Source organism: Nesoenas mayeri (assembly GCF_963082525.1).
Source record: "Nesoenas mayeri genome assembly, chromosome: 3".
Lineage (NCBI taxonomy): Eukaryota > Metazoa > Chordata > Aves > Columbiformes > Columbidae > Nesoenas > Nesoenas mayeri.
The window spans coordinates 65,669,301-65,813,479 of record NC_137544.1 but is presented as its reverse complement, the minus strand read 5'-3'; the positions used below and the strand labels follow the sequence as shown (position 1 = coordinate 65,813,479).

Genomic DNA, 144,179 nt, shown 5'->3' with positions numbered 1-144,179 from the left:
ACCTCAGCCCTTCTGAGCATTAGAATTTCTGAACTTTCCTCTCAAATGCCGGAAAATATCAACAGCAAACAGCCAGCATGATTAGTTTAGCTCTCATGCACTGACTGAATAAAGTAGCTGGGTGAGAGCAGTTATATGTTACTAAAATGTAATTGCAGTTTTTCACTTCAGCATTTCAGTGAGTCTGGGTAAAAATAGTTGCTGAATATTCAAGATCAAACATATGCTGTTAAAACATTGTCTCATATTAATTAGATTATTGTGGCCAGAATTTGAAATGTGGTACTATCTTCAGCTAAATTCCACTTTGGGGACAAAATGCCCTGCAAAATAGTGCTTAGAGGCATTCTGTCCCTTGCAGTTTGTACATAATTAAATTTGTGGAGAGCTTTCACATTGAAGTTCTTCAGTAATTTTTCTCTGAACATCCTCTTAGAATCAGTCATTCATCTCTTACAAGTAACTGCATTTACTTGAGATATGGAACTCTTATCTCCCTGATCTTTTTCTTTAGATCACCTAGACCACCCAGTAGTGCCTTTGTGAGATTTTGACATATGTGTATGTTCAAGAGTATTGCACTTCGAACTCCTGCCTGTACTTCTTTTCAAATCTTTCAGCTTCTAAGATTTCCTCCAACTTCCTTTGAAGTGTATTTGAAAAGCACTATACAGCACTTATTTACATAATGGTATTGTGTAACGATATTTCCATTGTATTGCACTCAGTGTCTTCTGCTGCAGTTACCTCTGTACTTTCATTGAGGTTGCATAATGTTGGCCATTAGACTTCAAACAGATGAGTCTTGCAAGTATCATGATGGGACATGCTTGATGATCTTACTAATAAAGTATTTTTATGAGATGCAAGAAAACCTGAAAAACTGAAGACCCTTCAGATGCAGTTTCCAGGAAGATTATGAGTTCTTGAGCACTTTGTCACCTTAAGAGGTAATTGTGCATCCTACTTTATAATGGATATTTTCAAAGTCAATGATGAGAATATTCACAGATGTTTTCTACACACTGCATAATAGACACATTGCCAGTGATTAAGTGGCTTCCTTTCATTTTGTAAGTTGTTGACATCAACGAACAAAGCTCTTTGCTGAATAGTAAGAAAAACATTGGCAAAGTTTTATTCCTTGTCATCTTTCTGAGACAAGACCAGTTGCTATTCTACTTTGTAAGATGTGCAAGACACTCAACTGCTTTCTCCAAACAGGTTGGTTTTGTATAAAGCCATCATTTGTAAATGGATGTTATCTAGGGATGTATAATCTGCCTAGTAATCAGTATTTCAGGTTCTTTTGTTTTTTCCTCTCCTAGAGCAAAAAGATCCCCTATTTCTCTGGTTCAGAAACCAGTGAGTGCACAAAACACTATAAAATACCCTTATCAGTTGCTACGACTTCTAGGATTGTTACAGTTCTGGCCAAAACTCTCAGAAATTGGGAAACAAGGGATTGAAACTGGGCTTAGTATGATTTCTAACACTATGTTCTTAGGACTGTGCACTCTGTGGGGCATTTTACAGCCTTCTTGATGGACAGTTAATTACACTTAGGAAATTACCTGGGGAGGAATAACCCCAGGCACCAGTACAGGTTAGGGGCGGACCTTCTGGAAAGCAGCACTGCAGAGAAGGACTTGGGAGTTCTGGTTGACAGTAGGTTGAACATGACTCAACAATGTGCCCTTGTGGCCAAGAAGATCAATGGTATCCTGGGGTGTATTAAGAAGAGTGTGACCAGCAGGTCGAGAGAGGTTCTCCTCCCTATCTACTCTGCACTGGTGAGGCCACATCTGGAATACTACATCCAGTTCTGGGCTCCCCAGTTTAAGAAAGATAAAGAATTACTGGAGAGGGTCCAGCGGTGGGCTACAAAGATGATTAGGGACCTAGAGCACCTTTCTTATGAGGAAGACTGAGAGAGCTGGGTCTGTTCAGCCTGGAGAAGAGAAGGCTGAGAGAGGATCTCATCAAATACATCAAGGGTAGATGTCAAGAGGATGAGACCAGACTACTTTCAGTGATGCCCAATGATAGGATGAGGGCCAACAGGCACAGACTGAAGCAAAGGAGGTTCCTTCTGAATATGAGGAAAAACTCTTTTACCTTGAGGGTGTCAGAGCACTGGAACAGGCTGTCCAGAGAGGTTGTGGAGTCTCCTTCTCTGGAGACATTCAAAACCCACCTGGACACATTCCTGTGCAATCTACTCTAGCTATACCTGCTTTAGCATGTGGGTTGGACTAGATGATCTCCAAAGGTCCTTTCCAATCCTAACCATTCTGTGATTCTGTAAATGAGCTCATGATGAACCACACTTGATCTTCAGCACCAAGGTTTCAGAGCAGAACAAAACCTGCTGTTAATATTAGTGAAGTCAGTGACAACACAGAGGATAGCCAGTGGTGTTGGGAGTTGTTTTCTCCTACCTATGTCCATGAGAATGTGTGAGCCCTTTTCCCTGTACAACCATCCTAGTCCCAGGAACTTGCAGGGTTGTTTCTTCACTTCATGCCACCCTTATTGGAGACACTTGGAGTGGTTGCAGGGCTGCACAGGAGTTCGACTACAGCTTCTTAGCACCACACTGATGAACAGACGTGGCTGCATCTTCTTTGCTCATGGACACTGGAATGACATTTAATTTGGTCCAAGCTATTGCTTTGTGTAAAACTAGCACAGGGGAAACTAAGTGATTTATTGTTAACTGCCATATGGATCTAACTAAAGCTCTGATCTGCAGCAGTTTTCCAGCTGGTTAACATTCTTTCATCATTGTCAGATGAGCTTCTGTTATTAACAAATGATTTTCATATGAAGGAAGCATAGAAAAAATTACTACTTAAATAATAACATTTTTTCTTTTGACTTCCGTAAAGTTCAGACTGATGCTCCACAATGGGGAAAATGTTTATAATAAAATACATGATAGTCACTAACTTCTGGTTGATTGAGAAACTAGATCAATAAAATTACAATGAACAATGAATTATTGTGCCTCAAAGGACAATATTCCTGTAAGCAGCTTAGAGTTTGAGAAGTCTATGTGGTCTAGGAAACACACATCCTAAATTTCTCTACAGTCATTTTCCTTCTGCTTATCTTAATTATTGTGCTTGAAGTTGTTCTCCAGCTATCTAGTAGCTTTACTCAAAAACTGTATTGCATACCAACATGCCTTTAGCCTTCCTCTTGGTCATTTGCTTTAGCTGCTGAACACTGTCATACTCAAAAAGGGGTTTCTCATTTCTACTCTCAATTTGCTCAGTTTGCTCGCATTCAGCCATGAGTTCACAGTGTGCCTTTGTAGGCCACAGTAGGTAGTCTTTTAGGTCCTCATACTTTCTTTTATTGAAAATATTAATGCACCCCAATGAAGTAATTACAATTCAGTGCCCTTAGCAAACTGAGAGATCTCCACTGCAAGGGGCATTTTCCCTGCTTTCATAAATAAACTGATGGGTTCTTTTACTTGCCTCTACATTTTCCAAGTCTTTTCATAGTGACAACAGTGGATTTTGTACTCAGCACTCCAGTCTCAGCACTGCTTTATGTTGACATAAAAATCACCTCACTGCTCACCGAGTTAGACATCCTAGGATTGCATTAACATTTTTACTACAGAGTACACTGGCAGTTCATTTTAAGTTGCTAGTATTTCCAAGGACTAAGTATTTTTCAGAGGCAGGATCATCTGTGTTCGAGTCTCTAAAAGCAGATTATAACCTGTTTGTACTAAATGAACCCTCTAGATGGAGGTGGGGGCCTAAGTTTGCGAATTCCTGAGGGGTTAGAGAGGAATTTGAATTATTATTACACTGGGATGCATTATTATATATCTTATAATTTAAGCTAGAAAAGTTTATAACAACACTTTTTGTCAGACCCCCTTAAATCTTTCTTTATCCCTTTTGTCCCTTCATATATACTCTATATAACTTCTTAGTCAGCATTTCCATTTACAGTTGACAAAATACCTGTTCTGTACTGCTGTTTAATAAGAGACCATTTTGATCACTCTGATTATTCACATTCCTTTCATTCTTTCTTGCTCTGAAAGGTCTCTCATTTGTTTTCATGTTTAAGAATTGCTAAAAGGAAAGTTTTAAAAGTGATTTCAGTATGCTATCTTACAGAATGATATTGCAGATAAATACATATAATAAAGAACAGAACATGGGGCTAGTGTTTGCCTGTGTCTATATGGCTCAAGTTGATTTTCTGTTAACTTTCCAGATAAACATTTGTTAACAAAATCACTGACTTTCCAGTTACTGACTATGAAGAAGATATTACAGAGTATTAAATGAAGAAAGCTCTGAGATGTTAACATAAATGCTCATGTTAGTTCTGTCTTTGAATAAGCCAGGTATTGAAAATATACTCTATGACTTCAATTAATAACATAATAACTTACTTGATCAGCACAGCTGACATGATGAATATCAAGCAATCAAAAGATATTATTTGGGAATTTATTTGGGAATGACCTACTGACAAAAGTTTAAAAAATAATTTTGACTGGATCATTTTTTTTTTCAATAGACTGCAGAAGAAGTATTGAATTTGGGGAATAACTTACCTAACTAGGCTCCTGAAAACATTTTGACCCTCCAGATCTACTAAAAAAAAAGTGTTAGCTTAGTTAAGTGGCTTAGCTTGAGAGGCATTATTTTAGTGCTTTGGTTCTATCTTTGTGTGCATCAGTGGTTTAATCAAGCTTCACATACAGAAAACAGCTGTATTGGTCCTACATTTATATACTGCCTCTTGGCCCAACAGCTCCATAGCTGATTTACATACTATGTTTTATGGCTGTCCAGTGAGCCCAGCTTCCAATGAAGTCCTTAAATAAAAAAGCCAATGAATCAAATTGCAAACTGTCCCAGACTCTCTTTATTAATCAGAGAAATACCTCAAGCTCAACCTATCTACCCATAGAATGTATTGATAGTATACAATGGATGTATCGTGCAAATGAAAGCACAAGACATTAGCCATGCGAACAAGAATTCTGTATATGAAATTTGGAATTGATGCTAGAAACAGCACTCTCTTCTTTCCTGTAAAAAATTCCCAGGGCTTCTGCAACCCCAAGTGGTTATGGCCTTCCTTTTAATAGCCATAGTGAGAGCACAAATCTCCCCTCTAACAAGCAAATCCTCTTGGTGTGAGTCAAGATTCATACAGTGCTATTGCATACTTTTGAACAGTCTTGCTGTTCTACCCCAGTAACTGAGCAGCAGAGGCAGAAGGCTACTACCCATTTTTGCTGAGCAAGCCATGCTGCAATGCTTCATCGCTGTTTGCAGAAAGCTTTCATCAGCAGAAGTGCAACATGTTTATTATATTCTGCAAAATTCAGCTTATTATTTGCAGTAGGCTTTCTACCTCAGAGTCACATAAAGCCCAAGAGGAAAAGTCTGAAATCATAAAACTTGAAAGCTTAATAAAACCAGAATTGCTATGCTTTGGAAAGAACCATTCTCTCATATGATAGGCTCTGTAGATATATGTTCAAGCCTTGCATATTTTCTTTAAAGAAAACAATGGATTTGCTGTGATTTGCTGAGAGGAGAGTTTAGCTGTATCCATTTCAGAGACAGAATTGCAGAAAAACTCAATGATAATGTTAGTTTGGATCCTAATGTGTTCTTCCACAATAGGTTATTTCGTCACCACTAGGAATTTTTGATAATTTTTTTAATTATTAGCTGATCTTCTCCTGGATAAGTTCATTTTCACGGGTTTAAGACAACTTATAGTACCAGAAACTGAGTGCTTGTTGAAAGTTCATGTGCAAGTAGATAGAGCAATTATAGCCACTTGTGATTCAGAGCCCCTCTGCTCCTTCTTTTCAGACACTCATGTATAAGTGATGATGTAGAATTACTTCTAATATTTTTTTCCTAACCCAAGTGATATATTCAGATTTCCATGTTAATTAAATTCATATAACAAACCTTACTGATTCTACTGAGGCTGAAGACTCAAATAGAAAATATTTCACAAAGTATAAGAGTTCATTCAACTTCCCAATGATATAAACTATGATTAACTTATATATGAAATTTCCTCCTGTCTGCAGAAATCCATGTACTGTGTGGTGCAGAAAGACTCCTAGAAACTGGGTTTATATGTGCAAACTACATCAGTAAGTCCTTTACATTTGACACCTGGTAATTCCGCTTCTCCTCCATCAGTCTTCAGCATAGACTCACTGTTGGACAGGTCAGTCCATTGCATCATTAGGGTTTCTTCTTTCATCCCACCAATGAAATCCACACCAACCACATGGACAAACGAAAAGCCTAACAAAAATCCCACAGTTCTGCTCTTTCACAACGTGAGATTTTCATACCATTTATCCAATAGCTTTAGCAGAGCCTTGAGCTTCCCCATTTCCCACCTTGCAGACCATGGGCCTATCTATAGCGACTGGCATTTCAGTAAGCTGGTGTCTACCCTGTTAAACACCTGCCCAGCACTAGTTTACCAACTTTTGCCACAGGTCCCTGCCACCTGAACAAGCTCCACCATATAGAACGCCTTAACATCCAGCACTTGGAGAAGCAGTGAAGTAGACACAGATACAGTTGATCCCTGAAAGCATTCATACAGTGAATCAATTAGAGCCAGCTTCTTTTGTTCTCTGCTGTGCCCTCTCATTTCCTTCATTTTCTCTCTCCACTTCTGATTTTTGCTCACCTCTTTGCATTGCTACCAGGAACTTTCTTACATCAGCTTGACAAGCCCTCCTCTCTACAATCTCCCCATTTCTCAACTTTTCTTACACACAGGAGGAGGCTGCCTGAACCCATGTCAGACTTACACAGGCAGAATTTTTGCAAATAGCCATAAATGAATACAGGAAGTTCATCTGTCTCTCAGAGTAGTGAAAAACACCCCAAATTACCTGACCCAGTTCATATAAAAACATTTGTTCTTCCATAGGTTTCAAAATCAGGTTTTAGTGGTTATGATGAACATATTGCTGTAAAAAGCAGCCTCCAGACTGGTTGTGAGTGGTCCCCATGACCCCTTCTGGCAGCACCTTCCACATGTCACCAAAATGCCTTACAACAGGTTTTGACTGATTCACTGCTTGCATGGAGTATTTGGGCACCCCAATATCTATGTCATCCTTGTTGTCTCCTCTAGGTCTTCCCACTTTGGTCTTCACAGCTGATAGATCTGATTTTGAGAGTGCCCCTTAAAACAGCTATCAAAAGTTAAAATTGAAGAGGTTATTAAAAAGTTATGAAGAAGTTTAACTTGAATAGAATTGATGACGATACCCTTGGATTTTGCCTTCCTTGTTCACCTAAATCACCATTCATTTCAGTACACAGTGCAAGATCAGACCTTAAAATTACCATCTCTTTTCTCAAATAGTTTCCATTTTCCTTTTTTAAAGAGATGTAGAGCAATGCAACTAAAACTCCCACAATACATATCAGAGGAATAGTCTTCAGGCAAGTTTCTTTGCTGAAATAGCTTTACTGAGAACATAGCAGAGATTCTTAGTGCACAGAACAACTAGGCTAATTTGGGAAGAATATGCTGAAAAAAAAAAAAGTGAAATTTTAGAGAAACGAAGGAGGTTATGAAAGTAATAAAGAAGAAATATACCTGAAGTTATTGTTCATGCAGCAAAAAATGCACCAAAAATTATGAGAATATACATTTCTGAAGAAATGCTAATATCACAATAGCAATAACTTTTTCTTTTTTTTTAAGAAAGAGGACACTGATTTTGTAGAAGTCATCAGCAGTAATAAAAATCAGAGAAGATTCTCTGACAGGTAACAGATTTCTATGAAGCTGAAGAAGTATGTTTTGCTGGATTTTCATATATTATCATTTCTTCTAAAAAAGGATTACTAAAGAATTTCATCATGGCCTATTCCCAGCTCAGACAGAGCCCCTGGACTTGAACCTGTGAGGTGTTTGGCATGCTGTTACGTCCTCCTATAGCACATGGAAATAACCCTTGTTAGCTAAAATTTTACTTTCATTTACTCCCTTAAAATGTAATTTACTGTATTTTTGAAAAGGGGATTAAAAGTTGGACAAGTAAGTGAAATACAGGTGTGTTTCCATAGCAACTGCAGCTAGAGGTCCTGCACCTTCTCCACCTGCGTCTTCATCCAGAAAGACAGCAACCTGTGCACCTTGATTCACACAGATAAGTGTGATTTGTGGGTAAGCCCCAAACAATGGAGTCTACGGGGTGTGTTTGTGCCCCCTAAATTCATGTGCACTTGCTGGCAGGACTGGAGTGAGGGAAGCTAATTCATCCCAGGAGGTTTTATATGGCAAGACATGGCATCCCCCGAGGATGGAACCATCACTCATATAGGGTGCCAGCGGTGTCAAGCTCAGGTGATGCTAGGGGGCCTCCAGCCATCTCAGAATATAAGTACCATAATCTCTATAAGAAATAGCTCATGAAAAATAAAAGTAAGCTGGTTATAACTGCAGTGCTATTGGGCTTAAATTTTACCACAGATAGTAGACAATGTGTATCCTTCCTCATCTTGCCCTCCTTATTCTAAAAATCATATTGGACCCATTGCAAATCCAGGCTTTCCTTCTCAAGATTCTTGTCTCAAAGAGTTGTGCATTAATAAAGTAGCGTACACTGATATGCTAATAAATAAATGTATTTCTGCAAGAGGGAGAAGGAAAGGGTTAAGATTAGTTTTGAATATTCAAGAAGGAAATAATTTGGCCTATTATACAGAGCATCAAAGAAAAATCTAATTTAAAAAAAAATAAATATTGAAAGTGTGAATAAGTTTGTGAAAAGAAATAACATCCTTTCTTAGACCAGCTGTTATTTTTGAACAAAAAAAAAAAAAGAGAAGCTGTCAAAAATATAAGCTCTATTTAAGAACTGAAGCAGAAACCTTCAAATACAAATGCTAGTTAAGAATGAACATTCCATATTTAGCATGACAATTTTAATCAATTGGACAATCTCGCACAAAATGTGTCCTGCATTTTAAGAGTAGAAGAGGGTGCTGGGAAGTGAGAGCTGATAAAGTTACTAGTTCTGATGGAAAATAGAGCAACACTTATTATCTAGCTCATCAGTAATGACTCAGCTTTTCCTTGCATTTCTTGTTTTTACCTTTTGACTTCATGCTATAACGTAAGACTGAATTCAGTGAATTTTCTGGCATCTGGCTCATGGGCAGAATATAATAAAATGTTTTTTTCTAATTGCTTTCTTATTTTACAATTGTATTTTAATTCCACTCATGAGCAATCTTTTTCTAAAAATTTAAATGTAAAACATATTGCAGCTTCTGTGTGGCTAATACAGTTTTTGAAACACCATGCTGCTTGCATGAAATGTTATTATTTCACCTCTGGATTGAAACACTGTTTTCCAAACAATTTTGTTCAGAAGAACTGCTTACATAAAAGCTGTAAAAACAAATCTCACTGAAACAAATATCCTTCAAGCCACGTGAGGAATTATTACTGTTTTGTTTTGGAACCAGAACAGCAAAACCTGAGGAGGCCAATGTTGCTTTAACTTCAAGTCCTGAAATTGCATAGTAATGCAGGTGTTTAATAATATTTTTATTACAGACAGCTACCTAAATGCAGGAAAAAAAAAAAAAAAAAAAAAAAAAAGAGGTTTAACTAAACAAAATTTAAAGCAGAAGCATTAATTTAAACAATGTCAAAACCAATTTCATTTAAGAAAAAATAACTATATTGATTCATTTCTCTGCACATAAAATTGAATTCATCTGTTTTTTTCTGGAAATTACTGAATTCAGATCTATTACAGGTGCCCTCAGTCACACACAGGAAAATTGTCCTGTGGTAAACAAGGGTATGAAATCACAGTATGACTACTACAGCTTAACTGCAGCTGAACTGCTCATGTGCATGGTGGCAAATGCAAGTTAGCTCTCCTCTTGGATGCAGCTGGTGAGCAGGAGCTCTGAGCACTTGCTCATCCCAGTCCATAGCACTGCGCATTGGCACCCTGGCTTGCTTCTTCAAACCTCTTTCCAGAAACTTACTGTTTCCTTACGGGTCTTAATCACCCCCTGGGAAAGATGAGTTTGAACTGTACTGGTTTTCACTATCAAATAAAGAAAAAGCCACAAAAAAACCTCATAAACAACTTGCTTTGTGCAGCTCAATCTCGAACCTTTTTCCCAGTAATAGAAAACTTGGCAGCCTTGCACATGTGTCTCATCTGTAGTCAGTGTGATAATATGATTTCATTCTCCTGCATTACTTTACTGCCTTTTGGAAAAAATCTGTATGAGGAAGAGCTCTGCTGTAGATATATCACAAGTTCGCACAGGTATGGGCATGTCACAGTTCTATCAGTGCTCCTCAGACCTTGTAGAGAGACAGGAAGGTTGTGGCCAACCAAGAGCCCTTTTTGGTGCCTTCTGACAAATGGATTTAATTTAATTTGCACCGCAGAAGGCTAGAGGTGGGTGTATAAGAAAATGCACACTCAAAATAAACCTTGGGCATGAAGAAGGGCAATGGCAGCAGCTGAGCCCAAGATTCAAACTAGGAATCTAATCCACACACTTTCCTTCTTATTGTCGAATTTAGTCAATAGAAAAGGATATATTTTCAGGTGGAAAAAAGCAGGCAAGTTAATAAGACTTATGACAGCTGTATAGGAAAGTGTCACAAGTGCCAGAGATTGCAGAGGAAAATGCTCTGTCCTGACAAAAGTCCAGAGACACAATCAACAGGATAAGCAATGGAGAAAACACACATCAGAGAAGATTTGACAAGTGACATTATTTTCAACAAACAAACAGCAGGTCTGCCCACCAGCTCAGCACAAAAGTTTCAGTACAGTAATGAAATTCATATAAAGCTTCAGAGTGATAGGTGAGACAGGCCACCATTACGCTGTCTATAGCACATTCCAACATCTCTTAGACACTGAAAACAGGGAATTATAGGGACACCTACTTTAAAAGCTCTCAGTGCAGGTGTGTAATTCGTATTCTAAGACAGTTGGAAGGTCTTTCTAGCTATTATTTGAATGCAATGGAGCACTCAATATATTAATTCACAGTTATTTTCTCTCAACATCCTAATCTATCTTACACATGTCTAAATAACATGACTGATTCATGCATTATTTATCTGGTGCCCAGTTCTACGCCTGTCAAGGAATGCAAACTTGAATTTAAAAGGTGTCAAGATATATTAGGCAAAGTAGGAAATTATTTGGATTATTCATTCGCATCAAAGAACCTTCCATGTTGTGCCCACAAAACATGACCCTTTAGGTAATAATTACCCCCTCCTAACTTATTATTTGTTTGTACATGGTATATAGGACAAAATATACAACTGAAAGAGTGTGATCAGATCAAGCACTTTGTTATCACATTGCTCCACTCATCTGACCTAATACGATTCATTTTGCAAGGTGAAGTAAATGATACAGGACTGAACTACATAAAGATCTCTGTTCCCCATTTATCTTCAGGAACCTGTAAGCAGGTCCAATATTTCCCAATTGAAGGTCCCCTATATGAGGGTCTTTGAATTAGAATAGACCTTATTTTTCTTCAGCTTCTGCATTTTTAACAAGTAATGTGTATGAGCAAGGAGTTGGTTGAAGAAGTGTTCCTTTCTATTGGTTCACAAAGCTTTAAAATTGTCATTTTCCCTGTGTGCTAGTTTCCATGACAAGTTGTCTTTGACACAGGCCAGAACGTCTCTTGCCCCACTCAGGCAAAATTGTCTGAACAGTCAGGGGACCTGGACCTAAGGTTGCTCCAGGTTTACATATCTGCCCACGCAGGAACGACATCCTGGAGCCACCCAGAAGCACCAATGAAGAGCTCAGTGGGGACAAGCCTTTCTCGATGTATTGGAACGCCTCCCAGCTGCATCCAGGGACCATGTCCCTCTTATTAACAAATTAGATCAACATCACAGATCCAGGATTAGACGGGCTTAATCCAGCTGCTAGCAGCAGCAAATGCAGAATAAAAACTAGACTAAAATCAGGTTGTGAAAGGGAAATTTTGACGGGTTTTGTTTGTTCTTTGTACTGACAATCTCGTGATATTAACGTGAATCAGAAAGGACATTATCAGAGTGTAAGAGCTACAGGTAAGATGGAGCTGGACAAGACCAGTACACAGTGCAAAGCAGGCAAAATTTCCAGCCTCATCTCAGAAAGCTTCAGAAGTCCTTTCCCCGGTGAGTGCTGGCACTGACTACAGTAGGGTTGGTTTTGAGTAAGAATTCATAACAAAGGAAAGGTTTTCAGAGCTTGATCTCTACGGTGCAACTCCTCGTACACTCTAAGTGTCCCACTATTGCATGGACTTTCATATTGGATTAAAAGAGAGATATGAAATGAGAGAGTGATTAAGAACACAGCAAGAAATTACCTGCAACCCACAAGTGCCACTACTAAACTGAGGTTATTTGCATCTCTACTACCTATGTGATGAAGGCTAGATAAATTTATCTCCAGAGGACTACCTTTATTTCACTAAACAATAAAATACCAGCAAATATACCAAACAAATAAATCTTCACAATTTCACAGCTTCCCAACCCTTTTTTCATTTTCTAAAATCATTTTGTTTGTTGTTGTTTGCCTAAGTATTACAAGTTACGTGTTTTTCTCTAATCTTAAATTCACTCAAAGTCATAACTCATGGCAGCTGAGTGCAGCTATGATTAATGCCCCAAATCTCTTCTGTTCAAGTTTCCACTGCACTTCACTCTGCAGTACCTGAGCACTCAGCACCATCTCTGGCCAGCTGCATAAAGTACAAGCTTAAATTCAAATAAACAAAAATCCCCAATATGAAATTCACAAGACTTGGGAGAGATTAAGTTATCCTGAAGATTTTGTAGACAAAAAAGTTCCTTACTCGTGTGGAACATAAGGTGCCCCTAGAAGTAAAAAATACGTGAAATCAGATTTAGTTCTTTCTCTAAAACTCTATAAAATGTCTATAAATTTCTGCATTATGCATTATGCTTTTTAATTTGTGTTTTTATTTCTCCTTTATCTAAGAAGCATTAAAACCTTGTGCTTCCTTTTGCAGGATGGCAATGTTTTCTGCCTTTAGATCAATCTCACTATTTAATAGCCACAGGATTATGGACTAGGCATGAGGCAACTGTGGGGAAGAAATCCCTATTGGGATTTGTACCCATATTTCCCACTTGGTTCCCTAGCATAATGAACCAAACCAAAACCACAAATTCAAAGTCTCATTATTACAGAGGAAAATTCTGAATTTGAGCTTATATATCTGAAGCAAGAAAAATGCCATGCCCGGCCTTCTTACCCTATATTGAAACCTGCATCTTTTCTTCATAAATAAGGTGTAAATGTACTTGAAGGATAAAGGTAATATGTTGAATCTAATTTGCACATCACTTTTGCTTTCAAATCTTGGGAAAATTCAAGTCTATCCTATCTGGTTGCATGAGTCTGGTGGTTTAACAATAGAGAGGAAAGAGTAAATGACTGGAGTTGAAAAAATTATTCTCTCTAGTTACATAAGCTATAACTGCCATGAACCCTACCCAGACAAACATAAATATACTTACATACATACATGTTTGAAAAAAAAAAAAATACAATATTGAGGCTGCATGGATTAGATCAAGCCTAAATCTCTCCAAGTGGTTTTACTCACATCTGCTTTTCTTCCCATGGTCTCAAATGCACATGTAGCAAAGGCCAAGAGGAGAACAAAATCTTCAACTGCATTTCCATGCTCATAGGACAAGGACAGTCACATCCCACCTGTTAAATCTGTGCTAAGTGCAAGAGTGTATTTCAATTGTATATTAAGTTCTGATCCCTGACCCAAAACAACTCAGAAATTCACAATGAGGCAAACTTAACACAAGTCTTCCTTTCTATCTTCATTCTGTGGGCTCACATTCCACAGGATTTGAGTGTTTTTCTTCCCACTACAAAATGACCATCACCTCATTGGTTTAAATGGTTTATCAAAACGGCAGCTGACTAATAGGAGAAATTTCAGACTTCAAACCTACAAAGGCCTGAAAGGCAATTTAGAATAAAAGTATTACGATAACCTAAAGACTAGACATGCCACATCAGAAAATCTATTTCTCACCTACTTATTAATAGACTTAGATATATCATTTGCATGCTAAGTAGCTAGGCATGAAACAAACACCAATGAACCAATCCACTGCATTTTCTCAGATGTTTTAAAGACATGAAAAATAAATCTGAATTTTCTATTTTTTATTAGTTCCTGGCAAGTATGGAAAAGACTTTAATCAAGAACCTCAAGCAGAAAAAATGTTGTATATTCACCAAGTTTTTGCTCAGATTTTTACGCTAATTGATGTCTTGTGTTTTCCTATTGCTTGCATGTTCTCTTTCTGTTGAAGTACAAAGCATCTGATTTTCAACAGGATAATTTGGTTGTAAAAAGCAAATTAGATGGGAATCCTTTAAAAATTGAGGTCAAGCGCATTTAAAACTCAGTGTTCAAAAGAACTTGCTTGGAAACCTGATTATAATCAACTGGCTTTCATGCTGTCATGGAACCACAGCAGTCAGATGTCACTTGTGCCCCAGTCCTAGAAGATCTCATTCTTCACTACTTCTGAAAGTTGAGCAAGTGTTACATGAGCAGGGGCTCCTTGCTTCCCTCTGTTTTATCCCCTCAGCTCCCTGTGTGCTATCTGCCCTTGCTCCCTCTGCTCCTAACTCATCCAGGGGAGTTCCCCTCTTCACCATCCTCTGTATCAATTCATCTTCATCTGGTCCCATATTTCCATTTTCCAGATTGCTACACACAAGGTCTCCCCATTTCTGTTTACCACTGTCTTTTCTCACACCAGGACACCTGTGTAACCATTCCTTCATTGCTACTTGCTAGGCAAAAGGTTTCCCTGTGTACTTGAACCTTCCTATTCCCTCCTTATTCCACCTCACAGCTCCTCTGAGATTGCTCACAGACCTAGTGTACCTTCTCTCATAGGAGGTGCAGAAGAGTGAGGATGGGGGAAACAACTTTTGAACAACGCTGAACCTTGCTAAACTGACACGGAAATATCAGGGGAAAGAAGGAAAGCAAGAATTATGATGCTGAAGAAAAGCCCTGGACTGCTTCATGGATGTCATTAATTGTCAGTTTGGCTCCTTGAGCAAATCAAACCAACAAACAGTCAAAAAAACCCCCAACTATTACTTTCCTCTCAATTCAGTAGTGTTCTGTCTGCCATTGCCAAGAACCTGGTCTGAAATTTCATTCATGAGACGCAATGTTCAAATCTCATGTTCCAGAGAAACGGTCCAATGTACCACATAGTGTGAAATCTTGGTTGATGCAATCAAGTAAGTCTTGATTTCAGTGATGGGCCCCAGACTGAACACAAGCATGCAAAACATCACTAAATGTTTTCCAATTAGTACAGCTAAGAAAATGGTCATTTTTGCTGAAGGCATGCTGCAAAGAGAACAACATTATTTTAATAACCTTTCATTAACAGTTGTTCTCTCAGCTCTAGGAAAAAAAAGAGCCTAAGAAAATAAATGCTATAGAGCTCAGCTTGAGGGAGAGGAGAAACTGTTGACAGCATGTGTGGCATGTCTTCATTCAGTTGGGGTTTGTACCTCTTTTCTGTATTGCAGATTCATATTCTTAAGCTCCCATAGGGCTGGGGTTATTAGGGTAGCTACAAGACCTTTCTGAAGTGTGGTTCCAAATTGTATGTTGGAAAGAAGAGAAGTTCAAAGAGGAGAATTAGCAGCAATTGAGTAGTCAACCTGAATTGCAGGCCAATATTAGGTAAAAAAAGGCATGATTATGCATGCAGAAAAGTCAGCAGAACGCCTTTTTGTTTCTAGAAAGTACAACAGCACCATCAAAGACAATAAATAGCAGAATCCTGAAGTTTGTGCCTCATTTGTGCCTTGTCCAACAATTCTTCAAAGCAGTAACAGTGTCTCCTAACATAGTATCAGAGCTCTGGCTCAGTAATAACTTTACAGGAAATGTGGCACCCAAATCATCAGCATCACTTATTGACACTATATCATACCCTTAGAGTATTTCTCTATTACAAGTAACGTAACACCTCAAAAAAGAAGCATGATATATCCTATCCTTTCATTTGCTCCTTAGTACAGCCTAGATATAAAAATGCCATACATTAGTGAAGAGACCTGTTAGTAAATTCTTGTGATTGGGATACAGTGACAGCTACTTAGCTGGTACTTATTGTGGTAAGTTCAGCAACATCACTAAGAGACCATTTGTCCCATATCCCCTTATAGCTGGGTTCTTGTAATAAGCTTTGAATGGCTTTTTTTTTAAGAGTGAGCTTTCCCCTTAGAAATATGTCTTTGAACATAGAAATGATTACTGACGGTAGGACAAACTCTACCTTAATTAAGAAATTGGTGCGAACTCGGAGTAAATTTTACTTTCTATTTCAGGTGTATACAAACGCTTGCAGATGAGACTGGGTCTTGGCTATTGCACAGGGAAATAATTCAAGCAGACAGAAATTTTACCTCTAGTATAGGAGAAAGACAGAACTAAATTTTGGCATTCCCAGTTTTTATCTCTGCTTCCCAGATGTTTGATGCATATCAGGGTAAACACCAGAAAAATAGAATCAAAATCCTTACACAAATCCTGAAGTCGTGTAACCCTTTCTAATGCCTCTGACTTCTGTCACACAGGATAGAGACTCCACTAGCATTTGACAGAGAGAAGCCTGTGCCAGGAGTGAAGTCTCAGAGAGGCTGACCAGATTTGTGTTCAGTACAAATCAGCAAAGCTCCTCTGGATTTCATACTTTTTCAGCTGAAGATGGCCTGCAGTTTCAGAGAAGATAATCTGTAGCTGCTCTTTATGAAATCTGTATAAAATCTTAGCATTAAATCATGAAACAATGGCAAGACACTAACCACAAAGCAGCAAAAGTAAGATTTGAAAGGATAGCAGAGGCAAATGTGTACAATGGATATAAATGTTTCAGAGCTAAAAAGCAAGTGCTACTCCCTTGACATTTCTTTTCTGTCAAAATATAATTAAAGAATAGCAAAAACGTGTTTCAGTAATGCATGTAATTATGTCTCCAGCTGTAGACATATTTGCTTTAAGTGATAAAAATAAATGCATTGCCAGGTGCTAATGTTGAGTAATCAATCTGCTATTAACAGGTAACATACCTTCAACTTAAAGTAAGGAAAAGGGCATTTTTTCCGAATCAGTTAATGCATCAGTTAAGTCAATTGAGAAATCAGGATCACAGAAGCATTAGATGTGTATGCCCCAGGCTCTGTATAAATGTGAATTTCTAGAATTAAAAACAATATTTCTATCCAAAAAGTTAATATACCCCCAGCTTCTGCAAGAAAAGTAATATTGTTTATCACATTTCTTGAAAAGCCTGCATTGTACCTTTTGCATATTATTCTTCAGTAAAGAAGGAGAAATTATAAGCTTCAACATGCAGAACTTTTTCCTGATTCTTCGGAGAAAGAGCAGCAAAATTTGCAGCTGTTCCCTGCCTGCTTATTCCTTTCCAGAACACATATCTTTTAAAACTTCTAAAGACTTCAAAAGGTTCAGTGGGGGGAATATCCATTTTTAGCTAAGCTACTTAATGACACACTGTCACACAAATTGATTTCCTCTCCCAATTTTGACAGAAGAGTTTGATTTACCATTACTTTCCTTGCCCCTAACTCTAAGAGGAATTCATCCAAGAACGGGGAATGGGAAAAAGAATTTCAAATACACAACTGAGTAAGTGAAAGTCCCAGTAGAACATGGTTCACCATTCACAGTGCGTGCTGCTTTGCCTTGCAAGCACTGAAGAAATGGAGGAGGTTCTACTACACTCCTTTAGGGCAATCCCCACATCCATACTTTCCACTCTTCTCAAACCTGGAGCTGCAATCATAACTAGGAACCCCAGAAATACTGTGCAAAAGCCTGTGCCAACTGGGAGGAGCCTGGTAACTCTAACTTCTGCTCTCAGAATTACTTCTGATTTATTGCTTACTAGTGGGAAGCAAGTAAGGTGTTAGCCAGAGTCCTCATCCTCTGACTTGCAACTCACATAGAATCTGCTCTAGAAACACAGCAACACAGCAGTGCCAGCACTGAAGGGACCTCCAGGTCAGAAGAGAAGGTACCAAGTTTTATAGCTGAAGTGCTGTTGGCATTAGAGAGAAAACAGTGATCACAGTACGGGATCCTAAAGTCGTCTAAGCTCCACTTTAATTCCCATAATCCTTTCTTAGCTGCTCCTTCCCTCTCCCTATAGAAATCTTGCACCTAAGCAGCAGACATGAAAATCTCCAGTTATTCTGGTGGTGTTATTATTCTATTTCTCCCCTCCTTCAGACATTTCTAGCTGTTCTTCCAATGGTTCTGCAGTACTAGTTACCTCATTTATTGTAAACTTGGTAGAACAATAGTATCAGAACATCAACCTGGCTTGCTGATTAGCCAAGTAGTCCTTGTCTCCAAAGGGAAAAATACTGCTAATAGAAGAAAAAATTCAGAAAATCTAAATTATTTTTGTTATCAAAATAGGTAGGTAAAGAAGCAGGGTTTATAAACTCTGTAAACATCACTATTTCTCTTGGGATATTTCATTAGCTCCATTTTTAATTCATGTACAGATGAAAGGTCACACTTTTGAAAAGTGGCTTTTATTAGTTGTAGAAATATTATGATTCAATGCTCTTCTCACAGTAAATGTAATGATCAGGGAGTCCTTTATATGGATTCAGTTCAGCAAAGCTGTTAAACAAATGTTTACACTGTAGTGATGCTATGTACAAAACAACATCACACATTTCCTGTTTTTCCAAAATGGTTATTTGAATACCTACTTTGACAGAAACATTTCCAACAACTATATACCACACAGAGAAAAAGAAAATCAATAGAGGAATTGTTGGGTTTTCTTTCTATGAATGAATAATCATATTGGCAAACAAAATGATCATAACCTCCTAGCTCCGAGGGAAAAAGACCATCTGTGTCCGTGTGGAACAACACACATTTAAATTCTGCTTTGTGACTGGGACTCTACCATGCTATTGTACTCCATTGTATTTAACAGTAATAATAATAATACTAACAGCAGTCTGATCCTTGCTCTCAAAGATATCTCCTCGCACACAAGGTGACTGCTGTGGTACCCTACCATCACCCAGGAGAAGCTTCTTGTACCACTCACTGTGTGTCAGGAAAATGAAGGAAATGCACTTTCTCAGCAAATGAACCTGAGTGCTGCTCTACCCACCCTAACCCAAGGTCACACAAACAGAGACAGCTTTTCAGTTCTACTTCCCAGTACACACACTCCCTGGGCATCGTGAGGAATGCAGCCTGTACTGCAGCTGATTCCACCCTGCATCCCATTGAGCAAAATCTTAGTGATGTCAGCTGCAGCAAATATTCTGGGAAGTGTGGAGACGAACAGAAAATGGTGCATTGACCTTCTAGATGCTTTCGATTAGTCCAAAAATATCTTGCTAAATGCAAGATGCAATGCCTTGGAAAAAAAAAAAAAATAGCATAATGCATTTCAGTTTCTTTGCTTTTTAATAATTTTTCTGGCCAGATAGCCGATGATGATAATACATCAACTCCATCAACTTTTTTAGCAAGTAATGTTTCAACAGAAGCACAAACAATTAAGAAAAAATAAAATGTTGATCAGGGCTTTTTATGTTAAAGCACTATGCACTTTTGGAAAAGGAGATAAAGAAGTAGAAAACCAGGATAGCTTGTTTTCCCATGAGTCAAAAGCATCAGCTCTTGTCTTTCCATGTCATCTTGCTATCAATAAGCTGTTGCTAGGATGTGAATGTTTCCATGGCAATGAGTGAACTCTTCAGCTTCACTAACAGCACTGTTCTCCACATCCCACCCCCCCTTTTCGTTTTCTGAGACTGTTTATTTTTTCATACCTCTGGAACAAATATGGAAATGAAAATTAAACAAGATGGGTTAATAATCCTGTATGAGGCTAAAACCTGTGAAGGGCTGAAGACTTCAGTGTGACTTTTAAGTAATGTCACTGAGACTGTGGCTTTAGCCATAGTTTGCAGCTGCTTTATTTTATTTCAGACTTCTGACACGGAGCAAGAGTACTGTATCAGACTCAGAAAATGGCCTGAAACCTGAAAGGCAGCCGCTTGTTCAGAGGAAGCTGAATTTTAAGCACGGGCTTTGCTGGGTTTGGAGGAATTCAGAAGGCAGGGTCCTTTATGCAGGTGCTCGGTGGAGGCGGAGGCGCGGAGGCCGGGCTGCGATTGCCACCTGTTGGGTCTGAAGTCGCAACTGCAGGGCCGGGAGCCCCACAGGGCTGCCCCGCTGCCCGGGCCCGGGCACCACAGGCGGGGAGAGGCTGCCGGGAGGCCGAGGCGCCCCCGCGGGCCGCCGAGCCTGCTCGGTCGTCCGCCCAGTGCCCTGCTCGGGGCCGGCGCTCCGCACGCCGGCCGGCCTTGCTCCCGCAGCCCTGCCCCTCCCGCAGCTCTGCGTGTGGTGCAGCCACAGGGGCTTCCAGTACCGCAGCACTCAGGGTAATTCATGCTTTGAGTTGGTTGTCAGGTACCTATTTTCGCTTGACAAACTATTCAGGTAAGCAAACATGAAATCAGTAGGTAGTTGAGAAAAAGACAAGCAGTACTTCTATTTTCCCCCTCCTTTCTTTTTTGTTTTTGTTTTTGTTTGTTTGTTTGTTTGTTTTGTTTTATTTTGTTTTGTTTTGTTTTGTTTTGTTTTGTTTTGTTTTTTCCAGGAGGAAAAACACCTTGGAAAGAAATTTGTTGGTTGAAACTCTCCCTCCTTAGGCAAAGGAGAAAACAGGGATGAAGCCATAGCTCTCATCTCTGTTGCTCCATTTGTTCTTTCTTCTTCAAACAAAATGAGATGGATAGATGGCAAAAGAGGAGACTGAAGTGCCCCTTCTCAGCTTACTGCTCCATGTTTGAAACACACTGGGAGCAGGTGGCATCACCACAAGCCAGGTTTAGACCCTTACATCACATCCCTATTGCTAAGAAATTCCTGGCTGGCTTGCCATGGTGCTCCTTTCAGAGACTTGCAGCCCATCCAGTTGCTCAGTCATTATCTTCACCTCTCAGACTAGTCACCCTAGGTTCAATTTTACAATTTTTTTAGCTAGAGGGCAAAGCCAGAAGAAAGAAGGGAAAATGTAATAGAAAAATAATGTACAGAAAAGGTAGGAATCAGCAAGAAATTTTGATGTAGCATACAAGGAGTTGTAGATAAGGCAATCAAGGATGTCCTGATCTGTAGTTGCTTCTTTGCCTGCATTCATGAGATGGCTTTCTAGGAAACAATGAGTGACAGTAAATCCCAACAAGTATAGTCTGTGGCAGTGGAGTTTGAGGGCAACAGAGATGGTTAGCCATACTAGAAATGAGACCAAAACACTCATAAAACGCTTACAAAGATCTTTGCTTTAAAATTATCAGATTGACCAAAAATGAGACGCACATACATTCATTCTGTTTTTCTTAATGAGAGGGAAATACAATTTCAGAGCCTGGTTGATGAGCTTTTAATATCCCATCCCTTCTGTCTCAAAATACTCATGTGGCAACTTGTGCTGGACTCTTAAATACACTCAATGTTGTGTTTTGGTTTGTTTGGTTTTGTGTTTTTTTTTCCTTAGGAATAATGCATAAATACTTCTGGCATTAAGTATTTTGTGTGTTTGTTTGTCAAGTGGCTTTGACAGCTCTCCTTGATTATAAAACAACATTTTTCTCTAACCTACTCCATTTTCTAGACAGCCACTTTAGGCACAGACCGTTTCCTACAACAAAAAGCATATTTAGGGAGCTACATTGTTAAAAAATTAATGGTCTGCTATTGCATTTCATCATTTGACTGGTTGACTGTTTTGCACAGCCAGCTCATCTGCTCAGCTGAGACATCCCAGTCAGAGTCTCACCACAGCCACATAGTCTGAGGTCTAGTCAGGATCTTTAGTACCGATTAATTTATCTCCTGTCAACCATTGCCTTCCATTACTTTGATAAATCTGCCTTTACATTGAAGATATTTTCCAGTGCTGCACTGAAAGTTAGTGTTTTTCAATGCTTCCTCCTGAGAGGCCAATGAAGCAAAACTAGATCTGCCTCTGACCCATATATCTATTTGAAGCGTTTATAACCCTAAAAATGTTGTTGCTCAAGTTGCAAAATTAGCATAGCACCTGTGACGTGTTACTAGCAATACTGATATTACTGGGCCACCTGGGAACAATGTTAATTGATTTCTCATAGATACTCCTATGATGGTTGGCATAAGGCTGTCTTTTGCAATAAATGCTGCCTGAGAGTGACGATTTATGACAGCTAGGGATCTAACACTGCATACTTTGTAGCTCACAATGAACCAAGTGTTGCTGGGGTAAGTTATAAGGTGGTAAGGTGGCACTCATTGGGCATAATCAAGTTGCTAAAAAGCTGGAAGAAGGGATTGTTACTGGCACAAATGTATGGAGGTACAAGATAAAATCAGAACACTCTCAGAGTTCATTCCAGCTGTGCAAAATTCATTAGGTTTGTCAAATGCATTCAGATCCTCTAAGCTAATTAGCAAAAACTTTGTCATTTATCCCCTTTGAGAAAATTTGATTTGAATAAAAAGTGGGTCAGCTTGAGACATGGCATAACTTAGGCTTGACTGCAGTGCAGACGTCTAAAATCCACACAGACCTGTAGGAATTCTGCAATGGACTGCAGTGGGCTTTGGGATTCACTTTACAAAGGAATGAGAAATACTGAAGGTAGGGAGAACCACTAACAGAAGATAACACTTCTTGAAAGGAATCAAACAAAGGCTTAAAGTTCCTAAGCACCAGCTTCACATGAAACTCAAAACCACCAGAACATCTCTCAGCTCTTTTATTTCTGCTGGTGTAAATTGTTTTCACGGGATGAGAGGTACCTCTCCACTGCAACCCATCGATGTGAAAACCCATCTGTGTTCTGAGTCAGTTTCACAGCCCAGCATGGGAATGCTGCTGGAAAGATCACTTTGATAACTCAAGGCTGTCCTACCAGGCCAGGGACACCAAGAGAAGAGCACAGCTGTTGTCCTGCATTGCTCCCGTGGCTGCAGTGCTCCCATGCATAAGAAAGCTAGTTTAAAGCAAATGTGAGAAGTCCTCTCCACTGGCACTCCACCACAGAATGTAAATACACTTTGGCTTTCCATCACAGCTTACAGTTCTCATCCTTGGTGCCCTGAACACAGTACTAATCTCTCTTTACCATCCAGGAGAATATGTCCACAAAATAAGCTGGTGATACAAACCAAATGTTTTCCCACCACCTCCCCCTGATCCCTGCCAACATTTATTGACTTAGTATTTTCTTACAGCAATGCCACCGAAGCACAAGGGGATAAATCAGAGTATGAGATTTAAAAATTAGTATAGTGTAAATGAATTCAGATCAATAACCATTAAAATTACCAAATCACAATCTTGCAGGCTTTGCACAAGGTTACTATGAGGAAAGTCAAGATTTCTTCCAAAGGAAGTCATTTCAGTGATGAATGAAGAAAAAATGGAAGCAATATCTAACCATTTAAAATGTGGCCAGTGAAAAGGATTGCAGCCTTTAAATTAGGTTAGAATTCGGAAAGGGTCTGGAAGGGAATGTTACAGTTGCTGGCTCATGTAAACACACATTCTTACACCTTATAATGTTTAGATTTACTTATCTAATAATAAATATCTTAATTTGTTACTTTTGGTTTGGGCCTAACACACTTTAAACATATAATTAAACATATTTCAACTTAACCTGTTGAGATATGTTTTCAACGTGGACTTAACTTACTTTTTTTCCTGTGGATGAATCAAAAATACTTGAACCTATTGTCCTGGTTGAGATGTACAAACAACATAGACCAAGCTCTTTCAGAATGAAAGTAGTAGATGCCATTTATTGCCACAAGTGCATTTTTATACAGTTTTACCAATTCATGTGTCTCTTTACTATTGGTTACAAGTTACAGTAGTAACATTTCATTGGCTAATTTTGCTATCATCAATGTTACTCTTCTACTCCCTTCTCTGTCACAGGTACATCCTTAACATCTCCGGATACATCTTTACTCCCATCTTTCTCATGGGTAGGCCTTCATATCTTCAAGGCTAATTTTGGTTCCCATGCTCTCTGTCAGGGAATCCACGGACCCACCGTAGTCCCCCACAACCTATTCACAGTACTCTTATCTGGTGATGGAATCTGATGCAAACTGAGACAGGCCCTTGTAAAAAACATTAATAATGCAAAGTAAATCTACTCAAAGTATCTTTCTATCCTACATTATTTGTAGCATTTACCAGCCTTTCTTAAACATTTTATTTTCCTCAGTCATGATGGTTTATGCAAGATAAAATTAATGCTGTCTTCCTATCAAGCAGCCTGATGTGCATTTATTTGTTTTCTGTACATTTATCACTTATCTGTTTCAGTTTCTTGATCTAGGGCTATCATTGCATAAAAAACTGTCCTTCTATCTAGATTCATGGAGTTTTATGTCTTGCATACACTCAAGACAGCTTGCTTTTCATTTTTATTACATCTTTATTTCACCCCTGAAAAATGTAAGACAATATCTAATTTGGAGATGTGGCATATCAGGAAATCTGAATTGCAGTTTAAGTTGAACAAGAGCTAGCATCTACCATGATTATACATGTGCTACAAGAAACAGACTTCAGCCCTATCAGAGCTATGTATCTCTTATTCACCTTTGAAAGCCACATTATCAAGGATGTAGGGGAGCACAGCGGGGGGTTTGTATGTGTGTGTGTGTGTAATTTCTAGGAGATTCAACGAAATATCATCTTGGTAGCACTTGAGAGGTGGTCATATCCCATCAGGACTTAGTATGGCCCATGAAGAACAGAAAAACCCAGGGGAGGCTCACTAGTGGCACCAAGCCATCACAACAAGTTTTCTCTGGGCCAGCTAGGAAGTCATGGTCATAGAATTATAGAACAGTTTGGTTTGGAAGGGACCTTTAAAGGTCATCTAGTCCAACCCCCCTGCAATGAGCAGGGACATCTTCAACTAGATCAGGTTGCTCAGAGCCCCATCCAGCCTGACCTTGAATGTTTCCAGGGATGAGGCATCCACCCCATCTCTGGAGTGTTTTACCACCCTGATTGTAAAAAATTTCTTCTGCACATCTAGTCTAAATCTACGCTCTTTTATTTTAAAACCATTACCCCTCATCCTAATACTACAGGCCCTACTAAAAAGTCTGTCCTTATCTTTCTTATAAGTCACTTCTGAGTGTTGAAAAGCCACAGTAAGGTCTGACCAAAGCCTTCGGCTAAGGCTGAGCCCAGGTATTCACCTTGCTGATTTGCACTGCTGTATCTTGCTTACACCTACTCTACAACCAAGTTTAGAGTTAACTAGAGTTTTAGCCTGAATTCTCTAGAACTGAATTAAATACTATTATTGGCAGAATGCTTAGGTCCTCCTAAGAATATAGAGCAGATAAGACCTTTTCCAGCAATCAGTTCCAGTCTCCTATTAGCACCAGCAGTTATACCACAGATCCCTTTCACAAACTGGTGGAGCTCCAATCCTGATACTAGCTAGCATTACAATCCCTCTACTGCTCTTGGAAAATGTTTACAGAGACTTGTTGTTTGGAGCAGAAACCTCCTTCCAGTATTGAACCAATTAGTGGTTAATTCATACCCACTAGCTTTGCTAGCCATTCACTTTAGTCCAGTCATTTCCCCTTCAGCAGTTTGCCCCCCAATGCATTTTCAGACTCCAATCATGTCCTTTCACAGCTTGCATTTTGCCAGCTTAAATGACCCAACTTTTTTAATGTCTTCTCATGAAGTGCCTTCTCTTCCCCTCCTCCTCATCACAGCAGTTCCTCTCAGCAGGCACTTCTGAGGTCTTCTGCCCTGAACAAGGAACAGCTGATTTGAACATGGTACTCCAGAGCAATTCCACAGTGCCTTTTAAAAGGACTAAACATATCCCATCTGTACTGCTAACACTTACTACCGAAACTATACAGAACAGCAGTTTGGTTTTGTTAATAGAGGAACATTTTCAAGCCATAGTCACCCCATGACCTTCAGTGTCAACCCAAATCCTCTTTATGATATTCTGCGTGTTTTGTTTTGCTTTGCTTTGTTTTGTTTTGTCTTGTTTTGTTTTATTTTGTCTTGTCTTGTTTTGGTTTTTTGGTCCTGGACCCAGCTCTGTATCTTCAGGAATTTTCAGTAGCCCAGTAGCCTTCCACTTCATGTGCACACTTTCTACTTACCTGGAATGTAGTTCCATAAGATACATCAATGGGAGTGGTTCAGTTTCTTTTCTCTGAAACTAGAGAAAATTGGACTTAATCTTCCTCTATACATAGGTTTTCTCTTGTCTTTTAATTATTTAAAGCCGCTAGAATAAAATAGTTGATTATGGAGAATTTCACCTGTTCTGCTCTTCCGCAGAGCTATTTAAAATACAATGGTCTTCTTTTGGAGAAATAAGACAGTGGGTCTATTTGACGAATGGAATATTAGAAATACCTGCATCTACCCTGTGCTCTGCTGTGGACCTTCCACCTGACCTCAGGCAAGGCATCCCACCACTAGACATTTTAGAAAAGGATAGACAAACATTTGTCAGAACTGTATTTTGCATATTTAATTCTGTTCAGTTTAACTCTTTTCAGATTTTTGCCCACATGGCAATTCCTTCCCCTGACACCAGAAGCACGTCCATTCTGTTCTGAAACAAGCCGTGGACCGAAATCTTTGGAAGGACTGAACTGTCAGCAGCAAAAGTCTGCCTATTGAGTCTTCTCCTTTTTCTTTTCCTTCCCGCTCTTAACCATGTACTTTTGACTTCATGAAGCAAAACCTTTAGGCATCCCATGTAATGATTAAAAGTTTGAGACAAAAGCTGTCAAGACACCTCACTTTCATGTCTGTTTTTGAACAAAATTAAACTAGAAATTATGGAAAACCCTACTCAGAATGACTGAATAGACAAAGTTATTAACCTAAAAATGACCCTTAATATGGAAGGTCATCTAATTTGTGCTTTTCTAATCAGGATTAGTTGTTTATTATGAGTAGGTCCCTCTCCAGCTTTTTAAAACTCTCCAGGGCAGAAGATCCCATGATCTCCCTAGGCAAGGGTTAGTTGTCCCCAAGGAAGACAGTCCACTGCGGGGCCAGAGAATTGTCTCAGGCAATGTGTGGTCCTGTCTTGCCTGTGATACAACAGTCTCCAAAGTACTAGGCAGAGCAATGGCCCGTAATATTGCCTCAGCTCCAGAATATGCCTCAAAGATCAGGTTTATGCTTTGACTACCAAAAAGCTAACTCATTAAGGCAGAAAATTCTGCCTAAGACTAAAGGAAAGTTTCAATGGGGTTTCTGAGCATGTGGAAAACTCAGAATATATATGAATTCAGTTCCAGAGGAGCAACACCTTGATAAAGGACTATTTTGTTATCTTAATCCCTAATATAAGATCATCTTAATGTATACAAAATGACTGGATACCATTTTAACAAAATAAGATAAAATACATGTCCGCTGCATCGTTTACTTGCTTGCTGGTGGAAATCCCTAACTCATCTCTTTTTCTCATGTCAGTTTTCCAGTCATCTGATTTTCAATGTAACTAAAGCTACACTGACATGAACCACTTGAAACAGTTGCTCATATATGCTACTACTGCTTACATCTTTTTCTGCCCCTCATGCTTGTCAAGTATTATTTCTTACATTATCTGACAGTTACTGCTACAGCTAAGACTGCTAGAAGAATTGGTCTAAATGCATAAATAATAAAACTACCTAGAAAAAAAAAAAAAAAAAAAAAAAAAAAAAGCAAGTGCAGATTTTGTTTTAGGTCCAGCCCTGACTTTAATTAACCTAAAGCACATAATTTAAATAGGTGAATCTCATGGATACCTCTCTGGCTGAACTGCAAATTGGGAATTAATGTACTAAAGTTACAGTTTTCTTAACATTCATAAAGCATGTCTACAGATTCGATTTTTTCCATTCAAACATAAAGACAACTCAAATAACACCCAAAATTAATCCATCACTGGCTTTTGGTCATGCAGTAAACAGCTCTCTCTTCCTGAGGAGAAATCAAATGAGGTAAAACTAGCATTCCCAAGCCAGTTTTCCTCAAGCTGTGAGGCAGGGGAAAGAAAATAAAATGAAAAAGATGAAGCATCATTTTTTTTTCCCTAAAAAAAAAAAAAAAAGACCTTGCTTTTCCATTTTTGCATTTTCGTTGCCAAAAATATTTTCTATTACCCCAAGGCTCTCTGGATTTTTATGCCTTGTCCCATTAGTTTTCTTAATGGAACAGCATGCCCAGAAAATTCATTCAGCTTTGACACAGTAAAGGACAATGCTGAGCAAAGAGTAGATGCAGCTTTAGCAAACTAACGTAACTCTCTGACTGCATAAATTATGAACAGGAGAAATGGATTTCCACCTCAGGAACTATTTGCAAAGATGGTACTAGATGTGCATGTGAAGTGTGCTGAGGCAAACTGGATGGTCAAGGTGGTTGTTTGCGTGCCAGCACTCAGGATATTCCTCCATCCTCCAGACCTCACATGGCAGCGGTCCAGCCTGAGACCAGGGAGTCAGTCTGAAAAGTGTGAGCCTCTCACAGCCTCTACAGGCTAGTCTGAGCACTTTTAAGGCCAAAACTATGCAATAAAATACATAATCTTTACATCTGCCATGCTGCCCAGTTATACACATTCATAAATTCATAACTGGCACCAAATCAGTGAACAGGGAAGAATTCTTCCAAGAAAAATGTCCTATATTGCTGCACTGTGGCACTGGAAAAAGCTTTTTTCCAGTTGCTCCAGATTTGACATAAGATACTGTTAGTCTCATGCAAACCAGGGCCAAACCAGAAAAGTCAAACACGGGCATCATTCCAATGGCAACTATTTAAGTTCAGATTTGACAATGGCATGACATCAGATTAATCAGAAAACCAATTAGAGGTCAGTAAGTCACTGTCAAAAATACATATGTACTGGATGGCAAACAGTGGCCAAAAAAAGCAGAATATCATACAAGAGGAAATATGAATTGTAGAAAATGCCTGCATACCTAACATTATGGTACTATACCTTTGGAAATCATCAAACTCCATCCTTAATTGCATTGCCAACTGGCAGACATGATGCATTGGTAGTGGAAGAGACACTGGCATTTGGAAATATTACATTAAGTACAGATGGATGTTAATGTCTTTCAGACAAGAGAGGGCTAAATACAAAATGTCTACACTTCAATTCTGTTGTAATTTACAGTTGACATTGGGTTTCTGATGAGTATGTGAGGATAAAGATAGGTGTAGGCTGCTCTCAGACAGCAGAAAATAGCTTTACCACATAGCATACTTTGTTGTCTATGAAAGAAAAAATATTTAATATATACAAATATTTTTATATATAATATATTAAAAATATAGCTCACTATACAATATTTATAATAAAAACTCTTGAACCCAGGGAAAAAAAATGATTGAGGGATAAGAAATCTAAGCATTCATAACTAGCATTGCAGCAGTGACTGGAGAGTGATTCTCCACAATTTCTTTTTGGAACATCTCAGTAGAAACTAGCAGATACTTGGTTCAAAATGAACAAAAGGACATATTTCTCACATAATGGATTGTTAAATCACATACTACTGAATGCCACAGATGGTAAGAGGTTACATAGGTTCAAAGGAGACTGGATGAATTCCAAGAAAAAAGAAGTCATGTCTTAACAAATGCTAATATTTCCTCCCTGTCTTGGCAAGTCCCCAGGTGAAAACCTGTGGAAACCAGAAGAAAATCTGATGAAGCACTGCTACATGCTTGTCCTGCTACTATTCTGTTCCCAACAAAACTGATGTTAGATTGCTATCAGGACTTAGACTAATAGCTTTTTATTCTTACTTCGTATGGGGTTTTGTGAACCATAAATGGTATTCTGGCTTTCCCAAGTAAATGCAACCCTGATCCTTCAAAGGTTTGAGTTCTGCAGAAACATGTCAGCAGGTGATATGTTAACTTCAGCATCTGCTTAACAGTGAGTTCAGTGGAACTGCTGATATGATTCACTTTAAATAAACCATAAGAACAAGATTCTTGTACTATTTAAGGACACTGTGTGGCTTCAATGACAGAAGACTTCCTGAAGACACAATGGGAGGCTGTGGGAACACTATATAGGATATCTTTAATGGTAATAGATGTCTAGGTTCAAGCAACTGAACTTCACCCTGTCTGCACTGGCCACTGAGAAAGGCTACAACAGTCTGGGACTGAGCCCACTAATTCAAGTTCAGGAGCCCACGTTTCACAGAGTTTTTAGGCAGATAACTGTTAAAGAACTCTTAATGGTCTGCTGCCTGGGAACTACTACTTGGTAGGTACTACTAAAGGTCTAAAAGCCAGAAGAAAAGTAATGCTCAGGAACCTGCCCTAAAGAAGGTCAGAAACTTGAAGATGTTGTGCATTTCATTGATTAACATAATTCCAGTCCTTTGAACATGACGAGAGAAACAACAGGGACTCCCAACACTGAGTAATACAATGGTGCAGAATGAGAAGACCATTCCATGCACAGAAGTACAAGTAATTTCAAAAGGAGACAGAAAAAGATGCAAGTAAAAGTAAATCATTGGAATTTGTTCTATCAGGCAATTTAAAACTGAATTACCTTTTAGCTGCTGGACTTGTAAATTACATCCAAACCTTGCTTGGATATAAGGAGAAGGTATTCTAAATGAAAGTAGCATTATGGCCAGACAGAGAAGGCAGCTTGTGCTCTCCATTTGTGAAATTGTTTGGGACATATATTAGTTGTATCAGAATGGGTCACTTATTATTTGGTGCCCCCAATTTCAGTCCGGAATGTAGACTCCTGACTTCTTTTACAGTGTTGTTTCAGAGAGAAATTTCAGAAAGAGGCAAAGGAGTTGATCTTTTCTTCTGTCTTGAGAACAATGCAAAGGAAGTCAGGTGTTGTATACATAATACATCTCTCCACAAGTAGGCCGCCTTCTCTTTTCTTCTCCCTTCTTTCCCCTTTCTTCTACTCTTAATGCTAGAAATAAAAGTATAAAAGTCACAAGTTTGGTGGGCTTTGTAGGAGTGGGGAGTTAAGGCCAAAACAGAAATATAAATCCATCTTTATATTAAAGAACATCACATGTAAAGTGAACATTGATAATACATGTTTATACATCCTTGAATACTGTTCTGGGATTAAAAGCAAACTCCTGTTTTAAACTGAATGGCTTCCAGCCGGCAGGGCACAAATCTATTTCATAATATGACTGGGAATGTCTGGTAACGATGCCTCAAACTCTTTGCCACACAAGTATCTATTACATGGAATGAGCAAATCCTTTAAAAAGGAGATACTGAGTTGTTCTAATAGCACATTGGGACAAAAATCAGCCCTTCACTCTTTCACAAGAATGCATAAAGCTACTCCACTCATATTTTTGTATACTACCACCACAAGTTAAAATCAATAGTTAAAAATAGCAAGATATTTGTGTTGAGAAGACACTCACATAATTTACTAATATCTGATGACAGATATGGTGATTAATATACTTTGGTTTATTCACTAGTGTTGCTTTCTTACAGAAAACCACACACACACACACAGACACACACCAGAAAAAAAAATTAATAAAAGAACACCACAATGAGGAAAACTTAGAGGTGTAGAGCAATATGTACCAAGCAAGGAATCAGCCAATCAGCCCAGTATCTATCAGAAGAGTCAGGTGATACAGTGGGCACCCAACACAGTGAGAGCACAGCTTGGGATGTTGACAGATCCAGCAGCAAGGATATGTCTCCTAAGAAACCAGTCAGGGAATGTGCTGAGCCCCAGAGGAGGGCTCATGTCTCAGATCCACACTGATGATAAGACTCAAACCAGTTGTTGCAGCTCATCAGCATCCCTCTTCCCTTCTCCAGGGCTGTGATAACAAGCACCAAAATCTATACCAAAGGAAGAAGTTGGTACTCTATTGTACCACAAACTTGCAAGGAAAATAAGCAGAATGAATTCAAGAGAATATAATACCAGCCTTGAAATGGCACAAGTCCACCAGCTCCTGCAAACCTACCTCAATGTACAGTCAATACAGCAAAAAACCTGTTCCTTCCTGTTTTACAACGACATGGAAGAAAATAAATAGATAAACTGAAGTCAAATTTCTGTTTCCTCAGCCTGAGAAACTCATAGTTTTAGTCAAACAAAATTATTTCAGCTTATCCCAGGGGAATACAGGGCATGACATGTTCTTACAGGCAAGTTATCACATAAGAATTAATGAAATTATAGTCTACATTCATTTTAATTACATTTGGGCACTTAACAGAGGCACCTGTGTTAGGGATTTTGAGGTCCAGCATAGTCCAGCATGGACACAGTCAATGGAGAGACAGAAGTTTCCTCAGGAAGGAGAAATCCCTCTCACACACCGTTCAATATACTTCCCACTCTGCCACTAACTAATACTTCTCCCTACTGTAGCTCTGCTCTCTTTACCTCCTGCACATCCTGCAGAGCTGGAACTCTTTCTTCCACTTCTGGCAGGAAGAAAATCTCTTTATAACTGGGCTGGAATAACAGCAGGTGCCATAAGAAAAGTGATACTGGAAGTTGCTGCACTTTTATGGTACCCGAGCACAAAGAATAACTTTCCTCTCAGGACCAGGAAGGGAAGAAAGAAGGTCACTGGCTTGCTGAGTTATTTATTAGAGCCAGATCCTCAGCTGCAATTAATTTTTCTGTATGACAGCTGAATGATTGTATGCATTTACTTACATTTTATTTTGTGCTCATGCGCTAACCCCGAATAGCATTTGATGGTATAATGCTCTCCTGAGTGCTTGCATTTTGAGAGCTCCATCAGAAGGGCCACCTGACTGATCAAGTGGGCTATTGGAAAGCATGAATCACTGGGTGCTCTGAAACCAGCTTCACCATATCTGTATATAAAAAGCCTTTACTCATTCAAAGAGGGCAGACTGACTTCAGCCTTTCTTCTGTGCAAATGATTCATTCCAGGACTAATGAAACTTCAAGGTTTTAGCAATCTTCCTCCCACAATCTGCCATATCAAAGTGCAAACTTACAATGATGACATGAACTCTAAATTAATGTTCTAATTACTATGCTTAATCTACTTGATCTTAGAAGTGGTATGAGGACTGCAAAGACATTCCTGCGTGGCATGTGAAATCTTCACAGTGCAAGATCATGGTTCCTGCCTTCTAGTCTTTCTTTCCTTTGTGCTTATTCTCACACTGACTTCATAGGCTCTTACAAATGGCAGGACTGAAAATTGTTAAGATTTTCATATAAATAAAGTCTTGAACAATGATTTGTCATTCTCCCTTAAATTGTGAATGATTTCAATGAACACATACATCTCACACCTTCTAATACTATTTTTGGCCAGTACCACTGCACCAGTTCAAGTGGCCTTCTAACCAAGAAAGGAACACTTCTACCCAGGAGTAACTTGATGAAAGATACATACGCATGAAAAATTATGCATTCAATGGGTAATAATCATTTTGTGTGCTTCCACTGTACATGTCATCTGAGGATTGCAGAACACTTCTCAAATGTTAATTGAACTCTGTAATACCCTTCTGAGATGCATAAAAGATGTAACAGATGCTTTAGCTCCTCAGTAAAATGTACCAGCTTCCAAGAGAGAACCAAGAAATTATCTGACAGTATATAAACACTTCAACAGGAAGTGAAAAATGACAGCATGTTACTTTGAAATAAAACAAAGGGAATTCAGTAGTAGTTTATTCTAGAAGGCTAAGGCTTCCTTTTGCATCAGATCTACTGAATCATTAATGAATACATAAGTCAGGAATTCACTTATCTCTCCTATCAGGAGAGTGGATCCTTTAGTAGCACAAGTTCCCCCAAGCTCCTTCTGAAGTACTGGTGCAGTATCAATTCTGCCAAAAAATACCATAAATTGCTTCTCTCCTCCAAATCCTGCAGCATCTGCTTCACTGTCTGGTAACTGTACCATCAAATATAGCTATTGTACAACCTCCCAAACTTGTGGGCACTAACATGGCTGCAGCACAAAGTCATGTGGCCCCAGGCACCACCAGGTAGGTGAAGAGCTTACTGTTGCTGGTTTTTTTCTCCCTGGCAGACCCACTCCATGGGACCAAGACTCTAGTGACCTTGTTTGCCACGACTCTGCCCTGGTGGTCCATACAGTTAGTTATAGCAAAAGGAAGACCTTTTCCCTGCAGAATTAACAGTTTAAGTAAATCAATATACCAGGCAGAATCTGTTACCCCAGGTAATGATAACTGACAGCAACTCTTTCCTCAAGTTTCTGTTGCCCCATGCAGCTCCACTGATTTCAGTGGAACTATACCTTACTTACTCCCATAATATCAAAAGCATATCAGACTTATAGTTTTCTTTTAGATTAAATTATTTACAGTACATAAATATAGTGATACCCACAAAAAGAACAGATTTGGTGTTGGAATGTGATGCTAAGGGTAGCATACCCAAAACAGGCAGGAATAAGGCTAACCTGGATACTACTATCATTTCAAGCACCTCAAATGCATCAAACACCAAAGTCATAGTTCAGAGGCTGCAAGAAATCTCATCTTAATAGACAACAGATATTTTATAGGTGAGAGAAATCAATGAGAGAAAAGATTTTCTAACACAGTTGAAATTATGGAACTTTTCATAAACAATCATTTCTACAATCCAAAGAGGGGGGGAAAAATGCTATGTTTTTATTTTCACTTCAAATGTCATTGTACCCCCACAGGATACCTTCTTATTGCCAGTGTCTGCTAGCATTCAAAATCATAGTGACAAATTAAAGGTCATCTTCCTATATGTCATCTTGTACTTCAAATTAGTTTTTGCGATCACAAGTGCTTATTATACAGACAAGTGTGGAAGGTTCACTTTCCACTATAGTGAGTTTTTTTAGAAATGAATCATCTCCTATGCTGTCTTTTTAGTAACTGCAAGCTACTTATAAATAAATAGAAAATAGAAAAGGAAGACAGAACAAAAAACAGAAAAATCAGAAACAAATGTTTCTTTCAAATTTTAGTTTTTATGTCACTTAAAAATACATAAACAAACACAGGACATACTTGCAACCTTTCATCCTGTTATAAGTAGTACTATTATCCCTCCTATACAAATGTGAAAACTATGACTCAGATGTAGTTTCCTGACTCTGTTATGCATTTGATAAAGAGGCTTAATAATACACTGAGCAGAGCCTAGGCATGCTTGCATGTATTCACAACACAACTATCTTATGGCACTCTGAAAGCAATAATACATCTTCATGTTCCCCTGAAATCCTGTGCCATGTGGCACCAAGGAAGATTATTACTTGTTCATAAATTGTCTCTTGTACTTGATTCAAATAAATAAGCTGAACAGGTATACCTCTACGACAAAAATTAGCCAGGAAGACCCTTTGTTCTCCTGCAATGTCTCCCTTCACCGGGTTCATCCAAAAGGGATTAATGTGGGAAGAGAGCTACAACAGTTCATCTCTTTCCTCAGCCCATGAACGGCATGTGTGAAAAAAAGAATCACCCCAAGATAGTTCTGCTTTTAGAGGCAAGAGAAGTGGAGAAGTCTAAGTGCCTTTCTTTGGTGCATTATGTAGAGATCCAATACTTGTAAGATGCAATCTTGAACATTTGTCAAAGATATGACAAGGACAAAAGCAAGTAAACAAGCTTGGAAAGAGAAGTGTGTTTTCTGTCATAAATCTAAACTGAAGCTCAGGAGACTACATCAGCATTCTGCTTAAGGCATTCTATTTAGACAATGTTATTATCTGGCAACACTCATCTATAGAGGATTGGGTGCTTTGAGTTCAGACCCAAGGACATCTTTACAGAAGGTATTTGCATATGTTACAAGGAATCTGAACACCAAAATTAGCAGATCTGCTTGGGACTTAAGTTCCCTATCCCCACATTTCAGGGAGATGCCTCCCTCCAGTTTGAAATCACATCCATTACTTTTTCCAATTCTAGATGCCCATCTCCATGTCACTTCATAAATCACTGCTATTGCTGTGATGCTTTTTCCTTCATACATCCTAACCAGTACCTCAAGGACAAGAACACCCGTCCAAGAGCTGGAAGGACTGAACTCACCTTTCTCATGAGATCAAAAGGACTTAAGCACATTTTTTTAGACAAGTGCCTAAACAGTAGATTGTATTTCAGGGGAGATGGGGAGAAAAGAGGAAGTGACAGCTCTTTCTTTTTGGAAGCTGCTCCACTTTCCTTTGGATAATTAGCTATTTACTGAGCCAGAGCAAAGGGACAATGATAATTCCTAATTCAGCAATTGAGGAGCTTTCCGTCTTGAGCTGGATCTTAGTACGTGTTCCTACTCCAATGAACACTGTAATGATGAAATATTTAGCACCTAGCGATAAATGACAGCCAGAGTTTGACATCAGACTCTTTATGAAATTCAAGTTTTTCCAGTTTGCCTCTTCCTTTTCTTTTGTTTATAACTTTGCTTAGTCTTTAGCCCTGCTTCTGCCTTCTGGTCTACATCTGTTCAGTACAAGCTTTAAAGCACAGTACTTAATTACAGAAAACACACGGTCTTCCAGACCAGTTTTGAAATAAGCAAGGCACACTGCCTGCAGCAAGAGCACACACAGATGTATTAAGGAGTATTTTGAGTATTCATTGCCATAGCAGATAAATTGAGCAGGAAACAACAATTACTGTCATGAGCTGGCAAACAGAGGGCCTTCTTTTACACTAATTGATACTTACTGGGAAGACAAAAGAGAAATTAGTTCACCTTACAATATCAATTACTGCAGAAAGGTCTGAAAGGAAAAACCTATGGCATGCCTGTAGGTAATTGCTCCCAGTTGTGTTTGTTACTGGTGCCTTTTGCAAGAACTGTTGTGAGGACATTGCTTTCATGATTTATATGAGCCTCTAAAATTATCGCTCATAAATTACTCTAGATATGGTGGTGAAGTGTGCTTCCCCTGTATGTGGAAGAATAGAGAGATAAAGGCTGTGAGGAGGTGCACTGAATTTTTATTTTGGCTCATTCCAGTGGTTTCTCAACTCTGGCTTATGCTTTCATGAGGGAGCAGGCAGGGTATTTGAAGGGCACATCAACGGTTTTCTCTATTTATCCACATTTAATACATTGCATTCAATTTGGTCTGAAAAAAAAATAAAAAACTAATAGCAAAAATATCATAAAATATAAAATTTATTTTTTCTTAAGAAACACCATATGTCTTAGAAAATATTTTTCTAGGATTTAAGGTCCATAAGCTGAGCCAAGAAATTAATCTCAGATTTCTTCACAGTAATTTACAGTCTATCTAACATAATTTTTTTTTAGCCCTTTGAAATTTTCCACCAACTTCCTACAGCATACACAGTTCCTCAGTGAAACATTTTGAAGCACCATTTTTTCTTTAGATTTTGTGAATGGCATAAGGTTCTTCTAGGAAGTTTATTTTTTGTGGTTTACATTAACAGCAAGCATATTTCTGTTGATATCAAAATAAAACACTGACATTTGTTAACAAATATAAAAAGATCATTTGGTATAACCACTGTCTTCTTACATTAGAAGCTATCTGAGTGCAAAGTATCGTTGTAGAGTTTAAAAATCAATAATATCTCCCCGCAAAACTCTGGAAATTTATTAAAGTTGTCAGTGCTGCTAAGAAAAAAAGATCATAACTCCTTGACTAAACTTTAAATTTAAAATACTGTCTTTAGTACTTATTTGAATTTTAAAAGACTTTCTGGGAGGCAAGACTCACAAATACATGAAAGTCTAAACCACCAACTTAGCTATCACAGCATTCACCACTGTGTCCTTAGCTGACCAGCTGGTCCAACTTTCAGACTGAGAACACAGAGTCCGAGGTTCTTGTTTCTTTGTGCACCAAACAAGCAGATTTAGGCCAAAGATGTGAACCCCTAAGTTGGCCGACATTATATGGCAAGGATCAAGGTGAGTCAGACATCCTGTCTTTCTCAGTGACTCAGAAATAACTTCCACTTGATCCTTCTTCTGACCCCTGCCTAGAAAAAGACAGTGATTTTCTTTGAAAATAAAGCTGAAAGAGATTTGTTTTAGACAACAGGTAGTAAATTTGGATGATGACAGACATGAGTTCAAATCCTTTACCCCATGGAAACGTCTGGTAAGCAGTCTGCTATTCCTGTTGAACTTGTCTGATCAATAGGAGAAAATTTAAGATTCACTGGATGACAAAAAGGAAAGCAAGTGCAAAAATCTATAATCAAATTAGGTCATAGAAAAGGACTTTCTCTTCTGCCTAAAAAGAAACATATTCAGTTTATCACTTAATACAAAATGCACAAACAATCTTTTCAGCAGGCCCAGAAATCTCCCAGAAGCCCAGAGATGTCTGAAAAGCACACACCCTTACCAAAAAACTTCTCACTCTCCTTTTGTGGAGGCTGAAGTTCATCTAAGCACAAGCAAGAAGTTTCAGAGCAACTTTGAAGGTAAAAATGTAGATGTCTGTGGATCTCAGATTTCTCCAGAATTAAGGAACAACTAATGGGTTCATAATTTTGAACCTCAGAGCCTAAACTACGCCAATATCCTGCTGGCCAAGTTCCTCTTAATATTTGATATTTTTGTCCATGACAGGATGATATTTTTGTTCATTTAAGGCAAATTACAACTTGTAAGTAAACTGTATTGAACCTAAACTGTATTTAATCTAATGGGACTGAAGACAAGAAGGAGTGAACTCACTAACCTAAATGAAGCTCACTAAAGACATTCAGAGGTCCTTCCAGAAGAACACAGAGAATTAAACTTCCATTGAATGCTAATAAAAAAATGACATATTCCTGTATAGGAAACATTACCAAGATGATCCATTAGGATGCTGAACACCTAATATTCAAATCTAACTAAACCTTAAAGTATACCTCAGCTGCAAATGAGCTCCGTAGAAGGAAAAATGTACATCTCTGTGATTCAGGCAAGTTGCTGACACTGCACTGTCATCTGTCAGCTTCAGCTTACACACTTTTTTCAGCACTTTCATCTTGTCTCAGTGTATTCACCCCTTCTGAGCAAACAGTAGCAAAACAGCAATAAAGTAGGAACATCATAACACAAAGAAGTAGCAATTCTTTTTCATGCAGCATGACTTTTGCAATACATATAACACCAGGATGTCACTATCAAAGAGGGAAACAAAATTTGCCAAAGGTTTGCCAGTCATTAGATTTTAAGTTTTCTTCTTGAAATTTAACAAAATATTGCTCTTACAACTTAGGAAGGCAACAGTTCCTGCCATCGAAAAAAATTACCTTTCATAACCAGTGGGAACTTGCAGATTTAATTTTAACTTGATGCTTTCAGCTCTTGTGGTTAAACTGTTTTTACTAGGGGCTTTTTAAAGTAACTCAGCATATATTTTTTCTGAAGTTCCATAAACTTAAGGCTAGAATAAAAGGTGCTTTAATCTCGGCCAACACAGGGAGTAGTAACTGCCCAAGTCAGGTCCATTCTGAGAAGTGAGACGTTGAAAATTCTCTATTAAAAGATCTATAAATAATTGTAGCTGAAGTCAGTGCCGCTCACTGCTTGTGCTTTTTGGTCTTTCCTTCTCCTCTTTTGATAAAAAAAAAAAAAAGAAAAAAAAAGAAAAAAAAAAAAAGCTTCACTGTTGCATGCCAGAATACAAGGCTGAGAATCGTACTAAACCTGACTAAAACAGATATCGACAAAGACATATGCTTAGTGGTAGAGGGGACCTGTCCCAGGGGTAGGTTAATCAGCTGTCTAAATCAAAACTTTTCTCCTTCTCTCCCTCCATCTCTCCAGTAGCCAGGATCCGAACGTTTTCAATTTTCCAACCTTAGAAGCTTACAGATGGCTTTTCCTGAGGGCTGAAGATGATGATTTTGCCTTGAGATCAAGCTACATATGTCCCCTACCTAAAATTCAAAAAAATGAGATTCATATCCCAATATTGAGATTATCATTAGGAAAGACAATTATGCAGACTTGGCATCCTATTTTTCTTTCTTGGAGCTGTGAATTAGAAAGACGGGAAGGTACATTTCATACACTCTACAGTTTTTTCCCCTACACCACAGCAGCCAGGGGAGACCTGGAGCATACCAGGCATGAATGACTGCATGGCTCTAGGGACAATATAACAGTGAGACCCCCTTTGAGGATCAAGAGCTGCTAGGAAGAGATGGGATCCATCTGGGCAAAGGCCCACAGGCTGGCCAGCCTGTGAGGAGAGCTTTGAACTAGGAATGATGGGGAGGGAGCAGATGAGCACCAATTGACTGAGAAAGTGGTGGACTGGGGCAACAAGTAAAGTGTGCAGGATGATGTGAACAGGAAGACAATTGAGAAAACAGGGCAGAAGGAAGCCACCCCAAGGGTATGCACCCAAACAAGCAAGTGCCTACATGACAGTGCGAAGAGTGGAGCTCTAACACCTCTTCTAAAGAACCCACAGGACTGGATACCTCTCTGAAATGTCTGCACACTAATACACGTGGCATGGGGAGGACACAGGAGGAATTAGAGGTCTGCGTGCTGTTGCAGGGTTATGATCTCATTGGAATCACAGGGGAAAAGTGGATGGTTAAGAGGTCTGTAGGAAGGACAGGCTGGTGCAGCAAGGGAGAGACCAGTAGGAATGCAGAGCTCTGTCTATGGATGGATGAGGAGTCAGGTGAGAGCTTACGGGTCAGGGTTAGTGGACAAACTAATGTCTCACTTGGGCAGAAGACCTGATGACAAAGGACAAGGAAAAGACCAAGACATTCAATACCTTCTTCCCTCAGTTTTTACATATAAAATTGCCCTTCAACAATCCCAGGCCTGAGCCCCTTGAGAAAGTCTGAAACAAGGAAGCCTTACACTCAGCAGAGGAGGATCAAGTTAGGGAACATTTAAACCAACTGGACATACACAAGTCCATGGGTCCTGGTGGGATGCACCCATGAGTGCTGAGGGAGCTGGCTGGTGTCACTGTGATTATCTTTGAAAGATCATGATGATCAAGGGAGATTCCAGAGGACTGGAAGAAATCAAACATCACTCCTGTCTTTGGGAAGGACAAGAAGGAAGATCTGAGTAAGGAAAGGCTGAAAGGCTGGTCAGCCTCAGGTTGGTCCCTCGGAAGATGATGAAGCAAATCTTTCTGGAAACCACTGCCAGACAACTCAAGGACAAGAAGGCGATCAGGAGTAGTCAGCACAGATTATTACAAAGGGAAAGTCATGACTGACCAACCTGATAGCCTTCTACAGTGAAATGACTAGCCTGGTGGACAGTAGTGGATTTTTCTTATCTTCTCTCTAGCAAGGTTTTCAACACTGTCTCCTATAATATCCTGACAAACTAATGAAGCATGGACTAGATAAGCAGAGAGTGAGGTGGATTGAAAACTGACTGAATGGCTGGTTTCAAAGGATTGTGACCAGCAACTCAAAGTCCAGTTGGAGACCAGTAAGTCATTAATAGTATACCCAAGGGGTCAATACTGGGCCAGTGCTAGTTAACACGTTCACTAATGGCCTGGACAATGGGGCAGAGTGCACTCTCAAGAAGATTGCAGATGATATAAAACTGGGAGGAGTAGCTCATACAGCAGAGGCTTGTGCTACCATTTGGAGTGAGTTCAACAGCCTGGAGAAACTGGCCAACAAGAATCTCATGGAGTTCAGCAAATGGAACTGTCAAGTCCTGCCACTGGGGAGGAACAACTCCTTGCACCAGTATGGGCTGGAGCCTGAGTGGCTGGAAAGCACCTTGGCAGAGTAGGCCCTGTCTGGGTGTCCAGGCAAACAGCAAGTTGACCATGAACCAGCAGTGTGTCCTCACAGAAAAGAAGGCCAACAGCCTCCTGGACTGCATTAGGAAACGTGTTGGTAGCAGGTTGAGGGAGTTGATTCTTTCCCTCTGCTCAGCATGGGTGTGGCACATCTGGGTCCAGTTTTGTGCTCCCCAGTACAAGAGAAACATGGACATACTGGAGAGAGTCAAGCAAACTGATGAATCACTGGTGTAACAGGTTCACAATATATGGGAATGATGATATAAACACACAACATGCAGATCAAACTGTGCTCAGACAGCTACTGTTTACATGGAAGAACAATTAGGAATAAAACTATCAATATATTTAAAACTTCCCATTATTTCAAATTAAGAGTATTCTTATGGGAACATGAATGATAGCAACCATATCGGTAGAGTTACAGTGGACAGAGGATTTCCCCATGGTAGATAAATGTACCTCTTTCTTATCACTTCTTGTCAGTGCTGCAGAGGAAATGAGAAACAAGAAAGTATTTGAAAGGGAACAGGACATGAGTTTAAAGGATGAAATAACTAATGCAATCCTAAAAAAAATCCGTAAAGAATCCCCAGGAAAACATTTTGAAAATGTAAGCAGGTAGAGGCAAGGAAATGTGAAGCTTGATAAACATGTCAGGCAACAAGATTGCTGAGTTGGGTTTATGGAAAGAAAAATAAGCTCACATTTTACACAGGAGCAAACTGGGACTATTTCCTCATTTGAAAATAAGTAGATCTTATCAGATTTTAAATTATGCACCTTTTAACTATCTCTAAAATTAACCAAAACACAAATTGGAAAATGCTCAATAGCATAATCAACATTTTTCCTCTCTTTTTAATTCTGAAATGAATTTGTTGCTCAAATTAAAATCACATGGAGAAATCTAAATGCTGGGCATCACCACACCCACTTTGTAACAATTTCACTAGTGCTCTTCCACTCCAATAAATCAAATTCATCTCTTTAGTCTGCAACATTGAATTATTTAACTTTATTAAGCAAATAATGAGTGTCAATTGCTTAGTGTCCCATAATGCTCTGTTTTCAGGGCTACCAAAATGCATTAAACTGTGATTTAGAAGTGGTATTTGTTACATAAAGATTTATGATTGCTCCTCAGAGTCTTCAGTTTATTTCCAAATGCCTTGTGGAACCTGCGAGGCCCATAACAAGTACTTTACTAGTGCATTCTGAGGATTTCCTAAAAGCATCTCTTTGTCTTTAAACTGCTTATTTGAATCTCCTCCCTTCAGCAAAAGCCACTTGTATTGCCACAGAAACATTTTTCCCTACAGTACCATCTGCAACTGGGCAGAAGAGTCAGTCTCTTTGTGGACAGTATTTCTCCAACAAGTGCATCCTTTTTGTATATCTAATGCTGTCTTTCTGGTATGTCAGAGAAATCAGTATTTAGTAGTGAGATTGCCAAAGATGACTCTTGGGTAATGTGATATGTGTACAGACGTGTACAGACACATGAAAGGAGCACAGAGAGACATCAGCAGGTGGGGGAACCTGAATAGTGCTCTGCCCTGGCTACTCCAGTGGCCACCACAAGAGCTATCAGCCCATCTCCACACACAGGAAGGAGCACCGGGGCACAAGGGCTGGTTGGAGAACCCCAGTAACAACATCAGAGAAACAAAATTCCTTCCTAGACTGTTCTCAGGCTGTTGCAGCAGAGCCTCAGCCCCATGGGCCAGGGATGACACCCAGCACCATGTGTCAGACAGAGAGGGGAACGGGATGAGACCGTTGGTGCCATTTGTGTTTCTGAGAGTGCTGAGGATGTGTGGCCAGCCATGTGTATATGTTTATATGTAAGTTCTGTACAGGTGTTTGTGTGCATGAGTATTGGGAATACAATCTCAGTCTTGCTTCTGGTCAGATCTGAGGGCACAGAGCTGCAGCAGCCTTCCGTTTGTTGAGCTACTGGGTCATTCAATACACCAGTAGTTTTTCAGAACACCTTTCACATTCTTCTCATTCAATATGCAGCTCCAATTTCAAAAATGCAAAATTATTTTTTTCTTCAAGGATAGTTCTGTTAATACAGTCCTTAACAAACACTAACAAATCTGCCTAGTAGCCTTGCCAGATTAGGAAGTTCAAGTCTATATCCCCAAACCATGATGCCCTTCAGACTTGTACAAAGAAGCTATCACTCATAGCTACATTTATTAAAATTTGAAGATACATTTTATTTTTCACAAATGCAGAAGAACTCAGAGATCCTAGAACCTAAAGTACTTATTTTCAACTAATGAATTTAATATATGCCACCCTGCACATTAGCCTTATCTGCAGAGTCATTGCCACAGCTTAGCAAAGAGACACAGGTGACCTGGGTCACTAAGACAGAAGTAAAGCAAATGACTGAGATTGCCTCTTCAACGTGAAGGAAAAAGCTGAACACAGAAACTTCTACTTTCCACAAAGATAATTGTTTGGACATCAGTCTAGTACATGAGTTAATACTTTATTATTAATATCCATATGCTAGAAAATTAGGCAAAATGTTAGCATCAAATTTGTTTAGAGACCCGAACTGTAGCAAGCACATCAGATATTCCTAGCATCTCAGAATTCACAGCAGCCTTCCAGGCCATTGTGGCTATTGGTCCTGTGTCCCTCATTTCCAAACCTTAGTCCTCATATGGCTGCTACACAGCACAAATTAGTCAGCTCTAAACATACCACTTTAAATGACGTGCACACAGATTTTATGATGGATGTCAGGACAGCTCTCATTTCCCCAAGTCAGCACCTGGTGTCCTCACAGCTCAACACCTGTGAGAGCGAAGGAAAATCTCTGCTACATCAGGTCAGTGGTTTACCTCACATCTAACCTCTCTGACACTGGCTTATATTAGACTCCTAGACTGAGTTAGTTTAATCTTTCACTCCATTAGCACCCATCCATCTCCTTTTTACAAAGGCACACCACAGTCCTACCCAAGCCTCTCACATCCTGCATCTTTCCTTCACTGCTGCCTCCCTCCTACCAAGTGCTCCATAGCCTGGCCTCCACATTTCTTCTCATTAGCTACCATCATTTACTCTAACCTCTTCAACTGGCTAGCTCTTGGGCTCCTGCTGCCAAACTCTACAGAACTGTCTAGGAAGATTAGGGGCACAATTTTCAAGAGAACATAGGCCAATGCTAAACATATTTACAAATCCTGAAGTTGTATGAAAAAAGTGTTGAAATCTATGATTCTAGGTTATGTGTATTTGTCATCATCTGAATTCTGTAACCCAGGTCTAGGTCCCAGAGTTATGTAGCACCACTATATAAAAATCATACTTAAAATCCCTGTACATTGAACAACAGAGGTTTTGTTTACTTCAGGAAAGAAAGACAAGTTTCAGATAAAACACTGCACTGAAACTAAGAAGGCGGAGACATGCTGATCTCCATCAGTGTGACTTTGGGTAAACGGCTTAAAAAAGAAACAAGACAGAGAAATTATCTGGGTTATGCTAGATAAACTGTTCACCAAGGTGACCCCAGTGGGCTCTCCTGGCCACTGAAATATTAATATTAATTAACGGACTTGCCTGTAAATTCGTAAATAGAATTTTTTATGCCATACATTCTTTACATTGCATGGTGAGTGCAGTGGGCTAGTCTGACATAATAAAGAGCTGTAGGATCTCATCCTCCTATTACCCAGGACCATATCTTGTTACTTATACATAATAGAACTCCACACCTATTTTGCACAGGTGAAAGCTAAAGTTACTAATGAACAAAGAGATAAGGAACACAATTAGTCTGTTCCAGAGATGCACAGGTTTGCTCTACCCAAACAGCAACCAAACTTGAGGTCAGGTCATGCAGCCCATTAGTACGGTATATGTGATTTAAAATAGCCTTCACAGTGTTACTAGCAAAACCCCATCACTATATCACCTTGAGGATATGCCTGAGGAGAGAAATGAGGATGTGTCTTGGGAGAACTTCAGAACCAGTTGAAGGCCATGATGAAAATGGCTCTGGGGTTACTGAGAAAGTGCCTTCCTTCCCCTCTGTTGCATGACTCCTGTTCCTTGCTCTCCTTGGGATACATGGATGCAGTACAGGCTCTTCGATAAAACGATGCAAGGTGAGGGAATATTTCCACCAGCCAGGCTGAAGGAGAATACAGCCTGCTTCCAGACCCCTTCTTGCCATGCCTTAGAAGAAACTAGTATACTGGCCATCTTTACAAAGTGCCAAGCCACAACAACCCATTTCTCATCTGTTTATTAAGTAAGCTATAGTTTAGGACTCATGGAATTACTGTGGAAGTGAACCTGCTACACAAAACTCTGGGTTTGCTATTATGTATATATTTATAGATATATATACATATGTATATATATGTATAACTGCATTGGAGTGACCTCACTGATCAGCAGTCCTAGGACAGTCTTTAACACACTATTTTCACCCTAAAATTCTCTGCAAGTCTTGAGTTTTGCTCAAGTCCTCAGCTCATCTATTTCTAGTTACAGCCCTGGAAACTTTCCTGTTCATAGTGTGTTGCAGAAAAGAGACAAGCAAAAATCTGATTTGAGATGGAGATTGTGATTGATGTTGAGGCACCCATAAAAAATGTACAAGTCTCAAAGCTATGTATTTGCCTTTCCTACATGCACAACACTATTACCCACAAGAAGGAATTACTGGTCTGCAACTTTACAAACACATTTTCAGCAGAATCTCGACTACATAGTCCTTCATTATCTGAAATTATTTGAAGAAAGGGTCTCATGCATTATCATGCTTAAAATGTCCTTCACAATCTGAAACCATTGTTGTAAAGATTTATTTCATATTGCATATGTCCTTGAGTAATAACTTCACAAAGAGGTGCATTTAACTACCTCTCCCCTACCTTGAAATTCTGCTTAATGATGCCTATCTTAAATGGGCTCAAATCCCAGGGCTTTTTGTCAGTCCTTTCTGTAGCCCAGGTTTTTATATGCACCTGCCAAAAGGCTAATTTAATTAGGCATGGTAAGTCTTCCGTCTTTAATAATAAAGACTTGTATATAACACTAGATTTACATGGGCATCTATTTTTAAGACTTTTAAAAGATATTTATTTTTAATACACCAAAGACCCTTCTGACAGTGAGTATGATACAAATCTGGCTGTGACAAAAGATGCAGAGTGGGTCTCCTAGCAGCCTAGATATTTGTTGCTCATCTTCCGCATCCCTTCCACAGCCAGGCATGGGTGTATTCAAAGGTCTAAATACTAATTGTGTCCAGGCTTACATTAAACTCCTCTGATGGCTTTGGTAGAACAAAGGGCAGGCATAGATAGAGGCTCTTGCACACTGTGCACATACCCAGACATAAAAGTCTTTGAGAATGGCCCAGTTTTAAAGCCTTTTTCCTCTCACTCTGTGTATGACTAAACATGCTATACTTCAGAAGGGGATAAAGAGGCAGTGACTTTGACTATGTGAAATCTGACTTCTTGCTTTCCTTTCTCCTTGTACACAACTTTTTCCAGTGACAATATAATTCCTATTCTAAAGCTCTTTTTTCTGAATACGATGCTAAATGGCTCTCTCCTGTCAATAAAGGATGCTGAAAATACTCTCTCTGGCCATGAAGTAATACATGCTATCCACAAAAAGTGCCCATTATCAGCTTACTAGATCCTCCATTCCACTATATGCCAGATAAGACTTGACAGTACATAACTTGAAAAAAGGAATACCGGTTACCCAGATCTGTGTCCCTCTCAAAGTCCTGTCACACCTTCTTCCCTTTCTCTCCCCTTCTTCCCCTGTGCTAATGACCAGAGAAACTTTAGACGAGTGTATGACCTACTTCTGCTACTGTTCCCTACCCTAATTGGCACTGGCCCCTACTGTTTGTGGCATGGAAACATGGGAAATCTTCAAAGTAAAATGCCAGAGGTTTTGCATCTTTCTGTCAGGGTGCAACTTCCTGCTTCTTCTCCATTTCTGCCAGTATCACTCTGGGAAGTAGTGGAAGGTGCTCTGCACATGATGAGCAGATACACTGTGTGTCCATAAGGAGGCGGCTGGAGCAATCACTGACTTTCTATCTCCCTCCTGCTTACTAGAAGGTATTCTTTCTGCTTTACCAAAGATCATTTCTGATTTCACTGATGGAATGTTAAAAACCTAGGTCCTAGTAATTAATGATCAGCCATCCAGCAGGCAGTCCTGAGGATGCATCTCTTTGCTCATCTGCAACAAAATGATCACGGAAATATGCTGATGCAAACAAACAGTGTAAGAGTCAAGCACCCGGCACAAGGCAGGTACAGTTCAGAGAACTGTTTGGTTGTCTTCCTGATCTGTGGCATCGCATCCAGTAACAATCATACCAATGTCTAGGACAGAGGATCCTTGGAGCTCTGGCACAGAAAGTCCTTTGAAAATCCTGAGAATTCGTGAGGTCCCAGTCATTTCCAAAGCACAATTCTGTTCACAGTCGCCCCTCCCAGCGTAGTGCCGTACAGTTCACCACGTTTTATTACGAGGCTCAGCTACCTCTGTAATCACAGAGGGCATCGTTTTGTCAAGATCCCTGACTCATTACGTTAATCAGTCGCACGCTGATCCCCTCCCTGCCCCGGTCCAGGGCCCGCGAAGTCAGTGTCTACTGACTCTTGTTCGCCACCGATGCATGCGGCGCTCGGGAGGGGAACATTTTAAGCGCTTTCCAAGTGCCACCAGCAGGGGAAGGGGAAACCTGCTGGCGTGCCCCCCGCTCCCCCCGGCCTTCCAGCGGCGCGACGGGGCGGGCAGGTCCCGCTCTGCACCAGGTGCATCCCGGCGAGAGCTCCGCTCACCGCGGGAGGCGGCCGCGCCGGGGGGGCTGACCGTGTCCCGCCGGCCCGGGAGGGAGCGGAGTGGGGAGGCCCCTCCTCCCCACCACCCTCTGCCCCTCCTGCCTCCACAGGCCCCTCCTCCCCTGCCCGCCTCGCCCGCCTCACACATGTGCCCGCACCCACTGGCGGGGCGCGCCGTCGGAGCGGGCGGGTGCCGCCGCCTCCCCGGCACCGCGCGTCGCGCCATCCGCGCCCCGCACCAGCACGGCGCTGGGCATCCCTCGGGCGCGGAAAGCCGCTGGCCGCGCTGACGCCGCTGCGCGCCATGGCTGTCGCCTACCTGCTGGGCAACGGCTCCGCGCCGCTCCTCGCCGGCGCCCTGGAGGTCCCTTTCGCCACCAACGCCTCCGTCGCCTGCCGCCCCGCCGTGCCGCCCTGCGCGGCCGCACCGCCGGGCGCCTGGGGCAACGCCTCAGCGGCAGCGGCGGTGGCGGGCTGGAACCGCTCCGAGCCCTGCGGCGGCCTCAACGGCAGCGCGGACGGCGGCGGGCCCTGCGCGCCCGCGGGCGGCGGCCCCTCCATGGTCACGGCTATCGCCATCATGGCCCTTTACTCCGTGGTCTGCGTCGTGGGGCTCTTCGGGAACTTCTTGGTCATGTATGTCATCATCAGGTGAGTACCGCCCCGCCTTGCCCTGCCTCACAGACCCCGGCCGCTGCCATCGGGGCGGACGCCTCGCTGCGGAAGCCGGGCTGCGGGCTGGCGTCCCGACGGGGGATGCTGTGAGCCCTCTCCGGTAGGCAGCGCACGGAGGGGCGCGCAGGGGCTCCTACCTCCGCGGGGAAGGGGAGGAGGCTTTTGAGAAAGAGCCGGAACGGGTGGTCGGGAAGAGAAACTTGTGGTGGGGCCGTGAGGACCGGCCGGGCTGGGCGGTTTGTCAGAAACCGGTGCGGATCCGGGGATGCTCTGCAGACCTTCCGTGCTGCAGCACCTTTGGGAGCTGCTCTGGCCAACGAGGCCTGAATCCCACACTTGTCCGCTGAGGAGGGAGGATTTAAAGGGACTTCAGCCACTGCCTGTGAGCGTGTGAGCGTGTGCGCACACGGACACCCGACACACATCCACACGTCTTTCCCCCCACTTCTCCCAAACGCGCAAACGAAATGTAAATGGCATTTCGGGTAAAAGCTTCTCTCTGACCAGATTTATAGATTTCCTGCTATATTCATATACATTTCTATATGTATATGTACATGCATGCGAATGCGTGTGTCTGAGTGCACTAGGATCTCAGCCACTGTGCGTAATCCCGGCTACCCGGCGGTGCTGCAGGACCCTTCGCAGCTTTCCCGCCCTCAAGCCCACCTGGGCTTTTACAGGTCACTCACAACCCTGTCTTTCACGCACGATAAACCCCACGCCCGTAAATCGGCGCAAAGAGGGTAAGAACAGGAATCAACGGGCTCCTTTGCCCGCCCGGGGAGCGGGGCGGGCGGTTCCGTGGGGGAACACTGCCACCTCCCGGGAGTGTGGCGGCGGGACGGGGCTGAGCAAGCCCCGCTTCCTCCTTGGCTGCTCGTCGTTTCCAAATCAAGCATCCGCCGAGCCTTGCAGAGCCCAGCAGACGCTGCTGCGGGGGGTGCCCCTGGGGCGCGCTCCCTCCCTGCTGGGACAGCCACAGAACTTCCGTTTTTTCCAGGTCTATAAAGCGTCCCTTTTCCCTTTAACACTGTGTTTCCCAAGGAGTCGGGGTAGCAGCCGTTGGGTAGGGGGGCTGTCCCCATGGAGAGCTGGAAGCTGGAGCAGAGGTTAGCATCGCTTGTAGGCCGGCAGCACCGGCGTGGCTTTGAGGTGGGTGCGGCGTGGCTTTGTGGTGGGTGCAGCACTGATGGTGCTGGCTATAAAAAGTCCGGGGTGAGGGTAGCAGTCAAGGTAGGGTGCTGCTGCGTAGCGAAGGATGATTCCTTCTGCATGTGTTGGGGATGTCACTGCAGAACTGGTGCAGCTCATAGATCTCATGGGAACACAAGTAATGTGCATCAGTGGTTCAAACTATAGTAGCTCAGAAACCTAGTGAGTTTAACTACACTTTAGAGACTGTATTTTAAGTGCACAGAGCTGGGGAAATTCTTTTCTGCCCTGTGGCTTCAGTCAGTCTGAGGCTCAAGCTATCTAGGTGAAAATACAGCTGCAGAAAGGCTTCTGAACAGGGGCATGACTGCAATCGGCTGAGCCAGTGTTGAATGCATTCCACTGGGAGAAAAAGCAGATGCACAATGTAACAGAGCCAGGCTAGCTGTCCGCAGAGAAATATACCACAGATTGTCACTGGAATTATGTATTTATAACAGGCATAACCCATACTGGGTTCATATTTCTTGCATTAATTAATTGAATTACACTTGCACCACAAAGCCAAATTGAATGAGGCACTTGCATTTAGATTTCTATCTGAAGAGCACATCTTTCCCTGATATTACAGCTTAAAAACAAAAGCCAGAAGCAACAGGAGAAAGCAAAAATATGTTTTCATTTTACAGAGGAAAACACAAATAAATTAAATGGATTCTCCAAAAACCATCCAGGATTTCTATGGCAAAGGCAGGATGAAACCCAGGTCTCCTGTGCAAGAACAGCATTTGGTATGACAGAATTCCTTCCCAATTAATAGTATGCAGCTGTTTACCAATTTGGGATAAGAAAGAGTTCACATGTTAATGGTTGAACACGATGTGTGGTTTAAGCAACATTAAAATGCATTTCCTTTCTCTGCTTCTCTATATGTTTAGTATATCTGAACAGCATAAGGGAACATTCTACCTGTTGCAAGCTATACTAACATGACAATATTCCCAGTCCTATAATATGTAGATACTAAATGGTGAGCATATGTACTCAGATTCATATATCCTTGGATCCAACTACAGACAGAAGGCAAACCTTTCACTGGACTGAATCTGGCATCATATAAAACTTACCTTCTTTATCTACATCTCACACCATGTCTGCTCAGGAAGAATAAAATATTGAAGTTTGTGTTAATTTTGAGAAAATTAAGATTACTAGAAAGAAATTTTTAAAGTAATATTAGTACTAGTTTGCTTTGAAAATACTAGGAGTTGGGAGGTAGGTGCTTAGATATTTGAAACTCAGTCCCTAGTCACATTTCAGACTCTAGGCCCAGTGAAAGCAACCATGACTTCATATTTAGTGTGCTGCATGCTAATATCTCATGCTAGGCTTCTTTGGAAATATTTTTAAATAATTATTATATTATTCTTATAAACATTCTCACAACTTTTCCACATGAAGCAGATCCATGGGTTTGGAGCCACAGCTGTGCAAGTATTTGCCTGATGTGGAACCATCACTGTCAGTCTACAGTGCCACCCTGTTATCCCAGTTCGAGCAAACAGAGATCAGAAAGCAGATATGTCCAACAAGGAGTTAAAAATATCATTATCAATATGAAAATCAGGCTCTTCGTGCAAAAGAGATCCATGGATTTCCAATTTATATGCATGTTACTTCATAATTAACACATTCTCATCCACCCTCCCCATTCTTCCAAATGGTCCTTGTTCAGCTGAATACTTTCATTCTTTAATTAATATTTATGTGTTATATTTGTAGTGTGTGAGGCTGAACCCCATGTTACTAACACTGAGCTGTTTCTTTTGTCAAGTACAAAACAACACCTTTTGAGTGACAGCAGTAGTAGTCAGGTTTTACTGCCAGCCATAAATTTCCTGCAATCTGAAAAATCTGTAGATAATTTTTATTATCTGTTTTACTCATGTGCTTTGTAGAAGTGTAAATTACTAATATGAACAGTGTTGCTATAGCTATGTCAACAACAAATGCTACTTTTAGCTGCTGCAGAGTACAACAAGACAGTGTACAATTAGTACCATGTGGTATTGAATTAGTTTACACAGTAATCTATAGGCTTTTCCAGCTTTCTCATCAAGACAGTGGGATATTAGTCACACATTAGAGTGGGAAGAAGAATATGCCCTGTGATTAAGCCAATATGCTTGGAAGCTGTAATAGATCATAGATTAAAATCTTGACATCACTGGACTGAAAGAGAGGGATAGCTCTGGGAGGCTCAAGTCCTCTGTGATGCCAAGTGCCCTGAGAGGACTGCAGTTCCACCAATAGCCACTAAAGTCACTAAAGTGATTCCTTAATTGCTTTGCTATTAATTTTGTCACGTATCATAAACAAAAGGGCCTCAGGTTCTCTGTGATCCTTTGCAGCAGGAGGAAGGAAATGTCTTGTTTCATTAGTGTAAATGATTACCCTGGTTTAAAACAAACAAACAAACAAACAAACACAGGAACATCAGTCCTCTGAAATAAAGAGATTTCTTTCTACATTTCTCAAAACTGCCTCTTAATATTGTTGAAAAAAAGATCGGTGACTGAAACTTCATCTCATCTGGAAAGATTATGCAGTACTAAAAGCTCTGGTTATTTCAGCTCAGTTTACATTTCAGGAAAACTTTTGCTAAGTAAAGTGGAATTTGGGATGAAATTTCAATTCCAGGAATAATTGATATCACCAGAGAAATAAATATTCTCACATGTGCACAGAAAGGGAAAAGCATGGGGTTTGAAAAGACATTATAACATATGAAGCAGGGAGCGTCTGTTTAGAGAAATTAACTGAAAATGATCACAAGCTTAAAAGTGGATGAAACAAAGCAAGTTTTACTAAAAATGAAGGGTTCTTCTTTGCAAGGTGACATGGAGTCATAGATGCTGTGTGAAAGAAGGCCTACAGCATCTCGTGTAGCAACACAGATCAGGAAATTTAGAAACCAAGAAATGCATAAATTCATTATTTCTTTCCATCCACAGTCACACACAGCAAGCTGCTCCTCTCCATCCCCCAAGATCAGGGGAAGTAGACAGATAAAACAGCATGTATACCTTTATATATATACATATATATATATATATATATAGAGAGAGAGAGAGAGAGAGAAAGATAATTTTTTTTAATGTATCGTCACAGCTATAGTCAAAATTTGTGCAAAAACACATTAGCCTGCAACGTGGGGATAACCCCCATCACCCTGAGGGTACAGAGGTGACTGTGGGATAAGAGCAAGCAGCAGCCAGCTCTGCAGCCCAAACACTCATTTCTAAACCAGACTCTGTGCAACTCTGTGCCACCCTGTGCCCAGTCCGAGTGAGATTTTCCCCGCACAGGACAGCATGCCTGCCCCAGGAGGGCAGACCCTCCCACACTGTGCTAGCAGCTACCCCCAGCCATCTCTGGGCAGAAAAACATCCCCTCTCACTTAGTTGCTCTTGAAACACCTGTTCTGATCCCACTGTATTTTTCCTGGAGTATCATTTTGGTAATGGCTCCCAGGAAAAATAATGTTAAACACTTCCAGATTTTTTTCAAAATGTCCTCATAGAAATAAGTAAAATTTTAGCAACTTTTCATTGCTTCAGTAAAATCAGAAAATATTGTAAGCATATTGTTTGTATTATGTAATTATTAACAACCTAATGCCTAATGAGCTAATTAGCTAGCATAATCCTGAAGTACTGCTTTATTTCATTTTACCTTATTTTTTCAAATCATCAGGCATAACTTCTGCTGAACACTGTCGATAAGCATTCATAATTTTTCTAGATCAGATGGTGACATATTTACAAAACTCTCAAACATAACATGATGTAAGCCCAAATGTCTCAGAATCATAGGCTAGCTTACTAACCTCTTTTCCAATCATAGCCAGCAGCCAGTTTTCAGTTGAAGAATGGAATAAAGAGGAGCATCACTGTGTGAAAATTATTCTAACAGTCTGCTAAGACTGCAGAGGGACTTTCTGAGTTGCAGTTTGCATCAGCATGTTATTCAATAGCTTTTTGTGGACATTTCTACCATGCAGTAGTCCAAAAAAAAAAAAATCAGAATCAAAAATAATGTTGGAAAAAAAAGGTCACAACATTACCATGTCTAAACAAAGCTATTTTGAAACAAACATTCTCTAAAGTAAAATTTCAGAATTCTGAAACATTTTTAAAGATTTTAAGTTGGCTATTTTTAAGCTTAGGTGTTCTTAGAGGAATGTTATACAGACCCTTATTAGTGGACATTTTCCACAAATTATTTATTTTCATTATGATTCCCAGTGAAAATAAGTTTTCAATCCTTGATCATTATAACAATATTAAAAAACAACAACAACAAAAACTGAAAGCAACTATTTTCTGAATTGCTGTGGTTAGACTGGTCTCAAACGAAGTTCTTTTTTATAACCATCTGTGCCTTCTTTGGTTTAAACCATGAAGCTTGGGTTTATTTCATTATAAGTAGGGCTGCTATCATTATCTTTCAAAGACCCTGCTACCTTTTGGAAGTTGGCTTTTAATGTTGTTTACTAGCAAGGGATTCCACAGCTTAGCCCAGCTGTGTTAAGAAGCATTCTCATTCATCTGTTTCATGATAAAAAATTCTAAATTTTATTTATACTTCCCTTTGAATTTGCATGATGAAAAAAATGTAAGGATGACAGACCATAGCTAGTCAGGTAACTGTGAAAGACATGAAATAGCATATTTTTTTCCTTCTTCTCACTGAGAAGTGTTCAATTATCAGCTGTAAGATCTTGTATCTCAGATCAAGAATCAACCTTCAAAACAAAAATGTTTGAATGCTTGTGTAGAATTGAACATCTCCTCCTCCTTGTGTTCTATACAGCAATCCCACCTCAGAGAAGCCGCTGTCTTAAGGGGGAGCAGGGAGCAGCAGTTGGGGGATCTTTCCCTGTTTTCCTCTCACAGAGTGCTAGCCTCCAGCCCTGGGATGTGCTGCCTCTATAGAAAAATCATCCAAGAAGCCAGTTTCCCATATCCTTGTCATGAGCTGATGGTCTCAGTATATCCCTCAGAGCCCCAGTTTCAGATGCAATCTCTTCCTTGTCACATAGAGACTGAATCCATGTTTCCTGGTACTTTTGATCCTGTCTTCTCAAAACACATAATCATGCTCGCTCTTTCTGTCACATCTGCCTTCATCATCGCCTGCTTTTCCCATTTTCCCTGTCATAGGCAAGTCTTCCTCCACGTTTATTCTCTCTCCACTCCTTTTTTCTCACCGCTGTTGTTCTTTTCCAGATCAAACTTGACAGCTTCACTAGAAGATCCTGATCTCTTGTATACAAGAGATCACCATAGCTTGTATACTTAGCATCACTTCTATCTGTGTGGTCTGTGGCATTGCCTTGAGACCTGTGCTGCCCCTCTGATACTCTCTCACTAGGGGATGTTACCTCTGCTGCCTCCCATCGCACCTTTGAGGATCTCACATCTACTGCCTTCATAGGCTTGCCTGCTAGCTTCCCTGCCAAGCTGGTGATGTTTCGTGTACAGTTCTCACCTGAGGTCATCAGTCCGTAGATCAGGAGGAGGGAACCAGCACCTGGAAACCAGAGAAAGTAGCTGTTAACTTGTCCCTCCGAGAAAAATGTCACTGCAGTTATCATAGATGTGGTCAGTGGTTTTATTTTCAACCACACTTCCCTGAAGGCAGGAGGGGAGAAGGTTAAGTTGAAGACACCAACTGTTTTCACATCATCCCGGCAAAGCAAAAATTTCAGCAGTAAGTACCCACTGCTGCATAATGACAATATATTTGAGCTGGCCTTTTTAGCACCATTGTTTTATTTCTGAGAGATGCGTTACACAATAACGGTGAAAGCAGCAGCCTTTATGGAGACCCATATATGGCTCAGCACCAAGCAAACAGAGACTCAGCTAAATGTGGTTTAACAAACAGGCCAGATTAAGTCCTGCAATAATTTGGGGATATTTTTTCGCCCATTTAAATAGGCTGGAGGGGATGGAAGTGTACCAGCAGATGACAGTTTGGGCATTGGAGCATATGTGTTACTGTCATTTGTTTTTTATCATTAAGTAGCTTTTTATGGTGCCTGAGAAAAGAAATAGGGTAATAGGAGTTATAAGGGTAATAGGGTAATAGGAGTTATAAGATATCGCAACATCTTAAATGTTGGTGTGGCAACCTGACATGTCTGTACAGACCTGTTCCTCTCTGGTTCCCCTTCTCTTTTCAGAAAAAGACAGAATGCATGATATCAGCTTTATTTTGTATGAATTTATACCAGGATATTATGTATATACATGTAACTAAAAAAGACATGAAAATAGTAGGACAGAAATAGTAAAATAGTTACCTGTTATGACTACTGTGGTGTTTGTGTGTTCTATCTGAAGTAATCTTACTCATTAATCCTTTCAGTCAGACACGAAGAGAAAGGATCAGCCTTCCTCCCCAAAATACATGTTTATCCCAAAGAAAGAAGCTTGTTTTGTTTTTCTGGAAAAAGACAGACTCATCAATTCAAACTAAATAGCAGAAGGAGGATCTCTCTATGATTCCTTTCAATAACAAAAAAAAAAGCAGGAGGAGCCAAAAAGAAAGCAACAAGTGAATATTAGCTGAAAGCCCACCGCAGTATTGTAATTCGTTAAAAACAGGATGAGTTAGATGCCTTCTCAACTCTTTTGGTGCCATATCATTCTCAAGGAGACCTGCACAGCAGTCTGAAGAAAGTTGACTCTGCCTAAAAGTCTTTCATTTGGCTCTCCTGCTCCCAAAAGCTAAGGTCTGAGAGAAGTCACTAATTGGTTCCCAGTACAGGAGAAATGGCCCTGAGATGATACTCTTCCACAAGATGTCATATGCTTCTGCTTGGGTCCTGTAGGCAAATGCCAGTGGATTTCTACATGCCTTGCGGCAGCCCTTGATGCGAGGAAAGGACAAGCTGGGAAGGTAAAGATGCTAGCATGATAACCCAAGGAAAGTAAACATTGGTGAAATTCTGGATTAGGTTCATTTGTGCTATGGAGGAGAATAAAGTGGAAAAGGAACTTGGCAGTGGGAAAACAAAGTATTAGGGAGAAAAGAGGTAGCAGCCGAAGCAACTGCAGCCCAGCAGCTATCTGCCCTGTGTTCAGATCTGCATTCAGCACATACATTCAACTTTCTCAGAAAACAGACATCCCCTTGCTGGTATGTGGGGAGGTGAGGCGAAAGCTGCTCTGGCATAATGTATGTGGAGGCCTTGCAGCATTCCCCACTGAGTATGTCAAATAACAAGGTCTTGCTATTTTAGATCTAGTACTCCCCCTTAGCATGTCGTGCCTTGACACCTGAAGTGATACTTGGTATTTCTGTGACTGGGTCACACCATGTTGGGAGTCAAGATGCAAAGCTGTAACAGGAGGAAACAACCACTGCCTCTGTCTTTCTTAAAGGCAGTAAAATCTTGTTCCCTTCCCCAGTTCAGCTTTTACCCCCAAACTCAGGATCAGTGCAAAAAGTAAGTGAACGTGCCTGAAAATTGCACAATTTCATTGTAACTAAGTGTGAACATTTTCTGCTATAATGTTGTACCTGCTGGAGGGTTGTTTGGTTTTTGTATTTGTTTGTTTGTTTTCCCTGAGGGCTTATTATTTTTAAATTACATTCTTGTGTATGATCTTTTCATAAAAAGATAACTCAAAAGGAAAAGTATATAGTTAACCATAGTATGGCACCTCCAATCTAGGTGGCCTGACTAATAATGTGTAAGCACTGTGCACAAATTTGTGGTGCTTGTACCCAGCATTTAATTTAATGGCTTAAGGCATAAGTATTTTGAAGTATTCCTGAATAAAAGAATCAAAGACTAAATCTTCAAGCTGATGAAGTCATATGTTCCCTGACAGGTAGGTTAGGCTCATCCAGAATACATACGACTTCAAAACTTTAGCAGGTAACAGTCTGCCACAGTGCACATTACAACTGTGGCTGAAATGCAGTATGGGTCTTTTACTCTATAGAGAATGACTACCATGCAAAGAAAGAAAAAGGACAATGAGATATGATGGCCATCAGTTAAGTCTATCATTTGAGACCCTTTTGCTCAAAGTTACTTTCCAGGATGTGGCTTAGCTGAGCGATATCATTTCAGTGTCAAACATACTAACTGGATTGGCAGACAGAAGAAATTAGGGAGGGGGGGAGGTCAGGGAGGAGGAGATGGGGGAGGAGAGGGACAGGGTTCCAGACCAACCTGAATGAAAAAAATCCCTCTTTCCTACTGTTTTTGAGTTACATATACAAGATGCAGCAGAACAGCTATGGAAATAGATGTTCATTTAAATTGATTCAACGAGGCATACTTCACATGTTTCAATCTTCCCACCCAAGGAGACCTCAACTAATCTAACGTATGCACATAATGATTCTTCGTTTGTTTAACAAGTAATTTATGCACAAAGAACATTAATTTGAAACACTAACCTAATCTCCTCCAGCATCAACAAGAGTTATGTCAGGTTGTCTGTATGCAAGACCTAATTGCTGGCTGTTTTTTCTTTCAGCAGTCAAACCATGTTCATGAACAACTGCTTTCTGCAATGAATCTCCTGTAATTAAGCCTGTTTTTCATGTATTTTGCATTGAACTTAAAAACAGATCAGTTGAAGGAGGCTTTGTCTCCAAATTAGCTTTCTGTGGACAAAAGCTTGCATGCTTTTGTATTACTGAATGTTGTTATTACCAATCTACCATCAGCCAGCCAATTTCCTAAGTGCAAAAGACTGTTTCTGCTTTTCTCCTCACTGTTCCTATTCAGATAGGAGCAGTTTTCAAATTTGTAATGGTATGTGTCACTGTATTCATGGGGCTAGACTTAGACCTGCTGACTTCTTTGTACCAGCCTCGTGGTACAAGGATGATATAAAACTGATCTGGTACGGAAAGGCTGAAGGGTCTGGAGCAGGGTATATTTCAACAATCCACGGAGATGTAAATGGCTTATCCAAGAAGGGATAGGGTCAAGACTCAGGTGGTACAATACCAACTATGTCTATTAGGCTTAGAAAAAGTGTGATGCAAATCAAAAATATCATGATTTTTAAAGAAAATATGTTGTTGCCATGTTATTTTTTATTTACTTTTGAGAGATGGAGTCTTAAAAGAAAGGAATCTTCAAAAATTATTGCACGATAGGCGTATACTAAACATTTGGAGTGGGCAGGCCAGAAAGAGAGCTGTGGCATGTCTTGCATAAAGAGAAGTAGAAGCAGGCTCACATCTTTCTTGTCATGTGTCTGTAAGGTGGAAGGGAAGATGCTCATGGCTCCTGCTCAATATGCTCTTATACATTGTGCAACTGAGCTGGGGGTCTCTGTAGGTTAGTTTCATGAACCACCTTTTATTTCATTTGCAAAATACAAGTGGCCCATGGGCTGCCAGTTGAAGAGGTCATTGTGAGACTATTTATCCTTGAGTACTAGGAACTCAGTGACTATCTGAGAAGGGTTCTCATGATTTTCTGTATTGCTTTTTCTTATTCCAAGAAATCCCAGTTGAGTGGACCTCTACAGATCAGATCTTCAGTCTTCAAGTATATTTTAAAGCTTTGTTGGATTGAAGATAGAGGCAAGACTGAGTTTGCCCTACAGAATTAGACAGACAAAAATGATATTCCTAATGCTGTAAGTCTGATATATCTTCTGCTAGTACCAACAAAAACATGCTCCATAAACACAGGTATTTTATGATATAGGACCTACAAAGAGGAGATAGAAAGGGCATATTAGTGAGTGTCAGTATTATAATGAGCATGATTAATCTGAATATGTATCAAGAGCAGTATCAAGCTAAATATGCACAAAATAATTGAACTATCATGTTCTATTAGTCTTTCATTGCAGAGCTGTAAAAATAGAAATAATGTTACCCAAAGCCAACTTTTGTCTTCACTTGTCATGCAAAGTTTAATATATTTAGTATTTCAGATGCTGAAATGTCAATGTACTCTAAATATCAGCATTCAGATTTTAATGGCTTTGCATTTAAGACTCTTTCGTTACATACCTGTTCATTTCTAGGTTCCCTAGTGGCCTTGAGTGGAAGTGCAAAAGCAGTTATCTGTTAAAAGATTGCATTTAAATCCAATACTTTTGGTATTATAAGCCATACAGACATCCTGTGACTTTAATTACATATAAAATCCAGTCCCTCTGAAGTATCGAAATCTCATCACATTATACCTCTATGTCTTGATGATGGAAATGTTTGTGCTGCTTATTCAAATAAGTAGACCGATACCTTAGTGAAAGGTATAATAGTGGCTAATATCAAAGCTTTGAAGAGCTGCATTTCGAGTGACTGTTATTTTCCCTGCTGTTAAAATTGCTGTTAATCAATTGGTTTAGTATTTATTTGTTCATACCAAAAAAATAATCCTGGCAACACTGATAATCTACTTATTTCGAAAAAGACATGTTTAACAAAATGTACCTCTTAGAAATAAGCCCTTTATAAAATCTTAAAATATTCTATGCCATAGAATTCACTGAAAAGAATAATGTAGATTTCAATAGGCTTTTGTTGATTAGGCAATTGTGGAGGTAAATACTTTCTACCACCACAAAAGCTCTGCTTTTTTTTTTAAGAACAGTGTGATTAGAAATACACAAATTACAGAGTATATCAAGCAAAATCTTTCATAAATAGTCCATTAAATGAAATAAGTCCCAGAACTTTGAAGCATAAGCTGACAATGAAAGAAAGATAGCAAAACTGAAAAATGTGTAGCGTTTAGCTGGGATAAGGCCCATTCCAGTCTCAGCAGAGAACCTTTATTCCATTTATTCAGAGAATTTCTCTGCTCATCTTCTGGCAAGTCAGCCTAAGAGTCATGTATTGGTTGATGTATTTTATTTTTTTTTCTGTATTAAGTATTCCCTTTAAATCATCAGAATGGCTTTAATTGCTGAATAAAAAAAAAAAAAAAATATCTTTATGTGGTCTCGAGACAGAACTGTGCCAGAATTGTATGCCCAGGTGGGCAAGGAGGCCAACAGCATCCTGGCTTGTATCACAAATAGTGTGTCCAGCAGGATTAGGGAAGTGATTGTTCCCCTGTACTCAGCCCCACCTCGAATTCTGTGTTCATTTTTGGGTCCCTCACTACAAGAAAGACATTGAGTTGCTGCAGGGTATCCAAAGAAGAGGGGTCTGGAGGACAAGTCTTATGAGGAGGGGCTGAGGGAACTGGGGCTGTTTAGCCTGGAGAAAAGGAGGCTGAGGGGAAACATTATTGCTGTCTACAACTACCTGAAAGGAGGTTGTAGGATGAAGGATGTTGGTCTCTTCTCCCACGTAGCAAGCGATATGACAAGTGAAGTGGCCTCAAGTTGTGCAAGGGAAGGTTCAGACTGGATTAGGAAAAAAATTTTCACGGAAAGGGTTGTCAGACATTGGAACAGGCTGCCCAGGGAAGCGGTTGAATCACCATCCCGGGAGGTGTTTAAAAGACAAATAGATGGCATTCTTAGGGACATATTTTAGTGCCAGTGTTAGGTTAACAGTTAGACTCAATGATCTTGATGGCCTCTTCTAACCAAAATGATTCTATGATTCTGTGATTCTATGATGGCAGCAGCACTGAGCAGCACACCTAAGCATGACTTCTTGTCCAGCCATAAAGGTAGGACAATCACCTCAGAACTGACGAGGGATCAGCAGCCTGGGTGAGGGTGCAGGATCATCATCACCTTTTCTTGTCTGTGCGGAATTGAGAGCCACTGTCCCTCCGCTGCTGTTGCTGCCTGAGCAGACCAGACTGGAGCAAGCTGGAGATGGCTGCTCATAATGCAATCAGCCTCCAGGTTACATCTCTGGACAGAACCTTAGCTAGTCCTGGATCTGTTTTCAGACCTGTGGGAAAGACATTCATTTTTGATGAACAACAGGAAACATGGCAAAAGGAGGGCCTAGTACAACATTTTCTTTCTGGGTAATAGTAAAGTCAATATAAAAATGCTGTTAATTTCATTCTCCTCTGCAAGATTCTCCAGCGAATTGCCTAGAAAATATTTTCTTCTCCCTCCAAACTTTTCTTAGAGCTGCACCTTATTGTGTACCTCCCCTACACTACAATCCTGTGCATTTTCCTGAATAATTCGCAGCAGATAGAGGCATGGATGCTTGCAGCATCTACCTCCTCCTCGGTGTTACAATCTCTTGGTTAAATGGAGTGCTCCTGTAAGAAAAGTTTTTTAGGGTACTTTCAGAATATAGGTTTTATTTAAAACTTGGGAGTATCATACGCAGGTCATACTTTCTCAAGACAACAGTCAAGAGCGAGCTTGGATCTACTTGAAAATATTAAATAATAAAAAAAAAAAAACCAACTAAATTGAAATTAGGGTTGTTAGTGGCTCCTCATGCACAGTGCTACAAAATGAGATAACAAAGCCAGCACATAGTTCTTCAGATGTTCATCATAAAAGCTATCTAGATGCATTCAGCAAGAAATCTACATTTCTCCAGACCCTACCAAAATGTGTGTTCCCTATAGAGCCCTGTCGCCTGTTTTCTAGAAGTGAATAATGTTCTGAGACATCAAAGTCAGAGAGAAAAAACAACATTAAATACTATATTTTACACTTTGTCTTCCCTGACAGGGAAAATCCTTTTAAAAGGGCAAATCGCTCCATAAATTGTAAAATATTCGATCAAACAGTGCACTTGTTACTCTGCAGAAACAGAATGGAGTTTTATCAAAAGAGCGAGCCATCTGTCTCTCCAAAAGCCAGGCAGCCACAGCACCCAGCAACCTCAGCAGCAAGAAGGACAGCAGGGCAAGATAGCCAGACACATTATTTAGCATGAAATAGTCATTGTACCACTGCAAAAAGAAAGCGTGTTCATGAACAGTGGATCTCAAGTGCTGCTCAGCTGACACAGGGAGTTGCAGCTGTAAATGTCTCTTCACAAAAGTTGATGAAACTAGGGAGCAATTTGGACTCTACCTTTAGCAATGCAAACACAAATTAAAACATAAAAAGCTCCCCCTGTTCAGCTGTGATTGAAGTGTGACATATTCAAAATTTAGACAGTGGGTTTTGGGTAGTTAGTGCCAGAGACTTAGCAAGAGGAAAGTGCAAAGGAGTTTGAAGACCCTTTTGCTGAAATAGGCACTGTGAGACAGAGCATGAATTCCCACCCCAAGCAACAGGGCTGCAGCATCCACCCAGGGCGCTGATTCTATTGATACACTCAGTGCATCTGGTCAATAGCATCTGTGTTCTCATTTAGTTGGAAAAAACATCTGTCCAACTTATATGGGACACTGAGATTAGTAAAGCAATGTAATAAACATCATTACAAATTATTTTAGAATTCTATAATTATAAACAAATGAGAAAATCTTAAAAGCCTGAGTTTTTAGACATAGTGGTTTTGATAATTACACTAATCATTTATGTACTTATTCCCTGAGGAATTGCGTCTTTACTACTCCACAACCTACAAATGAGTTCCCAGTTTCGATAGACTGTAGTTTTGATACTTGACGTGAAACCAGCAGATGCAGAAAATGTGTCCATTCAATGCAGAGTCTGATATGTACAAACACTTTTTTTCAAATTATTTCTCAGTTCTTTAGCATCTATAATATTGTTTCTTCTATGTGTATCCTTTCTCTCTGCACAAGTTAAATTAGTCTTTTCTTTCTTCCACCATTTCACTAATGTTTTAATGAACTGCAAACATCATTATAGATAAACCATAGCAAGATCATTTGGTTAAAAGCAGAAAATATGATCTTTTATAATATCTAACACATTATTTCACAGGAGTTTCTAATACATGCTGCACTGGACTCAGTTTTGTTTAACACTGTCAGTTGTGATCTTTCACATGTTTTGCTGATTTTTTTCTAGGTACACGAAAATGAAGACTGCCACCAATATCTATATTTTCAATCTTGCATTGGCAGATGCCCTAGCAACAAGTACTCTGCCATTCCAGAGTGTGAATTACTTGATGGGAACATGGCCATTTGGTACAATCCTTTGTAAGATCGTTATATCCATAGACTACTACAATATGTTCACCAGTATCTTTACACTCTGCACCATGAGTGTGGATCGCTATGTAGCTGTTTGCCACCCAGTTAAGGCCCTTGATTTCCGTACCCCCAGAAATGCCAAAATTGTCAATGTCTGCAACTGGATTCTTTCATCTGCCATTGGCCTGCCAGTTATGTTCATGGCAACTACTAAATACAGGCATGGTAAGTCTGGCTTTCATTCCTAAATTGAATGTTTTCATGTTTAAACTCCTTTCTGCATTGTTTCACTTTACTGTAGAGACGTTGAATTAACTTCTGACCTCCACCTGTATAAAGCAGGTGTCAGTGCAGATGAGCCCTTCAACAGTTTTGTGTCTGGCTGTAGTTGACGACACAGCACTGCACATGTTCTGTCTTCTACAACAGGCAGCTCCAGCTCCTTCTGTAGATCCTTGTGAGTCTTGCTGCCCCACACAGTTACTGTAGTCATTGGAAGAGCATCTGTGACTGCCTACCTTCTGCTGTGAGGTGCTTATGCACTCTCCTACAGCACAGAAGCCTGTGCTTTTTACTTAGGATATTCCCACAGAAGCTGGCAGTCACAGATATTTTGTATCTAATTTGGCAAGACATGATGCAGAGCATGATGCTCAAAGACCTTCCATGAAGCGATAGCATCTCAACATCCAAACCGTCCTTTATGCACAATTAATAAGTGTCATGTCATCTCTTTTTTTTTTTTTTGGCCAGATTTTATACTGAAAGTGAAAATGAGTCAAAGTTTAAGCATTTATGACAATTCAGCTGTTTTTCTTGTCCGATATACGTGCAATTCCAAGCTATAAAATGCCAAAGAAAACACATTACTTCAGTTTTGTTTTTTTAACTGACACTTCATGCATGTTTTTCAGACCTGTGTGCTATCAATGTTTTTACTGATGCCAGGTCACAGGTTGCTTCGTTTTAGCCATTTATTTAGTAAATCTTAACACATTTGCTGTGCTTTCAAAAAATAAAGGTTTGAAGAAAAGCACGTGAAAAACTGAACCACTTGTTCTTCTCTGCTGTTTTCTTTTTTCTCTAGGCTCCATTGACTGCACACTTACGTTTTCCCACCCTGCTTGGTACTGGGAGAACCTCCTGAAAATCTGTGTGTTCATCTTTGCCTTCATCATGCCAGTCCTGATCATTACCGTGTGCTATGGGCTGATGATTTTACGCCTAAAGAGTGTTCGCATGTTATCTGGCTCCAAAGAGAAGGACAGGAACCTGCGGAGAATCACAAGGATGGTTCTTGTGGTGGTGGCAGTGTTTATTGTCTGCTGGACTCCCATCCACATTTATGTCATCATTAAAGCCCTGGTCAACATCCCAGAAACTACTTTCCAGACTGTCTCCTGGCACTTCTGTATTGCTCTAGGGTATACAAATAGCTGCCTTAATCCAGTCCTTTATGCATTTCTAGATGAGAATTTCAAAAGGTGTTTCAGAGAGTTCTGCATCCCCACTTCCTCAACTATTGAGCAGCAAAACTCCACTCGAGTTCGACAAAACACTCGTGACCATGCTTCCACTGCCAACACTGTGGACAGGACTAACCATCAGGTATGACTAGCAGTGGAGATGTCATCTCTGGATCCAGGCCTCCCGCTTGGAGATGACATGTATTCTGAATTTACAGTTTATACTGATTTGTAGCTTTTTGAAGGTCTAAACTCCCTCAAGATTATATTTGAAATAGGTGCATGCATACACAGAGACCCCAGTCCTGCATGGTGCTAGTTTTTCTGTCCTCTAGTTGATGTTCAGAAGCTGAGGGCTTTCAGAGGTACCTTGTATGATTGGGTCCAGCATGCATGCATATACAAAGTGAATAAAACAGTGTTTTATTTGCAGGATGTTTACAACAGATGACTGCTTTAGAACTGGCTAGAGAATAATCACAGATTTCTCTATTTATACTCTTTGTCTGCTTAGGGAGACAGGAATGGAACAGAATATATGTCTCTCTATTTCTTCTATTATGAGAGTGAATAAAAAAGAGAAGAAACTGTGTTTGTACACTTTTGGTTGATGTATAAAGAAGGCCTACTTGGCCTTGTTTGTCCTGGAACATATGCAAGAAGCAGACAAAGTCCTGTCTGCATGCAGTTCTTGTATCAGATAATTATCTGTGTTGGCTAGAGTGGGTCTTGAGATACATATAAACACATATGAATATGTATACGCATAGAATAGAATAGAATAGAATAGAATAGAATAGAATAGAATAGAATAGAATAGAATAGAATAGAATAGAATAGAATAGAATAGAATAGAATAGAATAGAATAGAATAGAATAGGAATAGAATAGAATATTTCAGTTGGAAGGGACCTACAATGATCACCTAGTCCAACTATTAAGGAGTATTGTGCCATTTTGTCATTTATTAATAAGGTATACTGAGAATATACCTTTTCCATGTAGAAAAAGCCTTTGAGAAGTAGGAATTTTATGGCACAGCAGATACCAAGAGAGATTTCTTTTAATTCAGGCTAATTTTGCTTAGCTTTTGTGAAGAAGCTATTTTGTTACATGTTCAATATCCATGTTCCTGTGATTATTCCTGCAATCGACATTCCTCAGTTAACACCAAACAAAAGATGAAGACAAGCTTAACATTCATGAAAGTAACTCATGCTCATCACAAGTGCTAAAAAAAGCCTGACTCACCTTTGTAATTCGTTAAAAAGAAGAACAAAAGGCACAAGCTTTGTTCATTCCTTAACACATCACCTTTCAGCAATGTATTATACTTAGATTGCTCCTGCATCAGTTTCTGACTGCTGCCACTTCAGACATAAGCCAGCTGCCTTCTTAAGGGGCACAAGTCAATGGCTTCTTGAGAAAGATATCACATACTTGTCACTCGGCTGCTGCCAGAAAGCCTGCGTCAGGACTTTACTATCTCCAAACAGACAAAATAGTCACTGCACCAGAAAAGAGGAGAGAGGAAGCTAAAGAGAGAAGGAGAAGCTTTATTAAGCATCTGCAGTTGGTGGTGTAGTTCACCAGCATCTGATTCATAGATGCCAAACTGTGACCTGCGAAATCGGTTAGTACCTGCACACTTTGGTGGTAGAGCAGAACTGCCCAAACTTTGCATAGGCGCATACATAAAGGTATGCATATATGTGTAGCATTTACTAGGTATACCAAAAATTTAGTGGACAGATTCAGCTGTTAATAATGCATTTGTAATCCTCAGTGGAATCAATTTTGTGCATGTGTCTGACAATAGGATTGTAACTATATCTAGTACAATTCCAGCTTTTTACAGTGCAGTGTATATGCACACATTTTCTACATTTAGTTATGCTTCCTTCTATTATTTTTAGGAGAGCCGTAACCTTCTAAACTTTTAGCCTTAGCAAAGATTGATGTGGTACTTACTGCCTAGAGGCTGAGTGAAATAAAGTCTTTTTCTCCTGGCACTGAGCAAACACAGAATCGAAGATGATCCTTCCCACAAAGGTCTTTTAACCTACATCAACAAGTGAGAGAGCCAGATGAGGCAGGGGTAGACCAAGCCAGTTAAGTGAGGTGTATAGAGGCAATAAGGAGGAGGCTGGTCTCACAGCTGGGTTCTTGGTTGATTGGTTTCCTTCCATTTGGGGAATAGTGATGGAATTAGTTAAGAAATAGAGTACACGTAAAAAGAAGTGAAGGAGTAGATGCTGAAGGGGAAAGGAGGTGAGAGTAAGAGTGCAGAGGAGAAAAGAGAATATCAGGAGTGATGTCCGAGTGAGGCAGTAAGGAAGGAAATTGAAGCAAAGAGCCAATATACATGGAACAAAAAAAGCATATGCAGAACTGTAAGAAATGGTGTGACTACTCAGCTTTGACTACTTCTGTAGCTCTTCCTAGGAAGTAGCCAGCAGTTCTCTCCAGGGCTGGGGAGAAGAAGACAACATTTGGAAGCTCATGTCTTTACAGATGTGTGAATAGGTCTCTTTGCATGGTCTGGTATTTGAAAGAGTTTGAAGTGGCCATAAATGGGTCAAATTTCTCTTCCCTCACCACCATCCCTGCAGTCCTTGTTTTGGCTGCTGCTGCCAGTTTATTTCTGCAGGATGTGCTCACTGGATGCTGACCTGAGCCTTCTCACTGCTGCACTCCCTGGATTACAGCACACCAGCTATCAGGGACAGGCTTTCTCACTCTCCACAAAGTCTATCAAATACATTCACAGCAAGCCTTTTTCACACTTTTTGGGGTTTTTTTTTCAGGAAACATTTATGTAAAAGACAACACTTCCTTTGTCTGCTACTATCAGAATGACAGACAATGTTGTAGGACTAACCTACAGTAAAAAGTTTCTCTTGGGTACTATTTACAAGGGTAACATCTATTATTATTATTATCATCATCATCATTATCATTATTATTTTAAAAAACAAAAAGTCCTAGGGTAAACGCAATTTTTTTCTCTCAGAAAATTAAAAAAAAACAAAGAAAGAACAAAAAGAAAGAAAAAAACCATTGTTTGAACACTGAACATTTGTAAATTCTATTGACAGGGCATCCTTTTCACAGATAAATGCTTTCTGTACAAGAAAGTCTAGTTATTTTATCTGTATTGATCTAAGTATACAGACAAGCTCTTTCTTGTATAGACAAGGCCTTGGAGAGCATTTGGTACAAATTCTAATTGCAAGCCTTTATAGTACTTGGCACAGTTCAAGTCATTTTTGAAGAAATGGATGTTCTAAAAGTTGCTTTTTTGCCAAGTGAGAATTCTTTACTCCTGATAAAGTTAATAAGAATAGCAAGCACTCAGTCATTCAGCAGCTTAGGGCCCCACAGTCTAAAAGCACTTAAAAATAAGCATTCACTGGTGAACAACTGTGTTTTCTATCAGTGCAAAATCAGTAACAGGAAACATCACAAATACTCATTGTGAGTTAAGATACTGGCCTTTGGCCTACTCCATGTCTCCCTGGCATTATTAAAAAGATCTAGATTAAGAGTTTGATTATTATTTTATCAGCATTTACAAAAAGTGGAAGAGCTGAACACATTCAAAATTCCTCCAGAAATGCACGTTATTTCAAATGCAAATGTAGCACCTGATCCATAATATGGATGGTGTGAGCATTTATAAAAATAGTACATGCTCAATGAAGCAACATAGTTCTGAGAGAGAACAGACAGTGGCTAATCAGGCATCCAAAACCTAGAAATGGTGTAAGGCTGAGATATTTCACGTCTGTGAGGGTTGTATCCTGTATTACAGGTTACATTTTACAAACAAAACATTTGTTCCAAAGTGAGCATGAAGTCTTGGCTCACTTTAATTTTCAAGGAGGCATATGCAATCTTGCATTTGCATGAAGAGTTAAAACAAGAGTAGGAGTGATGGAATTATGGAAAAATTGATTACAAAGCAGAACTGCTTACGGTGAACTTTTCTCTGTATGACACAATATATGTAGGGAATGATAATAAAAGACAAAACGTTAGCTTTTGCAAATAGTCTTTTTTTCTTTTTTTTTTTTTTTTTAATGTCATTGACGTTAAGCTGATTAATAACAAAGATCTTAGGGCAACAAAGGTGATTAAGGGAGTGGAGCATCTCCCTTATGAGGAAAGGCTGAGGGAGCTGGGGCTCTATAGCTTGGAGAAGAGGAGACTGAGGGGTGACCTCATTAATGTTTACAGATATATAAAAGGTGAGTGTCATGAGGATAGAGCCAGGCTCTTCTCGGTGACAACCAATGGTAGAATAAGGGGTAGAGGGTTCAAACTGGAACACAAAAGGTTCCACTTAAATTTGAGAAGAAACTTCTTCTCAGTGAGGGTGACAGAGCACTGGAACAGGCTGCCCAGGGAGGTTGTGGAGTCTCCTACGCTGGAGACATTCAAAACCTGCCTGGACATCTTCCTGTGTAACCTCACCTAGGCATTCCTACTCCGGCACGGGGATTGGACTAGATGATATTTTGAGGTCCCTTCCAATCCCTAACATTCTGTGATTCTGTGGTCTTGACAAATATTTCAAAGCAGCTTTTACTTTAGATGCACAGAGACTCTTTGCATTAATTTATCTCCCAGATTTAAATTTTGATTTTTTTTTTAATTTAAAATTCATTGATAATTATTTTTACTTGCAAAGTTTGTTTTCCAAATAACTTATATTTTTATTACTATCTGCCTGTTAATAACTAAAAAATACTAAATACTCAGAAAAAATTATTATTAATAACTATAGAAATCTGATAAATAAAATTTGTTTCAGTGGGTTAGTTTATTTGTGATATATCTAAGTTTTTATTGCAGTCTCACCTCAATATATCCAAGCAATTAAGCAAATGATGTATAGGCACATTTTAAGGACTATTTAGTCGTCCTATGTAACTATTTTTTTTTGTATTTTTAACTTCTAATGCTTTCTCCTTAACCACTGTGTCTAAATGCCATAATGGAAGCTGCAAATCCTTCTCATATGCTGAAAATGAAGCCTAAGATATGTCCAGTAATCAGAGGCTCTGGTATTTGTGCACAGCCCTGAAAGGTTTTCTCTTTATTGCTTGGATTGACAGCCATATGTAGAAATAAAAAGGATATTGGAGTAAAAAAAAAAAATATTTTTAAGGTGAAACAAGGGAAAAAATGAAAGCTAGTTTCACTTTGATTAAATAAATAAATAAAGTATTTTCTTACATTTGAATTTTCCCAGAGCTATATGACAGATATAAACAAATATGGGGAATGCTGGTGAGTCCTATACAGAAACATGACAAAAGCTGGGCAGATTCTATAACTCCAAACCTCAGCAGATTCATATTTACTTGTATTAATAGAAAATGGTCTTTCTGTGTATTTCTAGAAAATGGACACAACTTCTTGGTAAATAATACTGTATTTCAATAACAATTATTAAGAACTGATCTCTTATAAAGACCATTTCTGTCAAGATAATAACTACATCTATGAAAAGATTGTCTAAATTCAATAGATAGAAACTGGGCTTTCTTTTGTAGCTAATATGTACTTAGACCAGCCCTTAGTGAATCTTTTAGATAGCAAAGAAAACAGAATGTGTTTGTGAGACTATTTCATTAAAGCAAACAAGAATAAACTGTGGTATGAGAACCAGAACTAATTAGAAGGCTTCTAAGTTTGCCTGTGTTTGTGGCATTCCTTAAATTGTGAATTAGAATAAATGGGTAACAAAACATTTCAATTCTTTCCTTAATCAGAAAAAGTTCACTGGTAAAAAAGAAAAAAAAATAAATAAACAAACAAATAAATAAATAAGCTTCTATTTTATCTAATCCATAAAAATAAGTGAATATGGACTTCAAAATTCGTATCTGGATCTAGGCTTCTCCAAAACATGGGGACATTCACGTTTAGAATCAGGTCAGTTTCTGGCCTAAAGGAGCTGAGGAGAAATATTCCAAATAGAGAATAAAGAAAATTCCTAAATATAGCATGTTAAATTGAAGAAGCATTTGAGTTATATTGTGGCCTTGGAGAAAATTATCTCCAAATCAGAAGCCCAAACAGCCTCCACTCCGATGAATGTGCTTGGAAATCGAGCCAGTTAGAAAATGCACTTTCCTTTTCCTTGGCACAAAAATCCTTCCCCATGTGCGGTTACTTTCACAGAAGCACACTCCCTGTCTTTTCTCAATCGGGCTTCACCTGTGACTCTGCTTTCCATAGCATAAGCCTGTTATTCACAGTATCTCCCACTCTCTTGTCCACAGGTTCTAGTGCTGCAGAGCAACATTTGCTGGGTAGTACAAAGGGTTACAGACTTTATGTACTTGCTGTTCACTTAGCAGATTTTCTTGATGGAAACATCTGTGGTGCTATTGTGCCTCTATGCAAATGGGACGTCTGAGTGACTGATGAGAGTTACTAGGTTGGTTTGCTGATGTAAGTCCATCTCACACAGAATTTAAACTCTAGCTGCAAATCCAAAAGTTAGCCAATTTACTGATATGAGCATAGAAGGTATAATCTAAAATATTAACTCTTCTGCAATTACTGCAGAAGTAATACAGGGAGGGAGTGAAATAGAATCATTGAATCATTTTGGTTGGAAGAGACCCCTAAGACCATTGAGTCCAACCATAGCCTAAATCCAGTACTAAACCATGTCCCTAAGAGCCTCATCTATACATTTTTTAAACACCTCCAGGGATGGTAGCCCAATCCCTTCCCTAGGCAGCCTGTTCCACTGCTTCACAAACCCTTATGTGAATAAATGTTTCCTAATATCCAATCTAAACCTTCCCTGGTGCAACTTGAGGCCATTTCCTCTCATCTTATCACTTGTTGCCAACATCCTCCACGCTACAACCTCCTTTCAGGTAGTTGTAGACAGGAATAAGGTCTCCCCTCAGCCTCCTTTTCTCCAGGCTAAACAGTCCCAGTTCTCTTAGCCTCTCCTCGTAAGTCTTGTCCTCCAGACGCCTCACCAGGCTGTCGCCTTTTTCTGTACTCTCTCCAGCACCTCCACATCTTTCCTATAGTGAGGAGCCCAAAATCCTGCCATATTCATTAAAGGCATAGAGGGTTACTCTCTAGAAAGAGAACAGCTAGCTTGGTATTAAATTTATTCTAATTCAAATTTCAGATCTACTAACATTTCTTTGTCTTTAGAGATCAGACATAAAACTTCTCTGTGGTCATTCCCCCTGCCTTTGTTGCTTCATTGCAAAGGCATATTCTTACTATCTGATCTACCTGTTTAGTTTTATACAGCAGGACAGTAGCTGGAAATGAAAAGTGTATTTCTCTTAAAAACAAACAAAACACACACACACAAAAAAAAAAGAAAAAACAACCACCCACAAACACATACATGCAAACACCACACATGAACTTGTGGGTGGGAAGAAATCAAGTAATTGTTCATTGCATTTGCAATTTCTTTCCTTTCAGTTGGAACTTCAAGAAGCTGAAACTACTCCACTGCCGTGACAGGTTCTCCTGCCGTATAGCTCTCAAAGCAATGACACACTAGTGCCACAATGTGTCTGGGCAGTATGTGATGGGAATGTGTAGGATACACTTTCCCTCAAAAAAAACACCAGAGAGGAAAGTGCCTCCTTTTCCAGTCTGTCAAAAATTGCTTCTGCAGCACTTCTGCATTGCACATAACAGAAGCATGAAACTTAGCAGCAAGCAGAGCCAAGAGATATGGGGGCTTGCCAGGCTTTGGTGTTCAAAACAGTCACGTTTACCAGGACTACATACATAAGTCTAAAACAAAGCTACTGTACCTGTAGCGGTCTGACATGTTCTTGACAAGTTAAATAGGTTGGAAGCAAATATTCAAAGGCTAGACAACAATGGCTTGAAAAATGATGGTGAGCTTTCAAGGATGGGAAATAACGGGAAATGAAGTTGTAATACTGTTGGTACTCAATTTACTCTTAAAATTTATTTGTAGAGGTGTTTTATGTGCAGGTTATTTGTGTGCTGAAGTCTCACAAGATCATCTAGAACAACATATTTGCAGTTTAAGAGGCCTTCTCTTACAAGGATTGCATGTTCCACAGTTTCAAAGGGAAATGATGTGTTTCAGTGCTCATTAAGAACAAAAAACCAAACAAACAACAAACAAACAAACCCACAAAAATGTCCAAGCTTCACTTTCTGCCTCTATTTCTCACATTTAAAAAAAAGAAATCTTTAAAATCAAAACAATGGGCTATCACTTCTAAAAGAGATGAGTAAATGAAAGTATTCTGTGTTGTTATTGACTGTCAAATGATCCCCAGAACAGCAGAGACTATTAACAGAAATTACAGTGTGAATAGAAATCTAGCGATGAGCCTGTCAGAGCTAGCACAAGCTGATGATGACTTCTCTTTTAACTAGTTTCTCAAATTTCAACTGCCCTGTCAACAACATTTCAAATTTGTAAGTCACTGACAGTCCTTCCGTGAAGTACTTGGAGCCGTTAATGCATTAGACCTTTTGTTAAAGAAAAAAAGGTTACATTTTGCTAGAAATCTGTTTTTTCTTAACCAAACCCATAATATGTTTGCTTTTATAACTAATGTAATACAGTCTGCTTCTCCATTTTGTATTTGCTGCTAAAACATGTTAAGATTTATGAAAGAAACGTTGTACTGTAGTAAATGCCACCTTAGCTGTTTTCTAGTAAGAAAAATAGAACTATCTGTGTAGATAATGTGTGATGCAATGGTATTTTCTAGCCATTGTTTGTTACTTGCTTTGTAAATAAATCATCAATAGTTAATCAGGGGAAAATGTACTTTGATAAATTTAAGAGTATTCTGAAATGCTACTCTGTGGTATAAGGTTTTGTATTTTGTTTCTGCAGTCAAAATGTATTTCTTATTTTCATTGTTAAAATCTATGTAACAAAATGCTTTTCTTGTGAAATCGTTTGTTTCTGCCATGGACTGTGTAATAAAGATTGAAGGCCATATCACTGCAAGTTGTAAAATAAAGTAATACGTGAGTTTCATCGCTGTGTTGTAGCTAAATATGTAGCCTTCCATATCAGCAGAATATGAAACTAGATATAGCAGAAGTGCCTTACTTTTTTCCCTCGTCTGTTGAAAATTCCACTGTGCTGTCATAGAGATTTAATATTTAGTTTTGTATTAATTTAGCACGATCTCCTCGTAGTAATCATTAAAGTTTAAACCAGAGTCATCACCATCCTGAGGTGATGCATTTAATTTTTAAACAGTATAAGATAAGCACTCAGAAGAATTTGACATATTGTTTTGCACTACAGAGCAGTATTATTTAGATAACAAGAAGAATATTGAATACACCAGAAATACAGACAGATTAGCATCATATGATGTCATTACTACTTGACAGGTTCTGAGATTTCAGCCATGCTCAGAAAATTGAAATACATTGAATGACTATTTGAAAAGTCTTAACTGAGAAATCAGATCTACATTTAATTAAACTTAAAATCATGGTTTCATGCCTAGTCAAAAGTTCATCAGCAGTCACAGCATTTGTATAATGAATTGAAGCCATTATTTCTTTTGTGCTTAGAATGGAATCAAGTTCACCAAAAAAATACTAAACTTGGCAACAGACAACCTAACGTTTCTAGAGATATTTTAGGTTTCTACAGTCCAGTAATGAATTGAGCAGCCTGACTGTAAATATTTTTAGCATTAGTAATGTTATTATAGCTTTGATGGTCTAAGGATATGAGGAAGAAAATTTTATTAGCAAAGCATTAGCAAAAATAAGTAAAATGTCTTTTGTTTTTTGATTTTGGTTTGTTTGTTGGTTTGTTTTTCCAGAAGACATGAATGTTAATTGGTAGTGCTTTGCAGTAAGCAGCATATTACACAACTTCTGTATCTTCACTGTAACTCTCTAATAAAAATATTCATGTTTCTTCTATATTTGCAACATACTCTATTCAAATACACATTGATTAACATGTTACACCATAGCATAGCTTAAAAAAAATGCCATGCAATCAACTGATACCAATACAATTGTCTTGCAGGTTCTCAGATTAGTTATCTGACTGCTTTAAAGAATACTTTCTATTTTTTTATTTTAAAAAGGGGAAATTCCAATAGTTTATTATTAAAAAAAAAAAAAAAAAAGGCAGAAATCAGTTTTGATCCAAACTACATACATCCGTCCTGTGCTGATAACTTGCTGTAGAGGGTCAGCTCCAGGAGCCAGCCAGCGGAAGCCCACCTCAGGCAACAGAAATACAGGGTGAGCAGAGGGAAACTTCTCCTTCCCAGCTTCTAGCAGACAGAGGCTTTGGAGGCCTTTTACTAGGAATTTAAACAAGCTGGGCACATGCCCAGGTACTGCAAGGAGCTTGCCTGTACTGCTAAACCCAAAGGCAGGGTAGAGCCTGGAGCTACTGCCTGGCTCTCTGCAGACCTGCAACTCCTAGAGAGTTTTGGAGGTTAAAAGAATTTCCTAGCTTAAATGCAAGCTATTTTGTCCCAGTAGGTCTTGATGTCCCAATAACATTACCGGGCACATTTTCTGTATTGTTGTAGAAATACTGACAATTTTTAAAAGACTTTGGGGAATTTTTCCTTATGAAGTGACTGGACGAATTCCTCAATCTATAATTTTTTTCCCCCAGCCACCTAATGCTAATAGCTCTTTGTCACATCTGGCTTGGCTTTCACTATTTTAAATAACTGTGTGTTTTTATAAACATTGTTACTTCTTTGGATGTTCATCTTCCATTAAATATATGACAAAATAGGAGAGCAACTTTCTGGGACATCACTGGAAACATCCCTTCCACTTCCTATTTACTCCTACCGTTTGTTTCTTGTCTTTTGTGCAGTTATTAATTCAGGAAGGATTTGCTTTTTTCCTTTACATCATTCTACTTTGGTTTCATTAAGAGCCTTTGAGGAGATATAGTGTCCCACAGGTTTTTCAGAAGTGATGCACACTGTATTTCAGCTGGATCATTTTTTTCCACATTCTCATCAGCTCCTCCAATGACCTCTGAGCTGCTGGGTTAGTCCTTCTTCATTCTGTCCTACTTGCCACCTGTCTACCCACTCTGCTCTTCCACATACCTGGCTTACTGCGAAATCAAAATCCTCTGTCTGTAGTTCCCCTTTTAAAGTGCATAATACAACACAGTTAGTAGTTCAGCAATTTCATACCTGAGTTCTTTTAGAACTCTGGAGTGAATGACATCTGACCCTCGCTATTTGATCCTATTGGAAAACCTGATTTATTCTAAACCACTTCAGCTGACTCTTCATTCTAAGATGCCTCTTCAGGCTTCTCCCCTCTGGAGGCTGAAACACAGAAACTCTCCTAAGCTCCTCTATAATGAACTGCCATGTGAAGAATTCATGCATCTTTCCATTTTCCACCATGTCTTTTATTTACTGGTAAGGTATTTGACCCTTGTCAGCCTTCCAGTTTGTCATGCTATGTTTACTCTAGGCCTTAATATTTTTTCATATTACCAACATATAACAGGAGTAGTCAAAGCAACTATGTCCAAAGCAGAAATGCTAACTGATCTATGATTGCTATGATTGTCAGTCAGACACTACACCATTTGGCAAAATATCACAAATACTGGAGAAGTAACTTACTATATCCAGAGATCCCTTCAAAATATCATTTCTATGATTCTGTGATTGCATAGTACAACACACAGGGCCTCAGTGAAGTTTTGGATGCAGAAGAAAGCAAATACATGCTCTATATTTGTGACCTTGCTGCCTGTGTGAACAGAAGTGAGATGGAGGAAGCCAGCAGCTGCTAAACACACTGCTCTCAACTATTCCTAGCCTGTGCGATCCCCCAGAGAAGAACCACTGTCCTCAAGGAGCATATCAGCTGCCATCAGGAACCAGCCTAATGACAAAAGGCAAGAGGATCCTGCAGAGAGAAAAAAGATGATGCAAAACTGTGTTCAGTTTCCATGTTCTGTTTCTTTCATAAGCACCATCTGGCCAGAAAATAAGTGAGCATCCAGACACAGTAAACCATGTGTTGGTGTCAAGAAAGGATTGGGAGGTAATGTGAGAGAAACCACAGTAGGTTCAGTTCCCAAAGACACGTTTGTATATCACAGGCAGCTGCAATAAGTCAACTCCTTGGGCCTGAACCGTGGACCCTGGCCTGAACTGTGATGCCACTTTGGGCAGCACTGGCAGTTCAGTTTCTCCAGCCTTCAGTCTTTTAATGAGTTTGTTACTCTGGAAGAGTGAAATCCCATTGTGTGAGCTTAGTTCTTTCCTACCTAGACAGCCAGCAGTGATAAATTGACTTTATTGTCCAAGGGAAGCTGCACAGACACTGTGCAGCTTCCCAGCAAGAGGTAGCTGACCTCTGGGATGTAAAGTCATCCGCAGCCTCCAAAACTCCCCACTAAAATGACTCATCAGGTTAAGGGCAGGACTTAGCATTTTTCTTTGGATGGGGATCTTTGCAACCATTCCATAGTCCTACCCTCTCTGTTAAGGATCAGCACAATAACTGGTTTTCAGCTCTTAATGTAGCATCAAATTCGCCTTTGGCATTAGCCAAAGAAACAGAAGATTTTTTTTTTATTTTTTTGTTTTGTTTTGAGGTTTTCTGTTTGTTTGTTTGTTTGTTTGTTTTTGACAATTCAGTGAATGTTTTAGAATTATTTGTAATACCGGGGCAAATTCTTAAGTGTTACATTATTGAGGAGTATAAAAGTAGAACGGCTGAAGACGACAGACATTTATTGTATGTTACTCCAATTAATCACTTCCAATCCAATAGCCTTTTCTGGAATACCCACAGATTCACATGTTAATTTGCTGACACTGTTTGTGACAAAACAAAACACTCTGAGCTTGAAGAAAGATTTGTTAAAGCCTGTAAAATTATTGAATGTTCACAGTATTTTTTTATTTGTAACACATTTTAGATGACATTTTATTTCACTGTTCTTTTCATGTAAACTTAGAGAAAAAACATGGTGCTTTTCTTTATGATCTCACTGATATCTCTGTAAAAAGCCCAGCAACAGGCATCAAATATGTTAATAGAAACTATGCATGTAAAAGGAACAATCATTTCTAGAGAGGGATAGGACCAAAAAGAAAGCATTACACAAGAAACAGAAGATTGCTTCTGTGCTGGGCAGAAGCAGTGGTAGGTCCACTGAGCTTACACTAGACAGGAGGTAATATAGCAAAGACAAAGCAGAGGTAGTCACGTTAAAGAGAAAAGGGTGGGGAGTGGTAAAGGGAAAACTTAGTAAAACAGCTTGTGGAGATAACCACCTACATGACATTAGAACCTTGCCCTAGGTTTTACTCCAGTATAGGCAATCCTGATTTCACTGAGTTTTCCTGCACAGTAGATTTACTTATACTGTGCTCTTTGCTTCCTTTTTCTCACTCATTTCTAAATTATATTTTGTTGTTGATGTATATTTGTTTGGGGCCTGTAAGAGACCTGATGAAGTTTTGCTGTGGTTACCTAAAATCTACTGCTACTTGTGACCTGCATTATTACTTTCAAACCAAAACACCCTGATGATTTCTTCAGACAGCGTTTTGCTCATCCCTATGGACAAATTCACTAATCCAGCAGTTTGCAGACCAAAACCAAATGCTATAGCCTCCCATCAGATTTTCTACAAAACCATTCTGCCCATGTTTTACCAAGTCCAAATGATCCCACAGCATGAGGTAACATATTCGTTTTTTTAAGAAAAGTGAGAAGGGAGGATATTCTTCATTCAACGAGTTTAAAGGACAGAAATCTCATTATATCCTCGTTACACTTCCATCCAAAATGTATATTTACTTCATACATTTTACAAAGGGGTGCTGCCTGAATTGCCCATTGCTTCACTCCCTACCTATTGCAATGCCTTTTCTGAGAGTTTAGGGACTCCCTGCTGTTAGAAGCCACTTCCTTGCCTATTGGCTTTGTATGAGATGCTTCTTATAGGGATAACTTCAGCATAGTAAATTTATTCTCCCAACTTTCCCTCGAATAAATTTAAGGCAAAGAGGCAGGCACCTCCAGAGCAGTTCAAAGCATTTATCATCAGAACCCTCATTTGAACTGAGATGAGATTCATCCTCCTTAGAAAAAAAAAAAAACAGACCATTGAAAAATCTTTCTGCTTCCTTGAATACACTAAATGAAACACTTTTCACTTCTTAATTTTCTTCCTATAAGGCATTGTTTCCAAATTTTCATTCATTGTGTATCATTTGGTGCCAACTAGCCTGCAAATACCAGTGCCTGTGTTGGTGTGGAAATGAGAACAGTACCCAAAGTTTCAGATGCATGCATGACATTTCAGAAATGCATTCATATGGTAGCCATTGTCCTTCCTGAAAAATACATATTCAGGAGGGCCATGTTCATCCAGGGGTTATATTCTCCAACAGCTTTATTCACTTTATTGGTATCATACCAGGAGCTCCTACTTTTTTAATAGTTTGGTTTTTATCTACAAATATGTCACAGTTAGTTTATTTCACCTTCTTTTTAATTCCCAGAACCATGATTTTGTATTAAGACATACAAGGTTCAAATGAGTCTCCCTTACCAAGCTTAGTCATCACAAGCCAAAATAATAGAGAGCAAACATAAGTTTGAACACAAAACTGAAGCAAATTCTTCAGTCTCCTAAAAACTAATTGAAGAAAATTAAATAGTCATCAAATAAATAAATCTTTGGTTGTGTTATTTTTTCTGCTGTTTTCTGTTTGGTTTTTTTGCTTTGTTTTGGTTTTGTTTGTTTTATTTGGTTTTGGTTTTGTTTGATTTGGGGTTTGTTTTGTTTTGCTTGCTGTCTGGGTCTTTTCCTGTTTGTTTGCTTTTAAACTCTATTAGTTATCCACATTCAAATTTAAAACTTTTAGCTGGTGAAGGGTCCAGAGGACAAGTCTTATGAGGGGTGGCTGAGGAAACTGGAGCTGTTTAGCCTGGAGAAAAGGAGGCTGAGGGAGAGAGACCTTATCTCTGTCTATAACTACCTGAATGGAGGTTTTAGCATGGAGGGTGTTGGTCTCTTCTCCTGAGTATCAAGCAATAGAATAATAAGAAATGGCCTCAAGTAGAACCAGGGTAGATTTAAACTGAATATTAGGAAAAATTTCTTCACCAAAAGAGTTGTCAGGCACAGGAACAGGCTGACCAGGGAAGTGGTTGAGTCACCATCCCTGGAGGTGTTCAAAAGACATGTAGATGCGGTGCTTAGGGACATGGTTTAGTGGTGAACTTGGTGGTGTTAGGTTAACAGTTGGACTCAGCAATCTTAAAGGTCTTTTCCAACCAAAATGATTCCATGATTCTACTGCAGCACAACCAATAGACAGAAACACAGGCGGTATGACTGCAAATGTGTAATTCTGCTGCTACTTCATTTATTTTTACACAATTAACATGGGGTTTCTCTGTCACCTCTGATGCATGGTTTTCTTAGGAGAGAAAAGCTTTCTTGCAATTATTCCATATTCCAATTCCAAATGACAGAGATAATGATAGCAATATAAAAAGGCAACATAAATGCTCTATCAAATGCTTTAAAAAATTAGTCTTGTGTTGTGCTGTAATGAACTGCATTAAGCCAGAGATCATCAGCACAGAGGGAGGTTATAGTTATTAGAAACACCAATAGGAGGCCTCCTATTCAGAGTTCATCTAGTGATGATACTCATCTTCTCCGTTATTAAGGATTAATGTCAATGCATGAATTCTGATCCATCATAAGCTGATGCTTAGACTTGGTCTGAAATAAAAAAATCTCTTACACATTGTACAAATAACTTTTGTGTTAGTCAGTGTTATGATGCCACCATTCTCTGCTTTTATCTAATTGCACGACAATATAAGGAACCCTGATTTGTAAATCTTTCAGAGCAAGAGGGTTTGACTGCCCTAATAATCAGACCCCTAACACTTTTGGATCCACCAGGTTGTATTTATTCCTCTGACTCAATATGCAGGGAGCTGGGAAGAATGCTTTCTTCTGATATTGCATACTAACAGCATGACAAGACAAAAATAAGATATTTACAGAAAGAGGCTGTGACAGTAAACAGATGTGCAGAAACACCCAATAGATGCATCATTTATACATGATTGCTACATGCCTTGAGCCCTCCCATTCCCTGTTCTTTTGTCTTCTGATTCACTGGAACATCAGATACAAGGAAATATTCCAATGAGGGAATATTAAAAAGTAATTAAACTTGAACAGCCTGTATCATCTCTGCACTATTGACTAATATAAGCAAACACAGTAAAAGAGGTTGGTTACATTCACATACTCTTTAAGCAATAAGAGAATCTGAAATATCCTGAACTATAAAATGCACAAATATATAAAATACACAAATATACTGTCTCCAAAGTGCTGAGGTTTGTTTGCTGCATCAGTTGTGAGGAGTCTTACCTGCTTCTTCCAACAAGTATCAACACTGTAATTCATCCTTTTTTGTGTGTTAGAAAACACCGTTCAGAAACAGCACATAAGATACAGCCACCCAAAGTGCCTCATCTTGTCATCAGCAAGATGAGCAGCATAAATTATTTCACAGAAAACAAATGATGCTCATGATGAAATACAACATTACGTTGGAAAGGTGATATGTGTTCTACAGCAGTATGAAATCTTATTTTGGGCTCCTCCTGACATCTGTACGGCAAAATTTTCAAATTACACAGCAAAGGACACCACCACCAGAGTCATCTTCTTCTCTGCTGCAATTTATTAACATAAGCGCTAGCCAAGGCAAACTGAATTTACTGTCTGTAATAAAAATAAAATTTAAGAAAATGCACCATAGAAAATATAACTTCTACTTTGACAATAGGCCCGCCAGAGCACAGATAGGCCTGTAGATGACTAGGACATGGCTGCTATTGCAAGGGCTGAGGACATTGGAGATGCCTCTGAATTTCCAGCTGTCTTCCTGTGCCACGCTATGACAGTGACTTTTGCATTTTACTAGACTTATGCAGGCATTTCATGAAGGACAGAAGCATGCCACAGTCCTTAACACCAGCATGAGAGCATTTTCCACAGAACAGACTCCCAACCCTCATCTTTTAGGGTGGTCTACAAACCAGCTTTAAGAATTTGCTGGCTGCCATTCATGAATGTTGAATAATTTCATTTAAAATCATCCCCTCTGAGACATCAGTTGTGTGGCAGGTTGCGAGTTTCCATTGATCTCATGCCCCTCATTTTTCCACAGGCAATAATTACCCCTTTTTGCCTCTATATTTATCACCTCTCTTTTCCCAGCACCCACCTTGACCTCTCAGGTGTTACCTTGCTTTTCCTCACAGAGCATCTTTTTCCTCCTTGGTTTCCTTTTACTCCTTCTGTTTCAGGTCTAGAGAGGGCCGATGTGCCAAACAGCATCTCCCTTTTTCCACCTGCAGCAAACGTTGTCATCTCACTGTAAAACTTGCTCAGATGAAGACTGAGACCATCACACTTCCAGCAGTAACACTATTACTTCCGCTCATACACATAAAATTGCGATTTTCTCTCTCACTTGCTGTCTCTCTAACACCCAGCAGGCTGTGCTACGGGATCAGTTTGCTCCATCAGAAAATCTTGCTGAGACCCTTTTGCAAGCAGCTGTGTTTTCCCACCGGCAATACAAGGAGAACTTGCATCTTGTGTCTGCCTGAGACTGACAGTGCTCTGCCCATAAGTGGAAAGATGAAAGAAGCACATTTCCCCATCAAAATAACAGGGCAGTTTGTCACTATGCACATTCCATGTACTACCAAGGCCTCTGTCAGACAATTTTAAACATCCCCTTGTGACAACTAGGTCATTCCTTGAGTACAGGAAAATAATACAGGAACTTTCCCTGTGTCTGTAGGTACTTTCTTCCAGCAGAAAGAAACAGCCCATGATAACATGAGAAGAATGATAACTGAGCCCTTCCAAGACACCGGAACAACACCTTTGCCCTCCGTGTTGCCAATGAACACACTGACCCCAAGGTCACAGGTACCTGTCTGTAAGTCCGGTGGAACCCAGGAGATTTTTTTTTAGGCAGATAAAAAAGTACAAATCATGATGAGCAACTCATTTCTATTTTTATAAAACTTTGGAATCTGTTATATTTTGTACTACCACAGGAGGGTGTAAATCAAAAGCCAGAGGGAAAAAAGAGGCAGTTCAAGCCAGTGAGGTGCAGTTTCATATCTAGTCAAAACAGGTGCAGGTATGGTGCTCCAGCCCCAACCATTGCCTCTCTCATGCCTGCACCAGCATCCCTGCAGCAAGCATGCCAGCAGGCATCTTAAGGAAACATAGTATTTGGTTTTTTGGCTTTCAGGCCCAGAAACAAAACTTTTGGTCATGCATGAGGCATGGAGGGGAAGCGATCATCACACTGTACTCAGTGCTGGTGAGGCCCCAAGTTGAATACTGTGTTCAGTTTCGTGCCCCTCACTATAGGAAAGATGTGGAGGTGCTGGAGAGAATTCAGAGGAGGGTGACAAGGCTGATGAGGGGTCTGGAGGACAAGCCTTATGAGGAGCGGCTGAGGGAACTGGGGCTATTTAACCTGGAGAAAAGGAGGCTGAGGGGAGACCTTATTGCTGTCTACAACTACCTGAAAGGAGGTTGTAGCATGGAGGGTGTTGGTCTCTTCTCCCAAGTAGCAAGCAATAGGATGAGATGAAATAGCCTCAAGTTGTGTCAGGGGAGGTTTGGATTGGATATTAGGAAACATTTCTTCATGGAAAGGGTTATGAAACAGTGGAACAGGCTGCCCAGAGAAGTAGTTGAGTCACCATGCCTGGAGGTGTTTAAAAGACATGTAGAGGAGGTTCTTGGGGACATGGTTTATTGTTAGAGTTAGGTTATGGTTGGACTTGATGATCTTATGGGTTTCTTCCAACCAAAATGATGCAATGATTCTATGAAAGGAAGAGCACAGGCTGAGATCACTGTAAAACCCACATGAAAACTGTTCCCTCAGGTCATCTTCACAACCATGTGTTGGCAGGGGGGAAAATGGGAAATCATCATTTGGTGAAAGTGAAGCTATAGCTTTGTGGGAAGCAGAGTCAAGCTAATGGTCTGCTCCTAAAAGGAAGAGGTCGCTCTCTTCCCTCCTACTTACACAGCTCTTCTTCCTTCTGCTTCTGCCTTCACAGTCCAGTTGCGTCCCTTGTGAGGGCTCTGGTAGGCACTGACCCTCTGCATAAGTCAATTTTATTCGGCGTGACAGTAGACAACTATCCAGCTTGCTGTATCTGTTCCTTGCTGTCTGACTCAGTTGAGCTGACAGAGGTGCCAAATGATGAGCAGATTAGCCTGAGGCAAGCAGTGGGAGCATGTAGAAGATTAGGGGAACAGAGGGGGATAGGGACAGTCTTTCTTCAGGGCAGCCAATTCCTTAGACCAGGGGTGTCAAACTCATTTTCACTGGGGACCACATCAGCCTCACAGTTGCCTTCAAAGGCCTGAAGGTAATTTTAGGACTGTATACAGGTAGGAGTAGTTACATTTATACAGTCCTAAAATTACATTCTGCCATTTAAAGGCAATCGTGAAGCTAATGTGGCCCCCAGTGAAAATGAGTTTGACACTCCCAACTTAGACAATATCATTGCTCAGGAAACACGCCTTCATGGTGCTGCTATCTGGCTGTCCTGTCCAGCTAAACTGAAACTCTTTTGAAAAAGATCCCAACTGTCTTTTGATTGAAACAGGCAGCTCTGTGAGCTAAAAAAAAGAAAAAATAAATTAAAAAAAAATATCAAACAATGTCCCATACTTGTCAGAAGGGACCATTCTTCCTTCAGGATGGCTACAGCAACCAATTAATTTAACAGCAGTTTCAAAAATTACATTGCCAACCAGTGGAAGGCATTCCTCAGTCAAACCATTCATTGATTCTTCCTGGTTCCAGATTATTCAATTTAATAGTAATATTAGTCCCAAGAGAAAATTGCTTGTTTAAGGAATGAGCAAATCCTTATTTTAACATATAGGAGTAAACAGAAAAATACACAGTAAAAAGTGAAAAAAAGGCTGAGCAAAATATTCTCTCATTTCAGTGTTTAATTGACAAGTGCAAACATAAGGCTCTCATTCTGCAAGATGTGTGTGTCATTCCATTAAAATTAAGTCACATGTGTGGGCAACAAGCAGTAAAAAGGCAGCACTGAGTGCAAACATTGTGCTTTGAGTTTGAAACCAGTGAAAAAAAAAATAGACTTAACAGATAAAATACCAAATTGGGATTCTATATACCTTCATGGTGCTGCAGGCTCTATCCCTGCCTAACAGATATCCTTGCAAATACTCCTCTATGTATGGCTTCCCCTGGCTACACAGAGAGTAATGGAATAGACACCACCCATTCCTCCTTTGGTCTGTCCTCAGCACAAGAGCACTGCTATTAGTATGCACATAGGACATTTCACTAGGTGATTTGTTTTGCTAAACATTCATAATAAAGTGACTTACCTGAATCTTTGCTAGACTAGTGTGAGTTTCTCTTCACATGAGAATGGGAGACGTTTTCACATGGCCTTTATTTTTAGGTGGGAGAAGGTTAAACTGCCATAAGCAACTTCAAGAGTCAGAATAATCTGGGTAGGTCCTAAAGCATCTAGGACTAAGGGGGTATTAGAGTTTACATAGTTCATAATCTGTGGTATAATGACATAAGCTATTTGCCCTATAAAAATGCCATACCCCTACATCCTCAAAATGGACATCTGGCAGGCCACATGGGGTACATAAGCCTCAGACACTGTGGTAGCTACAATCATTTCCAAAAGAAATGAATTTTCTACATTAAAGGCTGAGTCATCTAAAGTCAATAATTTCAAGGTAATACATCAAGGCTGATGAACTATCAATGAATTACATACTTATTTAATTTTTAATTTTCTGTCAGATGATAAACTACTCCCCTTCAGATTTTTATCAAGAAAAAATAAATTGGAAAAAATATTCATTTTTCCAGAGCAGACAGGTCTTGGAACTTCTCCTATAGCAAATTCCAAGGAATGTAGTACTCAACTCAACACCTGAAAATCTTTTTTTCAATGTTGAAATGCCTAGTTTTAGGCAAGCTTGGGTCCCATTACACTTCTGCAGAAAGACAAGAATTTCAGCCTGGTCTTAGCCAAGAGCCTTTTTTGTTCTGTTTTTCCTTTTCCTTTTTTCTCCTCAATTTTTGTTTTAGTTAATGACGAAGCCAGTTCTTAAAAATGCAAGAATGTGACAGCTTGCAGCAGACCAAAATAGGATAAATCTTCGAGCCATCAAGGAAATGCTGACTGACAATGTAAAATGTCTGCTGCTTCGAAATGCCCCACACAAAACAGGAAATACCACTTTGGCTCTCCTGCTACAAGAAAACCACTTTGGCTTCCTGTTAACAAAAAGAGATGTCTCATATAAATGAAGTAAAGCCAGACCCTCGTTGTGATTGGTCACTTTTGTACCATCAAACAAAACAAAACCAAAAAAGCCCAAACCCCAAACTTCAACCACAGCACATGGAGTTCCTTAACAAAGAACTATGCTTACATGAAGTCCCTTACTACTTTGAGTTTAAAAAAAAAAAAATAAGTTTTTATATTAAATCTGTTATAGACATTTAAGCTCACAGGCTCACAAAATAGATGTAGCATGCCCATATTTTTTCCTAGTTAGAAAAAATTTTACATTCTGAAATTTACAACAGATTATTTATCCTTGTTTATTCCTGTTTCAGGTAAAACCCAGTACTGAGCAAATAAGCAGAAGTAGATCCAGAAACAATTCACAGAATTCACAGTCCCCACATGAAACATCTCCCATCTTAGGAAAGAAAATGTGATCCCACCTCATTCTAGTAGCTTGTGAGACCTACTCCACCAAAACAGAGAGATTCAATTGCCAGAAAAGCCACCAGAGACAGGCTACAGAAACAGCTGAAATTAGGTATTGTCATTAAGTTACTCCACAATATGCATAGTTGGACTTAGCATGAATACCAAAAGGCTTTACTGACAAAGGAATAGTTCTGCATGTGCTCATGTGCATGCACACACACTTTGTCCTGAAAAAGTACATAAAACAAGTCCCATGACGCATATGGTTAAAGACTTTTGGACATTCACTAGGGATGCACAGTTTCCCTGCACTATGAAACAACGGTGCAGGCCTTCCAAATTCAGATTCCCCTAGATACCCAAAGTATCACTGAGCAAAGCACAGAGTTGTCCAAGTTTCTCTTGCCAAGGTTGGTCCCTGCTGCATCCACAAGCTGTAGCTGACAGCTTGTGTAAACTTCTTGCTCCGACCAAGGCTTTCACATTGCTGCGCAGCCCCTTCTGATGAATCCAGCACCAGCTCAAAATGTTCACATAAATCAGCAATGCTGGAAAATTAATCTTGTTTTCTACAGTTTTCATTTCACACATTTTCCATTTGCTTCAGTTCTAAATAGTAGCTAAAGAGAAAGGAGATAGGCTCCCAGCACTGCACATGCATAAAAACCATACATTTTTTTTCTTGAACACACAGAATTTTGCTAAAATAATAACTGCATTAAAGTAACCCCATTCAAGAATTTTGTGTTCTTTTCTAAGAGGATGATACAGCCCATCATCAGGAGGTTTCCAAAACCTCAGTAGTTCAATAATAAGTATCTACTAACCATTGGAAAGAGTAATTTAAAGCTATTTTGGGCTACATAATGTGTCAAAACCAATAGTGGAGTTTGGGCAGTCCAAGGTCAGTCTCTATATTTGGGAAACCTGTTTTGTCTACGCTTATACAAGCATCATGTGAAAAGAGCCAACACAGCACATGAAGGCCACGTAATGCTTTCCTTTGTATAGTGCAAATCTACTTCAGCAAACAGAGGTGACTAGGACTTTGCTCACAACGGCAAGGCACTGACTTGTCTGTCCCAGTTCAATAGGTCACTTAGATCTTAAAAACAAGCACATGCTTAAGTGAAGATGCTTTTGAAGAAAAATGATGTTTACACACTTTGTTTCATGAGAAACACTCACAAAAGAAAATGTACACGCAATCTGGCCTTCGTTATTTATCAGTGATTTAGCCCCAGGTAGTTTTGTCTGAGATGGATCAAGTAGATTAATCCCTACACTCCCAATTTTCACTGTCACTGACTTCCAGGTCTCAGCTAACATTTGTTCCTCAGCAGCAGACTAGCCCAAATTATTAAGTTCTGACCCAACACTAGTCCTTACCCTCATGCTCCTAAACCTTTTTATACCCGAGGAAGTGATGCTATCCCCAAGCATAGCTCTGCTTCTGCATTCAACCAGCCCTCATTTCCCCTGACTCCCTGCCATTAAAGCCTGTACCAAAGGAATCTACATTTTTCCTCTTTCTTCTAGTTTACTGGCTGCTCCTCAGTTTTCACACTCAACATAGGCTTACCTGTAATCTTTGGATGCATTGGAACACAATTCCAAGTCTCTGTTTTACAAGAAAAGCTGCTGAGGGTTAAAAATGCAGTATCTACAGTCAAATTTATCACTACATAGGTAGAAAAGGTTTCACACGTTCCCACTAACACTATAAATTTTTTTTTCTCAGTCAAGCTATGAAAAAACACATAATGTATAAAGACAGGTAAATACAGCTGCATCTGTATAGTGTATTCTGCTTTAAAAGATAAACTGTGTTGAAAACGAATGACAAATAATATCTTCATGAAACAGCCAATAGAAGTGCCAGTTGTCAGTTCCTATAGTGGCATTAATTTGAGAATGGTGGGCTAACTCTTGCCTTTCAAAATTCAGCACTCTGCAAAGTTCCCCATACTTGTACCCATGCAGAAGATGGGAAGGTAAAAAAAAAAAAAAAAAAAAAAAAAAAATCAAAACAAACAAACCTTGTGCTGAGGACAATGAATTCAAAGAGTTATGATCCTTAAGCAAAACCTCTTAACATACTTATTTTTGTTTGTCCAAAGAGAAATCCTGAAACATTCTAGAAAACTTTTTTTCCTGCCCTAAATTGTATGGATTTTCTTCATCTAAATCTCAAAGCTAGAAAGACAAAAGAAAAAGTTACAGCAGATGTCCCAGGATAGTCTCAGTTGTAGAGCCATTACTGTGATTCATAACGGAATAAAAAACGAAGCATTTCAAGTCCACCTGCAAGCACTCACATCTGGGTGGGTCTGGTCCATGCATGCCTATCTACATTAGGAAATTCAGCATATATAAATATATAAATAAAACATATATACAGTACATAGTCACATTCATATAAGCCATAAAATGACGTATATTTACAAAAATATTTGCAGCTATGTTTTACACCTTCAGGTCCACATCAGGAATTTAATTATTTAGCTTCTGCCTTGTGAACTTGATCATCTTCCTAAGTAGGAAACTGGGGTGAATTTGTACCTTATATACTCAACATCATCAAAAATAAGAGAGAGGAAAATAATCTTACAAGGAATTCTACCAAGTCCATAAGAAAAGTTGAAACTTGTTGAAGCATTAGCTGCCTCACTGAAGAGTAAATTACATGTTAGCAAACGTTGAGAGATCTTCTCTTCTTCATGTAGAAAGAACAGTACCTTGTTCTGGTCCATAAATAAGTTTGAAACCCATAAAACATCAGGCAAAGCACAAACTAGGTGCCTGACAGCTGTCTGTAGTATAAACTCATGCATAATTGCTATTCTATTTGACTCAGTTTAAAGTGAATGTGAATGAATGTAGAGATGAAAATTCATACATCAGGTTATCTTACAGGGTAAAAAGGTAGAGAGTAGACCATATCCTGTTGGCATTGTTTTAGCTTCCTTTAACTGTAAGTTACATGGTTAAAGCAACCACAAGGATCTTACTTTTATACAGTACATATTACGCAGTTCTGTAAAACTTCCAGGAGTTAGACATATTTGATTTACGTCTCCAAAGAAGGAAAAACATTTCTTAGCTGCTTCATAAAAAAGACCCCTTGGGTATGCAGCTCAGGTTCAGGCATCCTTTTTGAATTTGGGGTATTCACCCTTTTGACATGAAGTAAGTTTTGCAAGAAGAATTAAAGCTTTGGAGAAGAGCTTGTTTTCCTTTCAAAGAACACTTGGAAAACAAACCTCAAAATGCAGCAGTTTAAGGTGCTTGTACATGAAGACTCATAGGGAAAAATCTTGCCATGACTCATTGAACCATGGCCTCAGACAGCACTTTCAGCAATAGGCTGTGGAGTCACCTCTTGGTCCTCACTGTTCTCTGTGGACATGTCCTGGACCTCCTGCTGCTGATAAATGTCTTGAACCAGCATGATGTTTGTGTTCCTCCATTCTCTGTACTTCATTGCTGTCAATTTTGGGTCCTCTAGCAACTGGTTAATTGTGGCCAGGTCATGTTCTTTACACTAGGAAGAGAACAAGTGGTTATTTCCCACAGAAACTGTCAGCCTCATTGTCCATAACAAAAACACACAGAGAACATTAGAGAACTATCTCAACAAGAGAGCAAATTATTCACCCTCCTGGCAACTTGTTCCTTTATTTAGAAGGCAGATCAAAGCTAAGTCCACAGCAGAAATTCATCCCAGTTGAAGGCAATATTATGATTTAATGTAGATTTCTTTATTTTATGGGGTTCTCAGCAAAATTTCATGAAAGAAAATTCATGTGAAAATTAGACTTTGTTATGCTATCTCGTAAGTTAGTACTTGCATGAAACTAGACACAATGGCATTTATTTCTGTAACTCACATCAGTTCCAACTTTCTCAAAAAGTACTTATTCCCTGATCACATTAGAAATGTCTCTTCTCTGGGAGCTAGACAGAAAATAATTTTGGAGATGAACCATGCAATGGCAGTAGCGTGGCTAGAGTACATGTTGCTGCTAATACATCTACCAACAGCTACTACTAATAAATCTTGTCTTTACTTTCAGACAAAAGCAACTCAGACCATACATTGCAGGCACCCTGGTTCAATTGTAAGACAAGAACAGTCACTGATACAGGAACACTGAGACCCTTTATGTCCAAGAATCACAGAATGCTTGAAGATGGAAGGGATCTCTGAAGGTCCCATGGTCCAAACCTCTTCCTCAAGCAGGCTGTCCAGGATTATGTTCGGATGGCTTTTGAATATCTCCAAGGATGGAGACTCTTCAGCCTCTCTGGCCAACCTCTGCCAGTGCTTGGTCAACTTCAGAGTGAAAAAGTGGTTCTTGATGTTCCAATGGAACCTCCTGTGTTTCAGTTTGTGTCTGGTATCTCTGGTTCTACCACTGGGTATCACTGAAAAAAGCCTGGCTCTCTCTTCTTTACATATTCCTTTCAGATATTTATATTAATTGATGTATTCACATTTTCTGACACAATGAACCACTTTGCTTTTCCAGCCCTTATTGCCTATCCATGCAGTGGACCACAGGATAAGGAAGCCCTAATTAGCAGCTACAGTTTCTTAATGGAGGCACCATGCTACACTAACAAACCTTTACTGCTTTTGCCTGGCTCCATACCCCACCCTGTTTGTATATGAAAGTAATGGAATATCTCTATCTCCTGCTGCCACCAGTTTCATTATACCCGAGGACACACTGTGCTAGTGGCTGCCTTGAAAACACCTTAAAAATACCCCCACACATTCACAACACTTACTTCATAATACTAGCAATTGGCTGTTTACACATCCATATCCCACTATTACTTTGAACTATGAGCTACTCTAATCCCTGTGATACCTGAGCCACTTTTTAAACACAAATCTTCTTAAACTGTTGGTTTACAGAGATCCTACCTTAAAGACCTAGTGCCAGTCCTCGTAAGAGGGCTTCTGGCATTGATGCAAGAGATATGTGCAGCTAGCCTAAGAGAAGAAGAGAAGATAGGGAGGTAAGAAGGAAGATAAGAGTATTTACAGTGGACAAACTTGGTGGCAAAAAGCCATGCCATGGAATTTGTCCTATACCACTGAATCTATTTCCCACATTCATTAAGCCTGGGATGCATTTGCACACAGCTTCTCTCTCTTCCAAACTATCCAGAACATGTTTTCTTAATGATATGTTGTAGCAGCATCATTAATCTGTTGTTAAAGATGTGGAGTCAAAAGTCTGAAATTCTAATTATACTGAATCTTGCATAAATCACTTCTCAAATTAACAGGTTTTTAATTAAAATAAAGTAAATATGGATCAGACACAAAACTTTCCTGATTTTTAAATTTCCAGTAGATCATTTCCAATTATCTCATGTCTCATGTTATATGCTAACAAATTTTACTTTAAAAGCACATAATCTCACTGATTTAAAGAATATGGCACTTTCCCGCTGCAGGCATTTGTGTTTCAGACAGGCTAACTTAAACACTGCTGTGTATAGAACTCTATTTGTGTCTGTGAGAAAACGTCTGCATTATATTTGTCTTGACAATACTCCAATTTCTCAGTTTAAGGAAAAAAAAAAAAAAAAACCACCACATTTTACACATCAGGAACTCCAAAAATGATTTGTCCATATTAAAGAGAAGTGTCAGACAAGCCTAGGCTTAAAAATACTGCTAATCACAACTTACACAATACTCCCATGCTAAATCAATGCAAAGCTGTCCTCTTTGCTCATGTCTAGCAGTAAGGCTTCCATTCAGCTCCATATGAATGAAACTGATTGTCCCATAAGATATGATTCCATTTTGTACTAACTGGTTCTTAGATTTATTAGGAAGGCTCCTCTCAGGGAACACTTTGCAGTATGTTTCTATATTTAGCCTCCTAGCCCATAAAATAAGCGTACTTTTTAAACTAACTTTCTGTTATATGATGAGCTCACTTTATTGCTGATGTTGTTACAGTCAGTTCTGAAGACTCTGATACCTGAGGAAAGACTTCACCAGGTCTCACACAGACCTAGGGAGAATGCGTATTATTCCCACTTCTCTTTTCAACTGTATCTTCAGAAATTTTTAAATGGGCCAGGGTGCAAAAGCCAAGCCTCCCCTTGCAACCAATAATCAAATAAATGATTGTGCTGATAGGAGAAGTTCTGGCATGCATTTCTGCAGCTTACAGTGCCAGAAGCCAAAGAGACACACTTGAAATAAGATACTCAATTCCTGTCTCTAATGCATACAAAAAGAAGTGAAGCCCCAGGTTTGCATTTATTCTTTGTTCTCATTACAGTTTATAGATACTGGAGTTAAACTTTCTGTTTCCCTTAGTGCCATTCAGAAGCAGGCTTTGAAATTCTGTGACACTTGATGCTGGTGAGTAAACAGCCTCATAAATCCCCATATTCCAGACAGATTTACTGGCCCTTTCATGGAACGTCTCCTGAAGCCCTCCACCCCTCCAGTTCATGAGGGGTGTTATGTTTTCTAACATAAAAGCAGGATGCTTTTGTTATTAAAAATACTTTAGTTACAGGAGGTCTTTACAACAGCTTTGGCACATCCTCTATATTCTCCAGTAATCACATAAAGAAAAATTTTTTTAGCTCAGGGTCATTTTCATGTCCTTTATCATCAATGTACTTTGCTCTTCCTTTAAGGCTCCCCTGTTTAGTGCATTCAGCTGAGCTTGCAAGTAGTCCAGCTAACTAAGAAAAGCTTGCTATATTAAATTTTTCAAATGGGCTGGAACTTCTGCAAAAAGAGTCCCTTCTGAACTATTGCCTCTGCTTTCAGTTCAAATTGAATAATAAAACACAGATCAGTATTCAGAATGAAGTAGAAAACAATTTGAAAAACTTAACCAGATTCTCTGGGGCTTTAAGTATATATGTATTTAGAGTTTGGCTGAAGTCTAGTCTTGCTGCTTTTTTCAGCCAAACCATTTATTTCTCTCAGGCTTTTCCTTGGCTGGCTCTGTGACCTCACCTTTAATGTGCTGTTTAGCATTCGAATTTTGTGGAGCTTCTCATTAATGGAGGGGTTTTTGCTGCGTTTGATAAATGACTTCCTAAGTTCCTTCTTTGTTGAAAGCCGACGATCACCAATGGGAGAAAGGCTTGCTTGTTCTAATGACTTGTAAAGTCGCTCCATCTCATCATCATCACATTTTTCCTGATCTGCAAAGAAAATAATAAATTGGGTACAAGAATATGAATATGGCAGCAGACAGCAGAAATGTGAAGTTCAGGCATCAGGAAGGCTCTTAGTCAAGTCAAAAAGTAATATTAGTGTTCAAAACAATGACAATTTCAGGGGTAATTTATAGGGTAATAATGCATATGAAAAAGACATACTACAAAACTCAAATGTTTTTAAGAACCAGGTTGTGATCCAAATAGATATGAGCACATATTTCCACTGATAAAGTGCTGCTTTAGTGCTCCAAGTGTACCACAGACTTTGAACAACTATCAGTAATGCTACATTTGAATGAAAACAACTTTGATTACATCTACACTCATTCACCCTTCCTTATATGCTGCATATGGTGAATTACATTTCTGCTTGGCAACTCATGGATCAAATTCTATTTGGTGTACCAATTCATGCCAGGTTTTGGTAATTATTGAAACTGGAGTTTAAAAAATTAAGCAATGAAATGAAATATAGGAACACTTCAGGGGCCCAGAGAGAAGATCCCTAGAAAATGGATTAAAGCAGGAACCCTTTGGGTACCTAACCCCAGAGTTTCACAGATGGTGGCACACAATTTTCCTGTGGTACCTCACAACAAAACCTTGCTTATCTCCACCTTAATTATTCTGACGGCTTCCAAGCTGCAGAACCATCTTCCATGACAGAGAGGACAAAAAAGGAAAAGCTAGTAAACAGCTGAGAATGAAACAGCACAAAATAAGGTAAAAATTGAAGTAAAGACATTTTCAGAATAAAACAACTTAAAAATGATCAGACACAGACTAAAAATATACCTGGCATATATAGGGGGATTTTGGCAGAAGGCCATTTGCAGCAACAGACTGCACAACTCGCTTCTTGTCCCTCAGTCCACACTGCAAGCTTTTCTACTTCAGTGTTTGCTAAAGGAAAATCTTAAAGTTATTCATGTTTTCAAGGTGCTAACAAGTCCCTCGAGATCCACTGGGATAACATTTGTTTTTATTTCACTGGGGAAAGGGGTGGTGGTGGTTCTCAACTGCAGTCCTCCATGTGCTGGTGAAACTGAGTAGGAAATTTTTCTTTTACAGAAAAATTAAACATTGACTTTTCTAAATGATGTTCAGTCGGCAAACATTTCCTGAAGAAAAGGAAGAAGTCCTTTCATTCACTCATGCTGCAGCAAAAAGCCTTGTCCAACATGTCAGCACACTCAGGAGGCTGCTCCTTAACGTTTCCATGCTTTAAAAAGTACAGCATCCTCCTACACCCCTGTTCTTTCTAAATATTTAGGTTACATGAAAGGTTTATGATATGCTACAAATATTTGCCTTCATTGTGTTGCTGGCCTTTTTTTCACTACTTTGTGATTATAAAAAGCCTGCTGTAACTTGACAAGAACTAAACATAGCTTCCAACACTGATACAGTGCTGGGGGAGGAAAAGGAGAACTGTTGTATATTTAACAAGCTGCAGGAAACAGAAAAAGAATGCAAGTGTAAGTCATACTACACAGCAGCAGTATTTCCTGAAAACTGTTGGCTCATGCCATGAGGCTCATCATTGTAACAGGCTTCCTGCCTGCTTTCTTGGGATGAAGCAGCTGTTTGTTTCATCAGCAGCTCCTTCACAGGACTGGCTCAACTCTACTGTGGAGGTCACTCATCAGGACTGTACACTGTATCACTCTGAGACATAAATTGACTTTATCAGATATCCAAGAAAGAGTATATAAGAAGAAAAATAAATGCATTTATCTTGTCCAGCAACTTAAAAAACAGTCAAGCCATGAGAGACATAAGATCCCCACTCCAGATATTTTTTGAGGCTAACTCATCATGCTCCTCAGTGTCCTAAAAGGGTTACAAAGTAGCAAACATGAGAAAACACCTTCAGTGAACACACTTCTTCTATGATAAGTACTCTGATATCTTCTGTGCACTTGTAGGTAAAGGTAACGAGGACAGTTATACTCAGTACAGAAAAGGCTGGAGCCAAGTCAGGCTGGTCCAGAAAAAGATGAAGCACTTGATGAGCAATGTGCACTCAGCTTCTACATTCTTTCAAGACTGTAACCTTAAACTCCTCTCCTATTGCTTGTTCTTCCACCACTCACATCCTCAAATAATTCATCAGGGCCAAGTAATTCCAGAGGGAAAAAATATGCCATATTCTTCAGATTGGGTGAATTAAGAAGTGACAGTGAAGCAGCTAAACAGGATTTCAGGAAACAGCTGGAAAACAAAGGTAAGTAAAACTTATAGGTTAGTATAGAGCCAGATATTAGTTATATAGTACTTTTGTCTCCATATTTGTTTACACTGATGAGCAGTGAACGTCTCCCAAAACAGTTAAAAATAACAAACCAGTACCTTAAGATCGTATTTTTCTATAGAAGCAGATACTGTTGCTATCAACAAAGAGTGTGTCTGCCAATAAACCTCTATAAATCAAGGCCAAACTGTCCAATACCTATCTGGACTTCTACCTTCAATGTCTTGAATTTCTCTGAGCCAAGGCCAGAAAGTAAAAGCATGTGTTTGGCATGCTTGATGATGCCAAATTTATAGTAGATATATTTATGGTAGGTTTATTATGGTAGATATATTCTGATAACAAAAATTCTTAATAATATGGACAGGTTGGGCCCCACTAGCACTGCTCTGGAGTGTGTCTTTCCAGCTGGGTCACCCAGCTAACATCAGGTACATTCAAAGGCACTTCAAAAATAATATTGCAAGTTATCTCTTCCACCAGTACTCTACAAGCTAAGCACTTTCTGTCTCAGGCATGCAAGTTAGGAAACTGAAATGTTACTACAGCACTTCTTTATCTTATCCTATGTTAAAGATAAAATACATTCATTTTTCTCTCAGGACATACTGAAGGATTAGTGGTGAGGAACAAACAGCAACAGTGGAAGGATATTGTGTGCATTTATGAGTGCGTGCATGCACACAGGAAAACATGTGCAGCATCAACTATAAACAATTCTGTTGAGTGATGCCACTAGAAGTATCAGTCTTCCTGGGATCCTGAACCATCCCATTCACTCACAAGCCTTGGAGCCTGTTAAAGCTTCATAGCACTTCTGGAAAAAAATCTGTAGTATTGTATAGCTCTTTTAACTTTGTCAAACTCCACAGTCAGGAAAGTGGAAAAGAACCAGTGCTGACCTGATGAAAACGGAAGTCCTGCCCTGAGATATTTTAACATTCAAGAGAAAGAGACCTTCTAGGTTGTGGTGAGGAAAAAAATATTTCAGGCAAGTCAAAACTTCTGACACATTCTGTTTCAGGAGAAGTAAAACACAATTTTGTGGCTCGGTGCCACTTATCTGGAATTTCCCTCTAGCTAACAGGAGATATCATAGACAAGAACAAGCTGCCAGAAGTTCACCATGCCAGCTCTTCACCTCCTCAATTTTCAGCTTCCACCATCCTGTTGGCCAACTTGCCACAGGTGGGAGACATTAATGGACTGAGACTCCCCACCTTGCAGCAGCAATACAGGAACCTGCCTGAAATCTCAGCTTTAATGCTCCTTAAACCTACAAAAGTGAAATGACCCAGAACTACTCAAAAAGCAGCTGTGAAAAATCAAGCTGATTGTTTTCCAGTGGTAAAGATACATAAATTTGTAAGGTTTGGCAGAAAGAACACTTTGCATTGAAAACCACCTCCAAATGAACCTTCCTTACTAAATCTAAGCTGAAATGTTAATGCTTGTTCTCACATCCTCTGAGATGTCACAGCTCTTCAACTTTGCATTTGTTCTGGAAAAAAAAAAATAACAATAATATGCTTCTTCCTCCGGTATTTTTCACTCTTATGAGCTTCTTGTAACTGTGCCAACACCTCTGTTTCTGATTCTGCCAAAATTTATTTTGCCAATGGACCAACATATAGACAAGAGGAGAAGGAGAGGGGAATAAACCTCTTTTGACCTGGTAACAGACTTATCAATGGCGATATGATGACACCTTGGGGAAATCACATTTCCCACAGAATAGAAAAGAGGAAATATTTGAATTAGGAGGGCATAGTTTAGGGACACTCCTCATTGGCAAATGCAGAACTAAGGGTAGGAGAGAGTGGGAGAAAATAACAAGAAAATTATGTTACCACCAACAGTTAGATGCTCTTGACTGTAACAGTACAGTGGACTCAGCAGTGAGGGGTGGCATTTTAATAAACTATGACTGAACTGGAAACAAAATAAGTATCTCTTTTTCAGAGAGTTCAGAAAACCATAACGCCATAGTTTTCCCTGTGATTTCTAAAGTCTTTTTGATGAGAAACAAAATAATCATTCAAACACAGTTGTTTCTCTACACAGTTGTTCTCACCATAAGCATACTTCTTGGCTAGTCTCAGCCACAATCTAGCCATTTTCTGCAACTTTTGCAGAAGGAACAAAGGAGCCAGAGCACACCAATAGATCTGTTCTGGCTATTAGTGGCACAGGCAGACTCCGGAGGGGAAGAGGATGTCGGTTCTGAGAAAAGAATGAATTGACTTTATCCAGCTCCTATTTAACTAACTCCTTCTCACAAAACCAACACAGATAAAATTCACATGGTATTTGAAAAGCTTTCTAGGTTTTTCAGAATACTGGCATACACCAGATCTTTTACCAGCTACTGTGAGCTAAGGTAAAATAAATAAACTTGAAGTGGTAGCATAAGAATTCCTTGCCAAGATGCATCAACTTCATATGATCATAAAACCCTCAGAAAATGCATGGAAGAATGATGCTATTGCTACAGTAGAAGATCCCTAAATAAATATAAACACCCATTGCTGTTCTTTTACAATAATACCTCAGTTTCTGCAGCTTTTTCTTATTATCATAGTTTTTTATTATAATGTTGGTAGGTCATAGATATGTTTTGTCCCAGTGGTTGCCAGAAGAAATGCAAAGGATGGAGTCTGGCTGCAGAGCATGTCTAGCTTCTGGATACAGGGTACGTACTCAGATAGTTGTTTGTATTCTCAACCGTTTCTTGTTCACCTTTAAGTTTCTTTGTGTCACAGGCAGCTTTGAATCCCTTGTCACTGTGCATATAACAAGCTGCAACACAGAAGTATTAAATCTTCCCACAAAGTAGATGGAAACCTAATCTCCTTTCAAAAGAGAAGACTGTTAAACTCTCCTTTTTTGTATCTTTGCTTCACCCTCTGGTATGTAACTTCTCCTCAGTAAGCAGCACTGAGAATGGTCATACACCACTAAGAGTGGCTGGAAAGGTCGTTAAAAATATAATACTGTGCATCTCCTTGCACCAGACACAATTGCTTAGCAGACTTCTTTAAACAATTTTCACTGAAAAAATAATTCATGATCATTTAGTTGAATCTGTATTTTGCCTTACAGAGATTCATCCCTTTACCTCTCAGAAACTTTTCTTTCATTGTTTAATTCATCACTGAAATTTCTTCACTATTTTTCTATTTTCATTATAAGCCCTTCCTACAAAGCCACAGCTACTCTTTCTTCCTTCTAGGTACCAAGTTTTCTCAGACTGGCCTCCTGTTTCTGACTTTTGCCAACAAAAGCACTCTTCAGTTCTTGAAAACTTTCACCTCAGCTCTAGGATGCTATCAGCTACAACCAATACATCATCATGGGGTTTTACTAAGCAGCATGTGGCCACAAAGCAGAGCGTGTGACAGATTTTTTTCCGTCCTCACAAGGGGAAGAAGAGAGTATGGACACACATAATGGCTCTAGGAAGAGCAGGTTCAAAGATCACATAAGTGTTCTGACAAGAGCAGGGCCAGCTTAAGCACACAGAACATGTACTTTCAGCACAGATACCAATGCAAGATGGACCTGTCTCCTTCTGGATACAATCCCATTTCTCTGAACCATGATGAGCTGCCAGAAACACACTCTTCAGAAGCATTATAAAGCAAATAATACAGTCTGCACTATCAAATCATTGAGATACACCTTCTTGTTTTGCATCAGTTAACAACGGTGTTCTTACTAATTATTGTAAATTGTCAGGTTTTACAGCTAACTTTTGTGCCACAATTTCAATTTACCTCACAGCTTTATCAACTAGCTTGAGAAGGAAATTCTTAGGGAGTTTACTATGTCTCTGTGACATTTTCATTAGAGATCCCATTTCTGCCAGCCCTAGCCTTTCACTGCCTGCAAAGCTAGGGCTTATGGGAATTCGATTCCATGGGAGCTCTCTCAAAAAGCTACAGTTTTCCATCACATAGGAATACTACATTTGCTTAATCAGTTTTAATTCTTACTTATCTTCATTGCTACAGAAGTCTCTAGCAGAGCAGCCTAAAAGATGAATAATGAAGCTGAGTGCAAAATACTCTGAAATTAATTTTCAATTTTGCTAAAATCTGTACTTAGCTCCCTTTATTTTTTCCTTTTAAAATCAAAAAAAAGGCAAACTAAAAGTGTGCTGGCTGTCGATATTGGTGAAATCATTGGTAAACTGACAATGTAACTTATGTGTCTTACATTATCACTTCTCACTCAGTGACAAGTTCACCTACAGAGAAATACCCTAAGTTCCAAATGGGGCCAGTGCTGTTTCTTTCCACTTCTGCATTTCCTTCAACCTGAGCTTTTGGATGGACTTTTGTTTTGCAATCTACTGTTCTTCCAACACCGAAGTATTCTCTTCAAATCTGTACAAGGATTTCAAAATATGACCAGAGCTGATGCAGAAGAATATCATTGCTTCCTTATGCATTATCTCTCTATGCAGCATGCTGAGCATTTTCTCATTTCAATATATTGTACACAAGAAACAGCTCTTATGCTTCAGCTGTTCTTAATGCAGGAAGGAGCAAATTTGCTCAAAAGTCAAGACACATTGCTTTGCTATGGCAGGAGATATATTAACAGCAACAATGACAAATTCTGGAACTGTGCCACCTTTTAATTTAACAGTAGATTTTGGTAGTAAGAACCTATGCAGATACCCATTTGCTGAAATAAAATTCAGCCTTAATGGGCTTTCTGATTCAGGATTGCAGCTGTTTCCCCTTGATTACAATGAAGTCCAGTGAAACAAATAGGGAATATATACTACAAGTAAGCACAACTGCTTTTATTTTTAGAATTCGGTTGACATAACCACATATTCACCACTTCCTACCTATGCCATTTTGCTCAGGGTGTTAATTCTGTGACACGCTTTCTTAAAATTTTTATTCAATTTTAACTAATAAAAGACAACTGTATTGAAATAAAGCTAATAAAAATATGTTTATGTTAGGATTTTATATACAGGCTATAATGTTAACATGGAGGTAAAGTTTGAGAAAAGCTGCAAAGGTTCTTACCAATTGGACATTAGGTACATATTTAATTTATAAGAAACATTTGGTTTATTACATTATGTACCACTGAAATACTCTTCAGAGAAGAACACAGAGGGAGGAAGGGAAAAGGAAGTTGAGGAAAACCTGAGAACTCCCACATTGTATGGCTCTGCAGACAAAAATATCCTCTCATTAGCTCACCTTTGGCTAGTGATCTCTGTCCTGTTGCATTTGGCACAGCCAGACAACATGTATCAAGATCTAAAAAAGAGTTTTGGGGTCCACCACTGGGCTTGGGAAGCTGGACCTCCTGGCTTTCTGCCGCTTCCCCACAGTCTACTTCTGGCGGCTCATCAGAGTGAATTTGTACGCAGAAGGTTAAAGGCTGATCACTCTCTTCTGTGGCAGAGCAGCTAACCAGGTCAAGCCATGACTGTCTCTCGGAAAAACCCACTTTGGACACCAGGGAAGATGATGACTCTTGGGAGTTGAAAGTGCTTTCAGGAGAGGAGATAGAACAAGATGCTTCACTTGACACAGTTGAGGTGAAAGAAGACTTCTGCTGATCCTGCTTTTCGAGAAACAAATGGGGGTGGGAAAGAAAAAGGAAAAATTTCCATGTTATTCCCATTCCTAGGTTCTACATGTTATACAATAGATATGCAACTGAAATACTAACCAACCAAAAATTGATCTGATCTGATTAATTATCCATCCAAACAAACCTGAGGTATGGCAACCAATCTCCTACAGAGCAGTAACTTCAGAAACTAAGCCATAAGGAAGCCAGAGGTAAAATAGATTAAAACCTGACAGTGCCTAGAAACAAGAGACTAAGGAAAAATGGTGTTGAATGTAGCCTTCCATGCTAGGTCTCACACTCACGCTCGATCTTTTTTGTCTTCACTCTATTGGCCTAATCAGGAGTGCTGAAGACAAAGTCTGATTTAGCTACTGAACATGAAGTTTTCTTGAAGTATTCAATAAATCCACCGATGCCACAATCATGGATAGACAGAAATGGGCCCAGGCACTTAAGTACCTTGACCTCATCAGCACATAAAGCCATTTCACCTGATCCATTCAAGGCACTAATCATTCACCAAAGCAAGAAGGCCAATAGTAATATAATGACAAGTTAATGGTGGAAACCAAAAAACAGACCACCATGTGGCAGAGGGTAGGAAAAGAAGAGTGGTACAAGATTTGTGCTGCTCATTAACCTGCTAAGATTCATCCTTCAGCACATGAATCAGCACCCAAACTTCATAAGAAACGCACCAGAAATCATTCAGACATCCTAGGGCCCTCCATATTGTACTTGTCACCCTACCTCAAAACAAGAGCGCATACGTAGAGGTCTCAGAGACATCTAACAGTCATCATTAGGAGCTAGAAGTTGAATGAGATAGGCTATGACAGGTGCATGTAAAGAAAGGTTAAGAGAAAGAACAAAGCTTTAAAAAGTATTCAGCTTCCAAGACAAGTAAATAGATGCTCAGGTCTTTGCCTACAGTAGACATTTACATTGGTTGAGTTGTACTATTATCTGGTCACCAAAAGCAGCTCTCACAAGAACTAGCATTAGTCTGCTTCTTTTAGCCCCCAAACAACACTGAAAAGATGAGCCAAGAGAGTAAAACATACAAGTAATACAAACACAAACACAAATCCACAGACAAATACCCAGAAGAGGATTAATTGACAGTAATAAAGTAATGGAAAACAAAAGGAGATCAAGTCTTATAGTGAAGCTCTTAGCAGAAAGTATCAGAAAATGTGATGAGATTATAAAGGTATAAAAACAAGATTTCTTGTATCTGCTATAGCAGAAATTCACTCCTTCTGCAAGTCATCTGCTAACAGCCAATGCCAGAATCAGAATACCAGACTTGATGGATGACAATTCTGCCAAGTTCATGTTCTCAATACAGGTGTAGAATAGATCTGTGTAAGGATTAAAACAGATGATAACTAAACAGGAAGCACTGAAAATTACTGAGATGTTGCTAGGGAAACCCAGACAAGCTGCAAACACAATAAAGGGACTAGCTTATCATACTTACTAATAAGCTCGTAAACTCAAGATCAATTCATATAAGCCAAACCAAGAGTGACAATTATTTGGATTATGATCCATAAAGTTCTGCAATTCACTGTTGCTGTAATGTATACTACTTCCTTTTTACATTAAAAAAGCAAATTGGATTTATCTTCCTGTGCTTCTGTTCTAGCTGTATCGTGTACCTACTAATCAATTCAGAAGATGAGGGGTACGAATATCAGACTGTGGTTCACCATTTGTTTATAGCATTTTCACTACTTTTGTGAATTTTCAAAGCCATCCTCCAAGACTGTTTGAAACACTGCAGGACCAGACTTAATTTATATTCCTATTATGAGAAGAACAACATTGTTTTTCAGATGTGTTTTTGTTTTTAGAAAGGAAATCTTTACAAATGCCCTCTAAAGCAAAGGACAAGGAGATGATGTCATAAACTGCATGTATGAGTTATAAAAACACCCTTGAGAATGCAGATGACCGAAGAGTTTCTATGTTGAAGCATTTGTACAGTCAAGCAGAACAACCAAACAGAACAGAACAACCAAATTCTTGCCCACATGGTGTGGATGGTCTAATTTCAATTGTTCAAAGACAGGAAAGGAAGATGTTAGGTCTCACTTCTATTTTTCTGGCATTTGTCCTTGTGAAAGAAAGTGTCATTGAAATTTAAATTGTACCTCACTAGGTGGGGTATATTTTCATTTTGTGCTAAAAAGAAAAACGTGGGTGAGAATAAACATGACTGCTAGAATGTTTTTCTTTACATATGTTGTGTTATTTTTTTATTTGGCGTGACAAATGTTTGCCTAACTTACTGGAGTGGTTCCTTTGGAAGTTTTGCAGTCATCCATGTAATAATAAATCTCTATTTGGGAACATTTTAAAAAGCAGATGCTTGAGCCAGCAGATTGTAAGATTCCACTGGAGATCAATGAGTCTCTAGGCATTTTTTAGAGAAAAATTATTACTGTAAAACACCTCAACTGCTCTTTTGGGACTGCTGTAATCTATTGTCTCAATGTAACTGCTAGTTTTTGGACTGTAAATCCATTAATACGTAGAGAAAATAATGCAAATGGTCAGTCTAACTTTTGTCCTGCTTATGTTAAAATGTACTTGTTCTTCACTTGCTTTTTTCCTCCACAGTACCCAAAAGCATGTATAAATATGGAAAGCTCACAATCACTATTTTTTTCTTTTTCAAGTTTCAAAATAGTTTGCATCGGTAGAGAACAGGACAGCAAGTGAAAACTTGATGCTAGAAGTACAGCAAAATGTATGCTACTCAAACAAATAACAGAGCAATGGGGTGGCTACTAGTTTCCATACTAGTTGTTTTCAGCCTGGAGTTGATCTCAAGAAGTCTGGAGGCTTTTCTGCTTAAGACAATATCGGTTTGATTTTCCAAAACATCCATAACTCCTAACTACTATTTTGCAAAAGCCCCCAGTAGGAAGAAATGCAACTTTAAGAAAAGATAAAAATAATAAAAGAAATGAATGCCAGTCAATGCCTGTGGCATTCTGGATGCTAGGCTGGGTTTCCAGGACAAGTGTTCCTTCCAGTAGCAATCTGAAAAGATTCAAGAAAGCCTTCCAAAGGCAGTATACCTGTAGAGTAGCAATTCAAATCCATCACATGCGTGAGACCTCATAGCTCAGTACAAAAAATCTGCAGCTAATGAACTGGCAATAAGCAATCTTTAACCAGTCTTCCCTGACACCAGCAAGAACTCCACTCCTAGAATTGACTTCACAGTGAAATCCATGCTTTCCCAGTCCTTTCAGTGGTTTTCTTGCTCCAATGCTTATCTGGAACAGGGAGGGGCTTGAAACCGGGTATTTAAAAGTTAACTGATTTGCAGTGAAATACAAGTTTCTGTACCTAACTGCTCCCTACGCATCACACGAGCAAGCTGAGCACAGGAAAGATACATTGCAGCTGAAGCTTATTTCAGTAGCTACATCTGGGGTGAAAAGATCACAGCTTTGCTCAGGAGACACTAACTTTCATCCATGGGAGAAGGGATTTTAAGTGGATGGTGAGAAGGGAAATCAGCTGAGAGAGACAGAGGCTGGAGGGAATACAACTTTTAAGGGAAAGGCTGAGGAAGCAAGAACCTTTGGCACCTGCACCATTGCATGGCTCCCACAGGTCCCCTGCTAAAATGTGGAGGCCAGCAATCAAAAAGAGCATATGAGAAGGAGACAACTGGAGATCACCTCTGCAGCAATGGACTGGCAAGCAGTAGGAAGCCAGAAAAAGAGAAAACTAAAAAGAGCACCTGTTTAAAACTCATCATCTGGAAAAATGTGGGCATTCATTCAGAGATGAGCAGATGGAGAAGACGTCTACAGCCTCTAAAAGGAAAGCCACTGGGGTATAAAACTCAAGACTCCTCATTATCAGCCCTTGGCCCAGAATAACTCTTGGACATGTATTGCCAAGGTTCCTATTTTCTCTGATATGTATAGCCACTCAGATACATTTAACTTCCAGTTAATACAGGCAATAGAGAACCATGTTTTACACAGGAGTGAACACCACACACCCCGCGAGTGCCAGGGGTACTATTTTACAGTGATTAACATTACACAACTGCTGTAGGAGAGGAAGTAAAGTCTGACTTATCTGACTGAAGGAGCACGTGGGTGACCGTGTGACATACACTCCCAGCTTCATGCAACCTAATTAAAGATTGCCAGACAGGCAACCCTGTGCATGACATCTTCTTTTATTATTGTCCATGAGCATGCAAGCTTCTCCAGCTAATCTGTGTATTTCAAATTCGTTCGTGCTTTGCTGCCTCTGTGCCCACTCCAGCTACTGGATCTCATTTCAGCATCTCATACAGGAACCTGTACCACACCAATGAGGCAGCAGACACTTCCCTTCCATGAGATGTAACGAGATGATTTAGTATTAAGTATATTACTGCATACCCTGGTGAAGGGAAAGTCTTGAACTCATGATTCCTTATTTCAGCTGCATTACCATCCCCAACCAGATTACTCATTTCCAAACACAGAATTAAGTAAACCTTGTATCTTAAATCACTTGTAAGGGGAGATGAGATCACTGGGAATAGCAACAATATAAAAACTAGATTAATACAGTGATAAGTGGTTAATAATTAGGCAAGTCAATTTGATTAGACACATGAGGATGCACAGTGCTTATTCTGATTTATGAAATGAGGTGAAGCAGGAAGGACTATTCTCAGCAAATAGTCTACAGCAAGAGAGAAAAATAACATAGATTTTTGGGAGGATGCCTATTTTCTTTCTTAATAGTCTATTTTTTAGAGGTAGAGTAAAAGAACAAATTTTATCACTGTAAGAAGAGGCCTTTTTCCCTTCACTTGTCTTCACTGCCACAAAAGCAGCTTCAAATTCAGCAGTCTTAAGAAGAGCTCACTCAAGTAAATACAAATCTGTTGGATGCTGCTACTGGGGTCACAAAAAGAAAGAAGATACGGGACTGATTAAAAATAATAATAATAATAATAGTATGAAAAACTAGGTTACAGCACTGTGTTAAAAAACTGGTAAAGGCACAGCATCCATATGAGGTAGACTGACACCTTCCTTTCTCTAGCAAGATGAATATGCCTCCATCCTGCTCCCAGTAGTGCAGGCTGTGACAACTGTGTGCTCTGATATGGGGCAGGGACAGCCAGTGCATTCTCAATCCACAGGAACACAGGGTGAACATTTCCAGCCACTGTTTTAAGTTACTCCTTAAAGCTCTACTACCTCAAGGAAGTTTTGTTCCAACTGGCTAGCAACAGGAAACAAGCTAATTACTGTAACACTTACCGAAAGAGGTGGTGGCTGGACTGCGTAGGGGGGAGGTGGTGTGTCTGTTATTTCTGGATCATCATGTTCACTTTCACTGTAGCATTCTGAGGCAGACATGGAAAATAAGCAAAACTAAAGTGTTAGAGCAATACTCATTTATTCCTCGGAGCGCTGTGGTAACAAAAGATCACCAAATAGGACATACTGGGCTGAGGACTGCTCTGTAACAAGTCAATGTCTCCTACAGTGAAAATTAACTTACTTGTAGTAATGCTACACTACTCCATGGCAATTTTTTTATTATTACTATTATATTTTTTTTTAGAAAAAAAAAAATTGCTAATTTGCTTTGGCATGAAACACTAGGTGTCACTGCTCTAGCTACCTTGACAAACAGATTTGAGGTGGGTTTTTTCCCCCCTCTTACGGCCTTTCAAAGAAAGGCTGCAATGTTTGTAGCATAAGTTGGGGACACTTGTTGCAAGTACCAGATACTGTCCCTTAATCTCTCCAACCAGTAAGTTTTCCTGGAGCTAGCAACAGGCATCGATGTTTGGGCTGCAATTTTGGAGAAAACAGATTGCTCACACAGTGCCTTGGTAGCCACAGAGCAGCCTCACAAGTCTTCTCCCACCACACAGTAACTCACATAGGCAGGCAATGCAGCATGACAGAACATGTGCTGAGCTAGTACTAAAAGTAAACACGGTACTCTAGGGCTACAAAAAAGATAAAGACAAGTAGGATGTAAATAAGCTGATAGAGCCTCAGCATGTCTTGACGTGGCATAGAGGAAGTCATTATTTCTTTGAGCTACCTGTGTAGCAGGTGAAAGCATTTTCTCAGATGCTCTTAAAAGGTGGATTAAATTAAGTTATAATAATTGATAAAATGAGACCCAGGAAAAGCGGGGGCAGTAAGTTGCTGGTTTCTATTCCCAGGGCCTGGTTGTAGCCACTGGGCAAGACCATTTCCCTCCACTAAATCTCCCAGCACGCACCAGCCTTTCACATCCAACCTTTACAGCAGCCACTTACATCCTGTCCTGCACTATGGCTGAAGGGTGACAGTGCTCACTTCAACCCAACCGAGCTGAGGATGTGGAAGTTTGCAAAGACATAGTCGAAGATTCATGAGGACAATGTGAGCGAGTGCCGAGTGTGACAAGAGCAGAGGTTGTCCATGTGGTCTCCAGCGGCTGCATGCAGCAGCTTGTGCTGCCTCAGAGCAGCTGGGTCTCTCTGGTGGAAGCAACTCTCCAGATCTCTCCACAAGTCAGTAAGGGTTGTTTATGTTCTAGGAGTACTTTTGTAAGAGTTGGACTTCATGGGTTCACACCACATGATAGCAATGTGTTGGCATGGACTCTGGAAAATCACCTGTGATTATCTCACCTTTTAACTAAATTAATACCCATACAATTTCTTTTTGTGCATGCCATTTGGAGGTTTTAATCAGCACAGTGTGAGGGAAACAAAGTTTTAAAAGAGAATAATTTTATACACAAGAGGGAGGTTTCCAAGATGTTAATAAAGTGAAAGAGATTCATTACTTTTTCTCCCTGTGTTGTTTGCAGAACTGTATGTTTTCTTAACAGTATAGCTGCTATTCTGTTTACTGGAAATATGTGCCAGCACATCTTAGCACAAAGATTGACTGTAATAAGACCTGTATCAAATTCTAAGGCTTTATTAATGACTTATTCAATAACTCTTAGTAAAGATCTTATTGTTTCTACAGGTCTCCTTTTAGGCAGACAGAGATACTGAAAAAGAAACAGCTGTTTCTGATACCTTGAATAGGCAAATGGAGTGTTGGGGGGAGGGTGTTAAAATGCACAAAAAGTACACGAATATGCAAGAACTGCCAAAACAAGAGCCAAGACCTTCCTGAAAAGTTATGGTGTGTGATACAGAGGGGAGAATCAGGTCAGTAGGAACAGAAGTGGCTGTAAGCCATGACAGCACTTTTCTGAAATTTAGCAATACCTCTTCAAGGGCACATCCACACAGGTGTGTCGGCAGGGTACTGAACCCATGCTCAAGGCAATGGAAGCTGAAGAAACCTTGTCTATGTTACATTTGTTGCAGGGTAATTAGATAACCTACTGCAGGGGTTATTGAATAGATTATTTTGTATCTTTCTGCCGTTTTTTAAAATTTAGATTAGTGAGCCAACTTATTTTGAGTTGTTTTGTAATTCTCAATTCGACCAACACCACCAATACTACATTTTGGAGGCTTTAAAAAAATGTTTTACTGTATAGAATTTTGACCATCCTCATCTGCCATCAATCTCCTCCTTTGTGTAAACATGGACAACATGTTTGGACACCTACTCCCCAAGTACAATTACTATGCAGTTCTTGCTACACGGCCTACTACTCAATATAGCTTGTTATCCTAATTATCTCAGCCTGTTTTGACACAAAGTTGTGTTCAAAGAGAACACCAGCATTTTGGAGGAACTTGGGGGTATGAAAATTAACAAATTGCCTGACAAGAATTAAAGAGGAACCATGAACTGAAAACAAAGAAATTCATGGGACCTGCTTAATCTCCAGAAATCAGTGATATCTATGTTTACCAGCCCCAAAGCCGCTTTTAATGGCAGACTATAAACAGAGCCAGAATATAAACAGAGACAGACCAGACTAATCAATAATGGAATTACATGTCCAAAGGCTGGACATAAGCCACAACCTTATTCTGGGAAACAGCAGAAGGGATGCAGAGAGGAGCATTTCCGCGCTTAGACAAAACAGGCTGCATCACCTACATGTTCATACTACTACAAACACCAGTTTCTTCTTCATAATTACAGTTTCTTAACAACCTGAGCAGTTCTAAAAAAGGCACTGGATACCAATACTCTAAAAATGGAGGGACAAAAGCCCAGAAGATGATACATATTTGTCAGGTCAGAGTCCAGTCCAGGTTTGGTAACTACACACAGCACTTTTCATTCTAAACCAGCTCCTAGCACATGCGTCCTCACCAGAAGCTTTTTCCAGTGCTCTGACAGATTTGTACTCTGCCCAGATTTGTGGTTTGAGTGCAGGTATACTCCCAAAGAGTTCTACTATATCAGTGTGCAAATTAAGACAATAAATAAATTGCCAGGGAGCTTTAAAAATTACTCATACCACAATTAAATCTTGGGCTTGGCTCTGAAGGAAATTTTAGCCTTCAGTACATCACTATCACCACTCCCCGCACCATTGCTGTTGTTGAAACCCCCAGGAATGGAGGAGACACTAGGGATAGGGCTACATTGCACAAGGTGTTCCTGAACTACTGAGCTCCCAGGCCATAGAACAACTCCTGTGATTGCCTCACTCCACTCTGCACTGATGTGGCTTCACCTGGAGCACTGTGTGCAGTTCTCAGCAACACAATATATTTTAAAAAAAAAAAAAAAAAAAAAAGTTATTAAGCTGCTGGAGAGTGTCCAGAAGAGGACTATGAAGTTGGTGAAGGGTATGGAGAGGAAGTCATATGAGGAGCAGCTAAAGTCACTTGATTTGCTCAGCCTAGAGAAGAGGAGACTAAGGGGAGACCTCATCATGGTCTAACGGCTTACTCACAAGGGGAGGAGAAAGGGCAAACACTAAATTCTTCTCTTTAATGACCAGTGACAGAACCCGAGGGAATGGCAGGAAGATGTGCTGGGCGAGGTTTAGGTTGGACATTAGGAAAAGGTTCATCACCCAGAGGGTGGTGGAGCACTGGAACAGGCTCCCAGGGAGGTGTCACAGCCCCAAGCCCGACAGTGTTCAAGAAGAGACTGGACAGCACCCTCAGACACATAGTATGAACTGTGGAGTTGTCATATGCTGGGACAGGAGTTGGACTCAATGATCTTTGTGGTTCACTTCCAACTTAGGACATCCTTTGATTCTTTTCTATGATACCTTACCATCTGAAAGCCCAGAGTAGCACAGCTGTTTCTCTTCACACTTGGCAGGCTTAGAAAGCCAGCAAACTGCCAGAAAGCAGTTACACACCTCTTGAGATCACTGAGTGTCTCTCAGTGCCACTGTTTCTTTTTCTGTGATTGCTCTGTGCTGTGCCAGTGTGGCTCCTCTGAGCTCAGGCAGTAAACAGACCCAAGTTGACAATTTAAAAGGAAGAAAAGAGCTGGCAAAAAATTGGCCAAGTAAAAACCGTGAAGAACATGATGTTGTTACACACTGAAACCACTGTTAGGAGCATACCTTCCTCATTCTTCCCATTGGGTGTCTGAGGGTCCACAGCCATCCCTAGCTTACTTAGCCACCTGTGTTTGAAACAGAGAGAATATAGAGTTAGGGATACTTGCATGCTGATCAGACAGATTTTTGCCTCTTTCATATGTGTTTAACATCATTACATCTATTTTCATTAATCTGAAGACTAAATGTCAAAGTTTCCTTTTATTTCTTAGATCATTTTCTAGAAAGGCACGAATTACCTGAATACTAATATTTCCTGTAGTGAGCAGAACTACGTGTCTGAGACATCATCTTTCCCTGATCCTGAAAAAAGCACTACTGATAACCAAGGAGCTGCATTCATGGAAGCTAAAGAAAAAGCATATCTGCTATATATAACACAATGGCAGTGGTTTAGTCCTGCTGTTGAAGTGTCATCTTTCACCTGAGATGAAGCAAAAGATACAGGAGCCATAGAAGATTGTCAGTTGCCCTGGCTAAAGCTATCACAGCACAGGCTAAGAAACCATTCAAATCCAGACTTTCCAACCATTATATTCTGTTTTCTTCAACTCCCTATGAATTTTTGTTCTTAGTAAGTCTCACTTCCTGTGTTACTTTAATATATTCATTTTTTTTTTTTTTCATTTTTGTTGGACTTTTTGTCTGTTTGCTGGGGTTTTTGTTTTCTTTTTGTGGGGTTTTCTGTTGTTTTGTTTTTTGTTTTTTTCATTTCTCTGCCTAGGTGTCTACATATTTCTAGTGTTGGAAACAATCCCTAGATATACTTTTTTTATATTTTGTTTCCATGTAGGCCATTCAGATCCACCCAGGTTTTATGAAAGTAACAACCCAAAAACCTCTTACCTTTTGGATTAAAACTCAAGGCCTAAATAGGGAATGTATGAAGGGCAGGAATTAAGATTCATAACTCCAAAAAAACATTGTGTCTGACGTTGATTTACTGAAGCAATGGGAAATTTGCTAGTAAGACCAGTGTCAAAGTAACTGGATTTTTAGATGGTAGTATGAATAAAACAGCGCCTTAACAATTCAAGAAAAAAAGTGTCCTTTCTGTAATAGCAGATGATTGACTTTCTCCTAACAGCTAATCATGGCAGAATGATTTATTAAAATAAAAAAAATCTTAACAAAAGATAAGGTTTGCTAAAAGTCCAGGACTTCATTAACTGCAAGGTCAGACAGATTGCTAGCAATCACATGCAGCTGGCCACGCAAGTGCATGCAGCTAGCCAGCAGGGGTTTACTTTTCATGTGTGCACGACAATAGCAAATACATGCTAAATTAATGAGGCAAATGACTGTATTAATAAATACACTGTTGATTTAATAGCTATATATGCATGAAGAGTTACAAAAGGTCATGATCTATTGAGCGTTCATACACACCAGTAACTCGACACATGTGAATGCCCCAGTGAGTTCAGTAAGAACCACTCATATGCGTATGTATTTGTGGGACTGGAGCCAAGAGAACAGATGTCTTTTAGTCTGTTTTGACATATGCGTGAGTATGCATGTACTTTATGTATTAAATGCATGTATTTGCCAAGGAAAACATCATCAGCTACAACAGTGAAGAATTAGTGCGGTATAGTGTAAGCTGCTCTAACACTAGGCTAACCTAGCTTTAAGCCAAAATTAAATTTACTTGAGAAGTGGAGTTGGAAGAAAATAATTCTTGGGGTATAAGAGCTGGGACACCTGCATAGATTCCAATCACTCACTCACATGAGACTAAACATTTCAAAAGTGTAGTTAAGCCACTGAGAATTTCCAGCTGGGCTCCAATATGCCTCTTAACACTCACTAATGTCCTCCATTAGCTCTGATTTTCCTTATCCCTACATCCTTCCTTCTCTCTCAACCAGGATTATTCTCTCTAGAAATATTCCTGTCCAGCAGTCCCTCATTATCAGTCATCCTCAGCCCATCTGCCTCAAGAAATTCTCACTCCAGTAGGAAATACAGTGATACGAAAACAGATGGTTATCTCCCCACCAGTATGCTCTGTGTGGCATCAAGTTGCAAAGGGCAACATCTTATTTCCATCTATAATTGCTTCTATGCCTCTATAGAGTACAGATTTATGAATATCTATGTACATACACTACTGTTGTATCATACATTTCTGTATGTACAGCCCTTTCAAAAGGTCACACATGTTCTTACAACCTCTATCCTTTTCTGTTGTGTTAAATATGCATGAGGTCTCCTATTTATAGAGGGAAAGAACAGACAACACCCTATGAAGAATCTCACAAATATTACTAGCAAAGCCATGATTAAAATCCTGACCTGACTATAGCAGTTCTCTTCCTGTTTAAATTGTACTGTTTCGTATCCAGTATCTGGCCATTTAATGTATATAGCATTGTGAATAGACTGCAGTCTGAAGTAAAAAAGACAAAACAGACCTGAGATGTAAAGATAAAGCAGACATGAGATGTATCTGAATTAGCCAAAACTGGATCAAATAGCAAATATCTATTTCTGATAGCACAGTGGTTTCTAAAATGGCAGTTTTCACATCCATTTTTACTTCTTGCATTAAAAACTGCATGAATTGATTGTTGTTCTTACAGACATTTGTGGAAAGAAAGTTTATGAACTGTCATGAGGATCGTTTAACTGCGACACAGTTTGGTGCTGAAGTAAATGCTTGCTTACATTAACAAAACAGCCCTTTCTGTGCCTTTAAACCTCCTTGTTAACCGACATGTTACTCTGAAAGCAGACATTATTATATTCTAGTCCTAGATCACTTCTGGGACAAAACTTTATCAAGCTTTTCCCTCTCTTTTCTTTCAGCCCTCCCTTCTCCCAGGGTGGTGAACTTGCCATCAAATCAGGCTCAAAAAGTGATTCTGATTTCAACTGTCATTAGTGAACAAATAGCAGTAGTTTGTGTCTACACAGTAACCAGAAAACAAAACAGACTCAGTAAATCCCCTCATAACTTTGTTAAAAACTGCTTAACAGTGAGTGAATGAACATGGCCAGTCACTTCTACTTACGTATTCATTTCCAGCACATTTTCTGCCGCAAAATAAAATGTCTTGATCTGTGGGTGGCTGATCTTAATAGCACTTAAAGAAAAGAAAAATAGAAGAGATATGAAGAAAACTCATTTATATAAGAAAGAAAAAATAATAGCTGAGTGAACTACTCGAAATATTTATTCACTCCATTATATTAATCCGGAACATCTTATACATCCTTATAGATCTTTTCTTAAAACTCTAGTCTATTTTTAGCGTGTTTCCTAGGTCATGCATTGTTCAGAGGGTATAAACTACAGGAAATAAAAAGGAAGGAATAAAGAATAAAACAAAGACTTTTATTATTCCATTACATAATTCTGTTGCACGCCCACATCTCCAATACAATGTGCAGTTTTGCTTCCCTCAGGTCTTAAAGTAAACCTGAAAAAGGTTTGGAGAAAGGACCAGGGGTCACCCAAGATATGAAACAGCTTCCATGAGTGATTAATCAGGCTAAGACCCCACTGCAGAAAAAAGATGGAACAAAATGCAATACAATAAAACCACAGGCAGCACACAATGCTTGAATAGGGACTGACTCCTCACTGTCTTTTCCAAGTTTTATGAGGCACCAAAAAGGCAACCAGGTGGCAGGTTTGAAACAAAAACAAACAAACAAAAAAAAATTATGTCTGTCTCAGCCCGACACCACACTTCAGTTGAATATCCACCAGTAAGATTTTTGATAGTCTCTGATCCTGAGACTCTGTGGCTTCCCTTTTTTGGTCCTCATTAGGTGACTGACTCTGTCCCATGGAAGCACATGCTGTTTGACTGAGCCCCAGCTGAACCAGCAGCACTGGTCACTCCTCACTGTAACCCTAATTTACCCTCTCTCAAATAAGTGATGAGCATGTTTCACTCCCAGTTACTGACAACCAACAGCTGCAGAACTGAAGGGCAACATTTTCTCATGTTCCTGTACTATGTGACAACCCTTCCTCTGAGCAAACAAAATGGAGCTCCCCATATTCAAAATAGCTGTCCCATTTCTTTTGAGGAATCAAGCCCACAATCTCAGGAACATCCACAGCTAATCACAGTGTGAAACCCAACCAGAAGAACAAAGGCTTTCTCTTAAGAGAGAGAATAAAAACCATGCTGAGCTTTATAACTTTGAACAGCAGCAACACTCCTCCAAACCTTTGAAGTGTACTCAGAAGCAGCTGGAAATCAGTGCTGCATACGGAGTTTGGAGACAATATTTTAAAATACGTACCCTGCTAAACAAAGCTTTTAATCCCTGCACAATCAGAGGCTTCAAGTACAGTCCAAGCTCAGTTGCACCACAGCAGCCTAAGGAATAGTCCTGACATGGAGGGAAGCAGCATTACTTGTACCACTGTTGACATCCCCATCTATGAGAAGGTATCTCAGATAGGCTACAACTTACTCATAATCCATGACCAAAGAGAAGGGAAAAAAAAGGCATTTGGCACAGTGATCTACTTTTCTGTTTGTAGTTTCAGCAAAGCACATCTGGCAGAGAAGTTTCAAAAATATTTTTGCAATATAGTTTTTTTCAGTAGCTCAATTAGTATCTCATTATTTATACAACAAAGAGCGGCTCTCCACAGCTTCATTGTCAGACACTGCTGAGATTCAATTCCTTTCTGTGGTAGATATCATGCAAAACTGGGGGAAATAGAGAAACTTACTGCTTTTTTTTGCATTCAATTGCTCGGTCCACACTGAAGTCTGAAAGTCGGATAAATCCTTCTGCTTTTTCAGCCTACAATAAGGAAAAAAAACAAACAAAAAACCTAAACAAACAAACAAAAAACAACAACAAAAACCACCACAATCAATCAATCGGTAAGCTACTAGACTCCAATGCTCAATGATATTTAACATGCGAGTTCTTGTTTTTGACAGCTTTTTATAACAGTCGAAAATATATGCTCATCACCATGGGGACAGATTAACATCCAATGTCTTGGCTGATATTTGAGAACAAAAATATTCCTATGCAATCTACTGTTTGTGCAAGGCCCAGGTGTTAGAAAGCTACCAGTCTTGTTTCTGCAAGTGGCAGAGGATGAGCATAGAATTTATTGTACACTTCCAAATATCAAAGCAACTGAATGAGAGAGGATCCCCAACTGCTAGAACAGTGCTCAGATAGATTCCCTCTCCTCCTCACATCATTTGGATCAGTGCACCCTTATCTAAGCTTCATAAGGAAGTCATAAGTCTCGCCCAGAGTGTGAAATTGTCAAGGTCGAAATTTAGGTTTGGATCAAACCAGGATGAAAAACAGTGGGAACATGGAGGAAACAGATTCCTTTGCAACTATCACACAACTTCTTTCAAAGACATCAGCCGTTCTTTGTACATAGACCACAAAAAATTAAACTACTGAACCTCAGCAATAAACACAGAAGCGTCTCAAAAGAAACAAAGTGACATAAGAGAGAATGAATAAGAATTATATCATCCATTCAGGTCTGGATGTTACATACTATCTCAAAGGAACCTTTGTTCCATTACAGAGCATGCATGCTTGTTACACAGATACATAACAGCACCACATATAACAATCTATGTATCTTTGCAAAATATGTGTCTATAGCAACAGGAATTCAAAAGTGACCTAAAACGACCTTAGGCAGAGATGGAGAAGGGTCTCCCCTGGGTATCTGTAACATGGACCATTTTCTAGGGTCACCTTTACGTGCCTGCACGTCAGCAAGGCAGAGGCAATACTGGCTGCTCTCATTTCAGGAGGTGAAACGGTCAAGTGGATGGTTCCACGTGGCTGAACACTGCAAACCAGCCTCAGATGGCTTAGGCCACCCAGCTATTACTCCCCTCAGAAATCTGCAGGTGTGGTACAGGAGGAAGGAAAAGCTATGCAGACATTTGCAGTACACTGCTTTTATGCAGTTACTCCTTTCTGAACAGGAGAGAGTTTGCTGAGCATTGGTATCTCTGTTCTGGGTCAACTGGCCTCTGTGTCAGAGAGTAGCTCCAGCAAAACCAAGGTTACCGGTTGGCCTCAAATCCCCATTCTTGCTGCCTGCAGCTGAAAAATCTTCCTTTACCACATCTATCTGTATTCACCCAATCAGCCACAATAAGACTATGACTCCTGCTAAGAGGAGCAATCATGTAGACTAAAGTCTGTAGTACATAATGTCAGGAAAAACAGTACTTCCCAAAACACAGAAAGTGTTCATTCCTGAATCATGTTTTTGCTGCTTGCAGCCCTTATCCCCAGGCACATTAAAATTCTGAAAACGTACACTGAGTTAAAGCAGGTAAAATATACACAACAATTATAAAGACAGAAGATAAATGAAGATGACTGACAGCATCTCAAGTCACATTATGCATGAATATGGAGAGACTATAAAAAGATGTTAATCGAGACAAGTCTTTGAGATTTAATGCTTGGAAGTATGAATCTCTGAGAGCTGAAATATGGATATAGAATGGATATTTCAGTGGGTGGTTGCCCCATACCTTTGCACATCTGTTCGCTGGTATACAATAAATCACAGTATAACCATCATTCCTGCAATCTACATATATTAAATATTAATATGAGAGGTTTAGACAGGGTGTTTCAAAAAGATGGACCAAATTTGAAGTCCCTACTGCTTTGAAATTCGGTCTATCTTTTTGAAACACACTGTACTTGCATCTTCGCCAGTAAATGGTTTTGCCTGCTCTAGGACAAAAAGTGCTTATTTGCAATTGTGGGGTTTTAACTTTCTCTGATTGTATTTCTATCTGTCAAACTTATCTAGAGCCTGGCTTGGGAAGCTTTTGTTTCCATTGCACAGATTGAAATTTAGTGAGCCTAAACTCATTGAAATAAAATAACAATTAACTAAAGAAAAAATATGACAAGATTATTTTTTTTTGGTCTTTTCTTTTAATGTATATTTTAATCAATTAGACCTTAAACCAGCATTTCCATCCCAGTTCCATAGTACACTGAGTATATAGGGATGAGTGAATGAGTAGGGGTGATGGAAAGAGAAGGTCTACTCATGGGCTGCACTGTATGAAAGACAGTGTACTATCCTGCATCTATGCCAAAAAGAGTGGTCACTTACAAGACCAGGTGTAGTGAGAGTATTGGAATTCCTGTTTGGTTCCCAAGACCAGCCTAAGAACACCAGAGATGAAGCTCAAAAATGTAGGTATGAAAGGAGGTATGAAAGCAATTATTACACACATTGCTGGATGAGAAATGTGTACAATGCCTCTTGTTTCTCTGCAGTACGATATGAATCAATAAATCCAGTTTTAAAAAACAGATCCAGAAGACTCCATGTAAAGGAATATGCCCAGGTGCCTTCACACCCACATACCAATAAATTTATGGCCTGAGCTAGGTAAGCCATCAGGTGGGTGAGTGGGTGACTAGGATTTGGGGTGGGGTGGGTTGGCCTTACATGTTACAAATGCAATCACAGCTCAGCCAGTTTTATCTGTTGGTGCAGCAGCCATTGGTCTACACTGCACCCTATAAATTGCCTAGGGTGCTACACAAGCACTCACGAGGAGATCAAGTCCTTGCAATGGCATTAGATAAGTCACCGTCTCTACTGTGAATGTATACAAATCTGAATTCTGTATTGGACTACTGAATTATCATGACCCTGTAAACCAGCATGGGGACACTCACCTGGGGTGCTCCTACCCATGAGGAGATAAACTTGGACTTGAACCACTGACACATCCGATAAGTATCTAAATCAGTTGAGTACTGTCTAGATTGCTAATGAAAATAGGTCTGTAGGCTTTGATTTGAGTAATTTACATTTACTAGTTTCACAACAGAGAAATCTCCAGACTTCTTATTTAGTATTTGGCATGTTCCAGTTGGTAAAAGATTATGTTCTTGCACATGCATTCTCTCTCAATGCATTCAGATTTTATATTAATTCTGTCTGCAATTTTACATTTGTTCAAGTTATAAGTCTAATGTTTCATTTTATGTATAAATGAAAGGAAGGAGGATAATTGTGTTAATGTTTTTAATGCATTATTGGTACACATCTAAGATGTGTATATAATAGAAAAAAGGGTTGGATGGGTATTGTAGTTCCATAATTATGAGGGGGGGAAAAAGAAAAGGAGAGCAAAAATATATCAAATCATAACAGTAAAAACTAATGAGCATTCTTAAAGTCAGAGAATAGAATCCCAAAGAAACACTAGGAACAGAATAAGTGGAAGTAATCTTTTTGGTTTTTCTTAGAATAAAAATGGAATTTAAAAAAAGTGTATGGAAGTCCTAAATATATTATTTTATTCAAAATATTTACTTTAAAGGGACATTATTAGACATGCTATTATTTAACTCACACATTTCACTCAAACTTCCTAGAGATTTTGTTGCAATGCTGTAAAACAAACAAACAAACAAAAAAGCCCTAAAAAAACTCAGATTTAAAGAACCTTGACCTGTTTCTTATTTAATTAAGATATTTAATAGAACAAGCTGTTACCTCTTGTGGGTTTTAGGCAGGCTAGCCTAACATACAAATCTGCACGTTTTGCTATGCCCAACTGTAGGAAAATAATTTCAATAATAACAACAGTCTCTGCAAATGCTTTTCACAGGAAAAGCTTTTCACTCACGAAAATTCAAACATTTATGAAACGTACTGCATGAATCCAGTGAAAGAGATTAATGTCCTTCTTAGCTTGCCTCAGTACATCGTCCAGATGTTGTGGCTTCAGAAGATTTAGTAAATCATTTAACAGACCTTATTCAGTATTTAAAGTAAATTTAATGGTGCAGAAGTATTTTTTAAGAGTGATGTAAAGTCAAAATATCTCTTTATCATGGAACAGCTCCAATTTGCATTTCAGGTTACTAGTCATGACTTCATGACAGTGTCTTTGTGCTGCCCCCAGAAGACCCCGTGGACATTGGAGGAGCAGTTCAGTGCTCGAGACTTTTTAGTACTGCCAAGTACACCAGTGAGGCAACCTATAGAACTGCAAATAATTTATGTAAGATATTGGAATAGAGGCCTCCAAAGCCCTCAACACAATCAGCAGGCATCAAGGATGTTTTTTATCATCCACGTAAGCAGCTGCTACAATTAAAACGTGAAAGATTTCTGTTTTAAAAGACTGCAATTATACAGCTCCTGGCAAAGCTGTTGGAATGAGGACCGATTTAAAAAAAAAAAAAAAAAAAAAACAAAACCACCACACAACACACCACCACACCACAAACACAAAACCCAAAGTTAAATAGTGACAGTAGATCACAGCCTGAAACCCTTTGATTTTATATTTGTATTTCTTTTCAGCTGAATCCCCATGACAACCATCGTTAACACATCCTGCAAAATTGCATTTCAACTCTACTTGAAAAACCATCTGAGATACCCTAAAGGCCTGCAAGACAGGCATTTAGTCCCCCATCCCTTTCCAACTAACACTGTCCAACACAGTCACAACAAGCACAAGGAGCCAGGAGCCTGCGATTACACTTGATCTTCCCCTACCACCCCTCCCTCCCTCCTGTGCAGGTGTACTGATTCCTTCCAGGGTTTCAGTCTGAGAACTAAAACTGCTAAAGAGGCAGGCAGGATCACACGCTGTCCTCTTCAAATGCTTGTCTTCAAGGCAGCTTTCTACAGATAGCAATACATCCTGGTTTTGTTAAAAACAAGACCAGTTCTCTTTTAGTGATTTTTCTTTCAACTAAGTTCTTCTAGGTGGCTGTACTTTTCTGAGTTTTAGCCTGCATATTTTTCATAGGATGCTGCACTCGGTGCTGATAAGAAGACCAACGGAATGCTGAAGAAGCTCATGTTTAGATTTATTACTATGGTAGCCAAGAAAGACTGATAAGTTTTCCCACGTTCCGTTGTGAGAGGGGCATGTTTGAGGAGGGGTGGATAGAACAGATGACTAACACTTACCAACTGAAGTAACTGAAGTATTCCATCCCATAATTGTCATACCCCCTATATCAATGAGGGTCAAGCCCTCTTCAACCATGGCCGGCATCTAGAGAGGACCTTGTCTGTCTGCCTGTGATCTACAGGTCTCAGGCCCTGCATCCCTGCAACCAGTTTCCAGTTTGCTGTGAAGTCCCACGCATGCCTTCCAGGAGCCTGAGCTGCACCTGCTGGAGTGACACCAACTCCACATCGAGCACTCAAGATTGGTTTTGTATCTTTTGTATATATATTCTCTATTTATTAGTAGCATTAATAAAACCCTTTAAAACTCTCCAACTTGAAGTCTAAGTCTCTGTTCCTTTCCCCTTATCTTTCCTATCATCTTTCCGATCTAAAGGAAAGGGGTGGTGGGAAGTGAGGGGGTAACAGAGTGCTGAGGGAGCTGGCTGAGGTCATTGCTGGACCGCTCTCCATCATCTTTGCCAAGTCTTGGGAAACGGGAGAGGTGCCCGAGGATTGGAGGAAAGCAAATGTCACTCCAATCTTCAAAAAGGGCAAGAAGGAGGACCCGGGTAACTATAGACCGGTCAGCCTCACCTCTGTCCCTGGGAAAGTAATGGAACAACTTATCCTTGGTGCTATCTCAAGGCATATCAAGGATAAGAAGGTTATTAGGGGCAGTCAGCATGGCTTTACCAAGGGTAAGTCATGCTTGACCAACCTCATAGCCTTTTATGAGAATGTTACAAGGTGGATGGATGATGGCAGAGCCGTGGATGTGGTCTACCTTGACTTCAGTAAAGCCTTTGACACAGTCTCCCACAGCATCCTAGTTGCTAAGTTGCGGAGGTGTGGTCTAGACAACAGAGTAGTGAGGTGGGTTACAAACTGGCTTAAGGAGAGAAGCCAGAGAGTGGTAGTCAATGGTGCGGAGTCTAGTTGGAGACCAGTATCTAGTGGAGTACCTCAGGGGTCAGTACTGGGGCCAGTATTATTCAATATATTCATTAACGACTTAGACGAGGGAATAGAGTGTACTATCAGCAAGTTTGCTGATGACACTAAGCTGGGAGGAGTGGCTGACACTCCAGAAGGCTGTGCTGCCATCCAGCGAGACCTGGACAGGCTGGAGAGTTGGGCGGGGAATAACCTAATGAAATTTAACAAGGGAAAGTGTAGAGTCCTGCATCTGGGCAGGAACAACCCCAGGTTCCAGTATAGGTTGGGAAATTACATATTAGAGAGCAGTGTAGGGGAAAGGGACCTGGGGATCCTGGTGGACAACAGGATGACCATGAGCCAGCACTGTGCCCTTGTGGCCAGGAAGGCCAATGGCATCCTGGGATGTATTAGAAGGGGGGTGGTTAGTAGATCAAGAGAGGTCCTCCTTCCCCTCTACTCTGCCCTGGTGAGACCACATCTGGAATATTGGGTCCAGTTCTGGGCCCCTCAGTTCAAGAAGGACAAGGAACTGCTGGAGAGGGTCCAGCGTAGGGCAACCAAGATGATTAAGGGAGTGGAGCACCTCCCTTATGAGGAAAGGCTGAGGGAGCTGGGTCTCTTTAGTTTGGAGAAGAGGAGACTGAGGGGTGACCTTATTAATGTTTATAAATATATAAAGGGTGAGTGCCATGAGGATGGAGCCAGGCTCTTCTCGTTGGCAAACAATGATAGGACAAGGGGCAATGGGATCAAGCTGGAACACAAGAGGTTCCACTTAAATTTGAGAAAAAACTTCTTCTCAGTAAGGGTGACAGAGCACTGGAACAGGCTGCCCAGGGGGGTTGTGGAGTCTCCTTCTCTGGAGACATTCAAGACCCACCTGGACATGTTCCTGTGCAACCTCACTTAGGCATTCCTGCTCCAGCAGGGGGATTGGACTAGATGATCTTTTGAGGTCCCTTCCAATCCAGAACATACTGTGATACTGTGAACAGGGAGCATCTGTCACGGTTTATTGCCGCCTTGCCTTAAACCTTGACACAGTACATTGAAGAGGGAGCCAAACACTAAGAGCAGTTGTCCAAAGAGTCTGGTGTTACTGAGTGCACCCAGAACATCTGACTGCTCAGATGCATTTTTTGACATTTTTTTTGTGTTTCCATTACAGCACCAAACCTTCTTTGTTTCTTCCTAGTCCAAAAAGCTTCCCCTTCCCAGACTGGGGGCATGTCCATGCTGCAAACGAAAGTTTACTGGCCTCATGTGATATCCATGTTTTAAAGACAGAGCAGCCACACATGGGAAGAGGTCTCTGGGCAGTCTACCCAAAGCCTGCTGAGACCACTTTGGCCCTAACTTCACCACTCATAGTACCACAGCTAGCTGGTCAAAAGTTAATTTGGATTTGCCTGTAAGCCCTGGTTTGCTTTCAGTGAAGGAAAAGCTTGATTCTTGGGGTGTCTGATCAGCTGTTTCTGACCATTCTCAGTGTTTTCTTTTTTTTTTTTTCTTTTGAGTTGTGACTTTCACAGCATTATTTTATGTTAAATTGAATGAACTACCATCTGCAAATATCACAAATGTCCTATATTGCCTCTCCAATCTGTCTCATATGACAGACCCAAAACCTGAGTCACTTAAAAGCAAATTAAATAAGGGGGACAGAAATATCCAGAGCTTTAGAGGTGCCTGAAGACAGCCTTCACCAAGAACATGATGTAAGCTTAGGTTACATACCCAAATCCGGACAACGCACATTCCTGTACAGATTCCACCCACTCCCTATTTTCTCCATCTCCATTAGAAAAAAAGGTTAGGTCCAGCACCCTGTTGCTATGCTACAGTTGCCAGTGTCTGGCTGACTGCAGTTCCTGCACAGCCATGAACAGAACACACTCGTTTCTCACAAAAATGAAAGTGGTCAGGTAGAGCCACAGGCAGCCAGCCTGCCCCAGTTCCTTGATCTCAGCCTCACTCTTCCGTCACCACCTTTTGTTTCAGTCTCTTTAAGAAGAGCTGTCTTGGGAAGCCTCGGACACGTGAGGAGCAGGACTCCCCCTCTTTCAGCACAACTGTGAACTTAAGATTATCATCACAGATGGCCCATTGGGACCAACGATTAACTCCACTGAAGGCAGTGGAAGTCCAGGCCAGATAGTAAGAAGAAATATCAAGCAAACAAGTGAATATAGCACCGCTATTTTTTGTTTCATCAATTTAGAAGCAAAAATATCTGTGAAAATACAATGGGTCTAATTCATCTCAGATATGACTCTGAGCATGGCTCTTATCTCACCAAATTAAGTAAGCAGATATTAACAAAAAACACCTTCCCTCCTTCCCACACCCACAGTCACTACCATTCTACAAATGTTGCCTAAATCTACAATTATGCAGAGGCTGCGGTTTAAGTTGTTCAAAGAAACCTCTGTTTTTTAACGTAAAATAGTGTTCAAAAGTCAGTAGAAGTTGAAAGCAAAGAGGTGCTTACCAGCTAGCATGTTTACAAGAACTGTGATAGGCGCCAAGCCATGGCTGACATAAGCTGAGAGTATTTTGAAGCTGTATGAGCTCTTCAAGGTATATGAAATAAACCAGAATAAGGCTGCCACCCGTTCTTAGGCTTTGTTAGTACGAGTTCACCCAAATGGTTAATGCTCTCTAGTAGCAAAAGGATGAGCATAACTATGGCTTGTTTGGATCCAAGGAGAGGAATTAAGCCAGGCCACAACAACTAAAGGAAGTGGAGGACTTTGTAGCATCTGTTTCCCGCCACTTTCCTAGCCTTGCCTCATTTTATTTACTTCCAACTTCAGATCAGCCAGCCAGCTCACCTCTCTTAACACTGCTTGGCCAGAAGTACAACTGCAAGCAGTGGTTTAGAATAGTCAATACTAATAAGTATTTGCAGAGTATTAATGTCACTGATGAGTTTATCTGCCAGGTCATGTCTTTCAAACAGAAGTATTTCAAATATTGGAAAAATAAAGTCTTTTTTTCTTCCCCCCTCTACTTTCTTTAATTTCTTTCTTTATCTTTTCTCTTTCCCTCACGCATGTATTTGACTTGGTCTAGAAAGGAAGCTAAGCCAGATTACCACAACCCCACAAAAAAATAGCAGCATAAGACCAGCAAAGTTGTTTCCATCCCCCCTCAAACTTAAAAAAACAAACAAAAAAACAAACAAGCAAAAAAAAAAACCCCACCAGACAGTACCATCTTTAAACATCATTTAGGAAAGGTCAAAGTTTTTATTCTGTCAAAATAAACCCAACACTGTACCCACAACTGAAGGGAGAAGGTGAAATACTCTTTACATGAGTCAAGTTTAGCTTAGGATTTTGAGATTTTTCTAATGGTTTAAACTGTTCTGTTTGTGCCTTGAAACAGCAAGATTTTTAATGGTGATTAGTGCAATAGAAATAAACAAGTGGAAACAGTCCAGATTGCATTTAATTTCTTAAAATATTCTAAGAGTTGACAAGAATCAATCAGGGTTTCTTCAAACTTTCACCCTTTCCTTGGCCTGGGACATGGTGATTTCCAGAGCAGACCGTTTGTAAATGAAAATACCTGATGCCTCTCCACAATTCCCCACTGAAGCTGCTGAGTTTCAACCTATGTTGTTGTTGGCATTCTCTAAGCCTCTGCACATCCTAATTCTGGGCTCTGTCAGTCCATCATTTGAATTTGATAAGAGTTTTCTTAGGAGTAGTAGTGCAAGAGAGCAAAGTGAAGGGAATAATTATGCCTGAATCTTCCTGGGACAGGTAAGACATCCTCTCTGTCCAATAAGCAAACAGCAATGCAGCAAACAGGCTGGAGTAAGGCCCGTAGTTCCCTAGGACTCACTGCTGCTTTGCACTCAGATATAACCTTTCATTAAAAGTGTTAGTCTGGATTTCTCACTGTGTGCTTCCCCCCATTCCTTTTTCAGTTTTTAATTCCTAGTTCTTCAGTTGCTTACAGGAATCCAGGGCCTGCTGTTCTTTGTCTCAGACTATTTCCCACTTGCACTGCAAGTGGAGTAGGCTATTTGTGTTTGATCAACTAGAAGAGAAATACTACCTATACTGGTTGTCCTGAGGAAAGCTCTGAACAGAAAGCTGGACCTTTGAATTCAAAACATTGTGTTCTTCTGCAGATTTGACTGTTCACATCAACTCATCAGGGCAGGAAGTTAAAAATCAGCAGAACGTGAGAACCTTTAATTACAATGCCCTGGATGACACATCAGCAAGACCAGGAGTAAAAACATTACCAACTGACAATGCTCATACCTGCAAACCTACTAGGACAAACTAGGGGGAAATAAACAAACAAACAAACGACCACCAACAACAACAAAATACACACACCACACCAGATTGATCTCAGCATGGAAGGGGATGGAGAGAGAAGCAGGAGAGACTTCTGAAAATTAATTAGAAGTAAAGAAGCATTCCTGATTTGTTCTTAATAGCAAGTGTCTGCAAACTGCCCAATCCAGGAAAACCTTTCCCAAATTCAAATGTCACCAGCATCTGTGAAGAGCAGGTCTTGAAAGGGCAGATCAGACAGCAAGTTAACATTTCACAAGTACTTACTGAACTAGAAAACACAGTTTTCTGCATGTTTCACACGCACATAGACACTTCCCAGATTACAAGAAATATCAGGGCTGAGAAATAAACCCAGTCATTTGTACAACTCCAGGGTACACCTAAATTGCGACCCCAGCTTCCCTTCTCATGGTCCCAGCAGATGTTTTTTGTCCAGCACCCAAAGCTGGGTGGACACTGTACTCACCAGCTGACTGCTGTACCAATACAGCGATGACTCCTTCAGCACACACCAGAACTTTTTCCATTTGTTGCCAATGAAAGCTCCTTTTTCCTTCTTCTTGTAGAGCCATCCTTGACAATCAGCTTGCCCCAGCTCTTTACATGATATCCTCCTTCTGCTCATTGTAAAGAACCCTGTGCCATTAAAAATACAGTGTTCTGCTTGTTTAAAAGTGCATTACCAGGAAAGATGTTGCTGCCAATTAAACCTTATTTAGCAATTGCAGCAAGTGATCCAAACAGATCTTAAAATATACTTAGAAGTCACTCAGATCTATAATGGCTGTGAGAATAACACACATTCACTTGAAAAGCATTCTGACATGCAGAAACAAAATAGTAAGCTATAGATAATGCAGATATTAATTAATGCTAAGATAACCACACATGAGATTTTGTAAATTTAAAAGATATCCTTTTAAGAGAAGCATGCATGTATTTCCCTTCATGCAGCTGTACTGAAAAGAATACATCTATTTAAGTCAGCTAGAGAAAACTATTATGCCAAGTACATGAAAACCGCTAGCGTGTGTGTATGTGCAGGCAGCTGATTCTACCTCACTGATTTCAAGCATTTGATTCAATTAACATACCACAAGGATTTAGTCCAAAGGAACAACCCGTTGTCATTTTTCTCAGAATTGGTGCAAGAATCGGCTGAGTTAAAAAGCAGTCTTCTACAAGCTGAGTAGCAGTATAAAATCCTCACCCTCCCAAGAATAAGACACACTAAGAAAATAATAAGAGGAACCCAGGAGAGAAAAGAAAAAACAATCTCTCATTACCTTGACTTTTCTTTTTTGTCTTCTGACGCAAGGGAACCTGTAAGAAATGCAGGAAGGAAAGAAAAGAGGAAATTTCAGATTGTGTTGCAATATTTGTGTAGAAAGGGGAGGGGGAAGCTAGAGAAGGACGTGGTGGTGATGCTGGTGGTATATGCAGGATGGAAATGCATAACCCACTCACTGCTGAAGGGACGTTAGTAGCTGAAGCATGAAACGTGTTAATTAAAATTGATGTATATCTAGTTGAGCAAGAGCAAATGTAACTCTATTATACATGTGTCTATCTACTAGTGCTTCCTGTTTCACACCCACAGGCAGTTTCTACTTTGCTACATGTTTGCCTGAATTGTATTCTGTGTTTAGAAGTTAAAAAATAGAAGTTAGGACTCAGCATTTTAATGCTTCATTACAGTCCACAAGGGGTGTTTATAAACATGGGGAGATAAAAAATACATGCCAGGTGTCTGACTGTCATTTAGCTCATTCTAAGAAATCCTGAAAAAGGGAAAAATTGGATTTTGGATTTTCCTTTTTTTTTTTTTTTTTTTTGGTGCAGATAATGTATTTCCCCCATGTAAGAATTTCATAATATTTCTTTAAAGAAAAAAAACAGTCACAAAAATCTGGCAGATTATCCAAACCATAAAACATAAATATGCCAGAAGTTTGCCGTGCCATCTATGAGAGTTTTAGTCACGGCAAAAAGAACACAATTGAATTATATTTACGCATTTGTAATCTATATATTTCACCCCACATAAACACATTGAAAATGAAACTAGAACAGAAGACCATGGAACAAAAATGAGGTCATTAGAAATGATTTTTGCAGTAAATTCTCCCCAGACAGGCCGGTTGATCGTGCAACTGTGGACAAAGCACTTGAATTCTCTTTGCCTCAACCTTTCCATCTCTAGCATGGGAACAAAAGCATTCACCTTTTTCTATTTTCAGGAAGGTTTTGAAGCCTCCAGTTGACAAATGCTTGATAAGGTGATGTATGATTTAATATTCTCGGCCACAACGTTGCTATGCAAAGTCGGTAGCTACCTGATCCGCTGCAGAGCTACGCTATGAACATCTTTAATGCAGCCCCTCTGCTTCTCAGGAAAACAAAACCCCATTTCATATTATTCTTGAAGGATTTAATAGCTCTTCCTGCAGGCGATTTAAAGGTGAGTAAATCTATACCATCTGGAAACAGAAATAGAAGAGAGCACTGCCACCAGTATTTACAAGAGCTAGAACTTTCTCTAACCAGTGATCTTTGCAGCACGTACCAGAGTGCAGAACTGCATATTGTAGCAATGTGCTTATCTGGTGCCTATTTGAGATGACCTGAAAAACACACTTGTGGGAGGCTTTACCAAGAATGAATAATCTCAGACTCCTGCTTAATCATCATGTATTCTTTTCTCCTTTTTTCTTTCTCTCTCTCTTTTTTTTTAATTCTACCACTGCACCTCTCTCTCAGACTATTCACCATGACAACAGACAAAGAAAAGCAATGACAAAATATATCCGCTCTATTAGAGGCTCAACAAGTTCCCCATCCTGTACTGGCCACCCTTTTATTCTTCATCATGAAGAAACTAATGCCTTATTTAGGACACATGGAAATAATATATAGTGTCACTGAATCAATGGGTCAAGTAGTCACGCTAATTACTTTCCTTCACAGCTACACCAAGTGATATTGAGAAAAATAAACATGAATCAAGTCTCCTTGCACAAAAACTATGTAGTGGGGCAACCTCACATCTTTGCCGTGAGGTCACTTCATCTTTAACCAACATAAATTTGGACAAGAAGAGCAATACCGTGACAGGATGTGGCTCTCTGTAAACAAGCGAGGAGGTAGTAGATCTTTCCACTAACCTTATTGATGATCTAAAGCAAAATAACATGGTCTATGGCTCATCTGTCAAGAAGGGGTTAATATCCATATTGTGTAAAATCATCTGTTAGGGCCTGTTTTATATACAGACCGAGGAAAAAAAACTATTACCTAGTAAAATCTTGGGGTAACAAAAATATTTTACAAATGTACATTTATTATTCAGCAGCAATGATGGTATCCTGCTGCAAGTTGACAGGGATGATGAATCCTCATCTCTTCACATTTTGTGGGAGGATTTGGGAAACTAATGGGGGAAGGAAGGGCAGTTTAGCCAGTTTGCCTGGATAAAACCACTGTTGAGTGAGAATTTGTGAATTAAGACAAATTTCTGGATTTCTTTCCCAGTATTCCTAAAAGCTGAAGTTTTCAACAAATTAATCCTAAACCTGGAATTCAGCAACTTGTAGATGTTTTTAGTGCTGTTCAGAAGCCTAGCATCATCTTATAAAAAAAAAATATTTGGTTTGATTTGCACAAGAGGAACTTCTAATCCCAGACTTCAGCAATGAAATCAGGTGTTATTCACAAAATCTCCTCCCCAAATTTTGTTGATTTATGAATAAGCAAAAGCAACTTCTTTCTTCAAAGCACCAGCATTTGGAATCAGATGGATATTTTATGCAATAAACAAGCAGTTTTAAGTAAAACTGGTTTCATCCTAAACCAACAGAAAACCTATATTTAAATGAATCTACCACAAAATTCATTAAATACCTCACCAGAAGGATATGGATTCGGTTATTCACAAGAACACAACACATTAGCAAGTCTTCAGTTACAAACGTTTCCACAAGAAGTAAATTAAAATTTCCTCCTCTGAAAACTGACTTATAGGAGTCAATAATCTTTCATTTTAGTGACCCTGGGTGAACATCAATTAAGAGATATTTTTAAGTGCTAGAGGGAGAGATTGACACCAGTGGAGAACAAAGAGAAAACTGTGGAAGGCAGAGTTACTGCCAGTAAAACCAATGGTACTGACCAGGGGCATAACAGCAGTTTCAGATGTGAATATACTGTAACTACCAGACATAGTCACTGGAACAATCTGAAACTGATTTAAATGTCATGATTTTACTACAGTCCTGACAATGGTGAAGGTTTCTCTATAATGCTCAGTTTCCTGATTTCATTATCAAAGGTTCAAATGCAAAACAAACGAAGAAAAAAATCAGACCTAATTCTGGCTCTTCTTGTTACCAGGGAAAATCCAAGAGCAGTGACCCTCAGAAAGCTCCAAAATAAATGTAACAGTTATTTGCAACTTTAGGAAGGCCATCATTTTTGCGTAAGGATGGCAATACAGGGTAGGTTTTAATCTTTTTTGATACGTTTTGGTTTACTCATCAGTTTACTGAGACCTGAGCACTGAACAGGGTGGGATAGTGATCATGCAGAACAATGCAGCTTCAAGCTTGCTGTCCACTACTCCTCCACTTGGAAAATACACCCATGAACCTATTGCAAAGGGAGCTGTACAACTGAACATTGTTCACTGCCACTTCTGAGCCAGGTAGGCTCCACTGATGAGCAAAAACATAGGAGAAAAGTGACTACTTCAATGGGAGACTTTTGGTAGTTTAGAGATCCTATTTTTCCACAAAATCACAGTATGGTTGAACTCGGAAGGGACTTCTGGAAGTCATCTAGTTCAACTCATTCACTCAAGCAAGGACACCTATATCTGGTTGTCCAGGACTATGTCCAGACAGCTTTTTAATATCTCCAAGGATGAAGGCTTCACAGCCTCCCAGGGCAGTCAGTGCCAGTGCTCTGTTACCCTCACAGTGAAAAAACTGTTTTTTCCTGATGTTCAGAAGGAACCTGAAAAGAATCTGGCTTCATCATCTTTGCACCCTCCCTTCAGGTATTTTTGTGTGCAGTAATAAGATCACCTTGAGTCTGTTCTCCAAGCTAAACAGTCCTAGCTCACCTATCCTTTTCTATTAGATGCTCCAGACACTTAAGAATTGTTGTGGCCCTTAATTGAACTCTCTCCAGTATGCCCACATCTCTCTTGTACTAGACACAGAGCTCCAGGTGTGGCCTCACCAGCACTGAATAAAGCAGAAAGATCACCTCCCTTGACCTGCTGGCAATAATTTCTCAGATGCAGCCAAGGATACCATTTACTTTCTCTGTAGCAAAGGCATGTTGCTGACTTCTGTTCAACTTGATGTCCACCAAGACTCCCAGGTCCTTTTCTGCAAAGCTGATTTCCATCTGGGGAGCTCTCAGCATATACTGGTTTCCTCTGGTAGTATCATTTGCGCTCACATGGAGTAACAGTAGGCGGTAAAAATCAGAAGGCTGGACAAGCTTTGTCAGTCTCTCCACAACATCCTGGACCCTGGCCCCTGCCAGGCAGCAAGCCTCTCTAGGTGATTTGACGGGCCAACAGATGGGTGTCTCTGTCCCCCGCGACAGGGAGTCATACATGGAGATGACTCACCATTTCTTCCTCGCAGTCTTGCATGGTCTACAGTTAGGTGAACCAGGTCCTGTGCTAGTAGGCACACCTGGCTCTTCTTAAGTTTCAAGGGAAGTCAACCTATTTTGCAGCTGCAAGCTCGTAGGTGAGGCAGGAATCTTCCAGACTTCATGTCTCATAACATTCAGTTCACAATGCATGAGGCTGAGAAGGCACCAAAGGCAGCTATGATGAGTAGTTCATCTTCTACAGAGCTGTATTTTCCTTAAGCTTCTCAAGTGTTAGACAGATGTAAGAAAATCTTCTGCTCAGCTCATGCGCCCTAAGTTACTGCTTTTTCATTCATTGAGGAGCAGGACTTGGAAGTGACATTGAGCCCATACAGTAGGCTTTGTTTCACCCTTAAAACAGAACTGGGGCAGCCTGTGGCAGCCTAACCGGTTGGTCTGGCCTATAAGCAACATCTTTTTTAGATATTGTTATTTTGCCCAATTTTCTATGATTACAGGGACACAACTCCAGCATAAGACCTCTACAGCTGATCAGTAACTCTGGCATAACTTCAATCATACTTACAAGAGCATTGCCATCAGCTTCCATGAATGGTTTCAAAGCTTAGTGGGAAAGCTGTAAAAAGAGAAAGTTTTGTTTGCTTCTATATTATATTTTCATATAATGAAAGTCTTGACAGTAGAGTAAAAAAATTTGTTAATACACTTTGACCTGCCAACCTTTCCCACTCCACCCACCCCCTCAAGAAAAGACCTTTTCCAAAGATAATGCTATGTTATGTTACCTGATTTTACTTATTTAGAAGTCAATCTGTGCTAAGGAACACTAATTCAAAGATGTCCAAGCTCTTCTAGGAAATAAACAGAATAAAATTAATGGATGTGGTTGTGGGGTTGCTTTTTATTTTGTTGGATTGGAATTGGGGGGGAGTGGGCAGGGGGGAAGGGAGGAGGGGTGTTTGTTTTCTTTTTTACTTTGAAAGAAATCTATATGATTTTGATTTAAGTTTGAGTTATTCCCAGTGTTTTCTGGGAATTCTGATTAGCTAATCTGCCCACCCTGCCAAATGGGATGAGATCTCATACTGGAACACCCACTCCATAGTGAATTGCAGTTTTTTCTTTTGGACAGCAAAATCTGTGCGGTCCAACAGCAGATGATAGGCTTTATTTTCCAAAGATATAGAAAGCTAGCAGTTATCTTTTTAGGTGATCATTCAGGTGATTTCATTTGGTATTAACAATGAATAGTCAACTCCCTACATGATTTTCCTTTGTCTGGATGATAGAAGAATGAATGCAGAGCACAAAATGAAGGAAAATATACCACCTTTCGGTGCTAGCAAAGTTCCTACAAAACTCACACCTCTGCATATGAAAGAATCAGTTGTTGAAATGGGAGAGGATAAAAGACTGTTGAAGTGAGCAAGGATTTTCAGAAACAGAGCTAAACTTCAGAAGAATTTCTAACAACAACTTTTTCCTAAAACCAGTAATTTAAGATATATGCCTATCCTCATACACAATATTTGTTTTAGTTTGAAAATAAAATCCTAAAACAGAAAATAAAAACCCGCCTACTGGCTTCCAGCAATTTCAAACCAAAAATAGAAAGGCAAACAACACATATTTCTCTGGCTCCCAACTGTTTGTATTCAAAAATAGAAATAAGGACTTTCTATAAGTGGCTCAAATTGAAGTAATATCATGATGAGGAGAGCTGTTATGGCAAATAATTTCAAGGATGTTTAGAAACCATAGCTGGTATAAACAAACAGAGGAAACACCTTTTGTTATACAAGCAAATTAACATCAGCTTTCAAATACTGAGCCAGAAAGGGAATAACAGACCAAATTAGAGTAATTATTGTGACATGTGGACTTTTTCCTGTCATTGCTTTATTTCATGTGTGCTTTGGGGAGGGTGGAGTGTAATTTTATGAAATGCACAGATTTGAATCAGCCATAGTACCAGAAGCAAGAGGAGAAGTTAGCTAACTGGCAAGGAAATGTTTCCTCCTGCATGCTTTGTGCCAAAGGAGTTTAAACGGATTTCAACACAACCTTCTCAGTGACTTGCACTCCAACTTTTTTAGTTTCCAGACACTGGATAAGCAATCTTCAAGCCAGCATCCAGTTTTCAAAAGCAGCACCAACTTATGTCTCATTCTAGTTAAGAGTATGATTTATTATTCCTTGTATAAAGAGGGGTTAAAAAAATAAAAAAAAAAAAAAGCACACAAATATTCACTGCAAAAATAACTCTCATACACATAGCCTGAGTTTTTTCTCCTAAGTAAAACCACCTGAGTGAATTAGTTACACTGTGAGACAGTATGAGGATTTTTCTGTCCACTCAAGTGTACCCAGCTGTTGCAAAAACAACATTTCAGAAAGGAATAATCAACATTTCAGAAGGGCATAACCTGTTTAGCTCTGCACTACAGTAAAATTAGTGCTTCCTTTCAATTTTCTGCAGGTTCATTGTGGTAATAGCATCTTTCTTTTCTAAACAGATAGGTGAATTAGGAGAATGAGCTGGATAAATACAGCCACTCAAGTAGAGCTAGACTATAACCCACCTTACTGGATGGTCTAGCCTGAATCTGCAGGGGCTGCCTCTGGCAAGAATAGGCCCCCCCACCCCCCCAATATTCCCATCCCAGACACTGCAGTTCACATCCCTGACTGAGCTGTGCCCCACACATGCCCTCTGCAATGATATGTGGTGACACCATGGCAGACCAGGAGCCTGCCCAGGGCTGGTGGTTTTGCTTGCAGAAATGCTTACCAACCCACCAAAGCTGCACCTGAGCTCAGGAACTTGGCAAGTCATTAAGACATTGGTAGTAGACAATACTTGAGCTCATACCACCAGGAAGGTGTCCCAATTCTGACTGTAACAGCTGCAGCAGGAGAAGACTTGGCCCAGAGAGCTCTTTTCATAGCACTCAGGGCACTATATTACAGACTGGAGCCATCCATGTGTGTATCCTTGTCCTGACTTAGGCAGACACTGAATTTGAAGCAGGGTGTCACCCCCTGCAAGGTGTACCCTAAACACCAAGGTGAAGATGAGGGATTCCAGGCCTCTTCCTAAGCCTCTCCATTTAGAACGAGATAAGGTCTCAGAACAGGAGGGGGAAACTCTCCAGCTTACAGATTAAGGCACTCACATGGAAGAAGTGCACCAGGATTGCAATCTGTTGTGATGGATGTTCTATTCACTAGTATTGCAAAGGGGAAAAAAAAAAACAATGAGAGAAAATAAAACAAGGCACAGTGAAACCTCTCCCACTTCAAATGGCTTTATAAAGGACAAAACAAAATTGAATTTATCATTTCCTGGAGGATAAAATGTAATGGATATACCGGACAAAAGCAAAGGGGATAAATTTACTTTATCAGTTTGTAAACCATACCTACGTTTCTTTGGCTTTTCTTAGAGGTGCTTGAAGCAACTCATTTAATTTCAGTCTGAATTTAATACAATATGTCAAAAGTGGTTTCAGCTGTAAGATTTTTAATTTAGGTTTTTGAGGTTTTTTTAAAATTTCGATTCAACAATTTAACTATAAATATCAGTTTGCATAGCTTTATTAGTCCCACTTCACTCTTGCTTGCTCAGGAAGAGTAGTAAAGAAGTGTATGCATGAGTAATAGCTGATGCAACAAATGTGGAAATACAGCAAGTGACTTATCAGAAATATCTTGCAATCATTTCCATTTGACTACATCATCTTTTCTGAAATAAATAGAAGTATCTCTGTTAAAGATCAAAGGCAATGTTAAGGGTGGAAAAAGTGGGGAAAAAAAAAAAAAACCCACACACACCACCAACACCGAGGTTCCAATGATTCTAATTGCAAAAAGCAATTCTAATTCATTAGTAATATTCCTCTTGTGGAGGTCAAAAATCCACAAGTCCTGACACTGTCTATTCCCAGTTACAAGCTACAGTATGTCCATCTGCAATGAGATTGGTAAAAGCCTGCCAAACATGCCTTCCAGACATACCTCAGATGACATGAATGGGCATATGCCTTCCTGCTTCTGAGCAAAATATTTGAGATATGTAACATGACTCAAACTATTTGTGTTGCAGAAGCACCCAAAATGTGTGTAGCTCAGTTCCTGTTCAGATGTCATTGACACAAACTGCTCAAAAATAAAAATATTAAATTCTGCTTTACCAAGCACCAAGTCAAGACTGTAAGACAACCTGGAAAATAAGCTTTTTGCCTTCCATGTGTTTACATTTCTCACACTGGTCACCAGGTTTAAACCTCTCTGTTTGCTGTTTATTTGGCTGCCTGAAACTATCTGCACTTCAACGGGCAATGAATTGACAGGCGGCATGAAACTAGTGATAGTGCTACAAAAATTTTCCTAAAAAAATCAATGATTACTTAACCACATATCTCACCAGGCATTGTCCCAAATTGTAGCAGCGCTTAAAGCACTGTCCTGTGGCAAGGAGATAGCCTTACATAATAGTCCTGAATTATCACATTACCTTTAACTGGGGTTCTTGCAACAATACAGGGGAAAAATAATCCCAGTGACTGTAAACTCATAATTGTCCTTTACCAGAGATCAATTTAATCTGACAGAATCTTACCATTAACTACTAATTAATCAGAGCTAGTCAGTTACTTAACTGGTTAATTAGCTGTCTACATCGGTTATCTTATTTGTATAAGGAGTTTCTCGATCTGTAGATATTCTCTCATTTACTGGCTCACCAGGAAAGTTGATTAGGCTGGTGCTTTGCCACAGGGCAATGACAAATAGATGTTAAGGCACTGTCCACAAACACTCATGGACTGTCCCACCCACCTTGCTCCCCATGACTATGTTTCCAATTGCAGATGAAACTACAGATTCACCTTTAACATAGGAAACAGTAAGCCCATTAAAGTACAACTGTAAGTCATAATTGTCAGAGTATACCTTCAGCTTTGGTCACAATGGTTGAATTTATGCTTGTTAAATAAAAATTACCTTTTGAAAAGCCAGAAGAGTTGTTATCACAGGTCTAGCAGCAAGAAACTACCTTTGTCACATTATAATACCATGGGTTATAACCCTATTTTCAAATGCATCTGAAATTATTCAATACCCTCACCTGTAAGCAATTCAAAAAGACTGCTGCTGACTCTGGTTGGGAGAGGGCCAGGAAAAACTGGAACAAAGTTCACTGCTCCCGTCTTGGAGACAGAAAGGGGCTGGAGGCATTGCCCTGCTTGGATCACGGCCAAGTCCTGTCAGTCCAGCTGGGAAGCCCAGGTGCAGCAGGTTACAGGTGATGACAGCTCTGAGCAGACCGTTGCAGGAACCCCTGCTCACCACCGTCAGGAGGAGAGGGGCTGGGAAGAAAGAAATAAGAGGTTCAACAGAAGAGAAATGCCTCAGCTGCCTCTGTAGACTCACAGACAAAAAACAAGAAATCAAAATGGCATGTTTAGTGAAGTGTGTCTACCCCAAATGTGAGTTTGCATGCAGACTCCTTATAGTGTTGGGCTAATTCCTAGTCCTGTTATGCTTGAAGGCCAAGGAAGAGTTTGCAGAGAGAAACACTGAGTGGAATACTGCAACTACATGTGCCTCCTAGCTGGCCCTTTCACTGTGGCAGGCAATAAAAACAGGCCAAGTTCAGTTTGCTACAGGAGTGGATGAAGATTTAGTGCAGTTAAAGAACAAGCAAACACTCCAAGTGTAAAGAATTGCTTCCCTGGTGTTTTGCTCTCTTCCAACGATGCACAGTTCTCAGTTCTTTGCAAGCCCAGAAGATGAAACACAGAGAAGGGGCAGGAAAATAGAAGTCCAAAGCCTATAAGCCCCTCCTGAGACAACAATCCAAACACAGTTTTGAGGGAATACTGCAAGATCTAGCACCTAAAGAGAGAATGAAGGAGATGTTTCTCCCAACCACAAAGGCACAGAACCTCTGCACTAATTGTAAATGCAAATCATCACGGTGACAAAAACCTGAGACATACTCACTGGAAGGCAGTTCTGACAAACACTTGCTGTCAAGGTATTGTAGAAGGTTTTATGCAAAATGTAGAAATGGAAAAAATTAATCACACCAATAAGTCACAGGAAAACATGTTGTGAATTTGGAAGATGAAGTTCAGAGGAAAAAAGGAAGAGAAAAGGTATTGTCATCAAAAGGAACCATATTTTCTAAAATAAAACTGACCAAAAAAAATTCTGTCAGATAGCGCCGACAAGGGGAGGCTGCCTGGCACACCCTGGCTTCCAGGTCTGCCCCGTGCCATTTCAAGAACAAACTGAGTCCAGGACCCTTTGCCCAGCACAACATAGTAGCATTTTCTTCTTGGAGTATTTTTACTATTTCCCCTGCAGTGGCCATCAGGATAAAAACCCACCTTGGAGACAGGAGTCCCCCAGGTGGGGAATGGCCTCCCCACAGCCCTTTAGTGCTTCTGAGCTGCCAGGAGGGGCTCAGTTCCCCTCCCTGCCTCCCTCCCCCCGCCCCGCCCCTCCTTGTTAGAGACATCTCAGGTGCAGCAACAAATTGATTTAAGGCAGTGAATCCAAGGCTAAAGTAGAAGCTGACCAGTCCTTCCTATGTTTACAGCTGCCCCACAGAACACTGTGGATGGAGTTTTCTCCTACGTCCAAAAAAGCTAGATGTCCTGAGCAGTATCTCCTTTGTTGCCACCCCAACGAGAAAGGTAACAAGGAAATTCAGTCTCACTACAACTGCCACAACTGCAATGCAGCACATCAGGGTAACAGGAACACATTTTTGCCTCTCCTGCTTTTGAAAACAAAAGGCCAAAAAAAATGGCTAATGTTGCACTCTCCGAAGCTTAGACGTGAATCCTCTTCTCCTTTCTTCTTCCCAGGCAATGTTCATTACATTGACATCTCTATACAAAAGGCCAGCATTCACACTTTCAGAGAAATGTCAAGAGAAAAGCTTTTAAACCATAAAGCAAAATCATTTTGCTAGTGACTATGAGGAGGAAGTAAATAATGTCTGGGGGACTTGTTGCTTCTTCCATCAAAGACTTGCATTCCATGTTCAACAGAAGTCTTGAGTGTCCTGTTTGATTCTTCATTAAAAGACAAGGAACACTGAAGAGTTTATCTTCCTCCCACCCTTCACGATACAAAAAATACATGCACTGTACTCAAACATCACATCTGCTTTAAAGCAATCTCCATGGGGTGAGGTATAGCAATGGCAAAATGCCCTGGCATGTGGCACCCCAGAAGGGTGAAACTGCTCTGGCATTACACTGGAGGCTGCTCAGCCACAGAGAGTTACACGTGGTCATCTTCTCCTCATGAGTGAAAGACATTACTCCAGGAACAAGAAAATGGAGAAAACCTGATTGCTCACTTGAGAGCTTTTCTGGATAAATTTAACCAGCAGGCATTTGTTAAATCAACGTCCAGGTCCATGTGCTAGTATGTAACATGGAATTTCTTTAAGGTCCAGGACAGACAGGCCAGCAAGCTGGGCAAGTGACTGTTCTCAGGACACCTGAGTTGGATCAGATATAGACTGCTGGGAGGAAAAATAATCACCTCTAGGGTAAAAGCTCAACAATATGATGAAAAAAAAAATGCTATTAGAAACACTTCACCCTGGGAATCCACTTTAATCAGCTGCAACTTCAGCAGCAACTTCACTGCTTTTAGACTATTTCAACAGTAGACTTGAGTTTCTTTTAATCACATTAACTTTCATTATCGGTTCAAATTGCTACCAGTCATCTTTACCTTATGTTTGCAACGAGCAAGAGAAGAGAAGTTGCTACACCACACAAAAAGAGCATAGTAAAAAATGTCTGCTAGAAGACAGCTTCCCACCAGCATTAAGAGTGGGCAGCATCACAAGCTGGCTAGCCCTGGCAGCTGAAATAAAACTTAGAAAACACTATTATTGTTTGCAAAAGATTACTGCAATGCTTTTCTTCAGCGACCAGTGCCTCTTGACATTCAGGATTTACTATGACTCTTGCTTCGTAAGAACCATAGCCTTTGCCAGAACATCTGCACACAGAAATAAATCATTAAAGATTACTATTTGCTACTCCCACAAATGCAGCTCTGACTACTTGCTTCTTAAGTCTTCCAGAAGCTAACACTTTTCTTTACTCCTTTTCTCTGGGGTTGTCCTCATTGGAGTAAAATCTGAAAGGAAAGCAAGGAACATTCTTCTAAAGGAGAAGGTAATACAGTGAAACTATTTACAGAAAACTAAATAAGAATTTGTTCTTTCACAGGAAACATTTCCTGGTTTTCTCAGAAGATTAATATTTTTTTGATATCATAAGCCATATTTCACCAAACTTTTTCCCTTAGATTCCACCGGACTATTGGTCTCACAAAACTTTGTATAAAGTCAAGTCTCTGCCTGTGTCTCTCCTTTTCTTCTAAGGGGAGATTCTCTCGCTTCTGTTTTTCTTCTAAGCCAGTCCCCAGCTGTTTATGTTATGTTACATTTAAATGACTATATTACAATGTGGAGTACCTCCATTTTTTAACTTAATTCTTACACACATATCTTTCGAGTTTTACATAAGAAAAGCAAATAGACAAAATAACTTCGACTTTCCAGTCATAAAAAATATCAATAAAGACAAAATAAAATCAGTATTATCAACTATTTAATGGCAGTGTATAGCTCACCATAATTGCAGCCTCAATAGTTACTTTTATGATCATCGTTAAATAATTTTTCAATTAATTCAGTTTTATCTCTCATGCCATGTGCCATTTTGACAACAAGAAAAAAAAATTGCCAGCAAATACACAAATAATTAACAAACAGTAAATGCTTGGAGAAAAGCAACCCCACACTTGGTATTTTCTCTTGCAGCAGAGCTGCAATTTATACCAGTTGAAGAGCCTAAGGCTAACATAAGGATTTGAAACACCCATAATTGAAATTGTCTTAGTTTAAAATCAACAATGACACACTTTTCAACACACACTTCTGACATGGGGAAGGAATGGTGTATTTGTCTTCCCAGCTGATCTCTCAGGCTTTACTCAAGTGCGTGCCATGACGCATCCTGTTTCTCTTGGCAGCTAGATAGTTTCTCATGCCTTCTGACCAGATATAACTCAGCACACCTTTTTTTGCAAGCATTGTCAAGCACAACAAGGTCGTAATTCTCCTGTCTTGTTAAAGTCACGGAAAATATTGGAAAGATTGAAAGACCATCAAAAAATTTGGATACAACTCCTCTAGGCATACCACTGACAGAAGACAACTGAATTACTACCTTGTGATGTGTGGTGGTGCTTTTCAGACACATGGGCATGACCAGAAACACCTCGGGAAGCTCACAGAGCCCAGAGGGGTATATCTGAACGCAAAAGTCCTACTCAATACCAGTAAGCACTTTGTCTTTCCGAGCAAGAGCTGTTACTGCCCATTTCACCCTCATTTTTTCAGTGATGAGGAAATATCTTGAAGAAAGCCTAAATGTGAACAAGATAAGCATCACACTTCAATGGCTTTAACATGCCAATATGGCAATCTTACATCTCATCAACTAATGTGAGTTTTATTCACTAAGAAGTTAATACCATAATCATGACCACAGAAGATTTCTCATTTTCAAGCTAACATTAGTTCTACTTTGTGCTTCTCTTCTACAGAGCATCTCAGAGAAAACACTATTTTCACTTAAGAAAAAAAATTGCTCTCTGCCCAAAGCTCAGAGATTTAAAAACAGAAAATATAACAAGCTTTGTTAAAAAATATACAGCTTTGAAGGAAAAGTCTTGCTTTCTTACCATGAAAAAATGAAGGGAATTGTTTATATCTAAAACCACAAATTAGATAAACAGTCTAACAACTAATAACTAATTAGATATTTTTTTTCCAGTTGTATCATCTCACAATATTATTTCCCTTTCCTCATTAATCTTTCCTTTTGCTGAAACCTACATCCCAACATAGGACAACAAGAATATTAATTGTAATAAAGACACAATATCATGTCTAAATTTCATTATGTCTTGGTTTTAAAATATTTCTTAAATTCAAGTACAGTCCTTAAATTTCAATTTTATAACACATACAACTGAACAATAACATAAAATACACCCAAATTCCTAAGTAGTATGGCACAAGGAAGACACTTCTCATGAAGTGGACAGACCTTTGATCATCTACCTGTGATTTGTTGAGATCAGTGAGGAAGAAAAAATCCAAGCTACTCCAAACAAGAAAAAAAAAAAATCAAACTACTCTGGAGGACTCACTCTCAAAGTACTTGCATTTGTTTGGTTTGTGGGTTTTTGTGGGTTTTGTTGGGGAGGTAAGGAGAAATGGAGGCTGTTTTGTTTTGTCTAGGGGGCTTTGTTTTGTGTTTTGTGCCACCCCAGAGTTTAAGCTTCAATTATTCACAGGAGAAAGTGAGCTGACCACAAATATAAATAGAAAAGAATGCTGAAATGTTGAATTCAAGGTAGCCAAGGCTGAAACTCCACAGGGATTTGTAAGTCAGGCCAGAAGGTCAAACAGCTGTTCAAACTGGATGTCAGTCAAGTTTTCAGCAAATTTTATAATATGTTGCACATGCAACCCATATGTTCCTACTGTGTCACCTCATTAAGAGTGAAAGAATAGAGAAGCAGCAGTAGAGAAAAGACACAAACTTTAACTGAGCATCCAATGTCCTTGCTCAACTGCAGCCAGAAATATAGGACCCA

At 39.7% G+C, this 144,179-nt stretch overlaps 2 protein-coding genes across 3 annotated transcripts; one reads left to right on the top strand and one right to left on the bottom strand.

The window, feature by feature from the left end:
* Positions 1 to 49,169: 49,169 nt before the first annotated feature.
* On the top strand, positions 49,170 to 74,231 carry OPRM1 (opioid receptor mu 1; the record flags this gene model as incomplete). 2 transcript variants are annotated; one of them, XM_080340825.1, is made up of 4 exons in its annotated part: positions 49,170 to 49,516; positions 64,618 to 64,970; positions 65,833 to 66,353; positions 74,199 to 74,231. In XM_080340825.1, the coding sequence occupies 4 exons, from the start codon at positions 49,170 to 49,172 to the stop codon at positions 74,229 to 74,231; spliced, it is 1,254 nt and encodes a 417-aa protein (XP_080196951.1). The 2 variants fall into 2 exon arrangements, with proteins under 2 accessions (XP_080196951.1, XP_080196950.1); XM_080340824.1 differs by lacking the exon at positions 74,199 to 74,231 and adding an exon at positions 73,688 to 73,726.
* Positions 74,232 to 91,418: 17,187 nt separating this feature from the next.
* On the bottom strand, positions 91,419 to 133,466 carry IPCEF1 (interaction protein for cytohesin exchange factors 1; the record flags this gene model as incomplete). The annotated part of the gene is made up of 10 exons (XM_080341433.1): positions 91,419 to 91,619; positions 95,085 to 95,275; positions 102,776 to 103,145; positions 108,458 to 108,543; positions 112,656 to 112,717; positions 115,670 to 115,741; positions 117,355 to 117,428; positions 128,308 to 128,477; positions 129,128 to 129,164; positions 133,161 to 133,466. The coding sequence occupies 10 exons, from the start codon at positions 133,464 to 133,466 to the stop codon at positions 91,419 to 91,421; spliced, it is 1,569 nt and encodes a 522-aa protein (XP_080197559.1).
* Between the last annotated feature and the right edge of the window lie 10,713 nt (positions 133,467 to 144,179).